Here is a 118000-nt window from a genome sequence, read left to right on the forward strand (position 1 = left end):
TCATCATTAGACTCAACGCCGTTTTATTGTTTAATCATAAACATTACAACAACAATTCAATGAGACCATAAAGTCGGATCTCAAGAAAAATCAGAATTACAAGTTTATTTAGTTCTTTTTTGTCGTCTGTCCTTGAGATTTTTTCACTTTTTGGGACAGAATACCGCGAACTGAAAACTCGCTCATTATTGATGTATGGAGGCCTATTTTGAGTTTCCACGTTGGACATCGTTTTACATCCTTGAGCAATTTCGCCATAGTGCAGTTAATGACTTCTTTTAACAGCCTAAGAAATCTTCTTCTCTACTTAGCTAGAAATTATTCCCCTCACTTTGCTTTTTTCTCCTTCCTTCGATAATACACAATCTGTGCTTTTAGAACTATATTGAGAATACTGGCTTGAACAAAAGTGAGAATCATAATTTTGTCAACCGTAAGGAGAAGGAAAGAGGTAAATCTCCCGAATCTCTGAAACATACTGAGGAAGGCAGAGCCAGCGGATAGCTAACCCGTGCCATGGTTTCTGTAGTTTGTACAAATCTGCTAAGCTACAAAGCTACTAAATACAACCGTGTGTTAAGTCAGATTACGGAAACTTATTACAAAATTCATCACTTTTCATTTAAGACTCAAAAATGGCGAAATACTTAAAAAAAAAAAAACGTATCATCAAGAATTGCCGTTATCAAAATAAAACAAATGTACATAAACCTGCCATTCTTTTGTGTACCAATACATATTTTATTCCAAGAGTAAAAAGTTGAATGATAAATATTAACAGTACAATTTTAATACATCTTTTCATGCGTTTACATAACAATATTAAATACATGTTTGAAGAATTTTTGTGTTCCTCTACACAATCTACCATATACATGTACATTTAAACGGAAATCACACTGTGTCGTGCTTTTCTAGACACGTGACAAAGGTCAAAACTGAACGGAGTGATTGCATACACTGGGTTCAATATTCTAGCTCCATTCAATTCAATTGTAAGCCCTTAATGGCAAACAAGCTGATTCAACATATAGGACTCTAAGTTTCACTAAAATTGATCTGTACGTTTACATATACTATTTGGAACATTTTCAGGATACAATGATTGCTATAATGCACATAGTAATGTGTATTGAAAAAAAAAATCTTTTTGCATTAACGATGTGCATGTACATTTGCTACAAGTGGAAGTTAACTTAGAAATCAAAATTCATAAATTATACAATATAAATACAAAATAAAAATTGTGAAGATAATTTGATTTTATCTTTTATTGTTTTTTATCTTTAACCAATCTTGAACCAGATTAAAACGTAGAAAATATTGTTAAGTTAACGCCATTTACAATTTGAATATGCAGCACTGTAATGATTTAAACAATTTGTATGGTTAACGAATCCCTTTTAAGGATGCCTATTCCAGGTAATGAGGTAAAATACCGTAATCTTGAAATACACACAAAAACAATTTAAGTCTTATAATATTCATACAAATTTATTTAATCTTAATTGATCATCTGTCCTGAAAAAATAAGACTTTTTAGACGGGAATCTAAATTTGAAAAAAAATGCCCATAATGAATGTTTCGAATTCAAACAGTTAGAATTATACAAGCTATATTGAATGCTACAAAACTGGCACGTTACATAACTTAAAATCAAAACCACTCAAATGATTACAATATTGCGATAATGATATGAAAACAACACTTTAAGAAGATATATAAAAACAAACAAAAAAGTTTGCTATTTTTTTCTTCCATTCAAGTGCTTCATAAAGAATTTAGGGCACTTACACGTATAAATTATCCATTTCAGTTTATATTTTTAATTCCTGTCCGCTCTTCAGCCATGCTGTTTTTTAATTTAATTTTACATAATAAGTTAAGAAAGCAAGTATGAACAATTTTTGACACAGTATATACAAATTTGAACAAAAATTTAAGGTTCTACATATTAAGCATTGTATTATTTTGATTTGTAAAGTGTTCATTCCTGCGCTTGCACATGATATTATCTAAAAATATAAATGTTTTTGCATAGAGGAAATTGCATTTTTAAATGTACAAATGCTAATAGTTGTTTCCGCAGTGATGAGCCTCATCAGGGGTCTGTAGATGTTTATTTTAGGTGAAACCTAATCAAAGAAAATTATTGTTTGAAAGACAACAAACCGTCACTAAAATAGGGCCATAGTGTGATCACCTTCTCGTCCCTATCGTACAAAATAACCAACTTATAATATAGAAACTGAAGACTTTATCAACAAAATTGAATGTCTCACGCTGCCATCAAACATTCTATTATTACTTATGACGTGACAAGCATGTATACCAACATGAAATTCAACGATCCTTTTTCATCGGTACGCGAGGCTTGTGTGCTAATAAATTCCAATCAGACATTCCTTATCTCACACCAAATGAGATAGCGCTATTATTTAGATGTGTTTCAGAAAACATTAACTTTGAATTTGACGAACAATACTTCAAGCAAATCATTGGTGCAAGCATGGGTGCAATTCAAAGTCCAAAAATTTGTGATATTAAATCACACAGCGTATTGTAATTTTGTCATGCAAGCAAAATTCTTTTCTACAGAAGATACCGGGACGATGACTTTATTATAATCAATAGCACCATACAGGAAATAGAGAATTTTTTTCACATTGGCAATCATTGTCACAAATATCTCTAATTTACGTTTGAAGTCTCACCATCTGTGAACTCCCTTGATACTAAAGTCGACAGAAGCTCCAAATTTAAAAACATTAACAAGCTTGACATCAAGTTACTCATCAAACCTACAAAAAACTTTTAATACCTACACAGACAGAGCGCTTACCACCCAAAGGATATATCAAAGGAAAATACATTAAACATGCAATGCAAGAAACACTACTGACATTAAATGATTTTAAGCGCATATATTAAAGGGAGGTCAGTGGCGGATTCAGAGGGTGTGCATTCGACGTGCGTCCCTTTTGAAATAGTCAAAATAAAGTTAGATTACATGTAAGTCTTAATTACGAACATTCTTGAAACTCATGGGATTTCTCATTGACTCATTCTCATTAAACTGATTTCAACGGTTTAGTGTGAATAAAACCCCGGTGTAATGTACAAAGTAAGCCCATTTTAATTACCCTCTCCTTGGGTTCAAATGTGACCAAGTAACCCAACTTTAAGTAATTGGTTATACATAGTTATGGTTATCATATCTACATAAGGCTATTTTGTCTCTTCGGATCGTAAGGTTTTTTCTTTGGGGTCAGAAAAGAGCCGCTTTTTTAAAAGACAGAATGAAATTCTAAAAGAAAAAAAGTAAAAAAAAAAACACCTTTCAATGATAAATGAAGATATTATTTTTTATATTAAAATGAAATCCACCGAATAAAAATTTCATGTATTACGCCTTTTTCAACTTTATTAAGTGTTGAATATTTAGCCATGACAACTGGGGATCAAAATGCGAAGAAAAAACAATATTTTAAATTTTTTATTTATAACAGATATATTTACAAATATTATATCTTCAGCAAAATGTTAAAATAATTTTATAATGAACGAAATGATATATTAGTAGTTATAACTTAATACAAATATATATCCAAACATTGTCGTGATATATTAAATGTTGTGAAACAATTCATCTGTATATGGGAAAGGTCAGTGTTGGTAAGGTTGGTTAAGATAGTAGTCTATGAGTTTTCTAGTTTATTGTTGCTTTTAAGAATGTCAGAATATCATACCCCCAAAATACAATTTTTGTATGGTGCTTTCTTTGATTAGCACATTGACAATTAATTTTTTTAGAAAGAAATTTAAAGTCGATGAGAAGTGTCGACTATTATTTTTTCATGTATAACGATATATATTGAACGATATACAATACAATACAAAATAAGCATGCGTGTTTTATGCAAGATTCAGTTAAGGTATAAGATTAATGTAATTTAGACCATGATCAATCAAAATTACAACAATGCTTCCGGTATGATATGCTAAACATGCTTTATGAAAGACTTAGGCAAAACTTTGTAGATGTTTAAGTTCCCATGACAATACATATTAATCAAAATGACTTCATTGTTGATGGTGGCTCATTCGACAATTCTTCCACAAAAGCATCTATGCGTGGTCTATAATAAAATAATTAAAAACGTATTATATTATTTTATATTGTAAGCTTTATATGCATTAAAACTGAACAGAAAATAAAATGTGATAAATTTTTATACAAACCTCTTATGTTTAACAACAAGAAGTGTTAAACCAATGATAGAAACCAGAAATGCCAGGCCTCCTAGAACTGCACCAAGAATCCATAAATAGTTTTTGTCCGATTTTCCACAACCTACATAAACGCAAATAAACATAAGTCTTTTGCTATTGATTTTTTAAAACATCAACTTATTTGCGTGTGCAAATAAGAAACACAGGGCCTAGGGGCCACGTCGTTCACCTGAGCAAAAATAGCAATAACTAAAATCTGATCGAAATAGATTATTTCACCTTATAAGAAATAGATGAACAATTTTTTTTGTTATAATATATGAAAATATTTTAAAAGAATTTCCTTATTAGTGCCTTTGTAATAATGTCAACCCGCACTGTGAATCCAACCTACTCCGGGTATCATGATTTGAACAAAGGCAAATTTTCACGTAGGTACTTGGCCGAATGATTTTTGATAAGATACATGTATGTGAATATTTTGTTTTTTATTCCTACATGTACGTAAAAAAAAGCAACATCCCAATCTCAAATATAGTTAATTACACAATATTGAGTTTACATAATCAGCGAATACCTCCATAGAAGTGTCAGCTTTTCTAGTCATAGAATGTTGAGGACTTTTATTAAAAGCCAATAGATTTTTTAATGATATTTAATTATCTGCTTAATAAAAGATGTAGCTTTTCTTTTTTTTTTCTTTTTGAAATTGAACGCCCTTTACCTAAATATCATTAATACCAAGTTTAATTAAGAAAGCCTGGTTGTCAAATTATATGTTATATAAACCAAAACAAAATTAAAGTAGTTTAGACTAAAAAAAATTGTTGATATAACTTTATACTGCTATTTCTGATGTTTTAGGGGATTAAGAGAATCTAAAAATGGCTCGGTCATGTAGGCTTTTTTAATTTGGCTTAGTGGTTCTAGAATTTTTTTTCTCAAAAAAGTCATATACTAGCAGACGGGCGTCGAACAAAAAATAATTATTAAAAGGCACGTGAGCTTTCAGCTCAGGTGAAAAAAAACACAGTATTTTTGTGATAAAATGATTTTTTTACCCTCCATCCAGCTCCATGAAAATTTCTGTAAGTTTGTTTGACAGGTTCTACATTTGTTTGATCCATCAATTGTTCCATTTGTGATACAATTACCATTTATGAAGCAAAAATTCTCCTAAAATGTATCAAGTTTTAAAAAAAATACTCAAGAATAGAAAAAAGAAACAACATTATTCACTACTGTTATAACTTGGCAATAAACAGAGATTGTGTATATGATTCCTTTGTCAAACAAAGTTTAAATGTGGAATGAAGCTATTACTCCTAAATCCAAACCTTTCAAAAAAAGAATCTCTTTGGAAAACTCTTTGTCCTTAAGATTCTTTCTCTTAAGTTAGAATGATTTTTAAATAAGTTCTAAAGTAAACACTTTTGCTTCAAATTGCATATTCAGTTTTAAAAATTGTCATAAATAACGTGAATCAATGTTCAGTATTCATTAGCGATAAACAAAGCATTTTGTCCTTTTTTCACAAAAATATCTGTAAAAGATATTTGTGTATTACCTTTAGGATAAATACAATACTTCCTGATAAATTGCTTGCAATCTGGCAGGTTGAATCTAAAATAAACAAAGGTCGGCTAATGCTGTATTCCTTTCCAGTGTTGCTGACTGATATGCGATATCCATGAATAAAAACATCTTTGAGATCTGGATCACTTTCAGCTATGTATGGTTGTGGAATATTACACTGAATTTCGGCAATAGTATTATGTACCCCTTTCACTGATTTAATTTCCTTGTTTTTGAAAGTCATGTTTGAAGTCATCTATGAGAAAATAAAACATGTAGAAAGCTTTTGTATTTACATTTTCAATATTTTGGTCTGTGATAACACTACAAATCGACTTGTTAGTGTATAGTTCAATACAGTTTATCTATGGTTATTTAATAAATAATCGTACAATTGCTAAAAATCCAAAAAAAATAATTATAGGGGATCATTCTTTCAATATTATGAGGTGATAAAATACAGTCGATCGTGATCAAAGTTATCAGACAGTCATAATGGTTATATGATATTTGATCGCTCGACTGTATTAAATCATCTCATAATAGGAAACAAACAGTGTTAAAAATCAAAATCAGAAGGAAAAATACAAAACTATTATTAACATCTCTCTACTTACAAAAAACATTGTAATCTGCATGTTAATGTTTCTGTGTTCAAAAACCCATCTCCATCTACAAAAACTTCGTTACAGTTGCTTCTATCACAAATATCTCCCGATCCTATATCTATACTGAAAACATCTGGAGGAACGGACAAGTCATATGAACAATCACTTGCACCATATCCGTCTCTGCAAATGCACACACCTAAAACAATTTCGTCACTTCAAATTTACCGGTCAAATTAATAATTAAATGAAGTTATAAGTCAACAGATACAACCTTTAATGCATTTTCCGTTTCCACTGCACTCATTTGGACATGCAATTTGTCGTATTTCTTCAACTATGGTAATATACTCTGATGTGGTGTTTTCAGTTAGTGTATTGTTCTGTTTTATCTCCTTCATACAGCTTAATCGAAGGTTTTCTCGGGAATCAATTGCCCATATTGTCTCATTAGTAAGCTAAATGAAATAGAATTAACGTATCTTATTCTCAAAATGCAAATCTCTGATTAAAGCTTTTTTTAAGAGATCAATTAATATGTCAATAAAGGAACTTATTATTCCATACTAAATTTTAAATATTTTGTTGAGACAGTTTAATCACTCTTTGCATATTTTTTTTACATGTATCAAATTAACAATAATAAAAAGAAGAGCCATTTTTTTCACACATCTGTTTGATTATAAATCATTCATATGCAATCATATCTATTTGTAATTAAGGTCTTCTGTTTTCAGCGGAAGACCTTATAGTTTTCGTACTGTTTCTTATTATAAAAGTCTTCCGTTTCCAACGGAAGACCATATTGTTTTCGTACTGTTTCTTCTTATTATTTTTTTCCACAAATTTTGTGCACGCGATTTCTCATAAACTATTCGGCCGATTTTGACCATTTTTTCCACAGATGATTGCCAGAGGTCATAATTCTAGACGTTTTTGAAATTTGAAATCGTCACTTCCGGTACCGAGTTACGGCGGATTTTCTATTTTTCACGACCTATTTTGTGCAGAGCTGATCTCAGAGAATACGAAATTTTCAGGATAGGTAGTCTATATTGAAATTGTGCACTATTATATTGTTTTACGCCAATGGCGGCATTTCTTGGAGCACGCCTAGGCACGAAATTTGGGTCCGAATTTTCATTCAAAATTTTCATACGTTTTGATCTGGATCTTTTTATCATTTGATATTTTGTTAAATAATATATTACAATGGTGGTTGAAAATCAAAAGTTCGTTCCAATAAAATCAAGAAAAAGGGGCTGGTGCCTTTAATTAGGGACCAAGAGACTCGTAAAGTCTATTACAAATAACTTGAAAACTATAAATATTTTGTTGAACACTACATTATCGGTTTGAAAAAAGTCTTCGTCAGGCCCATGTTTGACGTAATTAGGGATTCCTATTCATCATCTTAAAATTGGGGGGGGGGGGGTGTTAATTTTGAATTTGTATCGATATTTCATGGTATCATTTAAAATAAAAAAAAAAAATCGGACGGAAGACCTACTCGTTACTCGTAACGAGGTCTCATCTAGTTATTTCCCCCCCTAAATTTTGTGCACGCGATTTCTCAAAAACTATTCAGCCGATTTGAGTCATTTTTTCACAGATGTTGCCTCATGATCTGAATTTAATTTGTTTTTGAAATTATTGTTGTTGTCACTTCCGGACCGATTTATCGGCCATTTTGTAGTTTTTAAGACCTATTTTGTGCAGAGCTGATCTCAGAAACTATCAGAGATATGACTATGAAATTTTCTGGATAGGTAGTCTATAGTCTACCTATAGACTTCTATTGTTTTACGCCAGTGGCGCCATTTCTTGGAGCTCGTTTTGGCACGAAAATTGGATACGAATTTTTATCCAAAATTTTCATACGTTTTAATCTGTATCTTTTTATCAGTTGATATTTTGTTAAGGCATATATAACAAAAGTGGTAGAGAATGGCTGGCCCCTTAAATTAGGGGCCAAGACACTCGTAAACTCTATTACAGATAACGTAAAAATGATATAAATTTTGTAATGCATTATAGAAGCAAAGTTGTTGATCGTAACAATATCTATAAGAAAAAATCATTGCCACGCCCATTTTGACGTAATTAGGGTTTTTAAGGGGCCAAAGTATTGTCACGATATATCTAGAGAAGGAGACATATTTTTTTAATTATTTTAGAAGAGAAAATGTCTGTGTTAATGATTATAATCAATTCCACTAATCAAAACACCAATGTATGTCCACATTAAGGATCTATAGGGCTGGCCCCTAAAATATTTAATCATTTGTATCTCAAACATGAAAAACAATTTCAGATAGGTGTAAGAACAAAAAATGCTATTATTCGTGACACCTTTCGAATGAACTCAAGAAAAAGGGTCTTGCCTCTTTATTTAGGGGCCAAGACTGTCGTACATTTTATTACAGATAACGTAAAAACGATACAGATTTTGTAATGCATTATAGAAGCAAAGTTGTTGATCGTTACAATATCTATCAGAAAAAATCTTTGCCATGCCCATTATTACGTAATTAGGGATATATCTAGAGAAGGAGACATATTTTGTTAAGCATTGTAGAAGAGAAAATATATTTATTCATGATTCTAATCGATTCCATTAATCAAAACACCAATGTCTGTCCCCATTAAGGATCTAGAGGGCTGGTCCCTAAGATATTCTATCATTTGTAATTATAAAGTTAACAACAATTCTATATAGGTTTTGGCAATGAGGCCAATTTCTCTAAAGTAACCAAAATTTACGATTTCAATAGTTCTATATCAGACATTACTTAGTTTTGGAAAATCAGTTTTTCTTATTAAGTATTGATTGTCTTTCATTAATAAATTTTCATTTCTATTATATATATTGTTAGATTGTTTTAAATCATCTTATTTATCAAGTTGTTTTGCATATTTTGTTGATTCTTTTTATTTGTTTACCAATGCGGGCTGATTTGACGCAACAATTTTATAACTATGTTCAAATCTATAAGGGAGCTAAGTTAAGAAAAAGGAAAATACTTAAATTCTAAAGTTAAAAGTTATGAAATTTTTATTTACCTGATTAAAGTTTTTAGCATACCAATAAATTTTAAACATTTTAATACTTGATAGTTAATTTGTGGACCATCCAACCTTCTTAGATACGTAAGGGTTAGGGTCAGGGTTTTCTTTTCATTTAAATCATTTGACCATCGTCATTATAATCTCACCATGTTTTCTTTCCGATAGCTTGTGGCATATTTTGGTGTTTCACACACTTGTTATCCTTTATTATAATATATCCTTTATTATAATAAAATTTCCTATTCAAAAGTGTTCTCTTTTCCGAAATTTTCTTTGTAATGGTTATTTTCAATTGATAGAGGAAGTTTTAAGTTCAAATTGGAATAATGTTTATTTAAGTTGTGTGAACATATTAGCTTCCACTGTTTTTCTATAATCATACTCTTATTATCTTTGTTTTGGATAATTTTGAACGTTTCTTAACAAGTCTATTTTCTTTTTAACAAAACACAATATATCACGTGCAGATTTAATTAAATATAATACAAGAGTGTTTAGCTCAGTTACAAGTGTACTTTTCTGATCACATTTTGTCTGCCGTCCGTCTGTCCGTCCGTCTGTAAACTTTATACATTTTCAACATCTTCTCCAGAACCACAAAGACAATTTCAACCAAACATGGCACAAATCAGATGAAGACAAAGGGGATTCAAAATTGTGAAAAATAAGGATCGAGCCCTTTTACAATTTTCGTACAATTTTCAATCTTCTTCTCAAGAACCATTTGGCCAAGAAAGCTGAAACTCGTGTGGAAGTATCCTCCGGAAGTGTAGATTTAAAGTTGTGGAAATAATGACCCGGTGGGTAAGGTGGGGCCAAAATGGGGGGTTGAAATTTTACATAGGAATATATAAAGTAAATTTTAAAAATGTTCTTCTTCGAAACCAATTGGCTAGAAAAGCTGAAACTTGTGTAGAAGTATCCTCAGGTAGGGTGAACTCAAGTGTGCTTAAATCATGATCCCCGGGGGTCGGATGGGTCACATCGGGGTGGGGCGACAAAGATCTTCTTACAACCATTTGCTAAGAAAAGCTGTAGCTTTAATGAAGCAACTTTAGATAGTGTACGTACAAATTCTCTAAAATCAAAATCTTGAGGACTATGTTGGGGCTACATTGGCGACGTAATTGTATAAAGGAAAACAAAGTAATTATTCACAAAAAAACTGAAATAATATCATCTATGGTTAACTTATATGCAAGCATTTTAACATATTCCTGATTTTTAAGTTGTTTAGACTCTGGTCTCTGGACGATTCTTGGGCCTCACAAGGGGTTCACTGTTTGATGTAGGTTTATATCAAATACATAAACAATTGTTTAGGATCTTTTTTAGAACTGCAATGCTCAACATGTGATATGACTTTAAAATCATCTTGTTAGAAATGGGACTTGTTTATAAATACCCAGGGGAGATATGAATCCTTATTTATACAGGATCAACATGTATTTTACCACAATGTCCAGATATTATGTATCACGACTCCATTAAGCTGATTTTATCAAGCCTATTGTTGCTCAGGTGAGCGATGTTGCCCATTGGGCTCTTCTATTGCGTTAAGATGGTTGTCGGTGAGTTTTTATGTCACCCGCGTCCCTAAGGTGACCTATTGCAATTGGTCCTCGTCCGTTGTCGTGCGTCGTGCGTTAACAATTTTACATTTTTAAATTCCTCTTGAAAACAACAAAAGCCAATTGTTTGCATTTTTGATTTGAAGCATCTCCATAGTAAGAGGAATCAGAAATGTGAAATTCATTTCTCTACCACCCCTAGGGCGGGAACAAATATGCAAAAAAGCCAAATTTTTAATAAATGTTCTTCTTTACCCCCACACATGTGAGGAGAAAAAAAACTAAATGCATGGTTATGATGTCCATTAAGTCCTTTACCATAATTGTGAAATTCATAGCCCCTGGATCAGGGGTTCAGGCTCTAGGGTAGGGCCAAAATTGCCATATAGTGAAATGTATAAATGTATTTTTTAAAATATGACAATAACACACTGTCTAAATCTTAGAAAAACTGAATGCATGGTAATGATGTTAATGAAGCCCTCTGCTAAAATTGTGAAATTCATATCCATTGGGTCAGGGGTTCAGGCTCTATGATTGGGCCAATATAAATGTGTTAAATCTTTAAAAATCTTCTTCTCTACCCCTATATATTATTGTTAAAAACTAAATGCATGGTTATGATGTCCATGAGCTCCTCTACCTAAACTGTGAAATTCATTAACCCTTGGTCAGGGGTTAAGGATTCAGACCCTTGGGCAGGGCCAATAAATTCAAATAGTGAAAATGTTTTAAATCTTAGACAATCTTGTTCTTTACTCCTAAACATTTGAGGAAAAAACTGAATGCATGGTTATGTTGTCCAAGAACTCCTCTACCTAAATTGTGAAATCCTAGGTCAGGGGTTCAGGCCCTGGGGGGGGGGGGATATGGCAATATAGTGTTAATGCACATAATGTTTAAAAATTCTCTAATCTCGCACATCTGAATGAAAAACTGACTTCATAATTTTGTTAACCAGGAAGTACTCAACTGAAATTGTAAATTTCATGTCCCCTGTAGCATGAGTTTTGACTCTAAGGCTAGGCAAAAATAGTTATACAGTGTTAAAATCATTAATGGTTTAAAAAGTCATCTTCTTAACTTCTGCTGATACTGAATAAAAACTGACTGTATATGAAGAAAGAAAATAACGCAGTCTATCAAGATTTTAAATTTCACGTCTCCTAATGTAGGGATTTGAATCTAGGGCGGGACCGAAACACTCATAATGTGTATAGGGTAGGGGTTCTTAATGCAGGGTGTGAAAAAATTGTCATTTAGTTTTAATGTAACTAAAATGTAAAAACAAAGTCTACTGACACAGATTAAAAACTCACTGCATATTAAAAAAAAACCCATTAAAATGTTATCTTTAATAATATTTCATGTCACCTACATGTTAGGCAAAAGTTATGGCTGGGAGTGGGGGTAAGGGGGGTGTTATATATTTGTCTTATTATTTTATTCTGCTCAGGAATTTTAATGAAAGAAATGAGTTAATTCACATATTTAGAAAAGAGAAAGAATGAATTTTGTGAAAGCATTTGGAAAGCGTTCGAGGGTTGTAACAGTTAATGCAGTTATCTTCCCTTGCTTCTATATAATGGAGTTATCTTCCCTTGCTTCCTTATAATAGAGTTATCTTCCTTTGCTTCTCCATATTAAGTAATTAATCATTGAATATAATGTAAAGAGTTATGCAAGTATTTTTAACATTTGAAACAAAAACATTTTTTTTTAAAAACTTTTTAAATAAACAAATAGACTTATTAATGGTAAAGTAACCATTGGCTAACTAAAATCACCGATAAGCAGTACATATAAAATTATTTTCGTATGAATACCAGATGATGACCAGATGTCAATGAAGGTTGAATATTCAAAAGCCGGAACGAAAGTGAATAACACATTATAACTTTTAAAGCTGTTTTTTTAAATGCCCATAGGGAGAGTTTCTGTCTGCCCCCGGGGATGGGGGATGAGAAGTTGTTTAAGAAAAAACATATATACTAGCCACCTTGTTTTAGTTTTGAAAGTGAACAAATAAAGGAAAATTATTTTCTATTAAAGCCTTGTACCTTTTCAATATCAGGTCATTCACTCTATTATGATCTTAAAGTTTTTCACGAAAATTATAGAAAATTATAAGTTTCATAGTCCGTTTTAAAAGAATGGGAAGTTATCATAATTTTTCTACTCTACAATGAAACTTAATTAAATGCATATATGAGACTCCTCGACAGGTTTGTGTATGAGCTATGGTACTCATGTGACTGTTAAGGTCTTTTTGCTTCTTGTCTTAAAATAAAATAGAGGGCCTGTGATGTAACATTAAACAGATTGTATTGAACATCATACAAGAGAATAAATTTATAGTGTCAAATCATTTTGTTCATAAAATTTGCTAATTGTCTGAAAAAAAAAACTTCATTTGTTTGGTTTAAAGAGTGGCTACATGATAATTAATTTAATATTGGCATATTTAACTGTCTTACCATTAGTTAATGATACAGAATCATATAAATAAAAAATAGTTTCATAACTGACAAGATTTCTTTTAAACCTATTTACCATTATATCAGCCACGCAGTTGTTTATAGTTCCTTGGAAGTCAATACTGGGTATTTCTGAACAAAGCATCGCTACTTTAGAAGTATTCATGAACTCTAAGCAGTAACTTTCAGCAGTTTTCTCAGTCCACTGCAAAGAGTACTTTGACATCAGTGAAACTTCTGTCTCTGATTGCTAAAATTAAAAAAAAGATTTTAATCAGTTAGAACTTTATTTCCAAAATAAGCATCGATATTTATTGAAAAATTGTAACCCATTTAAATGAGATGTTGTTTTCACTTATATTAATGTGAAAATATAGAAGCATTATATAGAGATTTTAATGAACTTCCACTAATTTAAAAGGAAGTTTGGTGAAATTGTACAGGGTATCCATTAATATCTGATATCATTTACTTTTTAGAAAACAGTAAATTAAATTTACTTAACAAAAAATGAAATGAATTTTCATGATTGCATATGATATAAACTTTCAATCTACAACTCATAAAAAACCCATAAATAATTAACAAATTAGGCGTTGTTGATGAAAATAGAACAAATGTAAAAAGAATGCTCCAAATGACGTCCTTTTATCACCATATTACGTGCATTGTCATGAACACATACTTCGACCTTGCTGATCAGATGAAATTCGTTCAAAACAGCTTTGATTTTTGGCGCCAAGTTCACACCCGTATGACTCTCGGGCATAGCTCGAGTACACAATACACAATACATAATACATAACATTGATATTCCATTCATCAGTTATATGGTGTTCCGTTATTGTGATGTAACTCTCTGTTGTTCTGGAAGTCTATGTATGGGTAATGACAAACACAGAACCTAGTTTGTCTAATAAAATATGTAGCTCACTCCTTTTTTGATCGTAGAGTTGTACTATTCGCGATCTTACTGTGTTTCGAGAGGGAATTTTAAAATTTGGAACAAATAATCCAAAAAGTTCCTTAAACCCTTCTCCATTTACAGCATTAAAGGGGAGAAAGTCTTTAATATTCATGTTTTTATAGCAACATTTATTTTTTCAGGCTCTGCGCTAGGCCCTCTTTTGGGAGAACTTACAAGAAAAGTTTCAATAGAAGATTTCGGCGAATTCGACTGGTTTAACGGATGTCGGCTTTTGATATGGTAGTGCATGTTTGTCGTTCCGCCACAGAATGTTAGTATCGCAGAACTTACATTTGACAGTGTTTCCATCATGAGTCCTTTTAAAGTAGTTCCAAACTTCAGATTTTGGAGGCATGTTTACGAGTTGGTGTTTAAATCGAGAATGATTTCATTTTAAACCATGAATTCAAATCGGTTTAGATTTGACGCTATAGATGATTTTTACTCACGAAAACACTGAGGCGTTAAGAATTAAATAAGGCGCATCCACTTATGTTTTACAATATCGGCATTTTGAATTACAAATATATAGCAATTAGTCAAAATCTAAAACAAATTAACGATTAATCGACTAAGAAATTGGTAGTCGACGATCGGTAGTACCGAGCGATAGTCGAGTACTCGTTGACATCCCTAGTTAATATATATATATAGCTTTATATTTCTTTAAAGAAAATTACATTTTTATCACTTGACTAAACGCACTTATATGATTACTATTACACATTCCAATCATTTAGAATAAAAGTAAATGAAATTTTGAAATGCCGAATGTGCGTTTTAATGATAGAATGACACCGTGGATTTCTTCATGAGACACATTAGACACAACTTACATAAAACAGGAAAGGAAATTGTATGCATACCTGAAACACCCGAAATTGCTTTTTTATTCTTGGCTTAATCTTTTGTGTGTGTCTTAAGAATTGACGTTGTTGGCTTATTATTTTACATCTATTTGGAGACAATGCGTCTTTTTCGTTTCTATCACATGACATTATATTGTCATATGTACAATTACCGATTCCGTTTGTGCATAAACAAAATATTTCGTCTTTTTTCCACGAACTTAACTCTGACGAGTTTTTTTCATACAGAACACTGTCCTCTTTATTTATTCTAAAAGATAATGAAAAAAATGATAATCTATTAACAAATTGAAAAGAGTTTTAGTTTTTTTTATTTCAAACATAATATTGTTTATCGCCGATTTCAATTAAGCTTCATATAACATTGCTTACCGCCAATCATTGACAAAAGCTGTTGGATTTTCTGTCCGACTTCCAGATCTCAACGTAAAAGAATAACTCCCATTCAAATTAAGTTTATCACACAATCCTCCTGTTTTTTCAACATCCACAGCCGTTGGATTTATTAAAACGTTCATTGTTCTAACTCCTGTATAATCTATAAGTGATACATCAATCGATGTACCAGACGGAAGGTATATCTGCGTCAAAAGAAGACTTATAATTAAAACATATTACGTCAATTTTAAGTCTTTAAGATATTCAATATTCTATTGGTATTTTCTGAAATAATATATTCGTTTGCTTAAATGACACTTTTCTCAGACCGAAAGAAAATGAGTTCTACCTTGTAGATAAATTCCCCATGTTTCCTTACGTCAATTAGTCCTTCATCACAAAATCGGAATCCAATATCAATATCCGCGCATCGATTAATAACAAAGAGATCTTTTCCAACCCGTACAGCCATGCCGCAAACACAATATGGTTGACTATAAGGATTGTTATTACATTTCGTAGTTTCTATATCAACCTGATAAAAAGTTATGAGATTTATTTGATTGTTGTTATTCCCTTTTTTATTTTGCGTGCTTGTTAATCTTATTTTTCACCTAATATAAAATATGAAACTTTCATTGTTTACAAGAATAATAATTTTACATCAAACCTGTACTGGAAACAAAGGGTTTCTTTCTTGGATATACAGTATGAAAATCCCTTGATTTTGGTTTTCATATTTTCTGCAAAGGAAATAAAATAACAATGATGTGAAGGTACTTTTTCACGAATAAATAGATGTCTTGTGTCAAACTTCGAGTTGATAAAATATAATCTCGATAGTTATATAAAACAATATAAAATAACCCGCAGAAGAAATGAATTGATTGGGTTTGAGATTAATTCACAATGACGAGGCATTTTTTCCCGACATGAAATGCAACTTTAATCAAAATGCGTGCCTGGGCATCCCGTTCTGGATAGTTCTCTCCATCAAAATAAAATCGCATCAAATTGTTACGTTTTAATACTTGGCTTTTTAGCTTTAATCAAAACTGTCCGATCGGGTGTCTGTCTGCGATCTTGGTTACCCCGTTCTCGAAAGGTCTATCCCATTCTTTCACCACATGTGTTTTGCAAGCAATGAGTTCTATTTATCACTACTAACCGCGCATTCAAGAAACTTCCTGTTTACTCACGGTTTGAGATCTCATATTCGGATTGTTATAACGTCCAGTTTCATGAGTAAAATTTCTTCTAAACACAACAAAAAATTTATGAAATGAATTGTTATTGACATAAAATTCGATATCAATATTATTTAATGAAATTAGGCGAAAAAGGTTGGACTTCTAGCAAAATAGAGGAAAACGGACTAACTTTTTGAGATTTTAATTTGTTTTATACTCAATTATTTTTGGTAGTATTATATTATTTAAAGTTTCAAAAAATATTCAATGGCCATTTACTAAAAAAGTAGGCCATTGACCTACTTTTTTGAAAGTGAAAAATACCACAACCATAAAAGGTAAATAACACACAATTGATGGTTTTTCATCATCATTTTTGTTTTTCATTCTGAGTAAATGTATATCTTAAGCGTTTTCAGATTTTAATTTCTATGTATACTCTAAGTAAGTTCCCGGTAAATATATTCACTTGTAACGAAATCATTACTACCCCTGACTTTGATCCACCAAATCTTATCCACCACTGTATTCCCATTTTTGCCATTCGTACTGGATTTTAAAAATGAAGGTAGGTTTAAATTGATTTAACAATAATTAGTTTTAGATTAATTTCAATTATAGTTAATGGACATCATTTAACAAGTTTTGTAATGCCAAAGGCCTAAGCAATTTCTCAGATTTTTAAAAGATAATTGGCAAAATATCTGAATTTGTAGAATAAGATTTTTACCTTTTTATACTTAAAAATCAATTGTTTATGCTAGCGGCATCGGGTGCTATTTAAAAATATATACATTCACTTTATCAAATCATATTAAATTGCATTAATTGATTTTGAGTCATATTTACGCATACCACAGAAGATCCAATCATGAAATCTTGTGCGTATGAATACAATGTTCCTTCCGCATTTCTCGAAGGAAATGACTGACTCTCTGCCTGATTTCAAAGTGGATCATGGTTTTTTTTACTTATGCTGATAAACACTTCATTGATGTAAACATTTTTAACAGTTATATGAATTCAATTTATTACTTTATTATAAAACCAAAAGTTACATTTATGAAATAACAGAAGGAAAAATAAAAGTGTGTTATTAGAATTCATAGCGTTGTGCACTATTTTAGTCCGCATAATTCCACTTCCATTGGTCGTAAAACAAGTATTCCTTTTAAAGGATTGATCGGCATGTGATATCATTGGTCAGCTCTATTATTGTTATACGAAAGCATTAGTTACTTGCAATATACATGATAAATAAGATAAACAGCACCGTTTTGTTGATTTACGAAATAGCAAGGCTTGAGTAAGCTTTACTTTCAGATGGCAAATTATGCTTCTGATAAATATTCTTACGCATGTGTGAAGCAAATAGTGAATTGAATAATCATGTATGCAACTGTATAAATGCTTTACTTTGAAGGCAAACAGATAAACGGGCAAACTTTTTTAGTTTAAAATAAACTGCAATGATATGTGCAAACAATTTTTTTACAATGCGCTAGCGCGCGTTATTTAATTTATATGCACACACCGTTGCAGTTATGAGACCACAACTTTAAAGAATAATGATTCAATGCGTAAAATATTAGGTCACAACACGAAGCATATAATTCTTACGACAACTAGTTTCTTTTTCAAGACATTTAAAAAACAAATTAAAAAAAAAATTATAAAAAAAGTAGCCACATAAATTGTAGAAATGAGGGATGATGATTAGAAATTTATTAAATTGTTCTTTATATTATTTACCGTCCATTGAATGTCTTCATGTGAGGATCATTTACAGCATAACATTGTTTTCCTTTCCATATTGATGATTTGGATCTCTCTGTGTAGTGCACCTATTTGAAATGGAAAAATAATTACAAAACGTCCTAGATTTATCAACTTAACTATCAAAGGAAAAATGTGATAAAGTAAATACTTACGTATATAGGAGGGAGAGCGTAATTATCCCAAATTTTTGTGTGAGTTCGAGGAACAGTGTTAAGCTGTACGATAAAATAGCCATTTGGAAGGTCTGCTACTGGTGGACCATATTTTTCTGAGATACCCCAGGAAATCTCGAAAGCAGATGATGTGTTCCAATTTATATTTGGAATACGTAATTTGCAATTACTTATTTCTCCGTCGCTAATTCTATGCTTTTCTCTCAGAGGCTTGCATTCACTTTCTTGAGTAGCTATTTCTATTTGAATAGAACAGTTGTATGGACTTCCTAATCCAAAACATGGAATTGGAATCGTTGATTGAAGTAAAACTCTGTCCGACAATTTTTCTCCTTCAATTAATTGTATGATGGGATTAAGGATCTGAAAAAAAAGATATACATTTTTTTAATAAGTTGTCTCGTTAATATATAACAAATGAGAAAAGTTTATTACTACATGTATGTCACAAAACTGCTAAATCACATCGGAAACAGTGAAATTGCCCTCTAGTAAACAGTTATATTTAACAAGAAATATTTATATTGCCCTCCTGAAAGTGACATGTCATACTTGCGAACAAGTATCTTGCATATTAATTACGTTGGGTTTGAAATTTAAAGAACCAGCTACTGGCATAGCATGTAAACGTACATGTAAAGGTTGTCGAAAATCAAAAGTCAGGATAACGTCAGCGATTCCGAGTAACTGTAATTTTTAATTGATTTAAAAATAATAGATAAAATGAGAGTAAACAACTCAAGCGTGGGCGTGCTATAAAGAACAAATGTCAACTTGGCCTTTACAGGGGAAAAGAAAATTCAGCAAGCCCCAATGATGTATTCTAGATGAGCAGCGTTTATGCACATTATCATTATTTGATCCATTAAAACTAACAAGCATCCATTGACTTTTTACAAGACATTTTATATTGATTTTTTGATAAAATGAACTAGATTAAGACATAAATACGGTCGTAAACCGCTTTTGTTTAAAAATGCTATATAATATGTTTTCTCCAGCGACAATTCTAGAATATTTGCCCCTTGGTGACAAAAGTTCACGTTCACTACATGTATTGTGGAGCTTCTCCGCCTCTGCTAGGGTTTGAATTCTACACTAGCGGAACCCACTTTCAATCAATTGAGGCTATAGCCAAAAGAAACAAATTAAACCAACAAACAAACAAAAACCCAACACAGATGACCAATACACAACCATTGAGAAAAAGCGAATAAGAGTTAAAGATAAATTTTATGTGATTTTAGAGCTACACACTGCATGTAATTAAACGTAATGCACAAATACTGTTTAAACAACGACGTTTCCTTTGGTTGAGTAGCGGTCATCCAGTTAGTGTTAGCTGGTTTTATAATTTTTTCGATTATGAATGCTACATGTACCTTCTTACCTACATGAATTATCAAAAATGGCTTTCCATTGTTATATCCGCACTATCTAAAAAAAGGTTCGGGTATTTTGTTTACATAAACATTTATTATTAAGGTCTTCCGTTTCCAACGGAAGACCTTATAGTGATTGTAGTGTTTCTTAGTATTAAGGTCTTCCGTTTCCAACGGAAGACCTTATTGTTATTGCTTTGTTTCTTTTTTTCCTTTTATTAAGGAAACGGAAGACCTTATTGTTTTCGTTCGGTTTCTTTTTCCCTATTCTTTTTTTTCTTACATATTTTGTGCAGGCGATTTCTCAAAAACTACTTCGTCGATTAACATGAAACTTTCAGATCTGATAGATATTGCTCTGAACCTTATTGGAAAGTTTTTTAAATGGTGACGTCACTTTCGGTTTTGAGATATTAACAATTCAACGATTTTTATAGGGTCGGCTTGTCCACGAAGGTTCTCATAAACTAAAAAAGATATTGAGTTCAAAATTCAGGAATGATAGTCCAAAGAATGTAGATATGTAATAGGGCATTTATAATTTTTCAGCACAAAAAGCGCCGAAGCTCGGTAGGGCTCCAAAAATGAGATAAAAAAGCGTTGTGATTTTGCATGGTTTTCTAAATTTATCTTTTTTACCGGAAATATTTTGTTAAGACATGTAGAACAAAAAAGATTTATGTTTAAAAGATCTTTCATTTGACATCAAGAAAAAGGGGCTGGTCCCTCAAATTAGGGACCTAGAGTTCTTGAAAGTATTAGCTCTATAACTCAAAAGCACTTAAGATTTTAATATGGCTGTCGCTGCAAAATATGTTCATTATGATCTTATTAATGTTGTAACAATAAATGTATTTCGTAATGTGAGTGCAAAAAGCTAGACTTGTTACCATGTATTTGTGTTTTATTTGGCATATAAACGGGGTATTTGTGCGCATAATTGACATAAAGGATACCAGTTTACATTCGGAAAGTGTATAAACATTTTAGATATTTTCTAGTGAAACACATTATGGATAAAAGAACTGCTTCCATGTAACGCATTTGAGTCACATTTAAAATCTAGCTGAATTCCGAGCTATGTATGTGAACAATTACGTATCCGATCCTTGCCAGTGTCCGAGGAAATGGGTCGCGGCTGGACTAGCGAGCGGTCTACCGTTATCCAATACACAAGATATGCGCCTTGCTGTAATGCACACACGGGTTTATTTATGTAGCTGGAAACACAAAGAATTCAGATTTAAACGATATAAAAGAGTAAATGAAAAAGGATTATACCATTACCTACGAAGTATTGCTGTTTTGCTCTCGTATTTCAAAGAAAAATAATAGATAGAATGACTGTCATTGAAAAAAGGGCGTTCTTTGTGATCTTGTCTATGTCATGAATTAGTTCTATTGTTGGAAAATAAAATTCAGTTATCAAACTGCAAACATTTCAAACCCAACACGTTGAGTGTACAATTTCATAACACTGGCCGAGGAAAGCCGCGCTAGTGGACAGCCGATTCGCTGTAGGACACATGCTTTTCGTGTTTATACGTTATCACACATTCCAATGCTCATTGTTTCGTTGTTATTTTCATTTCCAATTATATTGGTTAACGATGCATCAAACAATTGATTTAAATCATAGTTCGTATAATAAAGGAAAAAGCTGCCATCAATGAATATAATACGTTTTACAGTCGTACGATTTGAAATGTAAATAAATTCACTTGTGTCCGTTTGTGACATTTTGCTGCTGAGAATTAAATGCATTACACTACCAATTTCATCAAAATATAGGCGATATTCACATAAATATCTGTAATCTATGATAATGTGATACTTCATTTGGCTAACAAAATATTAGAATTTTTTGTGTTATGAGAGAGAGAGAGAGAGAGAGAGAGAGAGAGAGAGAGAGAGAGAGAGTTAAGCAGGATGTAATAAGTAAAAGTTGAAATATATTTAAAAAGCGTTCGAGATAAGGCAGCTTAAGAAGTACAATGTTACATGCTTGCGGTAGGTACGGGCACAATAAAACTAACCAATTTAAAACAAGTCGAAGTTTTATTTACTGTAGATTCCTAATTAAACGCGAGGAATTAATATCCGCGTAAAATCGCGAGAAACACATCTCGCGAATTTTAAAATCTCGCTTTTATTTTTCGGACATAAGTAAACTACATGAAACTATGATAAAAAATTGGCATTCGCGATTTGATGTTCTCGCGATTTGATGAAAAACGGTTAAATCGCGGAATTAAGTACTCGCGTAAAATAAGGAATCTACAGTATTCAGGCAGTAAAATAATAAGGGTCACAATATTGGTATAACCTCTTCTCAATGATAGTCAGATTCATTAAAAAGCATACTCATTGCTGAATTTATTCATTTATTAATTAATTTTTTTTTGATTCTGAAAGAATGTGAGTTTTAAAAATTTTATGTACATGTACATTCATTGTAAAAGTTTTGATTGTATTCGGACAGTTGAAGATCGAGTAGCGAACACATGGTTTAAAATACTACTTAGTAGATTAATTGTCTAATAAAAATCGATTGGCTTTAAAATTTGCATATTCAAGCAGAGTTAAATAGTTAATACATAAATTATACATGATAAATTAATAAAAACGTCTGTATGCTGTATTATGTATTTGCTGTCTGATTAGGACTGTTCTTCCCCAAAAAGAAGCGCTCTGCGATCGCGTAAAAAACGTTCTGTAAAGTACAACACCTGATTGGAGTACATGCTTATATACATTTTTTTAAAAATGTGTACGTTTAACTAAGCGAAATTGTAGATGTCATGGAGTCAATAGGTTAATCAAATTCGCCAATCAGGCAAAAGCAGTTATCTAATGCCTATGATTGATAATTTTACAAGGTGAATTGATACATGTTAATATGAATTTTAAAGCATTCCCTGCTCCCCTGTTAAAAGCTCCCGTTACCTGCATTCTTTTATTAACGATTTTTGTGCACGCATTTATTCGGAAATGGCTCAAATTTTGTTACACGGGCCCGATAAGAAGATGAAAGGATGACCCCTAAATTTTCTTTCCCAAATATTTCAAGAACGGTCTCAAATTTCAAACACTGGTTAAATAAAATATAACTTATTTTGTACAAATTTTATGTGCATGAATGACAATGTTCCTGTAACTTAACAAAAAATGACACATTTTGAAATTTAATAGTTTCTGAATTCATCATTGAAATTAATAATGTTAGACGGCCCATGCAGCAAGTTTTTCTAGTCGAGTCTTTCGTTCAACAGCGCATCGATTGTGAACTTTCAGCGGGGTTTACAGGGTGAAACGACCACGAATTTTGACAGATTTGGCTACAAAGAGTTTAAAAGACATGGATACAAAATACAGGTGCGATCATATCTTGTAGGAGATAAAAAATGATTAATCTATGTGTGCCATAAATACAAATTTTTATCATTAGAATATTTTAACATTTGGATCCGCCGAATATTTCCATTTCCCTTCATTGTTTGGTGCCTGATTTGAAATAACGTTTCGAGGTATAATAAGTTGAGAACTTTCTTTAAGCTGCATGTTCCGATTTGTCGGCCATTACAGTATCAAATAATTTTCCTTGCAAACCAAATGAATGATCTTAAGAAATTATAGACGTATTTACACGGAATTGCTCTCCTTTCAACGTTAGAAATATTCAAAGTATAAATAAAAATAAATTTTGGGCATACGACCCCCAACCCCCACCCCCATAATACATCATTGGAATGTTTAAAAAAAGAAACGTTGGGTTTCATTCTCCGAATGATTGGGTCATATTCATCCTGCATGTTTTGCAATGATTATTAACAACGTAGACATAAAAACTATTAATGAACAAATGTACACTGCTTTAATTTTGTTTAAATAGTCATGCTGTATATTTTATGTGTTATAATAGATTATATAAAAAAGACAGATGTCAAAGTCGTTATACAATCATACTAGCTTCGACGTAAGGGGCCAGTTTAAACACGGGGCGAAATAACGCCAAACTCTTTTATGTCGATTATTTTGTGAATATAAAGCAAAACTTGTCTAATCCGGCGGAGGGGGGTTCTGAAAAAAAATGGCCGGATTAGGCAACATCCAGTTTAGAGGACATTGTTGCAAATTAATATAAGTATTTGATGCAGTAGGTCCTGATTGTGTATTCTTGCAAAATTTTTAATTGTTCTGAAATATATTAGATTTCATCGATCTTATTTACGGTACCAATTTTCATTTTAATTTTTTTTTTGAAACAATAAATCCATAACGGAATACAAACGATGGAAATACTTATTGAATCAAAACATCGTTATTCAAACATCCGATTTACCTGAAAAGTGCATGCTAAACCGTAAATTGTTAAACAAAATATAACAAGTCAGCAGGTGGCTGAAATACCTGATGGCGAGAACTGTTTTGATGCAGAGAAACAATGGATAGATATTAATATGAATGAGAAATTTATTTTTAAAAAAATTGAGCATTTTGACAGAATAATATGCAACTCTGTACGTGTAGCCATACAACGGGGCTAACAAACGATATCGGCAGTCTTACTCTCACAGTATCCTGAATCACGGCCTGAAAAAAATGGGGTGAACTATAATCTAATTATCTAATTTTTGCAATTCATAACAAGACTTTACGGTATTAACTGAAATAAGTTGCTTCTTTGGATCTATATTAACAGTTGTTTAAATCAATAGCAACGACAGAAAAAATTGGTCGATAATAGAGCATTAATATCTCGCAGAAGGTCGATCGATCGATAAGTGGACGGACTACGGGAGATAACTCTCACTAATTATAAGCAGTAGGCTTTTTCATTGCGCCGGTTTACAGAATAGACAGGATCCGGATCGCACAATTTTTTTAAAACAAAAATGATGGGACAATGTCAAGGGGCTGAATAATGTCGCAGGATTGAGCAGCATGCCTTAATACACAACATCCGGATTCAACGAGTTTCAACATGTACATAATTTTTTCATTGAAATATGGCTTAACTGACGGGGGAAAACTACTGCAACGTATATTATTGCACACATACTTAGCATAACCATCGTTTAAAAGCGTACAGTTATTTGATTGAAAATCGGACCAAGCAGCAATAACATTAAGATTTACATGTTTAAGACACTTTATTTGTCATGTGCATGATCAGGTGCATTAATTATTTTCAATACCTGCTTATTCTACACAATGATCTCAAATTCCATTCACAACTGCTGTCATTCAAAATCACATGAATCAAACAAAATTTTAAATTTTGTGTAGATCTCAACTGTTATGCATCCAAGAAATCTATTGATTTTATCATCTGTTACGTAATTAGCTATTAACGTTTTAGGGGTTAAACTTCATTCACAAATTACCATTTTTCCTTCGTAAACATTCACAGGATCGAAAACAGATTTCCTACAGAGATTTATAAAGGAGAATGTTTACATCTTTTCTCAATTAGAAAGTCTCTCAGAATATCTAGTTAAGGTCTTCCGTTTCCAACGGAAGACCTTATTGTTATTGCTTAGTTTCTTTTTCCCTGTTATTAAGGTCTTCCGTTTTTCCAACGGAAGACCTTATTTGTTCGTTCGGTTTCTTTTTCCCTATTGTTAAGGTCTTCCGTTTTCCAACGGAAGACCTTATTGTTATCGTTCGGTTTCTTTTTCCCTATTTTTTTTTCTTACGTATTTTGTGTATGCGATTTCTCAAATATTACTGGGCCGATTTACATGAAACTTTCAGATCTGAAAGATATTGCTCTGAACCTTATTGGAAATTTTTTTTAATGATGACGTCACTTCCGGTTTTGAGATATTAACGATTTAACGATTTTTATAGGGTCGGCTTGTCCACGAAGGTTCTCATAAACTAAAAAAGATATTGAGTTCAAAATTCAGGAATGATATATAAAAGATTGTAGATATGTAATAGGGCATTTATAATTTTTCAGCACAAAAAGCGCCGAAGCTCGGTAGCGCTCAAAAAATGAGATAAAAGAGCGTTGTGATTTTTCATGGTTTTCTAAGTTTATTTTTTTCCCGGAAATAATTTGTTAAGACGTTGAACAGAGAAGATTTATGTTTAAAAGAACTTTCATTTGACATCAAGAAAAAGGAGCTGGTTCCTCAAGTAAGGGACCTAGAGTTCTTAAAAGTTATCGCTTTATAACATAAAAGCGGTTAAGATTTCGATATGGCTGTCGCTGCAAAAGTTGTTCATTATGATCTTATTAATGTCGTGACAATAATATTTTGTTCGGGTATTGCGTAATATGAGTGTAAAAAGCCAGACTTGTTACCATGTATTTGTGTTTTATTTGGCAAATAAACGGGGTGTTTGTGCGTAAAACTGACATGAAGGGCACCAGTTTACATTCGGAAAGTGTTTAAACATTTTAGTTATTTTCTAGTTTATTTTCTAAAAGAACTAATTCTTTGCAATGTCTTTGAGTCGCTTTTAAAATCTAGATGGATTCGGAGCTGTGTATGTAAACACCCTTGCCTGCAGCCGAGGAAATAGGTCGCGGCTGGACTAGCGAGCGGTCTGCCGTTATTTCATACAGAAGATTTGCGTCTAGCTGTAATGCACACACGTGTTAATTATGTAGCTTCAAACACAAAAATTCCGATTTTAATAATAAATAAAAAAGATTATACTTTTACCTACTACCATAGAAAGTGTACTATGTTACATGCGGAAAGTGTTTAAACAGTTTAACTCTATTCTAGAGAAACACATTATGGATAAAAGAATTGCTTCTATGCAATCAATTTGAGTCGCACGTTAGGTGTATATTTACATAGCAGGGGCCGAAGAGATGCCGCGCTAGTGGACAACCGATTCGCTGTAGTCTAGGACACATGCTTCTCGTGTTTATACGTTATCACACATTTGAATGTTTATTCATTCTTTGTTAAATTATTTTTATTTTCAATTATATTGGTTAACGATGCATCAAATCATTGATTTAGATCAAAGTGCGTACAATAAAGAAAAAAAACTGCTATCAATTAATGAATATAATACAATGTTTTACAGTCGTACTAGTTGAAATGTAAATACATTCGCCCGTGTCTATTTCTGACATTTTGCTGCTGAGAATTTAATGCATTACATTACCTTACATCAACAATATAGGCAATATTCACAACATGATTATTCCAACACACACATCTTAAGTATCTGTAGTCTGTTATAATTCATTTGGCTTACAAAATATTAGAATCTTTTTATGAGCTAAGAGAGAGAGAATGGTAGAAAGTGAAAGTTGAAATACATTTAAAAAGCGTTCGAGATAAGGCAGCGTAAGTGGTACAATGTAACATGCTTGTGGTAGGGGTGGGCACGATAAAACTAACCATTTTTAAACAAGTTCAAGGTTTTTTTTTATTTTCAGGCCGTAAAAGACTAAGAGTCACACTATTGGTTTAACCCTTTTCAATGGAAGTCTGATTCATAAAAAAGAATATTCATTGCTGATTTTATTCTTTTATTAATTAGATTTTATTTTTTGTTATTGAAATTATATTCTGAAAGAATATGAGAGTTTAAAAAAAGTTTATGTACATTCGGTGAGTGAAAGTTTTGATTGGATTCGGACAGTTTAAGATCTAGTAGAGGACAGTCACATGATTAAATATACTTCTGAGTAGATAAGGGAAATTTTCAAATCGAAAGGGCTTTGCATATTCAAACACACTCGAATATTTAATACATAAATTTTATATATTTTGATAAAACGTCTGTACGCCTTACTATGTATTTGTTGTCTGATTAGGACTGTTCTTTCCCAAAAGAAGCGCTCGGCGATCGCGTAAAGATTGTTCTGTAAAGTTCAACACCTGATTGCAGTACATGATTATATGTATTTTATAAAAGCGAAATTGTAGAGGTTAAGGAGTCAATATGCAAATCAAATTTGCCAATTAAGCAATAGCAGTTATCCAATGCCTATGGTTGATAATTTTACAAGATAAGTTAAATATATGTAAATAGGAATTTTAAAGCACTACCCGCCCCCTTGTTGAGAGCTTCCGTTTCCTGCATTCTTTTCTTTTATTAACGAGTTTTGTGCACGCATTTTATCGGAAATGGCTCAAATTTTGTTACACGGCCCCGATAAGAAGACCCCTAAAATGTTTTTCTCAAATATATCTATCAAGAGCGGTCTAAAATTTTAATCACCGGTGGCGTGAATAACATTAAAGTTATTTTGTGCAAATTATTAAAGGACTGAATTCTATATTTATTTGTTTTATACGATATAAAATGGTTTGGGACAGTTAACGCTTTATAAACTGCGAAAAATTACACATTGTGAAATCTAAATTATTAAAATTAATAATTTTAGACGGCCCATGCAGTAAGTTTCTCTTTCTTTCAACAGCGCATCGATTGAACATTTTAGCTTGGTTTGCCGCAAGAGGGTGAACCGACCATGATATTTGACAGATTTGGCTAAAAGGAGTAGTTTAAAAGTTACGGATACAAAACACAAGTGCGATTATATCTTGTAGGAGAAAAAAATAGTTAATCTACGTTTGCCATAAATACAAAATTTTATCATAAAAATATTTTAACATTTAGATCCGCCGAATATTTCTATTTCTCTTCATTGTTTGGTGCCTGATTTGAAATTATAACTTTTTGAGGTATAATGAGGAGATGACATACGATATCTGCAGTCTTACTCCCGCAGTTTTCTGAATCACGGTCTGAAAAAAATGGGGTGAACTATAATCAAATTATGGCAAAAAATAGTATTTATTTATAACAAGACTTAACGGTATAAATTGAAATAAGTTGCTACTTTGCATCTATATTCACAGTTGTTTAAATCAATAGCAACGACAGAAAAATTGGTCGATAATTGAGCATTAATTATATCGCAGAAGGCAGTTGGATCAATAAGAGGCCAGACTACGGCGATAACTCTCACTAATTATAAGCAGTCGGGACGTTTTTTTTTCTTCCGTCGGGTCGTTTTTTTTCATCGCGGCGGTTTACAGAATAGACAGATCCGGATTGCACAACATTTAAAAAAAAAAATGTTAGGACAAATGTCAAGGGGCTGAATAATGTTGCCGGATTGGACAGCTTGACGGAATACACAACATCCGGATTCAACGAGTTTCAACATGTACATTATTTTTCATTGAATTATGGCTTAATTGACCGGGAAAATTACAGTACTGCTACGTACATTAATTGCACACATACTTAGCATAACCATCGTTTAAAAGCGTATAATTGTTTTAATGAAAATCGGACAAAGCAGCTTTAACATTGAGATTTACATGTGTAAGACACTTTATTTGTCATATGCATGAATTAGTTTCAATACCTGTTTATTCACCAAAATGATCTCCAATTCCATTCACAACTGTTGTCATTCAAAATCATGTTAAACAAAATTTCAAATTTTGAGTCGGTCTCAACTGCTATATATCAAAAGAATCTATTGATTCTTTCATGTGTAACGTAAATTGCTAACATCCAAAATTATGATCACTCATATATCATTTGATATGTGATCTTTCATTCGATATCAAGAAAAGAGAGCTTGCCTCTCAATTTAGGGGACCAGAGGCTCTTAAGTCTTTACTGAGAGACATTTTGTGAAAGGTCATAAAAGCAGATATGTAATCTTACAGTTATGTATCCAAGCAATGTAATGATTTTACCATGCAGTACATAATAAGAGGTTTTCAGATGTCAAATGTCCGAAAAAAAAATTATTACTCATATATCAGAAAGGAAAAATCTTTGGAAATGCAGTATAGAAGCAAAGATGCCCAGAGTGATGCACAAAACAATACTCAACCTTTAAAATGTCTTTAAACGGCCCTTATAAAGAAAAGGGATCGGCCCCAAAAACTTTCTTCCACATATATCTCAGGAACGGTAATAAATTTGTTGAACAAAATGTGTTTAAAATTAAACGACCTTTCATTTGATATTAAGAAAAAGGGACTGTCTTCCCAAATTAGGGATCATAATGGGCCTAAAGTTTCTTATCTATATAGTCATTTACTCAGTGATGTTTTGTAATAGGTTATAAAGGTAAAGTAAGGTATAATACGTTTATATATCCTAACAATATAGTGATTTTCTCATGCGCTACCTAACAAGGAATTTTAGGGGCCAGAGGTAAAAAAAAAGTTAAATCTTTTCTATCTCAATTGGAAGAAATGCAAGTATTTGCAAAAGCAACCTAAGAGAACTTATAAAAAGCATTACAGGAAAGCATTAGAACTCAACTCCTATTTCCAGATCATGTTTTGTTGTCGAAAATTAAAGTCGATGACGTCATATCACCTTCTAAAAATCGGACGGAGACCTCCTCGTTGTCGCAACGAGATCGTGTCTAGTTTTTTTTTCTTATGCATTTTTGTACAAGCGATTTCTTGAAAACGACTCCACCGATTTTCATGAAAATTTCAGATCTTGTAGATATTGATAAAAATCTGATATATGATTTTTTTTAATGACGTCATTTCCGTTCGGGAGATATTGACGTTTTAACGATTTTTAGAGGGTTGGTTTGTCCTGCTATCTCCTCCTAAACGAAAAAAGATATTGAATATAAATTTTCAGGGATTGTAGCCGAAAGATTGCAGATGTGTTTAAAGGCATTTATGGTTGTCTGGCTTCAAAGGCGTCGAAGCTCGTCTGGACCCGAAAATCGAGTTTGAAAAAAACGACCTGATTTTGAATGGTTTTTGTTCTTTATCTCCTTTCCTGAAAATATTTTAACATAACATATAGAGCAAATAAAATTTATATTTACAAGAACTTTCGTTTGCTGCCAAGAAAAAGGGGCTGGTCCCTTAAATTAGGGGCCAAAAAGGCTCTTAAATCTTTCTTCCATAGCACTTTACTGAGAAATATTTTGTAATATGTTTAAGAAGCAAAAATGTTCATCTTTCACTTATAAAACTATAAATTGAAATTGTTTTTCATGCGTTACATAATTAGGGGTTTTAAGGGGCCAGAAGTCCAAAACTTCAATCAATTGTATCTCAAAAAGGACAAATATTTTGAAAAGCAATATAGAATAAAAGATGCTTAGAATGATGTTTTAAACAACATTCAATCATAACAAGTTCGTTATCTGGCCCCAATAAGGAGATAAGAGGTCGGCCCCTAATACATCCTATCCCAGATAGCTCAAAAACGGCAAAGAATTTCTGAACACTTGTTGAACAAAATCTGTTTAATATCAAAAGACCTTTCATATGATGTCAAGAAAAAGGGGCTGGTCCTTCAATTTAGGGGCCAAAAGAGCTCTAAAGTCTTTCTTCTATAGCACTTAACTGAGAAATACTTTGAAAAGCAATATTGAATAATAAATGCTTAGAAAGATGCGCTTGTCAATATTCAACAATAGAAGTTTTGTCATATGGCCCCAATAAGGAGACAAGGGTCAGCCCCCCTAAAACGGTCTTTACAAAATAGCTCAAAAACGGCATAGAATTTCTAAATCCTTGTTGAACAAACTACGTTTAATATCAAAAGACCTGTCTTTTTATTTTTAGGGACCATAAAGGCTCCGAAGTCTTTATTTTATAGCACTTTACTGAAAAATATTTTGTTATATGCTTAGGAAGCAATAATGTTCATCTCACATTTAGTTAACAATAAATTATTATTATTTTATCATGTGTTCCGTAATTAGGGTTTTTTAAAGGGGTTTTAAGGGGCCAGAAGTCCAAAACTTTGATAACATATCTCAAACAGAACAAATATTTTAAAAAGCATCATTTAAAAAATCAATATAGAATAAAAATGCTAAGAATGATGTTTAAACAATATTCAACCATCAAAATGTTTTTGTTGCCCCGATAAGAAGATAAAGGGTCAAATATCCAAGTCAAGGTCATATAACCTTAAAAAAATGGTACGGAAGACCTCCTCGTTGCTCGCAACGAGATCGTGTCTAGTTATTCCTATTTTTTCCACGTTTTTCTCAGAAATGACTGGATATATTTTCTTGAAACTTTCAGGATTAATAGGGAATGATAAAGTCTAGGAAAGATTTTTCTTATTTCTCAAAATTCATTTCTGTTCGCCCGTTTCCTGTCCCGCGACGAAAAAGCTTGTCACCTCGAGATCTCAAAATCGGTAAAGACTTTAACAACCAAACTGTTTAAGATGATAGACCTGTGTAAGTAGATGTGTTTAAACTATTTTGTTATGTTCGTCGTAACTTCTGGTCGTTACCGGAAGCATTTCAAAAATAAGTTTTTAAAAGTTTTGAAAATGTGTTTAAACAGTTTCATTTTGTCATCCGTCACTTCCGGTCCACACAGGAAGAGTTCAAAGAAATCGAGCTGTTTATCAGTTTAACTTTTTTTTTATATTTGTAGTTAGCTCGAAGAACAATAATGTACAAAGGGCAAGTAAACAAGAAATATTTTATTCAATTAACATTGAGCACTTCCGTTTGTAAAACGTTATCTCAAAAATAGTTACTACTTGAACAACCAAACTTTGAGGGATGATAGACCTATGTATGTACTTGTGTAAACAGTATTTTGTTCTATCCGGCGTAACTTCCGGTTGTCACAGGAAGTACACCCAATTTTGATTGTTAAAAATTATTTTGGTTATTTAGAATGGAAGTAACATTTTAGACATAGAAATACAAAAGGTCATGTACACATGGTAAAAAAAAACAACAAAAAAAGTTCTACTTCCTGAGACATCTCAAATATCTCAGGTAGCCTTCTTTTTTTTTAAAACAAACTACCCACAAGATCTCAGAAACTGTGAGAGATCAAAACACAAAACTTTTATAGATAATGGACATTTGATTGAACATGTTTTAACGGGTTTCGTTTGAACGTACATCACTTCCGGTTCTCACTCGAGTTCGAGTAATAGAAGTTTTAGTTTTTTTTAATTTTACTCAATTTGACGAACAGTAACGTACCGTAGGTAAATGTACTAAAATATCTACTTTCAATTTCTTAAATCACTTCCGTTTGTTCGTTTCCGGTCCCAAGACAAAAACCTTTTCTCAACGAGATATCATAACTAAAACAAGAGGCCCATGGGCCACATCGCTCACCTGAACAGCAGTTCCTTGTAACATTACATTTCGTAGCATATGCTTTTTCTATTTTAAACATTGAACCCCTTTCTGGGGACCCAGTAATAGTCCGAGGTTTATGGTTGGCTTGAACAACATAAATAGTAACATAGGAATGAAAATATATAGCACTGCGGTGGGACCGCACGTACACAACCTGAAAAACTGAACGTAGAAGAGTTCCACTTCAAGAGGAATAACTCCCAGACTGTACAGAACATCAAGAAAGATAACTCTTGTTCCACTACATTAGAGTTTACACAATTTGAGGATCCTTGCATAGTAATCTCACAAACTGTAGCATTATAGTTCTCGAGAAGAACTTTTTAAAAACATTTTCAATATATCTTTCTATGTTAAACTTTGAACCCCTCTTGGGGCCACAGTATTAGTCCAGTGCTAAAGTTTTAATTATTTGGAATCTACATTATTAAAGGATGCTTGCATAGTTATCTCACAAGCTGAAGCATTATAGTTCCCTAAAAAAAGATTTTTCAACATTTTCCCTCTATATTTCTATGCTAAACTTTGAACACCTTTTGGGGCCCCAGTATTAGATTGAGGTCACGGCTTTTATAATTTCGAATCTACACTATTTGAGGGTGCTTATGTAGTTATCTGACAAATTGATGCATTGTAGATCTCGAAAAGAAGATTTTTAAACATTTTCCATATATACCAGTACTTCTACATTTAACTTTAAACCCCAGTATTAGTCTAGGGGTCACTATTTTAAAACTGTCGAACCTTCATTATCCAAGGTTGTATGCATGATAGTAATCTCACAAATTGAAGCATTGTAGTTCTCGAGAAGAAGATTTTTTAACATGGTACCTTTTTATTTCTATAATAAACTTTGACCTCATCTTGGGGCCCCAGTATTGGTCTGGGGGTCACGATTTTACCAATTAGGAATCTACATAAGCGAAGGATGCATGCATAGAAATTTCACAAACTAAAACATTGTAGTTCTTGAGAAGAAAATTTTTAAACTTTTCCTTTGTTTTTTAAAATGTTTAAATTTTGAACCCCTCTTGGTGCCCATCAATTGTCCGGGAGTTACAATTTTTTGAATTTACATTATTTAAGGATGTACATGTATGCATAGTTATACCCCAAACAGTTGCACTATAGTTCTTGAGAAGATTTTAAAACATTTTTCTATATATGGTAAAATTTAAACCCCTCCTGGGGCCCCACTTTTTGTTCGGGGGTCACGATTTCTACATCTTCACAATATATACAAACTTTTGTGTATGTATTGGCATTTTTGGTGAAGTGGTTCTTGAGAAGAAAATTTTTAAACATTTTTCATATGTAGTTCTAAGTTAAATTTTGAACCCCGCCTGGGGCCCTAGTTTTGGTCTGAGGGTCACGATTTTTACAATTTAGAATCTTCATTATACATACAAGCTTTTGTGTAAATATTGGCATTTCTGGTGCAGTGGTTCTTGAGAAGAAGATTTTTAAAGACATGCACCCTATACTCACTGTTTTGCAATTATATCCCTTTTGAAAAGGGCTGTGCCCTTTATTTTTTACAATTTATAATTCCCTTTCCATAAGTATGCTTTGTACCCAATTTGGTTAAATTTGGCCCAGTGGTTTTTGAGAAGAAGTTGAAAATGTGAAAAGTATACAGACGGACGGACAGACAGACAGACAGACAGACGGACGGACGGACGGACGGACGACGGACAACGGGTGATCAGAAAAGCTCTTCGGTTCAGGTGAGCTAAAAACATCCAAACTTTGAGGAAAGACAAAACAATGTATAAAAATATGTTTACTATGTTCTGAATGATCCAGCGTAACTTCCGGTCGTCACAGAAAGTACTCAAAAATTGTTATTTTGTCTCTTTGTTATACCCGCACTTTCTAAAGAAAGTTCGGGTATATTGCTGTTACCCTGTTCCGTCCGTCCGTCCGTCCGTCTGTCACGTTTTACTTTCTCAAACTGCTCTTACATCTTTTAAACCAGCAAACTGAACTCTTGGATTTTGATTTGGGGTGTCATGTTGTTTTGTAAAAAGGTTTCAAAAATTCTCTGTTAGACCTTGGGGTCAAATAATTGGTAAAAAATGACGTTTTTTCACAAAAAACCTTCTTCATCGAACTCCTCCTACATTTTCAACAGTAGACAAATCATCTTTTGGAATATGTTTTAGGGTATCCTATAGATGCGCAATAAGGTTTCAGAATTTTCAATTTTGTCCTGGGGGTCATTTAATGGCTAAAAAAATACTTTTTTTTTACAAAAAAAAACTGGTTTCAAAAACGTCATTTTTTTTGGCAGTAGCCAAATGATCTTCTAGAATATGATTTAGGGTGTTATATTGAGGTGTGATCAGGTTCCAGAATTTTTTTTTATTCAGTGGGCAACAAAAAATGACGTTTTTTTGCAAAAAAAGTATGGTTCCCGGAACTCCTCTTACAACTTTTGGAGTAGCTACGTCATCTCTTGGGATATAATTGGGGCTGTCCTATATATGTGCAATAAGGTTTTAAAAATTTAAATTTCCTCCAGGGAGTCCAATAGTAGCAGAAAATTGACGTTTATCACTATAAAAAAAAACCATAGATGCAAGAGCTCCTCTTATGATTTGATGGATAGACATATCATATCTTGGGATATGATAGGGATGGTTCTATAGATGTGCAGTAAGGTTTTAAAAATTTAAATTTCATTCAGGGAGTCAAAAAGTAGCAGAAAATTGACGTTTATCACTAAAAAAAACATAGATCAAAGAGCTCCTCTTATGTTTTAATGGATAGACATATCATATCTTGGGATATGATAGGGATGGTTCTATGGATCTGCAGTAAGGTTTTAAAAATTTGAATTTCATTCAGGGAGTCAAAAAGTAGCAGAAAATTGACGTTTATCACTAAAAAAAACATAGATCAAAGAGCTCCTCTTATGTTTTAATGGATAGACATATCATATCTTGGGATATGATAGGAACTGTTCCACAGATGTGTATTACGGTTTTGAAAAATTAAATTTAACCCTTAGGCCCATTACATATATACCTTTTGATGCCCTTAAAGGATCAAGAATATATATGGTTAGGGGTGGGGATCTCAACCGTTTTCGAGATATTCGTGCACTTCCTGTTCAAGGGGGGGGGGGTCATTACCACCCCTGGGGCCCATGACCTACATACCGTTTGATGCCCCTTGACACAAAGAACAAGAATATATATGGTTTAAGGGTGGGGATCTCAACTGTTTTGAAGATATTAAGGGACTTGCTGTTTGAGGGGGTCAGGACCACCCACAGGGCCCATGACCTACATAACATTTGATGCCCCTTGACATCAAAGACATGAATATATATGGTTAAGGGGTCATGATTATAACAGTTTCTGAGATAAATGGTAATTTCAAATTCCTGGGGTCAGATTTAATAAACCCTATATATACAGTCAATATATGATTATGAAAACCCTTTATTATTATCTTTGTTTTCAAGTTACCATTTACAATAGAGTCTACGATTCTTCCTACAAGGTTCAATGTTAGACCCCACACCCTTTTGACACACCCCCCCCCCCCCCACCGAAAAGTGGTTGTCTAACCCAAAATTAGAAAAATCAAACCAGGGTGCAGGCCTATCATATTTTAAAAGTTAAATTTGTACAATTCTGTTCAGCCATCTCTGAGAAACAAGTTCAGAGCAGGAAAGAAGAAAAAGAAGAAGACGAAGAATAACTAGACACGATCTCGTTGCGAGCAACGAAGAGGTCTTCCGTCCGATTTTCAGAAGAGAAAATGAAATTGCCTTTTATCTTCATTAACGAAACATATCAGGAAATGCGGAGGGGGACCAAAGTGCAATGGATGAAGGATTATATACCCCTTTCGATCTTGAATTTGAAGGGGCAGCCCCTTTTTCTTGATGTCAAAAGAAAGCTCATGTCATGTCAAACACATTTTGTTCAACAAGTGTTATATTATATTATAATTTTGGTGAAAATTGGCATAGACACTGAAGAAACGCCAACAAATAATAAAACAAAGCAATATTAAGGAAGTATGGGACTCAGGATTTTGAATCTACCGCGCAACTCCGAATGACGTAAACCAATTCGCAATCGTTAAATCTGTTGGTTCAATTCTAAGGTATTTAACAATAAAATTTATTGTGGAAAGGATTTCATAGTTTCTTTTTAAAATAAAACGTGAACAAAAATGATAATAAAAGTAAATTTAACCCAAAAATCTAATTTTACGACATAAATATCGGTTCGGTTTTCGGCAATGGGAAGGAAACGTGGATTTGATTTTGAACTCTGAAAAGACATAAAGGTTGCTAAAGCTCAGAAAAAGGATCGTCTAGTCACATAGTGCGAACGTGGACGCTCTCTTGGGCAGACCAATCACATAATTTGATATTACAGCTGAATAATTCTCATCACAGGTGGAGGAAGATGACTCGGCGCCAGCAAAAGCGATCTGTGCAGGTTTGACCTACAATCATTGATCTGTTGATAGAGTAAAAGTATTTGGTAATCTCAGCGAGGTTAAGTTTGTCGAGACTGAAAGTTTTTTGACACAAGTTTCTTCAGTTTTTGCGAATCTTGCTGAGATTAGTGTAAAAGTAAAATTGGCATGGCCATCATCGAATTTTTCTTATGCTATGCCGGTGTAATGCACTGGTGCTTGCATGCACTGGTCTCTGATCTTGTATGTGTAAGATACAAATGTACCTATACCTATATAAGTAGGCATCGTACTATTAAGATCCCCTAGTATATAATAAGAACAATATGGTTCGAAAACGGTGAAAGCAATTCGGTCAAGGAAGATTCTTTAATTCTGATTCCAACCCAGTACTTAATATACAAGTGCGTATGAGGTTCAGACAGTTAACAGTGGGGATAATATTCGTGAGTAAAGCCCCAAGCACCTGAGGTGTAATTTCATAATAAAAAAAATAATTATAATCATGTATACAAGTTTTTGACAGTATGGTTCAATACACAGATCAGAACCCAGTACAATTCTTAATGTCTTTCATTATTAATAGTTAATTCTAATTTATATCAGAATTTGTATCATGTCGTCACATGTTTCAGAAAATCAGATGTTTCGAGTAGTCGATTTTCAACGCATGAGTTCATTCCAAAATGATGTTAAACCACACATACGAAATCTCCTGTCGTCTCTATGCATAGCCATTAGTCAAATTATGTGGCATCAAATTTATATTTTAGCTACAAGTAGAAACTGCAAATGATGATAACTAACTTTGATTTTGTATCAGTAATTTCAGATGCTATGTCTGAGTGAGGTTAAAAATGATTCAGTTTAGATGAAAATTGTTAACTGACAGCCATTATGTGGGGTGTTAGGTGTTAAACTATTGGAAACCCACGACGCCAGGAGATGTATTTTAAAATAGGAAGACAGACTGAACATTTTAGGTAATGATATTTCTTATGGAGTTATGGTATACACATATTGACAGCAAAATAAATTATAGGTGTGAAATAGGGGTTCGAAATAGGTGTCAGGTACAATTTTTTATTTTATTTCAAACTCAACCTCAGATGGCGTCTTTTTTCAGTTAAAACAGTGTCTGGAGCTTTTGTGTGACTTTCAGTCTTTCACAATAGAGAGGTTGAGATTTAAAACGTGTAAGGGTGCGCGTACGTGTGTTAAAACTATGCGTACACGTCTTTGTAATTTATCAGTTAAGATTTCATAACTTGTAGGATATAAACGTGTACGTAAATCGACGCCGTTTCGTGACTTGAATTTATTTAGTTAATTCCAAAATAAATGGTAAATTTCTTATCAATTTTCATGCAAATGAAGTTTAAAAATCTATATGATGTATCAAAAGAATACATTCACTCATGAATAAGATTTTATTTGTTGTAAAAAGCTACACGTTTGTATTTACATGTAGACGGCACTCTACAAGTTTAGAGAACGTATAGAAACCATGTCGTCACAAAAACTGATGACGTAAAACGCAAAGAGTTTTAGGTGATTCCCCTAGTTCACGTACACGTACCTGTACACGTTTGAAATCTCAACATCTCTAATAATGCTCCCTCAAAATTTACTTTTCACAGCCCCATGCCCTTCTTCATGTGGAAAGATTTGCATATACATATTTATGTACATCTGATGGAGAACAACTAATTTAAAAGTGAAGAGTTTAGAAGTCAGTGTCTAATAATAACTATCCCTCTTCCAGTAAATATTAATATGTTTGTTAAATCTGAGTTAACCTCTGTTTATAAATGCCTTTATAATATCAAGTACATATGCATATACTTTTTTTACTGATCAACTTGGCAACCAATTGGTGTTCCTTTATAATATCAAGAACATATGCATATTCTTTTTTACTGATCAACTTGGCAACAAATTGGTGTTCCAATAAATATTCTCTCATGGTGCAAAAATTCCTGATTATGTAACTTAATATTACAGATGTTGACCATGAAGAAGTTGTCCAAATGTCTGATTGTGGTTGGAGACAGTGGAGGAGTTTGGTGGAGTTAGGGATGTAAGCAGATATGCATTTAAGAGAGCTCGATGGTCGTGGCCATTTTTAGACTGTATTGATCTCCTAAGGAAGAAGATCTATATATAAAAATATGCTGGTTGGCAGAAGAGAAAGAGAGAGAGGGAAGTCATAACAGTTTGTCAGGTATTTGATAAATTACATAAACTACTTTCGATTGGTACCTCTGTGATTGGTTTAATTTTAACGGATTTCAAGGGTATACTCTTTTATATGAACAAATTAAAACCCCAACCAAAAATCCCTCGAAAACCCCCCAAAAAAATCTTCATTAACTGTGCAAAATAATCCATGAAATTGCATCCCAATGAACCTTTAAATGAATGATAACAATTCCCAAAAATTAGACCTCACAAAATTCAAGGTATTAACAAAGTAAAATTTAACTGTAATATTCCATATATTGTTGACTGAAATCTTTAGTCCAAGAGATTATCAATGTGCCATTTATTTTCATTGATTTTATTATGTTTAATACTCTAAGCATGAGTGTGCCAATTGAAAATCTGTCATTTATTAAAAAATGTTTGTTTATTTTATAAGTAAATTCTAAATAATGTAATTTTTTAATGAATTGATCTATTTTTAATCAAATCGAAAAAAAAAAATGAATTGTAGCATTTTGAATAGAAATCGAACCAATTGAATAAACCCTGAATTGTCCCAGCCCTAATCTTAATGAACCATAAATTGTACATCCTAAGAAATCCTTGTGTTTGAATGTCACAACAGTTTTTGTTTAAATATTTCTCTATGTATAAGTATTTTAGGTGATGCTATTTCCCATCTTTCAGGTCATTCATCTATGATCAGGACAATTTCTGGAAAAATAGAATTTTTTTCAACAAGATCGAAATCCTATTGCACATGTACTTTGTCTCTTAATTCCAAATCAACACCTCCTCCACGATTGCAGTATCAACTGGAACGGAACTACGAAGGCCATGAAGAGTGACATGATAGAAGAGATGGTCAAGGATGTGAATGATGGGTCTGTTCATATAAAGACAATAGTTGGTGATGAAGATAGCACAGTAATTTTCAAACTTTGGACAAACATTGTCACAATTACATTGGATGCTAATCATGTGAAAGAAATCTTAAGGAACCATCTATACTTTGTGAAAAATAACACAAAACTTTAACTTTCAATGTCATACAGTATCTCAAAAGATGTTTATATTACATCCTTGCCCAACGAAAAAAGGGTGTTGCAAGGATAAGCCAAGGACTTGTGCTCTTGTCCGCTTCAATATTTATGTTAAATATGTAATAAAAATGTTGAGAGGGTTGTTCATATTGGAGCGATAATTGTCAGCTTCATTATTTATGCTAGATTGGTAACACATGTAATAATGTTGAGAGGGCTTTTAATTTGGGTGCATTATTTGTATAAGTCTGTTAATCTACATGTATTACATGTACATGTGAGGAGTTAAATGTCCTGTATAAACTTGATTAGTATAAAAAAAAATTCATGCCATAATATATGATTGTAACATTAATAGATGCTGTTCTACGAATGGCTTAAATTAAATTCACCCTAAATTTGTACTTTGCATATTGTACATGATGAAATGCTGATTTCGATCCTTTTATATGTTTCAGAGCTGAAAAAATAATTATGAGATACATGTAGCAAATCATAAATTAAATATTTATTTGTTTATACCTATTAGAATTATTTTGTTCCTACCTGGTATCTTGTTATAAGGTGCAAATAGTTTAAAAATGTGTACTTTAACAGAGGAATTTCAAGTTAAACAGAGGAAATTTGGGATTTAATTGAATATTTTTTACTTTTTTTAGTGAATATTATAAAGTACTAGCATTGTAATAAAGATATTATTAATTGACTGAGTGTTTATTGAACAAAAAATTAGTATTGATTATTTTATCTACATTAGAATAGTGTTTAAGTGAAAATGGCGCGGAATTGAAAAAACTGACTAGAGGAAATTCAGACTGCAATATCTTTTTATCTAAGTCATTGACATATGAGTTTCTCCTTTTCCAGTGAAAGCATAACGTTTGGACATTTTATTTCAGTTCAAAAATAAGACTTTTAATTATATTAAAGTAAAATTTTTGACCATTTTGCATTGAAGGTCAACACAAAAAGAAACAAGTTAGAACTATGCAGAGGAAATTCGGTTGCAGTTTGTAAAATACTGAGGTGGCGTTGACAAAATATTTTTGTAAAATATCATTCTTCTGTTAATGTGTTATGAATAGCATATAAGAAAAATGAAATCAAATAATTGCAAACTCTGTAGCATTGCTTCATTTCTGTTGCAAGCGGTGTATTTTAATGAGCTGGAGCATTTCCAACAAGGGTATGTTTGGGTACCGTTACCATGGAAACAAACATATTGACGCATTAATTTTTTTTTATATTCTGTTAGAGGAAATACAGTGCTATCCGTTGAACCAAGTTTTAAAATTTTTTAATTACTTTGGTGTGAGTCCCATACTCCCTTAAAAGAATATTTAATATTTTGTTTACGACGGTAGATAAACAAGTCGGTGGTCGGGGTACCCGGCGCAGCCATAAACTCGGAGATTTAACAACTTAAACATCTACTTTATAAGTATCCGTAGAATTACAGTTAATGATAAAAGAAATCAAATTAAATATGTTCATTTTGCTATTTTTTGTGACTAACTTTGGATTAAGTATCACTGATGTTCGAGTTGAAATACGGATATGGTAAACATATATTTAGCAAAGAATAGAAATCTGACAACGACTTTACATTGAATTTTGACGTCAAGGCGGCGCATTGTAAGCCGTCAAACTGGTGGAAATCTCAGAAGAAGACCTTTTAAGGCCAAGCAATGGCTTCAAAAAAACTATACGATGACAAGACAAAGTATAGAGCTTCAGCTAATGATTTTTTTTTCACTGATTGTTTAACTAGAATTAGGCCAAAGGCATTAATCATCTATTGCTTTTGACACACTAACTGTTGTCAACAGTTCTAAATTATATAAAAAAAATGACTGCAAGAGACATTCACGGTAACTAGACTTTCGGGTAAAGATAACTCGATTTTTGCCTTAAAAAACAAGAATGAGAGAAACTGTAAATGATGACATCTTGAAATGAAATCAAAAAATTAGAATAATTCTTATTTCCGTTTGATTTTAAGGTGTTTTAAACACAGGAGCAATAAGAAGCGTTAAAATGACGTTGCTAAAAATTTGCGGTTGCGCCGGGTTACTGGACGAAGGCACGTTGGTCATCTTACCATGAATGATCTATTCATGCCATGGACAAGAAACTTTTAACATTGATAATCTCTATCCCGATTTACGTTTTGGTGAAATTTCAAGAGATTATCTTTTTTACAAAAAGAATAAGAGAAAATGTCTCAATAATTTCCGAACAACCCTCGTAAACCGTTCTCGAGATATCTGGAAAAGATCATTTTAGGGGCCGACCCTATTACTCCTTTTAGGGACCGGTTGACAAAAAAACTGATTGTTTCATATTCTTAAGCACATTATTTTTAAGAATGTTTTGTTTTGAAGATCGAAATTTCTGACTTCTGGTCCCTTAAAATCCCTAATTACGTAACAAAGGAGTAAACAGTCGTCATTAATAGGTTAATAATGTTTCGATGAACATAATTGTTTTATGTATAACAAAGTACTTCAAAATTAAAAGTTATTATCAAAAGATTTCTAGCCCCTTAAAATCCCTAATAACATATGAGAAAAATTTTACCATAAATAAATATATACACTGTAACTGGAAGATAACATTTTGGTTCTTATCATATTACAAAATATTTCTCAGTACAGTGCTATGGATGCTAAGGTTTAAGAGACCTTTTAGCCCCTAATTTGAGGGGCCAGTCCCTTTTTCTTGATGTCAAATGAAAGGTCTATTAAAATTAAACATATTTTGTTCCACACCTGTTTAGAAGTTCGTTACCGTTCTTGTGCTATCTGGAAAAGAACGTTTTAGGGGCCGACACCTTATCTCCTTATTGGGGCCACGGAACGATTTTTGATGGTTGAATATTGTTTCGATAAGCATTCTAAGCATTTTATGCTATGTTGCTTTTAAAGATCTTTCTCCTTTTTGTTAAAGAAGTGATCGACATTTTGGACTTCTGGCCCCTTAAAACCCTTAATTACGTAACGCATGAATTTTTTTTTAAAATGTGTATTTAAATACTTATAAGATGAACATTTTTGCTTCTTAAACATATTACAAAATATTTCTCAGTAAAGTGCTATGGATAAAAGACATTAGTACGTTTTGACCCCTAATTTGAGGCGCCAGCCGCTTTTTCTTAATGTCAAATGAAAGGTCTATTAAAATTAAACATATTTTGTTCAACAAGTGTTTAGAAATTCGTTACCGTTCTTGAGCTATCTGGAAAAGAACGTTTTAGGGGGCCGACCCCTTATCTTATTAAAATCAAAATTTAATTTGGGTGTCTAAAAACTTTTATAAACTAGCTGGTAAAAAATGTTACTCTTAGAAAAATTACATTTATAACACCTTGCATATTTGACAAATGATCTATTGAGATCTGATCAGAGGTCATATTTCTACCTTAGGATCAATAACTAGTATTCATTAACAAGTTAAAATTAATAACAATAAATGATTCAAATTACAAATGTTTATACTCCACATTCACCCCCCCCCCCCAATCTTACCTGGTTCTAAAGATTCAGTCTTCTTAATACATTCTTACATGTATACAGTAGCAAATTTTAAATCATTTCTTGATTGCTTTTTCTTTCCTGATGCACATTTACATTTTGGAAATTGCTTAATTCAATTTTTCGTCCCATAAGGTCATGACCTACATTGTATTTGATGCATTATAATACATTAAGAAAGAAATACTCCTTCCTTCCTATTATAAGTTATATTAAAAAATGATAAGTGTCTACACTTTCTTACATGTAATACACAAATTTAATAAGAAATTCTTTATACAGGGTCAATATGGGGTCAACTCAATAGTGCAAGTCTGACAAATAAAAAAAATAACTTTTGCAACTAAAATGACAGAATTTTTACAAATGCGATAGGATAGGTAACGATGATAAGCTTATTTAAATATTAAAAGATGATGATACAGTACGCTGTCAAAGGGAGATCACATTTAGAAAGTGAAAGTATAACTTATTTATGCTGGCATCTCATTATATTGTGCTACTGCTACTACATGTATTATGCTTACCTATATTGGTCAACATCATAATGATAATCCAATTAAAACGCAATAATGAATTCCTTTAGCTGATTTTAACTAATCCTTTTCTGTATATGGAAAACACAGACATGTATGTATACACGTGAACCCATCTAATCGAAGAGCTGGGTAAAACAAGTAATCGCTAATGAAACCCGCAGACCTGTGTTGTGTACGTAACTTCAGACAAAGATCAGTTATTTGTAACATGCATGTATTTTTATGACCTATTCTTCAAATCCACTTGCACTATTTTATTAGGTAAATAAGAGCTTTTAGGTGGTGCAGGACACCTGCATATTGCGATGTATACTTCCTATTGAGATCAACAATAAAGTATATTAAATATATATTAATCAAATATTTACCCCCCAAATAATGTTACCTAACATTGAAGCGCAATGGGCTAGAGCGTTTACATGTCTATAAGAGCATTGGAGTCCAAGGTGTATTTTTGGTAATTTTACAATTGATATAAATGAATTTTCATTGGGAGGGGGTGTCTGGACCCCTCACTCCCACCCCTTCTCTAAATCTGTGCACACGATTATGTACATGTAGGCACACAGAAGCAAATCTAAAACCGGCAACCGCCACGGTGAGGGGGCTTAATTTAATTTTTAATTTTGTTTGTAATAATTATATAGACTATTATACTTTCTATGACATGAAATGTTAAGATTATTGATTAACTGAAAATTCACTGCAAACAGTTCAACCCCAAATTGCACATAAAGTGCTGCTCATGTGTATTATCAAATGGGAAGGGATCTCATCCTTCAGTTATGAAAATTATAATTTTTAAATGTATTACCGGAGCTTGCATGTGGCCTTCATTTTTAATTAAACTGGTACAAAACAGTGTTATTTAGGGACAAACACTTGGTGCGGGTATTACTGTCTAATGACAGCACCTAGTTTTGTTTATTTCCTAGAAATTTCTTTACAGTATATATATATTATATCCATTTTCTGTTTACAAGAAAAGGATCTTTTGTACAGAATTTTTCATGAGGAACGGAAGACCTTTTTGTTGCTATAGCAACAAGAGTCTAGTTTAAAATATAATTATATTCATCATAAATAGCTCGTCTTAGAAAGTGTAGAAAAATTGCAAATTTTTATATGAGAATTTAAGTCTGACATCATCCGCATTATTCGCGTCAGTCCGTTAACTGTTTAGGTTGCTAAAGGTTTTGATCTCTTAATAAACTGATACTAACTGAATCACATAAATTCCGTTTTTTTCAGTTTCCATATGCATAGAGCTGTGAATCACAATCGGTTTGATAAAGAGATAGAGGAAAAAATACTCAATGGATGTAAATATAGCAACATATTTGAAATCAAAAAGCACAAGCATAGCGATTACCTTTATTCCTATGAATTTTGAGTCACTTTCGGACGATGGTCCAAATGGGCCGTTTTCGCTGTTCAAATTTTTCATTCGAACCGCACATTTAAGCTTTAATATAAAGTGAAAATGCATTTAACAAAATACTCAACATTCATGTTAGTTATATATGTTTCTAAAATTTTAAAAATGTTTTGAAAAAATGAAAACAGCATACTAGTATTCCCAATTTATCTAGTCCTTCTTCATCAAAATTTGCTGTCCGAAGGTTGGTTAAGTGCCTTTGAGAATACTCAACAATTTTTGATGAAAAAATAATCTCGCCATCAGCTGTCCATAAAACGTGATACAAATAGTCTTGAAGATCAAAGGTACTTGACTCTAGAGAACACTTAAAAATCAAAATCTGGTACTTTGCACCGCTAGCCTCTTTCTCGTCGAAATCCGGTACAATGATAGGTTTGTCGACTTTATAGGACGGGGGTTTCTCTGTTTGAATAGACAATAGCGAGTAAAGATGTATCCTCTTAATTCATACGTTTATTTCAAACGTTTTGAAATCCACCAAGAGACCTACGTAGGTATATATATATGCCAAATCTCTCATCTTCTAATAAGTGTAGCAATGTTGATTTCACATAAGTATATCTTTTAATATAACAGAATGTAACAGAATTTATATTTCATCAAGTGACAGCCTCTTTTATTTTGAATTGTTACCAATACAATTCATATGTAACGCACCTTAACTCACCGAACTTTTAAAATTATAGCCAGTCCTTGCAACTGATTCAATCTGAATTTCTCACGGCTCATGTACATGGTCATGGAACATTTTTACTTTGCATTAAGTAGTTTGTCTTTTGTTTATCATGCCTAATGTCAAGCTTCTCTAAGGTAAGCCTTTTATTTGTTAAAATACTATTTAAAGTGTTAATGTTTTATGAATGCAGTAAGTATCCTAAAACATCCAGTTACAAAGTTTCTGAGTACTCTAAACTGAAAGTTATATATAAACATGTATGATGGTCCGTTGATGTCTTTATGTATAAGAATGACGTTATGTTCCGGTGGTCTCATGTTAGTATGTATAATGTGTGAGTAAATGTAAGCGTATTAATCTGTATAGCAATGAATGAATATGATTTTATGTGTAATATGTATATGTATGTACTATGTATTTTATGTGTAACAGCTAGAAGTTACGAGTAAGTAAAATGTTTATCATTGAGACGTGCAGTATTTGTGTACATGCCACGTGTTAGTATGATGTCCACCTTGTGACATGAATATGTATTTAAACAATTAAAGCTGCATAGTTTAATTTTTTGGCCATCACAGTATCCATACTAACCAATTATCTTAAAAAGTTATAAATGTTCGCCAATTTACACCAGAATCGATCCTCTTTCAAAGTTAAAAATATTCAAAGTAAATATTATTTTCCTTAAGGGCATTCAACAAAGCAAAATGCATCATGGGAATGTTTCGAAAAGGGAACTGTTTGGTTGCATCCTCCAAATGTTTGGGTTAATTTAACCCGCATGTCATGCATCAATAATAAACAAAACAAACTTCAGAAATTATATTGATCAAAATGTACACAGGTTTATTCTTGATTTGCCAGAGCATATTCGTATTTAGACTCTATTTAAACGATGTCAAAGCCGTATATACAACCAACCAATATACAACCTCGACGTCAGGTTTAAAAAATATGAGGCGAAATTACGCGATACCCTTTAATGTATTTTGTAAAAAATGTTTGTACATCATTTTTTCATTGAAATATAGTTAAATTGACCGAGAAAACTACTGCAATGTCTATTATTCTTTATATACTAAGCATAACCATCGTTTAAAAGCGTTCACAAAATTTGATATGAAAATCAGAACAAGCAGCTTAAACAGGATTAACGTCTAAATCTTTCTAGTATCTTCCTTTTGATTCCCAGTATCTGAACAGAACTTCTTTGAGTATCTACAACGTAGCGTAGACATCTTCGTGAAACTGAATGGAGAATTATCCTCCTACTGAAGACCAAAACCAATGGAACCTAAATACCGACTTACCAAATTCTTCTACAAACTGACTGTTCAGCAAAAAAATCAATCTCCTTCAAGATGAGTTACGCGGGCATATTGTTCAAAAATTCATATTTTTTAATATAAAAATTCATGTTTCTCATCATTTTAGGATCGGCATTTTACATTATCACCGGGTCATTTAGTCATCAATGACACCCATTATTGAACTATTTGCATATTCGTGTTTCAGATATATATGTTACATATACCGAAATAATCTCATTATTGTAATATATTTGAATCAAAAGGCACCTTGACCCCATGTGCCTTGATAAGATAGGAATGTCTTTAAATATATCCTTATTGATTATCATTTTCTGTTTTTTGACTTTTTTTGTCACTGTTACATTTAAAAAAATTTAGATAAAAAATTGCAAGCTTCAAATTAAATTTAATAAATAATGTTTTTGTGAAATATATAATATGTAGGTGCTAAATACTTAGCCACAGGTTGGTTCCATTTGACATTTGTAGGTCAAAGTTGGACAAAATGGGAACTTTAATATGTTATGATTAAAAAAAGTAATTTTATACCTTTTTGGTAAAATTTTGTTTTCTAGTAAAATGTAGCAATGGTATAAATAACCCTATAATGTAATAGAAGTACATAGTTTAAATAAATAAAAAAAGTATAAATTTTAATCACTTCTCTTGAAAGAAATCTGGTCATTCGTTTGAAGAAAAAATAATGAGAAAGTAATAAGTAGCTTTGGTTCATTAGACTAGACTGAAAATATTAATATGACACAGTATGATAAAATAAACTAATTTTATCTTCCGGCCAGGCGAGCTAATGTATGATTTGAATATTTGTCTATTTAGATAAATGAGCTTACATATAAGAATAATGATTTAAGATTTGTTTTCACAGTGCCCTAGAATAATCCCAATTGAGAGAGAGAGAGAGAGAGAGAGAGAGAGAGAGAGAGAGAGAGAGAGAGAGATATTACCATATATTCCGTAAGCTGCAAAGAAAATTTAACTCATATACAGATACATCACACGCTTCGCTTAAATTATGATTCACAATATATGATCTTTACAAAATAAAATGCAATTAAAACGTCTAAACATTTGTATACTTAAGTTAATTATGGCTCCCGAAGGACAAAACATTGCCCGACGTGAAGAGAAAAAGTGGGTTTTTTTTAAGTTACAAAAAAACATTTTCCAGAAAATTTATCTTTGAAATTTACAAAGTTGAGTAATGAAAAAGTGTCAGATTGCTGTATGCATAGCTCAAACTTTCATTTAGTAACTGTAAGTTTAGCTATGATATCTCCGATTAAAATTTTAGAAATAAATTATGTGTCACCAGACATTGCATTTGGAAAATTTATTTTGATATACCTTTTCCATGAAAATACATTTATCTCTCTTCAGTGTTAAATGCTTACAGCAAGTCAATCAATCATTTTTTAATTATTAAAGCGATATTTTGACCAAAGAGTATGAACATTTTTATTTATAATTCACATGAAATCTTTCACATAAGCCCTCAAAAGTCGGAAAGGCAAACTAATTTATAAACTTTTTTTGGTCATGATAATAAATTTTTGCCCATCTAAAATACAAGTAGCGCTTTTGATTTTATTCCATTAATAAAGCAATCGTGCATATGACTTTTATGTACACAGGGCATAGAATGTATTTGCTAGCATATACTGTACAAATACATTCTTTGTTCAAACGGTTTAGTTGATGACTAAATTCGACTCAATTTTAAATCGCTCATAATTAAAATCTAATATTTAAAAATTAAAATATCTTATTATCTCTTTCAATAAAGAAACATCGAAATTTCATTTGTTTCATCAACATACTCTAACTCTTTAAGCACACATGTGAAAGTAGTTTGAAATTATTATTATTAATTTTATCAAAGATACATGTAGTAATATAAAGATAGAAAATAGTCTGACTTACTAAAACAATATGCTACATCACAACTGTGTGGTCGATTCAAAAAGTATTCGTTGTATTTGCTGCAATTTCGTATTGCAATAGGTAGAGTTTCCAAACACTTATTGCTGAATGATGGAATACAGGCATTATACCACTGAGTATCCCCAACATTATCCGGTAAATGCTGGCCATCTAAGTGAAACAAAAAAAATAATGAATAATATTTGTCTTAAATTGAAAAAGTATAAGTTATATTTCAATGAAAAAATATCTTCATTGTACCTCCATAGGGGAATTGATAGTTTTTGAGCCCCATGTTAAGAATAGGGCACCCTTCTTTCAGACAAAGTTACAAGTTAAACAAGCATTCTGAGAGTATTGCAAAAGCAATATACGTCTCCTACCGGTTTGTATTATTCTACGAAAGCTTCCAAGCACACAACTATTTCAGAAATATTGTAAACGAGATGTCATGCTTTAATCAGAGATAAAAGAACAGACTCTGGGGAAATTAAAACTATAATGTAATAGTTGATATAGAAGTTAAATACAAGGTCGGTAAAATAATACTCTTCATTTTATCTCATGTAATTTTGCCAAGTCCATTAAGTATTCGCCGGTAAAAATTTGTGAAAACGATGCACTGTTATGCACAATATCATTTCTTACCGTCTTCTGTACCCCGAATCAAACCAAACATTTAAACAGCCGAACCCGACAACGAACCCGATTGTGATAATACAAAAAAAAACCTTTTTACAACACAATGTATGACACTATTTTACAGAATTTATTTGTTTGTTAGAAATGATAAAAGGAATGGTACAAGTAACGCACAATATTATTTCTAACTACACATTGGCTTCATTTATTCAATACACAGCGAACCCGATGTTCGACATATGTGAAAGTAGTTTGAAATTATTATTTTATTAATATTATATAAATAGTGCCTGTTTGGGAGGGTAACAGTTGAAATTGACACCCCGAGAAAACCATTGTCAACCGACGCGAATCGAAGCGGAGGTTGACAATGGTTTTCGAGGGGTGTCAATTTCAACTGTTATCCTCCCAAACAGGCACTATTTATTTTGTTGTACTGAATGTTTTAATTTTTAAGAAAATTTTACTGTTTTTTTTATAGGAATAACGTGAATTCTACAGCGAACCGTACGCGCATAATTTTCGCGCATGTAACATTTTTTAATGTTACCCGTTGCTAAGTGCGTTACTAACGCTGAGTGTAATAGAAAATATTATTAACTGCGTCTTAACCAATCCGATTTCAGTATTTAACATTAAAGTATAACAATATCAAAGATACAAAAAGCAATATCAAGATAGAAAATAGTCTGACTTATAGAGGGTGTGTAGCGATGAGTAGAACGATAGAAACCGACAACTAATATGGCTGTAGTCGGAGATACCCTATATCCGGGGGACACTGCGAGCATTTAATTTCTAACAGATTGTCGGTAGGCCTTACTTCCCAGAACTACATAAGTGCATGATCCGAATGGTTATTAACAAAATACCTTTGCAAATGACCGATGACAAAGTAATTATATTTACGTAATCTATTTTTATGAAAAAAAAGTAGCTATCAATGACATCAAAAGCCTGGAATTTGATTTATCGTGGGGGTTGGTTGTATAAAGTTTAGAATAAGTTTTGATGAAACTGACTTAAAAAAACTGGCGTAAAATATTGCAATTTTAAAATTTTCTTAAAGTTCTTTAGAATTCTAAGAAATCCACATCTGATTTACACTGCTTCTTGAACACACTGTTGCACAATACTCTAGAAGTTTTTACTTTACTACTGCTAATGTTTTAGTAAGGAGTAAAAAAGAGGCTTCATAGAACATTTACTGGGACCCACTATATACCTTTGTTTGTAAGGGTTTTTATGGAGTTTAGGTATCCAATATAAGCCAGGTAATCCAAATTGATCCTGGTTGTTAGGAATATTGAAAATAATCAAAACTGATATAAAATTTGAAGAATGTTCTCCTTGGGAAGAGAGCGATGTGTATAATTTGGATTGCCACTTGTAGAATTAAATCCGGGGACCTGTAAAGTGCGAAACGAAATAGAAACGAAACGAAATCTAACGAAACGAAACGAAATCTACCAAAATGAAACGAAACCTACCGAAACCAAACCGAAACAAAACCAAACGAAACAAAATGAAATAAATCGAGTAAAATGAAAAGTTCATTAATATACTTGTATAAATGTGACATTTCAATCTAAATATATATTAAATGTATGTATTAAAATGTTTTTTACTAGTATTTTAGAAGTAACGGGTTATGTTTGTCCCTTTCTAGACATGCGCATTTGTAGGTATAGATACACTTCAAAAGTTATTGCCCATTTCTATGCAATACAAAATATATTTAGACTCTAACTAAATATAAACCTAAAGTTCCTAGTATCACTGTAGGTTTTTTTTTTTTATAATCCATTTCTAATCACACTTCACACTTGTAAACAGAAAATGATACTTTAGAACTTGGCGATTCTTGTTTTGCTATTGTCTAAAACCAATCTATATCAGACCACGCACTTTTATAAACAGTAAAATTAAAGCGGAGGACTAGTAATTTTTAAAGAAATAGTATGGTAAATTGCAATTGGTCCTCGGTGTTCAAGATAAACTGAGTTGTCACACGTGCTTTCACTTTTTAAGACAAACAGTATTAGTTGCTCACAGACACTACTGCCTGAATAAATTATCCCAGTGAACTGAAGAGACCACATTTTAGGGGATACAAATTTCATTTTCACATGGTAATGAGAGTTGCTACATACTTAAAATTTCATTTCATTGTATACGCAATTATTAGAGGGGTTGTTTACACTCCTTCATACTGGAATTATTTTTATACTTATACATCACAAAAACATTGATTTCATTTTGCTCGATTTTACTTCATTTTGTTTCTGTAGGTTTCGTTTCGTTTTGGTTTCGTTTCGATTTGATTTTGTTTCGGTAGGTTTCCTTTAGTTTTGGTAGATTTCGTTCGTTTCGGTAGATTTCGACTCATTTCATTTTTTTTTCGTTTCTATTTTGCTTTGCACTTTACAGGTACCCAATTAAATCTTAGTTCTTCTAATATACACTTTTAAAATAAAGTAAGCCGTTTAAACAAAGACGGCATTGTTTCCTGCTCTGACAGGGCATGAGACACCTGTTTATTGTAAAAAAAAAAAAAAGAACTCCCTTTCGAATTAAACAAGCGTATAAATATGATATTTACCAAAACAAAAATGATATCTAAGAGTTTGGAACGTTAACTAATGGTCTGTAAATTTTGAATTCGTTTAAGTTTTTCCGGGAAGGAGGGGGGGGGGGATTATGATTATTATTGTGTTTGCAGGAGTGGCGGTTTGGATCCGAGGTTTATGTTTGGTAATTTTACTATCTAAATGAACTTTTCAAAGAGGGACGGGAGACCGGACCATTACCTTCATCCCTTCTTTAAATCCGACACACGAGGTCAAATATAGAAGGTTAAATGGTTTTCAGACTGCGTTTTAATCGCTGTATGGAAGATTTTAACATGCATTTTAGTCCTATCAGACAACGTGTCAAGGTCTTCTTTTTCCTGTTTGGCTAATCGTTTGGAGTATTCTTCTACAGAATACATAATATGTATGAAATTAGAATGCCAAGTAAAAGATCGGGGTTCCCTAAATTTTAACCGTTAAGAATGAAACCCTGCGAATGTTGTTGTCATTTAAATTCAGACTACATGGTTTTATTTGACCCTTTCAGTTTCGAAGTAAAAATCATGCCTTGTGTTTATAGTCTATTTCCTAGAATTTAGGTACTTGTAGTCAAATATGAAATCTAGACGTTTATTGATTTTAAACATAACCTTTATTAATTGGTGGATAAAGATGAGTGCTAGACGTAAATGTGACAATAGAATATGTAGGCTTTTTTTCTACTGTTGCAACAGTTAACATGCTTAGTAGCGATATCCCTAAGGATACATTTTCTATCCGCGCCTGACCAAGTAATAACATCAAAAGTGAAACAGACTATACCATTTTATGAAGAATGTTCCTTGAAAATGACTCGATATACTAAGTATATATACACAACAGACACCCATCCTTTTTTTTTTTAAAAGCATGGTATTGCATATCAAAAGGATCAAACATGGCTATGATTTTATCAAGCAACCCAATCTTTATATTTTTAATTACGTGTGGAGTGGTTGTACACAAACGATAACTCTGTTGTGAATATTATCGTTTAGTTTAAATAACCGCTAGAAGATAATGTGGTAAAACAGATTTATTACTATCTATTTCATATGTATTTATTCGTTTTTTTTATTTTCTATTTTCGTTTTGTGCAGTACATTCTTAAATATTATTCATCTAAAGTTTTATTGCGCGCGTATGGTTCTTTAATTTCATTGGTTCATAATATTATCCAATCAATTTGATTTTCTTATAGTATAAGTCACTGTTCAACCTAAGTCCAATTGGGCAGTATTTCATTTTAACAACGTCGGACAATCCAGTGTATATCAGCTGCATCTTGTGGTAGGTTAATATTATATTTAGTAATATATTTCTTTACTACCATGATAGTGATTAGGGCATATTATTTTATTTGCAAGGGTTATACTTTATCGTATTTTTGCAGTTAATCTTGCCATTGTAATTTCTGAAACTTGTTTGTAAGTTGCATTTTTATCAACATATTATCGAAACTAAAACATATTGAATGAACATGTAAAATTGTATTTTGTCTAATGTATTTTTCTTTGTTTATAGGTCAATGCTTTAAAACGTTTAATAAATCTGTTAAACAAAACGGCTGTCTTTTGGAATTCCTTACTGCTCGATTATCCGAACACTTATACTTCCGCTCGAAATTTCACAGGAACTGAACAAAACTCGGGGAAGTCTCGTGAACTTTCATTTGAGCACCTCTTGATTTATTACATACTAAGCAACGATAGAGAAAACATTCTGAACACCTTCGCAGAGGTGAAAAAGTGACTTATGATCATCATTTTTTACTTTATTTACGTCACCATTAATGTCCAGCAGGACTATAGTTGTAGGGTGAAGAAGAACAAGAACACATTGGAAGACTACCTTTCAGATGCTTGATGTCAGGGCTATCTAGAGGGTTTTTTTGTATTAAAAGGTTTTGATGCAATGGTTCATGTATAATTGTAAGAATACAGGAGTAGACTTCAACTTAAAATAAATTGTAATACAATTCTTGACCTTATTGTGATTAAGGATATTGCTTATATATGCTGCGTCAGTGCCTTTGTTTGCAGAAGAAACGTTGTTGTTATATAATAACATTATAGCAAAGAATTTTAAACACTGTACCTTGCTTGTAGCTCGAATTTTGACTTTCAAAATCTATGGAGGCACGGGAGATACTACTACAAACCATTTTAAATATTAAAATCGATCAAATAATTTCAAGCTCGGATCTTGTGTAGGTCTTTTAAATGTCTATTATGATTTAGGGATTCCACCATCTATATTATTTAAACAATCTGGAGTTTACATAATTATCTTACTCATCTATTTTTAACACTCTGAGAAACATTTCTTTTCACAAAGAATTTTCAAAACTTTTACCCTCAACTATAGGAATAATCTGTTCCATTCCTCCATATTTTTGAGATGTTTATTTTTAAAATTGATTTCAAAAGTATTACCAACTTTGTGTCAGCCCCGATCAATCTTCTCATTCAGGTAGATTTGCGTGTTGTGAACAAATCAACCATATTGAGCCCTATTGCTGTACTCTCGTACAATTTAACGATTTTTAATTTTATACATTATGCATCCCATGAAAATTGGGGACTTTTATTTTAGAGAGTTTTCAAACATTAAATGTTTTAATGTGAGTAATATTGGTATCAAATGATTTAATTTTGGAGTTATTTATAACTTAATGATTGTGATTTGTGCAATAGGGGTAATATTTTTTTAATATTTTTTTTTTTTGGTAAAAAGTTTAGGTCTTTCATTTAACAAGTGATATTGAGTATATACTACCTAGGATCTCAAAAGTTAAATCCTCAAAACTCACTTTCCGTCGTGAGTAATTAAATACATCCCTTGAGGGTTTTTTTCATAACCGATCAAAACCATATTTGTTTCTGTTCAATTTACTATTAAGCCTAAAACCCATACAAAGGAATTCAAGAAAATTGCATCATGTGATTGCTGTGTGCTGCCCATTATAATGGAACTATCATCTGCATATTAAGAAATTTTGCATTCTTCCCTGTCTATAATTGTACTTTCAATATATTTTTAGTTTCTATTTAATATTTCTAGTTTCAGCACAAAGAATAAAGGGTTATGGTGTTTTTATTTTGTTAGATGAGCAAATTTAAAAATAAAATGTTTTAAATTTTTAATCTTTTTTAACAAAGTAAATTGGTTGTGTTTTTGACATTGTTTTATTCATGAAGCCTTTAATATCATTTTCCATTGATGTTCGATCAAATCAAATGTGGTAAATGTTTATAATTTCAGAAAGAGATTTTCAAAATTCACGGCGTAGTTACAAAACGAAACTAGATTTCATAAGACAGTAATAACTGCTCCGAAAGTTGGCCACTGAATACACTTTTGTACCAGTTTTTGTCATGAAGAATACCACATTTAATTTCTTGTATTTTCAAAATTACAACTTTCATAAAGAACAACATTCTATCCCATAATACACTGGAGTGCCAATTTATTTACAGTTTGGGGCTTAAAGGGGCATGGTCACGATTTTGGTCAAATTTTTTTTTTTCGATTTTATTGTTTTACAATGCTTAAGTAAGGCAAACCAAAAGTGTCATTTGTTGAGTTATAAGCGAGTTACAGAGCTTACAATTCTTCGCTATGTAAACAAAGCGTTTGTTTACATTTCCAATGTTGAAGTGAAAATTTCAGTTTTGGCCTCAAATAAATGTGTTAATCGTTAGAAACTGTTTATTCATGCTTAAAATGAATAAGAAGATTGACAAATCAGCTTTAAAAGATTTTTTACAATTATATTGAACCTATGTAAACAAAACCAGTGCACGAGGCTTGTTTATATGACGAAGAATTGTGAGCCCTGTATCTTGCTCAAAACTCATCTACTGGCACCAAAATTTGATTTGATCATTAGAAATGCATTCCTAAAGCATTGTAAAAAATAAAAGCAGAAAAATGAAATTTAACCAAAATCGTGACCATGCCCCTTTAACTGTTTGCATGTGAATTCTAAAATTATTAACAGTCTTAACATTTCATTTGATAGAAAGCATGATCTCTATTATAACAAACAGAATTAAATTATGCCTCCATTCCTCGGCGGCTTCCGGTGCTATATTTGTATTTGTGTGCCAAAATCCTTGTGTGTCGGATTTAAAGAAGGGATGGGGATAATGGTCCGGTCTCCCGTCCCTCTTTGAAAAGTTCATTTAGAGAGTAAAATTACCAAACATAAACCTCGGATCCAAACCTCCACTCCTGCAAACACAATAATAATCATAATCTCCCCCCCCCCTTCCTTCCCGGAAAAACTTAAACGAATTCAAAACTTACAAACCATTACTTATTGCTCCAAAACCATTATGCCAGACTCTTTGGTAAATATTATATTTATACGCTTGTTTTATTCGAAAGGTAATAAGTTTTTTTTACAATATACAAGTGTCTCATGCCATTTTAAAGCTGAAAAAGCCTCACATTATTAATTAATATAATAAGATAGTGCAATGGTTAATTGGATGTCCAATGGCGACCATGTACATGTGTTTTGGATATGAAGAATAGGATAAATTAAGACGCATGCACTTTAATTTTGTGGTGATCAGCTAACGGATTTTATCTTGTGCTCTAATTGGATAATCAATATAAGCATGAACAATATAGGTAATTATAATACAAGTTTATAGGTCTATACAGTAGCGCAATAATATGAGACACAGGTAGGTAATACTTTCACTCTTTGAATGAGAACTCCCATTGCTAGCTACTGTATTATCATTTTAAGCAAGCTTATCATTGTTATCTTTCTAATTGCATTAATACAGTTTCTGTCATTTTAATTGCAGAGATTATTTTTTTTCATTTGTCAGACTTGCACAATTGAGTTGACCTCACATTGACAGTTTGTATCAAATTTGTGTATTAAATGTAAATAAGTGTATCATGTTTAAATGAGTTATAATAGGGAGGAAGGTAGGGGTATTATTCCTTAACCCATCCTAGGATTTGTGAATTAGATACATTTCTAGTGAAAATGAGGGCATATTTCCTTTAACCCCTCTATCCCATTACACACCAGTTTCAGAAAAACATTAATGCGTGTAATTTTCTTTTATTTTGCTTGTTCTTTTTGTAAAGAAAAATGTTTCAATTCCAGTTTGCCTGAATAACTCTTAAGGATAATAGGAGAGTTGATCCAAAAATCATTGCATCATCTATATATTTTCTGCCGGTAATAATTCGAAAATTTTAATGCACATGTTTATGACAGACCCTATCAGATGTGACAGACCCTATCATACACAAAAAGATGACTGTTAAAATTATAAAAGGAAACCTGATTAGCCATGAACATGGCACCCCAAATCATATTCTGGTATATCATATGGCTACTGAAAAAAAGTTGACGATTTTAAAACCTGTATATATATATATATATATATATATATATATATATATATATATATATATATATATATATATATGAACGAATAAGTCCTTGGTATAGGTAACGATATAGAAAAAGGTTTTCAGTTGACGATAACACAATAATCCATTTCTCTCAAATTTAATCCAGAGCGCTTTCGCCTGATCGGCTCTTCAGTGGATTTCAAATTGTAACAGAAATAACAAACGTTGACGTCGTTATCATGACGTCATAAAGTAGACAACGTCACGAACAGTGTAAACAATATTTGGAGATGACGGCAAATATTTTTTACAAACACATGTAAACGTAATAAAATATGTACAGATGATATTGATTTAAAATTAGAGGTTATTAAAATGAAAGCTGAATAAAGTCAATGCAGAATAAATAATGCTGCGACTTGCAAAAGAACAGTATTTCATAAATAAATTTTAACCTAAACTTAATAGATAATTGCATTATTTATTCTGCTTATATATATATATATATATATATATCTAAAGGTCTCAATTTCTGTCGAACACCGCATGAGGTTGATGACAAAAAGGTTAGAGAGGACACCAGAGAATTTTTCTGAAGGCTAAGATTAAAGGAACACTTCTCGCGAAAAGACTCCAGCAATGACCACACAGACGAACCTTCTCCGCCCTTGCACAACTTAGAGGAACATAAGTTGTGCCGACCCAAAAGTACTTGGGAACCGGCACCGGGCAAATGTGGAGCGCTTGAGTCTTACATTGATGCTGTTGAGTCAGACATTGAGAAGCTCCTGACCAACCAAAAAATCTTCCCCGACAATCTGACGAAAGAAGAAAGATCTGCTCTACAAAGGTTGAAAAACAGGGACGACATAGTCATAAAAAAGCAGACAAAGGATCCACAGTTGTTGTCCTCGACAAACAAGCGTATTTAGCTGAAGCCAACAGACAACTGACAGACGATCGTTTCTACAAGAAACTGGACTTTGATCCTACTGAAAAGTTTTCAGCTCTCATCACTAACACCCTGGACAAAATGTATGAAAATGATGAGATTGGTGTTAATGTTTATGGAACGCTTCGCCCAACCAACTGTAGACCGGGCCAATTTAATCTGCTTCCAAAAATCCACAAGGAAGGAATGCCTGGGCGCCCTATAGTCAGTGCCATCGGCCACCCCACGGAGAAAATATCTGAATTTATAGATTTACATCTCCGTCCACATGTAGAAGATTTGCCATCATACCTCAAGGACACTACATATTACCTGAATAAAACACCTTCCTCTGGCCTGCCAGACCATACTCTTCTCGTTACAATGGACGTCACGTCCTTGTACACGAATATTCCTCACGATGAAGGTATCGAGGCCTGCAGGGAGGTATGGGACAGTAGAAAGATTCAGCAGCCGTCAACCGAATCTCTGCTCGAGCTCCTTGAACATGTTCTCAAGCTGAACAATTTCATGTTTAATGGCGAACATTACATACAAATAAGTGGTACAGCTATGGGCACCAAAATGGCTCCCTCTTACGCCAATATATTTATGGGAAAATTGGAACGCAACCTGCTTCTCAGAGCTCCTTTCAAACCTTTGAGCTGATTGCGGTTCATCGATCATATTGAGATGAAATGAGTCGAAAACCGAGACTGCCTAAATGACTTCATCACCTTTGCCCTCTCCTTCCACAATTCGATTAAATTCACAGTGGACATATCTAGTTCCAAAAATGTATTTTTGGATACTACATCCACCTTGGAAGATGGTGAAATAAAATTCAGTCTCCATACCAAACCCACTGATTATCACCTCTACCTCAAGCCATCGAGTTGCCACCCTCCCCATACTTTTAGAGGAATTCCTAAAGGATTAACAACCTGAATCAGACGAATCTGTTCTTCTAATGAAATCTTTGAAGAACAGAGCAGAATATTAAAATCCCATCTGTGTAATCGAGGCTATAAAGCCCACACAGTTCAATCTGCAATTGATGAGATTACTACAAAAGACAGGAAAACCCTTTTACAATCCAAAGAGAAAACAGACAAAAGCAGGGTTCCACTTGTCACTACATATCACCCCGCCCTTAAGAACCTCAACAGTATCCTTAGAAATAATCTGCCCATTCTTTACACTAACGAAAGAATGGCTGATCTTTTCAAGCATCCACCAATGGCTGCGTTTAAACGCCCGAGGAACTTAAAGGACATGGTAATGAGGGCAAGATTAGACAACCCGTTGCCAAATGGTGGGTTTAAAACATGTTCTGATACCAGATGCCTGTTGTGCAAACACAGCACCAACGCGGACAGTTTTAAAAGCCCCATCACGGGTCGCACCTACACGATATTTGGCAACACTTCTTGCTGCACAGATAACTGCATCTATCTCATCAGTTGCAAAGTCTGCTCTAAGCAATACGTTGGTGAAACAGGTGACCTCCGCAGAAGGATCAACAAGCACCGCTCTACCATAAAGACCAAAAAGTCAAGGAGCCCGTCGGAGAACATTTTAATACAAGTAGCCACAAATGGGAAGACATGACAGTATTGGTTATTGACCATAATCCTCATTGGACAGACGCAGAGAGGAAAAGCAAGGAAAAGTTCTGGATGCACAGACTCAAATCATTCAGACCTGATGGCATGAACAAACAAATGGACTTCACTAAAATGAACGTCTCATAGCCATACATCACCTGACACCCACATAGTAATTTCATGAAATATGTCAACTGCGCCTCTTCCATTCATTTATTAGTTTCTTTACTACCTTTTATTCGTAAATCATTTTTTTTCTTAATTGTATCTATTTATTTTCATTTAATTTTATCTCTTTTTAATAAAAAATTCGAGTCTATATTATAAGTGCCGTACAAATTAACAACGGGGGTTCAACTTAACATTAATTCACTCGGACGTCAATTTTAATTAGCTAATTAACTTAATCAGGCGTGAAGTTGGCAGTCGATTGATTACTTTAGAGCGATCGGCGACAGTAGCAACACCTTCTTTAAGAATGTGAACAAATATTTATAATGTAGCTGTTCTTTTTTATAGTTTCTTAAGTAGTTTAGTAGTAGCTTTAGATTTTGTTTTCTTTGTTTTGTACTATTGTAATTTATTTTTTGGTCCTGAAGAAGGGACTGGTTGTCCCGAAAAAATGCCAATTTCTATTGTTCGTGTCGTTAGCCATTTTAAGTGCTTTATATATATATATAAATATATATATATATATATATATATATATATATATATATATATATATATATATATATATATATATATATATATATATATATATATATATTCAAATCACAAAAGTATTTTCTCAGTGTCCGGTAAAAATATAATAAAAGAAAAAAAGCAACACTAACTGCAAAACATTGCAGTTAGTGTTGCTTTTTTTCTTTTATTATAGATAGATAGATAGATAGATAGATAGATAGATAGATAGATAGATAGATAGATAGATAGATAGATAGGTCATTTTCAGCCACTAAATGACTCTCAGGACATTTTGAAATTAGCAAAACCTTGTTGCACATCTACAGGACACCCAAAAACATGTTTCAAAAGATGATTTGTCTACTGTTGATAATGTAAGAGGAGAAAGAGAAACCAGGTTTTTGTTAAAAGTAGTCATTTTTACCTATTATTTGACCACATAACTATCAGATTTTTATCTAAACAAGACAACATGACACCCAAAATTTAACTTCAAATGTTCCTTTGCTAGTTTATAAAATGTAGAGAGTTTGAGAAAGTAAAACGTGACAGACGGACGGACAGGGTACCAACAATATACACGAACGTTCTTTAGAAAGTGTTGATATGAAAAGGAAAATGCATTGTCTTCATCCGGATGAGAAACTAAATATTTAAAGTCATAAAACAATGGTGACTCATTAAGGAAGCTATACAAGTATATCACAGAAGTGCATTCCTGCATTTGTCATAATGAGATAAAGTCATGATAAATATCGATAATTTCTGGCTTCATTCATATATTCATGACAAATTTCAATTACAAGTAAATCTGACGATAGAATAAGTAATAGTGGTTCATTTAACAGCATAGTAATATGAATCATTAATTTTGTCGACAGACTGTTATGTACCCACTTCGAAACCTTTATCGATCGGAACTTACATTTTCATAACCTAGAGATTAAATTTAGATGCTACTGTAAATGATCTGCACTTTCTCCTTGAAGCATACTCTTTAATCTGGCCTTGCCTGTTTCCATTGGTCTGGCCTGGCCTCATTGGCCTGACCTGCCCTTACTTAAAGAAATACCCTTAAGTTTTGTCTGGTCTAGACAATTGACTGGTCCTAAATTTTGCCTTTTTAAATTTTTGCCTCAAATAAATTTTTTCCCTCTAGTTTCTATGGAATTATTATTGAATTTTTATTAAATTAAGGTAACTCACTTCACATAAACTTATATTCTTAAGACACTATGTAACAAAATGGCGAGTTGAGTGTTTTGTTTAAATGTTTGTATCACTTGATTTGGTCGTATATCATCAAATCTCAGTGGTTCAAGCATCAGGATTGTGAACCACAAAGAAAAGTTCGAAACCGTTAAGGGGTTTTGCTCAAATTTCAAGAAGTTAATTTTTGAAAATAATAACTTTTATTCCAAAATGTATATTTTTTGCCTAATTGACTTTGATATTTCTTATACATCATGCTATCTATCATAATCAAATACTTTTCTGCAGATTTTAGAGACTATTTCAAGGTGTAGTAAGCGACCTAAAATGCGAAAGAGAAAATCATGTGGTGAAAATATATAAAAAGTGACCTGAACAATTAAGATTCAATTGATTGTATCCATGTTTACACACACAATAAATACAAAAGATGTTATAAATGTTAAGGATTATGGCAAATACTAAAGCAATCAGAGTTACAATTCAGAACCGGAACCCTCTCCCTCAACTCAAAAATATAGATTGTAGATGTTATCAACAGTTTATTTCACTCTTACATAATTAATAACGCAGTATATCCCGGTGACCTTGAAATAAAAGATACAACAGAGTCAGCGTCATCCGTTTTAAATTTGGACATTTTGCCAGAAAAAGACACTCATGGTAACCCAACAACAAAACTATATGATTAACGAGTATATTTTAATTTTTGTATCATCAACTGTCCTTTTTTATTTAGCAATTTACCTTTATCACTCAACTTTTCTTACTTATTAAGCAATTGACCATCATCACCTGTTTATGCGTTTTATGTTTATTAACTTTTTCGTTATGCAAGATCATGTTGTACGTACAAACACTTTTTTATACGAGGCAAGCTACCAAGAAGATGAAACGAGTTGTTGAAATAAAAATATCAAAATCATCAAATAAAAAAATCTATGGTTGAAACAATGACCTTGTCATCAATCGCAAGTAGAATGTTTCATTAAGACACAAGCTGACTGACATTTTAGCTCACCTGAACTGAAATCTGAAGTGAGCTTTTCTGATCACAATTTGCCTGTCGTCCATCTGACCGTCCGTCTGTCCGAAAACTTTTTTACATTTTTACATCTAAGGACCCCACCCTTTTTGAGGGAAGATCAAATGAGAAATTTTCAAAAATCCTCTCAAGAACCATTTTACCGGGAAAGCTGAAACTCATGTGGAAATATCCTCGGGTAGTGTAGATTCAAAATTGTTCAAATCATGACCCTCGAAAATAGAGTGGGACCATAATGGGGGTCGAATTCTTAGATAAAAATATATAGAATAAATCTTCTATTCGGAAAGTAATCCGCAAGGGAAAATGTAACTTGCGTTAAAGCATCCTCAGGTAGTAAAAATTTAAGTTGTTGAAATCATGACTCAGCAATGGGGCCACAATGGGAGGGGGGGCGAACTTTTACATAAGAATATATAGAGTAAATCTTTAAAAAATCTTTTTCTCAGAAAGTAATCTGCTATAAACTTGAAACTTGTGTGGAAGCAGTCTGATGTAGTTTTGATTCAAAGTTGTGAAAATCATGACCAACAAAGAAAGGATGGGGCCACATTATGGGGAGTCAAATTTTTTACGGCGGACTATATTGAGTATATTTTTAAAAATCTTCTTCTCAGAAACTAATCTTCTAAGAAAGATGAAAGTTATGTGGAAGCATCTTCAGGTAATAAAAATTCAAAGTTGTTCAAAGCATGACCCTCAAGTGTAGGGTGGGGCCACAATAGGGGGGGGTTGAACTTTTACATAAGAATACATTGAGCAATTTTTTTTTTAAATTCTCAAAAACCCATCTGGCAGGAAACTTGAAACTTGTGTAATATCATCCTCAGGTAATGTAGATAAATATTGACCATCACAAACAAACCAATTCATCAATAACTTTGTTTTTCTCATATTATGACATTTTCTCGATTTTTACATTCACCTCAATCATGACATGTCCAACTGTGACAAGGAACAAACGGCGGGTGCTATCGGTCAACAGGGGATGGTTAATCCTCAAAGGCACCTGACCCACTTTTTTCTTTTCAGAAGTCCGTCTTGCTCTACTTTAGAGCGTTTAGTACGGAAAAAGATATATCATATCCTGTATGACGTCATAATGAATAAATGACATCAAAGCAATATACAATCAAATCAATTATGACGTCATAATAGAGTAAACACATCAAAGCATTATTGCAATGATAGTTATGTGATGTGTTATATGTTCCCTCTTAAATTAGAGTAGTTGCCATTTGAATTTACGTCACGTTGCTGTGTTAGACTCTGGACCAGAATAAAAGGGCAGCGTAATGATTTGCTAAATTCTCAGCAACAAACAGTAACAGCAACAAAATATATAAAAAGAACAAGGGTCCAGGGATTCTTTTTTAAAAACCACTTGAAAGGTAAGAATGAGATTTGAAGAGATCGGCCATGTGAAATTGAACGAGATAGAGGCCGTTTTTATACATGACATTTTGAAATTAATCACTTCTTGTGAAATAAATGTCTTTCTTGAAAGTCCCTGGGGAAAAACTTATATTTATTAGATTTGTTACTGACTGACTACAGAAAAATATTGGGTTGATTAATCTTATAGACAGCTGATAATAAATTGCGATTTTCCCCCGATGTTAAGTTGATTGTCAAAAGTCCGATGACTGATATGATTTTACTTCTATTTCTACTCTGCTTCTTGATGAAGATTTACACACAAAAAACATAAGCATTACATTGTTGATACTATATATGTTTGCCTCTCAAAAAAGCATAAAAACATGTTCCTTAGCCTTTAAAACATTTTCAAAACATACATAAATAAATCGACGGAACGCTTACAAAAAAAAAAGAAAGTGTAACGGATCATTTTGCCAATTAAGCTTGTAGAATCAACTTAAATCGACCAATGACTGCAATTCAATTTTATTTGAATTGTGCTTATTTTTTGATTATGTAATTTATCTTATTTATCCTAGCACTTGTACCATTCTTCTTAATGATAAGCTATTTCAATTAGCATAATGTGTAGGTGTTTGCACAATGTTTGATATAAATTTGTATATGTGGCAGGTCAGTAGCATTTGAACAGTACATCTCGTTCAGTTTATTTTTGCTTTGAGACTGAATTAGACCTCTATTCTAAGGATTTAACTAACTAACGGACTAACGAACTAACTAACTATGAATATATATGTATGTTTTATATACAGTAATAATAATCACTAAAGATATGAATGAAACAGATATAGTAAACCAACTGTGTGAATGAAATCTAAGATCAAACTTGGGTCGAATATAAAACACATTTTAGTATTAAGCCATGGAGTTTACGTTTGTTTGATTCCGAAGCTGGCTTATTTTTTACATAAGTAATTGAATGAAAGAGTTTTTAGATTTGCAAAATGTGCTTAATTTGCTTAAAATATATATCAGATGATTTCCTATGTGTACATTAGTTTAAATATATCTGTTGGATTTCTTTTCTGACTTACTAATAGTGACTGACCTTGCAACCTCACCCATATTGGGACCTCAGTTCCACATGTGAAAAAAGAAACCAAACTTTCATTCGTTAATACGTCTTGTCCTTCTACTTTGTACCATTGTCCACTGATGGGTATATATGAATAATCACAAATCCCATGGTTACCCTCTGAGATGTCACGTTTGTCCATGAAAGGCAGGGTTTTGTGTGTCGTACATGGCGTATGCTGTAACGACGTTATGCCTGTAATTGAAAGAAACATTTTAAAAAGATTATCATCTCAATTTCTTATATTTTTTAAATTCTTTTCTAGTTTCATTAATAATACATAGGCTATGGGCATTTGAAGATTTTAAACTTTAAAATTTAATACATCTTAAATCTTATGAACTCACCAAATGTACATGAAATAAATAAGACCAGAAGCAGTGTCATATTTGAAATAAAATTCGAATTTTACTCCAAACCTTATATATCAAGGTTTATTTATGATGTGGCCATAATAATTCCCTTTTAACCATAAATCGCAAAACTTAGGTAAGGGTTATTTTATTTCACTTGCTTATGATTTATCACGACTTTCATGATATATCTAAATTTATATTGCCGTAAATCAAATTTTTTCCTAAGGGTGTTTAAACACCAAAAACGCATATATTAAAAAAACCAATGGACTGCATTGTAAATAAAAAGGGAATCATAAATTGTCTCTTGTAACATTTAAAACGATGATAGAGAGATCAAATATTATTTCAATTGTCTATAAAATAAAATGAACTGTTCTGAATATCCGATTTGGACTTTCCATTGATCAAAAAATCGAGAATTCATTTAAGCTAGTATCATGCTATAACTACAAAAAAGTTTGCTGCAAGAAATATCCTGTTAGATTCATGTGATTTTAATTCAGTGGATGCCAGAACAAATATTTACATATCTGACATCTGCTAAAATTTATAACTCCATAAGTGATGTAAGAAGTGGCAGTATAATGTCATGCCAAACTGTTATTTAGGATGATTTCCCCCCAAATAGAATGTAATCAAACAAAAGCAATGAATTATTAAATGACTATAAATATATAAATCAATTCTAGCTAGTCGTTCAAATGATCGCCATCTTCTGAATGTGCTTCTTGTGAACTTATATTTTCAAAAAATCATAAGAAATGATACAACAACGTGTCATTCTATGCGTTCTTTTCACTTCTGTGCAAGGTATTTACCGTATGTTAGATGTAGTTTTATTATTTTTTGTGTCAATGATTATATTATTCATGTACAAAGCGTTTTGAAAATGATTTTATTTCAGGTCAAATTATTGATCCATGTGATCCTGGTGGCCATTCGCTTTTGTACAGATCCGGAGACCGTGGAAGTAACTGCACACTAGATTATTATGATCGAATTTGTGATAATTCTATTCAAGAAAAATGGTACCGAATACAGAGTCATGATGACCTTCAATCAAGGACTATGATTACCGAACCACCAAAGTTTTTTGAGTGCGGGACCTCATCACCAATCTGGATGAATGGTATGATTTATTGCTGAATAGATAATTAACTACGTTTTATTTTTATTTTAATTAAAATCATGTAATTCATCACATTTGATAACAGTCCTTGAATTTTCTTCAATTTATTTTTTCATTTAATTTTTTTTTTCAAATTACTTATTTACACGAGACGTTTCACAATTTTAAATAAATTTTCATTCATACATGTTGATACCAAAATATTCAAGATATATAACCAGGATATATTTGGAGTAAAAATATTTTAAATTTTCTCATGAAATTCAATTGAATACTTATAAAATTAATACAGTTGTAGTATTGATTTTTCGCTGATTATAGTTATAGAACTAAAAAATGATCACATAAAATAAAATATATTTACGTAAATATGCAGTGGAAATCTTCACATTACGAAGACAGAAAACATTTGGAAATTAAAAGATAGGTAGCCTCTTACCTTAACAATCCGTTTTCAAATTATGCATTATCATGGAAAAGAGGAAATAAGTTTGGGATCAAGATTATATTGTTAATTTCTAAAGGGACCAATTTATATTATATTAATTGAATTTTACTACATATTTTTGTAATGGTTTTAACAATCTCATAAATCTACTGGTATTCAACATAATGAAAGTGCACTGTGTTCAAAAATCAAATAAATCCTAGTCAATTTTTTTTTAAGTTTTAAGTTGAAGTGTTTCTAAGATTGGCAGATAAAAAAGAATCAGCAAATTGTTCAATTATTTGTCTTCAAAATTTAAGGTGAGATAGGCTGCAAACAAATTCTAGCAAAATTTAAAAAAAAAGTTTAGATCACATTTCACGTCTGTTCGTCGTAATTGTACATAGTCTTTTAGTGAAGTTGAAAAGAGTAGACATATTTGTTCTGATAATGCAATCCTCACTATATACGTTGCTTTTATATTCCAAGCGCGTTTCGTATTTTTTTTTTTTTTATATTTCTAGTCTGTTCGGAAATTCCCAATGATATATTGCATATTACAGTTGCAGTTATATAATTGCGTTGCAAAACTCGTTCCTAGGTGAATGTTGATTAGTAGCTCAATATATGCTCTCATCGATTACTTTTGTTACCCGCCTATTCGCAAATTAAAAACCCCTTCTAACACAAGATGAAATTGAAATTGTATAATGTATATAAGATCTATGTATTTTACTTGCATGTACAGCGCCATCGATTGCATTTTTGGTAATTTTGTGAGCTTTAAAATTTTAAATAATTATAAATGATATTTTTATATTAAATTTCAGAAGTACTTCATACTGACTGACGTTTTTCATACTTATTGTTAAACCATAATTGATTAATTATATATGATTTGTCCGTTTTAAACCATTATTTTTGTAACAATGTCGTAACTTATGCAAATTGTAGTGCTTTCTCACATTTTGTTTAATCTACATGTATATGTAAATGATTTTGAATTGATTGTTGAAAATCTGGATGCCTACCGCACGGAATATTATTATTAAATTTGTTCCTTCTAATGTATGCATATGACATGGTACTTTTCTCTGAGTCTGTTAAACTTACTTATTTGGAAATTATATTCCAATATGATATAATATTTACAAAGGCTGAAAAGCAATCATCTGACCAGGGTAGAAAGGCAATATTTGCGTTTAGGAAAAATATTACAGGCATGCTACTAAATCATGAAACATTATTCTCTCTTTTTGGTATTATTATTTATGCATCATAAATATGGGGCTCTTATAAAGGTAACAATGTCGAAAAACTGCCGCTTGATTTTTGTAAGCAAACCCTTGGTGTGAAAAGGTCATATAATGCTGCTGTGAATGCAGAATTAGGTAAATTACCTCTTATTACAAGAAGGTTTTTTTCAATTTAAAATTTTGGATGGATGTGTTACGAAGTAATAGTTGTATTATCCAAAAGTGTAACGAAGCAATGTACATTAACTGCGAATTACATGGACATAAAAACTGGGCTTTTGATGTAAAGAACATATTAATTGAAATTGGGTTCACTGAAGTTAGGAATAAACAAACAATTGATTAACTTACTCTAAAAGTCATTAATCAATCGCAGAATAAACAAGATAATTTTGGTAAAATAGAAAATTCGCAGAAATGTCATTTTTAGACGGGGTCACGTGACCCCGTCTATTAGTTTACTGCCAACTGAAGTCTCAAACCGGAAGGCACGCGTAGAACACATGAATTGAGTCTACGCGTAAGAAAATAGTGCAGAAACTTTTCATGCATTTAAGTAAATATTTATCATGAAAACACACAATAAATCGTTTCAAGTCGTCTATGTATGAACCAAATTCTATAAAGAAAATAAACAAATAAAGCTTTATTGATCAAAATATTCTTGCTCGGGTTCAATTGTTTTAGTGATTTGTGGAATGAGTTACGTAACTGAATGCACAACGCCGTCGACGATTCAGTTGGTGGACGAGCTCATTAATTAATAGAAGAGGTTGAAGGTTGAATCGAAAGTAAAGTTCCCAAACGCAATGTGCCATTTTTGAAAATTGTGAATTATATTTTAACAATCTATTACCTGAAAAATACCGAACTTCATGCGCAAGCCGAGGCTAAAATCTGGACGGGTTATAAACAGATGTCTTACATATTAAATAGGTGTTTCATTGGCTTCGAGCCTAATTGCAGTATGACTGCTGTTTATCTCTAAAGGAATTTTGTACATAAAAAAATAAATACAAGTCTGAATTTACCCTCTCGTTCATTGACTCTTTAGTTAATTAAACTGAATTTAAATTTTGGACAATGCATTGTAAGCAAAATCTATATAAATTATACATTAGGGGTGACCAATAGATCAAATAATATATACAATCTTATCGATTGAAGAACCAAGTTTAATGTTAATGTTCATGTTGTCTGGCTTAGTTCGAATATATAATCATGTTATTTTTTTAATGTTATGAGACATAAGTTTACACAATTTTCTATACTTTAAAACAAACAAAATATTCATGGTTTAAACGAATTTTTCATCAATATCTTAATGTCTCCAATCAGAAACTCAGCTGATCTTTGTCTCATCGGTAAATATTTCGCACCAATATTAGACTTATGAATTCAGAGATATTATAAAGGCATGGTTGTTATGTTTTAAATTTTTGATTTACCCGTTTTGTAGTACATGTAAATAAATAGTACTTATCTCAATTTTAAGAAGATTAAAAACTACAAGTTTTTTATCGTAGTTTTAAAATCTGATTTACAAATCCTTTATTGTAGCTCCTCGAAAAAATGAAATTAAATCGCTTTCGAAATTAAGTTTTCCAAGACACGCATGAAAATGTGCGCTTAATAGACGAGAGTGTATTGAAAGGACACAGATTCCTGGCCGTTAAAAGCGTTAGCTTTGCATATATTAGAAATTTCAAAATCAAGTAATTCTAAATTAATAGCTAAAATCAACAATTTACAGTTATCATACAATAATTATTGCTTTATCAATTGCCAGTAAAACATATTACCGCCATGTTGATATTTTTCCTAGACATGAAACCAACTCTCCTTCATTAGCACTAAGTAACTGATCTGGACATTTTCCTTATTATTTTCTAATCAGTCCTTTAACTGACTTATTTCTGTATCAGTTATTATTAGTTAATGTCTTTATTATTCTGTTGCTTTATTTATAACGACATATATAACAGCCAAACAGGAAAGGTTTACCCCAAAATATGACGTGATTCATTTACTTTTGGTCTCCAATTTCTAGTTTTATCGATTGAAAGGCAGTAGACTGAATTTTACATAAAATACCGTTATGTCAATTTTCTACAATTATGAATAACAGTCCCGGTCAGGATTAAGTAAAATTTAGACAAAGTATCAGGCAATTGCAAAAAGCCAAATTTTAACATACTAGATTGAAACAACTAATTCAATCTCATAATGTTTGGAACATATTCGAGGAAAAGTGGACAATTACCAATTCAAACTTTCAAGACCGTGTCTTTCAGTGCTCTCAGTACTTTGATTATAAATATGTAGTTGATGGATTTTATCTTCAATGTAACCTTGGAACATCAGTTCTGTAAAATGTCAACATTGTTTATCCAAATTAAGATTGTCCTCTTAAAGTATAGCCATTCAAACTGGAAGGTACACAAAGCCCAAAGGAACTACTTTTCATGTAAAAACTATGTTGAAGATGATACAGCATTATTGTAAATATTATAAAAATAATATAAAACCATTGTTTAATATTTTTCTATCAATCCTACCCAGATCAACAATATTACATAAATTTCATTTAATTTAAGTGTGTCCAGTATTTATTGAATACCGTAAAAAATATAGTAAAAAAGGGTTTTTATGAGAAATCACCCATATTTAAGCTGTTGCGGTTGCTATTGATTAATAACAAAAATTTTAATGATATGTGTAACCTTGGCAAATATATTTACTAAAGTATGAAATTAAGAAACGATATCTGTAATTAACTAAAGGTGTTGTTCTTTTGATTCTTTTCCCCTCTACTTACATCATTATTTTGTATGTACTAGGGTCTTCTGTAAAATACCAACTTCTGTTCTTTACTCTGTTTAATCTATATACTCTGAAGAGCTGCAAAGCATAAAGAAATAAAGAATGCAAGAAGTGAAATAAATGAATGACCAATTTATTTTAGCAAATTATATCAGAAAAGAAATCATCGTTTGAGGTGTTAATTATGGACTGCCTTATAGGTTTTCTTAATCAATGTACAATTATCATCTTATAAACTTGTATACATTTGGAGTGATTTTAGCTCACTCACTCATACACACACACAACATATATATATATATATATATATATATATATATATATATATATATATATATATATATATATATATATATATATATATATATATATAAGATATTAAGATATATATATTAACAAAAACAGAAAACCGATATTCAAAAAACTACCGGTTTCGTTGTAATCTTTACGAGAAGAACACATATGTCTTCAGTTGAACATCAAAGTGTGTTCAATGTTAACAGGGCTATCACTCGCTAAAGAATATCAATACTGTGTGATTTTTTTTAATTTGCTATCCACGAGTTGAAATGGTGTATATATTTGCGAGGCTTGCCAAGCGAATATAACCATGTCAGCAAGTTGGATAAAGCAAATATAAAATAACACAATTTTAGATGTTCTATTTATCTCATACAATTTGATTTATATTATGAAGCGTTTGAGTCATTCATATGACACGTGTTGTGCGGTTATTGTGACCTTGAGCAATACAATTTAGTTCGTCATTTCGAAATAAATCTAACCGTTATAATGCAAAGATTTACTGAAATAAACTTTTTCTTAGAGCTTGATCACTTTATTAAAAGGAAATGCTGATCAGAAGACTTGAATAATCAAGTTTGTTTACATACACAAAGTTGCGAATGCTCGTTTGTTTGAATTGACTCGGACGAGGAAAATTTGTTGATGTTTTATGATACAAACACTAGCCTAATGATTCGAAATTGAAAATATTGAATAAGGATGATTACTGGAGAGTGGTGGTGAAATAAAAGTCTTGGGAGACATTATTTCGGTACGTTCTTCTATAAAAACACAACCAAAGCGTCCTGTTTTCATCGCGTCGCCAGGGTGAACTCCTTGATAGTTAATGGAATGTGCTGTTTTTTAAACTACACATTCATGTTTTCCTTCATATTTGTTACCTAAATCTTTGACAAAATCTATTTTAAATCAACCTTTGGTCGTTGAAAATACTAGAAATTTCTTTGAAAATAGGTCACTGAAGCGTTGAAGCGAGGGGCTATGTCATAAGTAGTTCGGACCGGAAGTATTTGATAAAGCATCACCCGTTTGCTATAGCAAAGGTTTATCACACGGGTAATATACACGACACGTATGTGTTATATATATATAATATATATATATATATATATATATATATATATATATATATATATATATATATATATAGATATATATATATATATATATATATATATATATATATATATATATATATATATATATGTTCAATTGTTTGTGTCGTTCGCCATGTCTAGTGCTTTATATATATAGGTCTTCATCCAACACAAGAAGAAGGAATCGTCAACAGAACTGCATGTGTCCTGGGCATTTCAGATAACTGTTCATCACGCTATGATATTATGGTCAAAAATTGCTCTGCATATTTCGTGTACTTCCTTAAAAGAACACAAAGATGTGACGAAGGATATTGCTTTAGTATGTAAAAAAAAAGTAAAATTATGAAGTTGTTGTTCTTATCACTAAAATTTACATGATATCATTTGTGAGATTCTTTTTTTCTATTGTATTGCCATGTTTCTTTTTAGGTTCTTCTGAATGCGCAAAACCAGGTAATTTGTATTTCATGGATTCTATAGACAAACACTTAAATGCATTAATGTGTAAATCAGCAAATAAGTGTTCATTATCAAATGGTGTTTTTTTAAAGACCCGTGCAATCCCAAAAACTATCGAATGATCGAAGACGACGGAGGTAGATCAGCGTATTGTAGAAAATCATCAAGTAACCTATGTGACAATCAGCTAAGGACTTATTGGTATCGTGTGATGAAAGATTCCAGCGACATATTAATGCCAACAGACTGCATAGACATGCTTAGTTGCGGAACAACCTCTCCTATTTGGCTGAACGGTTAAATCTGATAAAAAGCATTTCACTCTACACTCGTCAATATTTCTGTCAATTATAAAACTTATCCTACAATAAACTAGTTTAAAATGAATTCAATTTATGGCCTTTTAATTTTCTTTTTGCTCTAATATGTTTTTGAATTTGAGAAAGAAAATTGTAAGTAAATGCAAAACAATCATAATGGAATACCAAGCTTCCGGTATATAAAAAAAATTGACTGATGACATGGTTGATACCGTTCATTTCGTTTTAAAAAAGTGCAGTTTATAACGCTAAAATGCGCTAGGTTTGGACAAAATACAATTGATATCGTATTTTTACTTGCCCCAGACTTTCCCTCCATCATGCTAATCAACCTCGGAAAATGAAGAATGCTAAATTCACGCTGAGATCGAGAGTCGCCATTTTTACATATAAACAAACTGCACCTCTTGACTCAACTTGGCTGCTAGTGGCGGTATTCAAAAAGATATCAGATGCACGTAAATTGCTGATCTATATAGTAAAATGTCCGAGAAATGTTTTACATTTGTACATAATATCTCCTGAAATAAGATCAATCATTCCAAAACTAGCGCATTTTTAAGCGCCGCAATTTTTTTTACACGTAAGGAACTGTAGCTCCCAAGGTCGTCCATCCCATTCTTTTTAGATCGGGAGGTACAGCATCCAATGAATAACCTTATGTAATCATCACAGTCATCAATCTTAATCATGTTTGACAAATACATCTAAACTAAATTATTCTAAAATGAGTCATAAGTAAAAGTAGATTGAGTGATGTTTCATGAAACATTGAGACCATCTTTTAATCTTTTAAATTTCCTTTTTGCAGTCTAAACAACTTTCAAGTATCTTTTAGATAGAAAATACAAACACAGAAATAATCAAATGAAATTGAGTTTCTATCAGTTTTAAATGAGATAACATAATCTTTAGAAATATATTCTGGATATCTTTGAGACATATAATTGTGCACCGAGCTGCTTCTAAAAGATATGATGCAAATTTCTATTTTCAGGAACTTATCCTGAAGTGAATGACAAAACTGTTGAGCGGTATGCATGTGTGAGTTCATCACCAAAAGGTTCATGTTGTGAGAGGTCATATAATATAAAGATGAGAAATTGTTCCTCTTTCACAGTGTACCAACTAACGGAAACTTCTCAGACACACTGTCCTGAAAGATATTGCTTTGGTATGATGTTCAGATAAATTTTTCAATGTTTCAAAATCCTTTTCCTTATTATAGAAGGTGTATTATTTGAAGAAAGATTCAGGGTGTACTAACCAATCCGTCATTTATATTGATATACAGCAAGAGAATTACAATACGTGTAGAAGCTAATAAATTTTAATATGAATTTTTTAAATTTTAATAAATCCAAAGCATCGGATTTTTATGTATATGGAATCAATGAATTATAAATAGTTAAGCAATATTTTGTTTTACGTTACTGTTTTTTTTATAAACTCTTGCAGGAAACAGCAGCGATTGCCCAGAGGGTACGTAATATAAATGGAAATAATTTGAATATAATATTTTATAATGAATGTTTCAGATGCTTATCTTCTATAGTTATTTACAGTACCGCTGTCCAGAAACTTTACAAAGTTTACAATCCTCTATCCAATCACGAATCAGCATTCTCGATAATGCATTCTACATCTTTCAGTCTTTCTATTTTATCATATCAATTTTATCTTATCAGATTAAAGATGCCCAAATGAAATAAATCTGCTCTTATTAAAACTTAATTTATTATTTTTTTCATAAAAAGATCTTTGCAAAATTTTCACAACTAGTATTTGCTAGTACTTTTTAACTTAGTATGCACCTTCTATAAATTGATTTCATATTTTAATGCGTTTCTCTTGAACTGTTAACTTTTATACAATAAAATCATTATTCAATGATGTATTATTTGAAGTCCATAATTATTTGATTATGAGTAAATGCGTAAAAAAATATTCGGAAAAGTACACAACCCTCGTCTTCTAAGGGCATGTGCGGATCAAGAGAAGGGGGGGGGGTGAAGTAAAACTCAAATTTCCTTAAATTTACATTATAAAATTACCATAAATATGCCTCAACAACACCCCCTTCCCCCCAAAAAAACCCCAAAACAAAACAAAACAAAAACACTCAAATAACCGTCTGGATCCGTTAATAAAAAGTGTAGGTACACTATTTCTAAAGAAAAAAACATAACATTGCGAATTATGCTTTTTGATGCATGCTGTAATTTTGGCATAATATTAACGTATTCCATGATGCTTTCTGTTCCTATCACAAGCCGACTATTTTGTATGTTGTTGTCCTGTTCACCTATTGGTAGCGGCTTTGTGCATATGGCTTGAAATCTCGATCCCGGTGCAGATAAACGTGTGTTAAGCCTGGTTCCATTAGCTACCCATAAAATCGCGCAAGAACCAGGGGCTGGTAACATAAAGGGTACTTAAGTCTAAGACAGTGCTTAAGCAGGACTTATGTACATTCTTAGACTTAAGTCTGTAACTAGAAGAGTGCTTAGCTAAGACAATTTACCCAAAACTTAGGCGGCCGGTAGAGGTGACTTAAGTATGTCTTAAGTATTGTTTTCACACATTTAGAAGTTTATTGTTAATTATTCAATTCAGCATGATTACAGAGTATTAATCACATTATGATATTTACACAGAATGAATATCTTAATATTCACCAAATGAATATAAAATTTTTGATATGATTGATATAAATATTAATAGTGGTCGTAATGATTTGTAACATTTTCCATAAACCGGTAGTATGCAAGTGAACTGCTGAATAGGTTGTAAACACGTAATGGTCGGTTTACAAGAAGTAACTGCATATATAAACTCGCGAAACTTGAGAAACTAAAAAAGGACGTTCGAAGACAGAAAAACACTTAGCGATTTTAAAGACGACGATTGCCTCACTTCAATATATCGACTTAAGGAAGAAATTATACCCAGAATATGTGAATTGCTTTATTGGTGAGGTAAGAGGTAGAACAAAAGATAAAAAGAAATCCACTATATAATTACGAGGGTCAATCAAAAAATACGACTTTTGTCATAGCTATGTTACTTAACGTCATATCATTACTAAATTTGGTAGACATAATTAAGCAAAAGCTTCAAACAATTTGCAAGAAATAAATTTAATAAATTCCTTAATTTCTAAGAATTACTTAGAATCTAATCCTGCAAAAATGAGGTCACGGCGCACGGTCAAAATTTGTTTTATGTCAACAATAAACCATATAATGTTGAAAGTAATATCTCTATAGATTGGGCTTAAAATCAAAAAAATATTGAAACCTCAAATTAAGTATAGTCATGGTATTCTATGCTCCAAATAATGACGGGATATATTGTTTTGTCGAACGGATATTAGTAACTAAAGACAGATAGTCCTCTTTAGAATTGACTAAAAACATCGACGTCGCCGGACGTCACGGCGCAACGACAGGTACAAACAAAATGGATTTAACTCAGGAAAAAGCCGACACAAGCTCTGAAAATGCTCTATGGTGCAAAAAATAAGTCAACAATTATTTGCAAGTTTGTGTTTAACTGTAATGAATTTTGTGGGGGTGGTGGTAATTGTATTTTGATTATAAAACAGTCCGAAAGAGAGTAGAATATCTGTAAATATTTGGTCTAAAAAAAATAACGTCAACCTACGTTCAGGGTTATCCTTCCTGTAAAATAATAGATACATGGTTAGAAAATGAAAACTTTCTCGAACAGATGTATGCAAATAAGATGTTAAGTGGTTCAGTGCCATTTTAAATTGTAAGAAAAAAGGCACGAGGGACTAAGCGTGATATAAAGATGGGGTATATCTATAAACTGTGCGTGTTTAATATTGACGTTATGTTTTGAACGTTACCGTTCGCCGTGGTGACTAAACATGTTGTTTTTAAAAAGGTGTAACACAAATACCGTTTCATCAAATGGAGTAAAACTTCGCATATCAATAACATAAGTGTAGGTGCACAGATTAATCTGTTGAGTATGACTTTCATGAAAAATATATGATAGACAGTTAAATTGTCTTCGTATTTTTTGATTGACCCTCGTATATCAAGTTCTACGGCATCGCAATATTACGCCACAGGCTGTCTTCGAAAACGACTAAATAGTGAATATTCGTCAAAACAAACAAGCAACAACAATAGACTGAATAAAGTGTCAGAGATTCATCGCTTTGAGCTTTTTAAAAATTTTAGGCACATATGTATATATACTGATGCCACCTTAAATGTTGTGTCTGTACATTTACATCTACCCCATCTAATATCAAAGATGTCATGCACGTGTATCTATAAAAACAAATACATTCAAATTCGACAAAAGAAATGAAAAATATGTTTTTATTTTTTACATAAACATTGCTTAGCTAAGACATTGCTAAGTTTGCTTTATGTTACGGTATAAGACATACTTAAGCAGGACTTATATAGGTCCTAAGATTCCGCCTAAGTCCTACTTATGACCCTACGTAAGTCAAAATCTTAGCATGCTTTATGTTACGAGCCCCAGGCTAGTTCATGCGCAAAATGAATTTCCCCCATCCCATCCTGTTTAACCTCGCTTAAATATTTTATGCATGGACCTCTGGGTCCACGCAATTAAGGTTTGTTTTAACAATTTTAGAAAATTAAAATTATTTGACTTACTCTTATTTAACAAATGTTTGATGGGTGCAAGACAGAGTTAATACGATAGACAGAGTTTTATTTCGTCTTATATTCTTCATTGTGTCCTGAGTTTAACGTCCTGTTCTATCGTTTCATATCTAATGTAAACTAAAGGACAGCACTTTAACTATAAAAGATGTCAGAGACTCTCCTTATAGCCATACGTTCTTTAATGGGGATCTTAACATTTTAAAATTATGATTACATGTATCTTTATTTTATTTTAATTCATGTAATACTCATAGAACAGGTTTCGATTTTTTACTCGCTAATCTATTACTTAAATATTGTAATGTAAAGTTTTGACATTATTGTGTTAGTTGAACGAGAGTGATTTGATGTTGACTTCATGACAATAAACATTTTTTTTATTTTTAATACTATGACTTCTTTCTTAAGTTGAGAATATCGTTACACAAAGAACAGATAATACGCCATCAGCTTGTAGTGGTGGTTGTGCTCGTGATGTCGCAATAGGAGTGACAGCTGGTGTATGTGTCTCGGTTGTTACATTTGCAGCTGTTAAATACTTCTTAAGCAAGTATACAAGGTAAATGGAAAAAAAAATGAAAAACTTTTGTTAACTTTTGTCCACTAGAATATCACGAGAGAGAGAGAGAGAGAGAGAGAGAGAGAGAGAGAGAGAGAGAGAGAGAGAGAGAGAGAGAGAGTCGTAGTACCACTAAATGGTTTCTTTAGATAAAATAACTATTAAAACAATATATACAGCCACTACTAAAGGTACTTAGTTTCATTAACTTTCAGAGTTGGCGGTCCAAAAGAGACTAAAACCGGCGAGAAAATTTGAAGATATGCAATGCAGTGGTTTATGGTTTTGACGTACTTTTAGATATTTATAATTTATATTTTATATTTGACAGCTTTGTCATTGTCATTAGATTAATAGACATGAAATACTTTTGTAATAATTCAAAACACTGTATATAACAAACGGATTAAGCGAGAAAAACAAAAATGATACAAAAGCGCTTGGCTATAAAGATTGTTAGAAAATCCTTTGGAGTTATCACTTTTGAATTGAAAAATTATAACAAAGAATACTTGCCTTGATTTTGATTTTGAATTGAAAAATTATAACAAAGAATACTTGCCTTGATTTTGATTTTGACTGTGATTTTGAACTTTGTTTTTTGTCACCACATTTCATTTTTAGCATAATTGAAATGATCCATTGTTTTTTAAATACTAGCACTTCATTCATAAAGACTTTTTGGCAATCTTATCTGATTTACTCCTTACCAAGAAGATAAGAAAAAAGGAATCATACAGTAAATTTATATGATATTGTTGTGAAGTGATGTTAGTAATTGGATTTATTTATTGGTTAGTATTAAACGTGACAAGTGGTGAGGGGTAACTTAAAGTTACTACCCACCTGAGTTGTGTCTTGAATAGCCTAGCCGACCGGGGGACGTCTTTACTATTTCAGGTTCTGTTCACAACTGAGGAATAATCAATCAGCTGATCGGAATGCCGAACCCGATCTTAATTACATATACTACATTCCTCCCCATTTTAATAAAATCACACCGTATGGCACAAATCAGAATTTCCGACTTAATGCCAAAATCTTAAAATCAAATGTTGTATATTATACATATATTTACAACTAAAAATCACTATACACAATTATAAAATCAACACAATCTTCCTAGACATTCCTTAAAGTCCTCTAATAAAATGTCATTTCCCTTGTCGGACAAATGAATTCCATCTCACCTTAACAGTGATTTATTTTTCCAATAAATTTTATTGTGTATTACTACTTTCCCTCCCTTTTCTTCAACGAATGATCCTACTTCTTTATTAATATATATTTTCTTCTTTTCTCCCTCCCAGCCATCAATTCTACCCCAAAATCTCCTGGATAAAACTTCCGAAAAAATCAAAATTGTATTTCCAAATTTTTCAGTAAACAAACTTATATCAGTTTTCATTTTCTTGATAAGAGGTAGTAAGCTACAATAAGAAATATCATTGGATCCCACGTGAATAACCATGATATCAGGACTATTGTTTTCTGTTAGAGAATTAACAGTTTCGACAAGGGAACCCCATTTCATTCCTCTAATTCCATGCCAGGTAATTTGAACATTTTTTAGACCAAGATCTGAGGAATTTAGCATTGTTGATCTTTGATGTGCCCAATAAATAAATGAAGAACCCACAATAAGTATTTTCTTGTTTTTCTGAAGATTGTTATTTTTCAAATAAACTGTATGAATTTTATTCATGTCTAAAAGAATGCTCAATATTTTCCAATGGAATATACTTGTGATATTTTGAGCTGGGTAAGGCATTTTTGTTAAAGGGAAATGTTGTTTTGTCTCGTTCAAATAATATAAGATTTGTTCAAGGTCATCCTCTTGCCAGATTGCTCCTTGACAGGACATGAATAGTCCATTAGTGTTGATGAAAGATAGTGTTTTGACCATGTCAAACTTGGCCAAAAAAATAGATATCTCTTCAATCCATCTTTGACCATGAAGGTTAATATAATATCTGCAATCTGTGGAATCATCAAAATGTTCTCTTTCCAAATGTAATCTTAGAAACCTTTCTTGGCCAAACCCTAGTTCACATTTCCAGCAAGATGTTCTAGGATACATAAACCAAGGAATATGTTCTTGAATGACATGTCTTCTTACATGAGTAAATCTTGAACTACATACAGGACACTTTTTTCCCTTTTTACCTAATGTAGAACCTTTTATATGGTCTGGGAGACAATCTTCTTCATAATCTGGTTCAAAGTGACTCTCCTCTAAATCAGACATTTCTAAAAGAATTGTAATTTTTATTTACAATATTATATACTGTAACTTAACACTAGTTAATATAAAATTTAAGCATGTTTTATTTTTTATTAGGGTCTTCCGTTTCCAACGGAAGACCCTCTTGTTATTCTACGGTTTCTTTTTCTTTATTAGGGTCTTCCGTTTCCAACGGAAGACCCTCTTGTTATTCTACGGTTTCTTTTTCTTTATTAGGGTCTTCCGTTTTCCAACGGAAGACCCTCTTGTTATTCTACGGTTTCTTTTTATTATTATTCTATATTTTTCCTCTGACATTTTTCGAGAGCTATAAATCAGAAACTATTTGGTCGATTTTCACCAAATTTACAGGACTGATAGAACATAAAACGTGCTTGCGAATATAAAATTTTGAGCTGATGACGTCACTTCCGGTTTGAGATTTTGAGGATTTTGTGAATTTTTAAGGACCATTTTGTCCACGTAACTCCTCCGAAACTAAAGGGTATAGAAAAGTGAAACTTTCAGGAATATGTAGATGAATGTCTGTAGATGATCCTCTGTATTTGACATTGTGGAAAATGCGCACGGCGCCGAAGCTCGCCCGAGTTCAAAAATTGGCACCAAAATTTTTGGCAAAATTTTAACACGTTTTGCAAAATATCTTTTAACCTGTTGATAATTTGTTAAAACATGTAATGCAAAAGTTGTTAAGATTTACACGAGCTTTTGTTTTGTTTTAATAAAAAGGGGCTGGCCCCTTTAATAAGGGGCCAGGAGGGCTCTAAAGTCTTTTAATTTTAACTCTTAACTGAGCAATAATTTGTCATTAATTATAGAAGCAAAAATGTTCATTGTACATTTGTTTATCTACACAGTACCTTATTTTAAACATTTGTTACGTAATTAGGGGTGTCAAGGGGCCAGAAGACCAACACTTTGATCATTAATATCTTAAAAAGGAGAAATATTTTGAAAGGCAATGTTGAACAAAAGTTGCTTAAAATAATGTTCTTTGGAACATGGTACCTTAAAATTTATGGTTTGTGGCCCCAGTAAGGAGTTTAAGGGTCGGCCCCTAAAACACTGTTGTTAAGATATCTCCAAATCGGTCAACAATTTCTGAACACTTATTAAACAAAATATGTTTATATTAATAAGATCTTTTATTTAATATTAAGAAAAAGGGACTAGCCCCTCAAATTAGGGGCCAAGAGCGCTCTAAAATCTTTATATAATAACTCTTTACTGAAAAATAATTTGTTATTATTTATAGAAGCAAACATGTTCATTGTACAGCTGTTCATCTAATCTGGACCATACTAAAGTCATATGTTACATAATTAGGGGTTTGAAGGGGCCAGAAGTCCAAAACTTTGATCAATATTATCTTGAAAAGGAGAAATATTTTGAAAAACATTGTATAACAAAAGTTGCTGAAAATAATGTTGTGAACAATGTGATACCTAAACATTTTTCGTTGGTGGCCCCAGTAAGGAGTTGAAGGGTCGGCCCCTAAAACACAGTTGTTCCGATATCTCTATAACGGTTAATAATTCGTGAACACTTGTTGAATAAAATATGTTTATATTTGCGAGACCTTTAATTTGATATCAAGAAAAAGGGGCTGACCCTTCAAATAAGGGGCCAGGAGGGCTATGCTACAAAGTCTTTTTATAGTAACCTTTTTTAGAGCGATAATTTGTTATTAATCATAAAAGCAAAAACTAGAGCAAAGCTCGTTGCAAAGCAACGAGTGGGTTTTCCGCTTATGTCGAAAGTAATGCTAGAAGTACCTCTAAGAAGCAGTGTTCTTAATATAATGACAAAAGTAACTTAAGTACAAAAAAGATTTTAAAACTCGAATGATTCTTGGTACGACTTAACAAAATCCGAATGGTTTTAAGTACAAATTAACAAAAAAACATAAACATTTCAAGACCGAGTTAACAAAAAAATCCGAATGTGTTTAAGTACGACTTAAGAAATTTGACTTCATTTTAGGTAAAAGTTAACTTTACCTGGAACTAACATCTAATTTCTTAACCCAGAATGCAAAATTAAAATTTCCGTAAAAATCAATTTTGTTTAAAACATAAATCTGAGCAACATTTCCTCTACACTGCTTTTCAAAGGGTTGACCTTTCGTACTATGTGCTTGTTGCATCATCAATTGTCAGAAACTTATCGATGTATAGTTTACTTAATTTTACTTTTCCTCTGTGAATATTTTTATTTGAAATTACTATGAACCAGACAACATTGAAATGGTGAACATTTCAAAGGGCCCCGCTGATGTTATTTCAGAGAATTTTGCTTTGACCTTGACCTATAACTTGAAATTTTTCCAGCTGGCATAGAACTTCTAATTCAATTTCATTGCCCCTAACACACAGGCATTTTTGTTCAATCTGACCAAGATTAAGCATATCCAGGAAATAATCTTCTGTCTAAAACTAATTTTATTAAGATCTGCTATGACCTTCACATTGACATGGTTCAAGGTCACTGCATGCCATTAACCAATAAGCTCTGTTTAGACAAAATATTAGCCAATTAGGGGCTAAAAGGAGAGTATATATATGCTCTTAAAATATGGATTTTTGAGTGATCTGATATGACCTTGACACTTGATCTACAAATATCATTCGAGGTCATTGCATATCCTTTGATCAAAGGCATCATGTGGGTGAAGTATGAGCCTGTTTGGAGCAAAGGGAGATAAGATGTACTCCAGTCAAGGATTTTTTAAATATAATTCTGCTATGACCTTCACAGTTTACCTTGAAAATAGGTTCAAGGTCACTACACACCCTTTACTCAAAAGCTCTGCTTATGTGAAGTCTGAGCCAAATAGGGGTTAGTAGAAAGTATATATGCTCTGAAAAAAGGATTTTTGCATGATCCGATATGATATTTCACCCTTTACCTAGAAATTTCATGCAAGGTCACTGCTCATCGATTAACGATAGAGACAGTCTGTGAGTATTAGCCAGATTGGACCAAAGGGAGAGAAGATATGCCCCAGACAAGGATTTTATATATGTAATTCTACTATGACCTTAACCTTATACCTAACAACATGGTTCAAGGTCACTGCACATCCTTAACCCAAAGGAACCCTGTGGATGAGGTATGAGCCAGATTGGTCCAAGGGGAGAGAAGCTATGCTCCGGTCAAGCGATCTCGGATGGACAGACGGACAAACTGATCACTAGAAGGCGCCCACACAAACTAATGCTTTTCTATCTAATTTGAAATAGTATCCATGCTATCTGCCCATGGTGAATAGTCATCAAAACCATTCATCAGCAGAATTTGATTTCCCTCGTTTTTAAACTCGGAACACCTCTGACCTAATCAGATCACCGCATTAAATACAAAATTTGATAACTCTAATTTGTTTATCATCAAGAAATTCTGCATCGCTGACAAATAAAGTTTTATTCGGAATAATAATACCAATTAACTGACTATTTGGACAAAAGCAGGTTTATTGTCCCACCCCACAGCAACTATTTCCCTTGGCTTTGCCTCATGAAATAGTTGCTGTCTTGGGGGACAATAAACTTCCTATTGTCCTCATACCCAGTAGATACTAAATAGGCATATAATATCCCATCCACCTCCATTTCATGTTATATAACCTCCCGTTTGTAACCTTCAATTTCACTGTGTAAAGTCAACACAACAGTCAAAGCCGCAAGTTTCACAATTTATTACTACTTCTCATGTACTTAAAATTAGGGGCCTTAATATTGCTTAGGCCTAAAAAAAAAAGTTGTGTGTTTCGGGTAACCCGACCTAACCTACAAAAATGGCCCAATCCTACCATTTTTAGATGCCTGATTTTATCCGACTGAATTTTATCTTATTTCCAATAAAAAATATGTTTTTAAATATGAAACAAACAAACATTCTTAGGATTCAGGCAAAAAAAATAGATAAAATAAAAAAAAATCTCCACCTACCTAACCTAATTTTTTCATCAGTGTTACCCTAAACACACTATTTTTTTTTTTAGGCCTTACCAATTCCAACAAGAGACATCCCATTAACTATTGATAAACATCAAAATTCATTTCATGAATCTACGCAACACTGGTAAATCTTCAAGTACAGTCACTATCAATTTTACAAAAATATTGACGGTTCTTTATCCGAAACTGTTCCTTGTACCTTTAACTTAGTACACTAACATTTTATGAAAAGACGGTTTGTCTTAGAATAAGAAAGCTAATGCAATTCTGAGAAAAAGAATACCACATATTGCAAATTCCATTGAGGTTTAATAAAAATATGGCCATTTAAGTGAACCCCCCATTTCCAATTTCCATTAGTAAACACAGATTTACAGGGTTCTCAATAGTAAAACATCTTTACCTGACCTTTTAGATGTCAATTGTTGTTCAACCACCTTTAAAAAGAAACCTTATTCAATACAACATGCATCTACATTATATAACCATGAAAAAAGCTTCACATCACTTAGAAATATCCTTACATGTATACCCCCCCCCCCCCCCCCCCCCCATCTTTTGATTTTCATAAAAAGTCATGGTTAAAAATGTTTTACCTAATTTTATGAAACTTATGGCAATTTCCTTGAGTCATTTCTCACACATATTTGAAAACAATCATCAATGATTCTAAAATTTGATCCTAATTATTTGTTTATTTTATGATTTACACCATTTTAATTAACATATAGACAGCTGTCCTGCTTGTGATTTCTTGTTTTTATGAAAAAAAGTAAGCTAACAATCATATTTAGTGAATATCTAATCTATTTTGATTTCTAGTCTCCTTCTATCCATGCTAAAACAGTAAGATACAACCTACAAGTTAGACATCTGCCTTAAATTAAAATAAAATTCAAACACCCAGGTAGCTGGAGACAGAGTTGATTTCCATGAAAAATGTTCAAAATTTGACATGTTTTTCTCCTTTTTTTTATGCATATATACCTTAGAAAGGTAGAAATAGGTTGTTTCTTGTTCATTTCAAAAGTAATTATCACAGCAGATGTTATTTCAAAGTCAAATGTACATTTACATATCCTACATGTAATCTTAATGCAGACAATTGGATGGGGGGGGGGGGGTTTCAATTATGTAAACACATCTAAATACCTTTATAAAATAAAAAATAAAGGAAACATAATTGCATACTTTTATTGAAAAACAAATTTTCACAACAATTATGAATTTCTTTAAATAGCCTTAATTTTGTTTTTCATAATTTCTTATCAAACACAAACCACAACATGGGATGATGCTTTCTTCAAGTTCCATTATTGTTCATGCATTATCCGATTTAATTTGAATTACCGGTAAAAAGTATGTAGAACACAAGGAATATGCATGTGGATAGAGGTGACAGGTTAATCTCAAGAGCTGACCCACAAGAATCAACAGGTAAAAGCCATGTGGTGCCATGTCAGAACAAGAGTCCGTTTTTAGCTGAAATAAAAAAAAAATAATTAGCTGTGTTTACATACATGTACTAGTAATAGCTGTGTTTACATTAACATATGCATATTATTTCTGGAAAAAATACACTGACCATGCAGTGTAATAAGTATTACATATTCCAATATATGACATAACATTTAGGCAGTACAAGATCAAAAATTTGCATATCAAGTCATAATTTAATATTAAAAAAATTTCTTAGGTATAGACACTTATCAGATTGAGAGAGAGTTTGAGAGAGAAAGAGAGCTAGAGTTTATTTCTTGTAGTGCAACAGTCAAAAATTTCAATTCGAAAATTACAAAGGAATATTACCCATCTGAACAGCGTCAAAGTACATGTATTTCCTTCTGGTATACCCGCATGTTTTATCAATTCTACCGGGGTTTTTTTTGGCAAATAAATTTGGCGAGGGTTTTGGTTTCTTTTCTTTTAAATTACATGTTTTAAAAACAATACTATGTGTAATAAGCATAAAACATGTATGAGTAAACTCAATGAAGAATTTTTAATAGATTATTTTTCACAGAATGTGTTACATTACATGTATGTCAATCTCTATAAAAGTAGCGTATATTTCGTGCGTCATAAATTGGAAGTTTTAGTTAATATCATTTACTTGCATGGTTGCTATATATATGTCTAACCCAAATTTTCTTCATAAAGCTACAGCTGTATGTACCACATAATTATATGTTTTGTCACAAGTATACATTTTTAAAAAATATCCAAATTCCAACAGTTGAAAGTAACTCGATGAATTTTTCATTCTCTGATAAGTTCATTGTGTTTTGTGCGTGCATATATTATAAGTCTGCTGCAACAGCAGCCAATCAGCGGTATAAGCTGAATCCACTAATAAGAAAGTTTGTGGTTTAGGAGCGGGTAAAATTGTTTATGCATAATGTAGCTGACACTGACTTGAATGCGATGCTGTCAAGAACACCACACCAAATAATATCAAGAGACATAAATATTCACTTAAATGTATTGTGTTGTAAAGTAAAGGTTTTAATACAATTATTGCATCTTGCAAAACATGTGATGACCCATAATCATCTGTAATATATCTGATATAAATGTACAAGATGGGAGAAATAATGACAGAACAGACTGGGATTCGAACCTTGCCCTCTGAATCTCTAGTCAAGTGCTCTACCAACTGAGCTACATGTATCTGGCAAAAAGTAGTGTATATGAGACTTAAGTAATTTGTAAATTGTGCAACGCTCATTTTAAATATATCAAAATAACTTTTGACATGCGGTAATACATCGACAGATTGAATAAATTTTTAACCCTTATTCATGTTTTCATTTAGTTGCAATGTATCGTGATATGTATCGTATCGCATCTCATGTATCGTGATATGTACCGAATCGGCTAAGTACAGAATCGTCCAAGCCTTAATATTGTCACAGGATGGGAGAAATAATGAAGGACCAAACCAGGAATTAAACCTGGGCCCCCTGAATCTCTAGTCAGGTGCTCTACCAACTGAACACTGGTATTTAAACCGGTCTGACCGTCACATATATAAAAAGTTATTTTAAACAATGGTGTTAAATAAAAAATAACACTTGCAACCTTCAGTCTTTGTCTGTAATTAATCAATATTGGCGTGCGATCAGTTATCATTGAGAACCATTTTTCATCAGTGCATTGTTACGTCATTCTATCAACACATAAAATTATATACAAAAATATGATGTAACATTGCACCAGCGAGAAATGGTCCTCGACAAGAACTGCTGGCATGCCAGTACTGCCAGTAGTCAGATTAAAAAAAGAGAATATAAAAATTACATTTAAAACATTAACAAGGACAATTTAAGTACACATCAAAACTGCTAAACAAGAAAAATTATGTGAACTGGTAGAGTGGTACGCATAGTTCTAACTTGTAACCTACATGTACAAGTACATGTACCGGGTACCTGTTGGTCTGCTAAACCTCTCTAATGATACATTGATCTGCATCATAAAAAAAATTAAAGACTTTTTAGTCATGTTTTAACTCTGAAGTCTGAAGTATATACAATTTTATTTACTTGATGTTACATGTATGTCTACAGGGTATTTATGTCTACATTTGGAGTCTTCCGCACAAGAATATGATCATATGTTTCTATAATTAGACCCTGCTTTGAATTTTGAGTTGAAAATTCACAATCTGATTTTTTTTTTAAATAGATAAATTTGGTCATCCTTTCCAGTCACCCATGAACCTCGAGCAAGTCTAAACATCCAGTAAACAATGTAAAAATTACACGCTAGTAAACAAACACACACACCATAACAAAAACATCTAACTCTGTAATTCTTATAAAATTCTTAACCCAGCAGATATTAAATCATCAAGATATATTTGTAAATTCATACGTGATGCACATAACATAAGAAAATCTATGTACAGTACCAACTACATGTATATTTGTATACTGTATGTATGACTTTTGCCACATGTGGATTTTCTCAATAAATTGAATTGTAATTTACACAAAATTCTGGTAAAAAGGAAAGAAAAAAAAAACAAGTGAAAGGTAAAACATTTGGGATTCAATTCTATTAAAAGGATTTATATTGTCTGGACTAGAAAAATATCATACATAGTGACAGTGTGCACGTACTTACATGTACATCTATAGACTAAATGTTAACCAGTTAACATGCTGACATTTTAACCACTATAGACAAGAAACTTTAAAAGAAATAAAAATCCTCACCTTCTTCAGTAACATCCACATAGATCACACACTTTAATGTCCATCTTTTCGTAGCTTATCAACGGCTGATCAATGGAAACATAAACATCCGTCGACATGGTCGACAGAAGTGTGGCTGTCAGAATTTCCTCGTAAACGATTCACACGAGAATATATCCCTCCTTATACAAATATGTAGTATTGTTCCCTGTGCATGTTCATATGTTTCACAGTAACTTGAAAATGCATGTGTACACCGAAAGAATACACAACTTCTCTTCTGCATTACGGCTCTCTCTTTTCTACAATGTCATGCCGTTCGTTACTGTTTACATTCGACGCGCGCGCGGGGGTTACAAACAGGGGGGCCCCGACAAATAGTTGCACATAGAACGTTTAAATAATGTGTGTTCATTGAATTCATAAATGATATAGATGGAAAAAAAATGAAATTGAATCACAACAATTTATCTAAGACGCAACACAACGGAATGCAGTAAATGCCTGGGCCTTAAAGTGGCATTTGTTCGCTTGTGTGTCTATGTAGACATATTAACTCGTTCACGTACGATTCTCACATATTTGTTTTATGAAATTTGAAAAAAAATAGGGCACAGAACTTTTTTAATTTGATACCAAATGACATTAATTAATATATTAACAATAACTGAATTAATTTTTTTTCATAAAATGATAACGATTTTTGCTATCAAAAAAATACGTGTATGAGCTGCTGACCCCTAATTATAGGGGCCAGCCCTTTTTTCTTAATTTTAAATGAAAGCTCTCGTTATTCTAAACAACTTTTGTTCTATATGTATTAACAAAATATTTTTAGTTTAAAGGTTATTATACAAAAAGCAACAAAATTTCAGACCCCCCAAAACCTTAAACTTTACCGGCAAATAGCTTAAAAACTAAAACACATTTTGCCAAAATTTTCATGCCAGCAAAACTATAAAATGTTACCAACAATTCTGCTAAATTTCATGCAACTGTCTTTTGTAGTTTCCGAGATCAACTCTGGACAAAAGACCCCCCAATTTTCAATTAAAGGGCAATAACTCATAACCGGAAGTAAAATTTAAAAATTTGAAAAAAACGTCTAGAGATATTAATATCATCTACATACCCTGAAAGTTTCATAGCAATCAGACAAAAAATGTTCGAGAAATCTCGTGCACAAAATTTGCGGGAAAAAAAAAAAAATAATAATAAGAAACAGAAGAATAACAGAAGGGTTTTCCGTTGAAAAACGGAAAACCCTAATAAAAGCTTATTAAGTTTAATGTAAAACTGAAATCCGTTTTAAAATCGGCCGATGCATTACAAAGATATAGGTGTTTGAAAATTGACTTTTCCGGAAATTTTGATTCCACATTCTTGGTAAAGAAAAGAATGTTATGTTCATAGTTTAATTAACTCGTACCTAAAATATATCGATAATTGTTAAATCGTACTTAAACACATTCGGATTTGTATTTGCTAAGTCGTTCTTGAAATTGATAATGTTATTGCTAATTCGTACCTAGAATCATTTTGATTTTGTGAACTCGTACCAAAAATAATTCGATTTTTTTTCTTTTTGTTTTATTTACTTATGTTTATTGGTTTAAGAACTCTGCTTCTTAGAGCAAGTTTTAGCTTTACCTTCGACATTATCGGAAGACCCACTCGTTGCTTTGCAACGAGCTTTGCTCTAGTTCTTATTAGGGTTTTCCGTTTTTCAACGGAAAACCCTTCTGTTATTCTACTGTTTCTTATTATTATTTTTTTTTTTTATCCGCAAATTTTGTGTAGGCCATTTCTCGTACATTTGTTGCCTGATTGTTATGAAACTTTCAGGGTATGTAGACAATGTTAATATCTAGGGACGTTTTTTTCAAATTTTTAAAATTCACTTCCGGTTATGAGTTATTGCCCTTTAATTGAAAATTGGGGGGTCTTTTGTCCAGAGTTGATCTCGGGAACTACAAAAGATAGTTGCATGAAATTTAGCAGAATTGTTGGTAACATTTTATAGTTTTGCTGGCATGAAAATTTTGGCAAAATGTTTTTTAGTTTTTAAGCTATTTGCCGGTAAAGTTTAAGGTTTTGGGGGGTCTGAAATTTTGTTGCTTTTTGTATAATAACCTTTAAACTAAAAATAATTTGTTAATACATATAGAACAAAAGTTGTTAAGAATAACGAGAGCTTTCATTTAAAATTAAGAAAAAAGGGCTGGCCCCTATAATTAGGGGTCAGCAGCTCATACACGTATTTTTCTGATAGCAAAAATCGTTATCATTTTATGAAAAAAAATTAATTCAGTTATTGTTAATATATTAAATAATGTCATTTGGTATCAAATTAAACAAGTTCTGTCCTATATTTTTTGTCAAATTTCATAAAACAAATATGTGTGAATCGTACATGAACGAGTTAATTTGTCTACATTGACACACAAGCGAACAAATGCCGTTTTAAGGCCCAGGCATTTACTGCATTACATTGTGTTGCGTCTTAGATAAATTGTTGTGATTCAATTTCATTTTTTTTTCATCTAGGCTATATCATTTATGAATTCAACTACTTTTTTAACACGTTCTAATCGGCCACGCAGAACAAATGTTTGCAATGTTTGTCGCGGACCCGCGAATGTAAACAGTAACGAACGGCATTGTAGAAAAGAGAGAGCGTAATGCAGAAGATAAGTTGTGCATTTTTCGGTTTACACATGCATTTTCAAGTTACTGTGAAACAGATGAACATGCACAGGGAACAATACTACATATTTGTATAAGGAGGGATATATTCTCGTGTGAATCGTTTACGAGGAAATTCTGACAGCCACACTTCTGTCGACCATGTCGACGGATGTTTATGTTTCCATTGATCAGCCGTTGATAAGCTACGAGTAATAAAGGGGAAAAGATGGACATTAAAGTGTGTGATCTATGTGGATGTTACTGAAGAAGGTGAGGCTTTTTATTCCATTTAAAGTTTCTTGTCTATAGTGGTTAAAATGTCAGCATGTTAACTGGTTAACATTTAGTCTATAGATGTACATGTAAGTACGTGCACACTGTCACTGATGTATGTTATTTTTCTAGTCCAGACAATATAAATCCTTTTAACAGAATTGAATCCCAAATGTTTTACCTTTCACTTGTTTTTTCTCCTTTTTACCAGAATTTTGTGTAAATTACAATTCAATTTATTGACAAAATCCACATGTGGCGAAAGTCATACATACAGTATACAAATATACATGTAGTTGGTACTGTACATAGATTTTCTTATGATATGTCCATCGCGTATGAATTTACAAATATATCTTGAAGATTAAACATCTGCTGGGTTAAGAATTTTATAAGAATTACAGAGTTAGATGTTTTGTTATGGTGTGGGTGTTTGTTTACTAACGTGTAATTTTTACATTGTTTACTGGATGTTTAGACTTGCTATAGGTTCATTGGTGACTGGAAAGGATGACCAAATTTATCTATTTAAAAAAAAATTAGATTGTGAATTTTCAATCAAAATTCAAAGCAGGGTCTAATTAGAAACATATGATCATATTCTTGTGCGGAAGACTCCAAATGTAGACATAAATACCCTGTAGACATACATGTAACATCAAGTAAATAAAATTGTATACTTAAGACTTGAGAGTTAAAACATGACTAAAAAGTCTTTAATATTTTTATGATGCCGATCAATGTATCATTAGAGAGGTTTAGCAGACCAACGGGTAACCGGTACATGTACTTGTACATGTAGTTTACAAGTTAGAACTATGCGTACCACTCTACCAGTTCACATAATTTTTCTTGTTTAGCAGTTTTGATATGTACTTGAATTGTCCTTGTTAATGTTTAAAATGTAATTTTTCATTTATATTCTCTTTTTTTAATCTGACTACTGGCAGTACTGGCATGCCAGCAGTTCTTGTCAAGGACCATTTCTCGCTGGTGCAATGTTACATCATATTTTCGTATATAATTTTATGTGTTGATAAAATGACGTAACAATGCACTGATGAAAAATGGTACTCAACGATAACTGATCGCAAGCCAATATTGATTAATTACAGACAAAAACTGAAGGTTGCAAGTGTTATTTTTTATTGAACACCATTGTTTAAAATAACTTTTTATATATGTGACGGTCAGACCGGTTTAAATACCTGTGTTCAGTTGGTAGAGCACCTGACTAGAGATTCAGGGGGACCAGGTTTAATTCCTGGTTTGGTCCTTCATTATTTCTCCCATCCTGTTACAATATTAAGGCTTGGACGTTTCTGTACTTAGCCGATTCGGTACATATCACTATACATGAGATGCGATACGATACATATCACGATACATTGCAACTAAATGAAAACATGAATAAGGGTTAAAAATTTATTCAATCTGTCGATGTATTACCGCATGTCCAAAGTTATTTTGATATATTTAAAATGAGCGTTGCACAATTTACAAATTACTTAAGTCTCATATACACTACTTTTTCATTAACAAGTAATCCAAAAGTTGTCCACACTCCAGATTTAGCTTCCTAACAGGTTTGACAACTTTACGAGGTTTTCCGCCATCTTTGTACTTTCATATTAGGCGCGCAGACTAAAAATAGCCGATATATGAAGCTCAGATATTTTTGGAAAATAAAAAAAAGTCCGCATAGGTATCGTAATGTATTAATGGTAAATGTAACAATCCAAATATCGTCAAAATAAATACTGTGGTGCATCGGTGGAGCGTTCCATCCCTATACAATATTGGTGTTGTAACCAACCCCTGGAACTGACAGGTTAACTCCTGCCAGGGGAAGAGCCAGGGGTGATCTTTGAGGGTGAAGATCATTTAAAGGGGGGGGGGGGGATGTGACGGTCAGACTGGTTTGAATACCGGTGCCAGATACATGTAGCTCAGTTGGTAGAGCACTTGACTAGAGATTCAGAGGGCAAGGTTCGAATCCCAGTCTGTTCTGTCATTATTTCTCCCATCTTGTACATATATATCAGATCTATTCAAGTCAGTGTCAGCTACATTATGCATAAACAATTTTACCCGCTCCTAAACCACAAACTTTCTTATTAGTGGATTCAGCTTACCGCTGATTGGCTGCTGTTGCAGCAGACTTATAATATATGCACGCACAAAACACAATGAACTTATCAGAGAATGAAAAATTCATCGAGTTACTTTCAACTGTTGGAATTTGGGTATTTTTTATAAATGTATACTTGTGACAAAACATATGATTATGTGGTACATACAGCTGTAGCTTTATGAAGAAAATTTGGGTTAGACATATATATCTACCATGCAAGTATATGATATTTACTAAAACTTCCAATTTATGACGCACGAAATATACGCTACTTTTATAAAGATTGACATACATGTAATGTAACACATTCTGTGAAAAATAATCTATTAAAAATTCTTCATTAAGTTTACTCATACATGTTTTATGCTTATTACACATAGTATTGTTTTTAAAAAATGTAATTTAAAAGAAAAGAAACCAAAACCCTCGCCAAATTTATTTGCAAAATAAAAACCCGGTAGAATTGATAAAACATGGTATACCAGAAGGAAATACATGTACTTTGACGCTGTTCAGATGCAGTACAAGAAATAAACTCAGCTCTCTCTCTCTCTCAAACTCTCTCTCAATCTAATAAGTGTCTATACCTAAGAATTTTTTTTAATATTATATTATGACTTGATATGCAAATTTTTGATCCTGTACTGCCTAAATGTTATGTCATGTATTGGGATATGTAATACTTATTACACTGCATGGTCAGTGTATTTTTTCCAGAAATAATATGCATATGTTAATGTAAACACAGCTATTACTAGTACATGTATGTAAAAACAGCTAATTATTTTTTTTTTTATTTCAGCTCAAAACGAACTCTTGTTCCGACATGGCACCACATTGCTTTTACCTGTTGATTCTTGTGGGTCAGCTCCTGAGATTAACCTGTCACCTCTATCCACATGCATATTCCTTGTGTTCTACAGACTATTTACCGGTAATTCAAATTAAATCCGATAATGCATGAACAATAATGGAACTTGAAGAAAGCATCATGCCATGTTGTGGTTTGTGTTTGATAAGAAATCATGAAAACAAAATTAAGGCTGTTTAAAGAAATTCATAATTGCTGTGAAAATTTGTTTTTCAATAAAAGTATGCAATTATGTTTCCTTTATTTTTTATTTCATAAAGATATTTAGATGTGTTTACATAATTGAAAAATCCCCCCCCCCTCCCCTCTATTTAATTGTCTGCATTAAGATTACATGTAGGATATGTAAATGTACATTTGACTTTGAAATAACATCTGCTATGATAATTACTTTTGAAATGAACAAGAATCAACCTATTTCTACCTTTCTAAGGTATATATGCAGAAAAAAAGTAGAAAAACATGTCAAATTTGAACATTTTTCATGGAAATCAACTCTGTCTCCAGCTACCTGGGTGTTTGAAGTTTATTTTAATTTAAGGCAGATGTCTAACTTGTAGGTTGTATCTTACTATTTTAGCATGGTTAGAAGGAGACTAGAAATCAAAATAGATTAGATATTCACTAAATATGATTGTTAGCTTACTTTTTTTCATAAAAACAAGAAATCACAAGCAGGACAGCTGTCTATTTGTTAATTAAAATGGTGTAAATCATAAAATAAACAAATAATTAGGATCAAATTTTAGAATCATTGATGATTGTTTTCAAATATGTGTGAGAAATGACTCAAGGAAATTGCCATAAGTTTTATAAAATTAGGTTAAACATTTTTAACCATGACTTTTTATGAAAATCAAAAGATGGAGGGGGGGGGGGGGGTATACATATAAGGATATTTCTAAGTGATGTGACGCTTTTATCATGATTATATAATGTAGATGCATGTTGTATTGAATAAGGTTTCTTTTCAAAGGTGGTTGAACAACAATTGACCTCTAAAAGGTCAGGTAAAGATGTTTTACTATGGAGAACCCTGTAAATCTGTGTTTATTAATGGAAATTGGAAATGGGGGGTTCACTTAAATGGCCATATTTTTATTAAACCTCAATGGAATTTGCAATATGTAGTATTCTTTTTCTCAGAATTGCATTAGCTTTCTTATTCTAAGACAAACCGTCTTTTCATAAAATGTTAGTGTACTAATTGCATGCAGTTAAAGGTACATGTACAAGGAATAGTTTCGGATAAAGAACCGTCAATATTTTTGTAAAATTGATAGTGACTGTACTTGAAGATTTACCAGTGTTGCGTAGATTCATGAAATGAATTTTAATGTTTATCAATAGTTAATGGGATGTCTCTTGTTGGAATTGGTAAGGCCTAAAAAAAAAATAGTGTGTTTAGGGTAACACTGATGAAAAAATTAGGTTAGGTAGGTGGGGATTTTTTTTTATTTTATCTATTTTTTTTTGGCCTGAATCCTAAGAATGTTTGTTTGTTTCATATTTAAAAACATATTTTTTATTGGAAATAAGATGAAATTCACAGTCGGATAAAATCAGGCATCTAAAAATGGTAGGATCGGGCCATTTTTGTAGGTTAGGTCGGGTTACCCGAAACCCACAACTTTTTTTTTTTAGGCCTAAGCAATATTAAGGCCCCTAATTTTAAGTACATGAGAAGCAGTAATAAATTGTGAAACTTGCGGCTTTGACTGTTGTGTTGCCTTTACACAGTGAAATTGAAGGTTACAAACTGGAGGTTATATAACATAAAATGGAGGTGGATGGGATATTATATGCCTATTTAGTATGTACTGGGTATGAAGACAATAGCAAGTTTATTGTCCCCCAAGACAGCAACTATTTCATGAGGCAAAGCCAAGGGAAATAGTTGCTGAGGGGTGGGACAATAAACTTGCTATTGTCCAGATAGTCAGTTAATTGGTATATTATTGTACCGAAAAAAACTTTATTTGTCAGCGATGCAGAATTTCTTGATGATAAACAAATTAGAGTTATCAAACTTTGTATTTAATGCGGTGATCTAATTAGGTCAGAGGTGTTCCGAGTTTAAAAAGGAGGGAAATCAAATTCTGCTGATGAATGGTTTTGATGACTATTCACCATGGGCAGATAGCATGGATACTATTTCAAATTAGATAGAAAGCAAGTTTGTGTGGGCTTCTAGTGATCAGTTTGTCCGTCTGTCCATCCGAGATCGCTTGACCGGAGCATAGCTTCTCTCCCCTTGGCCCAATCTGGCTCATACCTCATCCACAGGGTTCCTTTGGGTTAAGGATGTGCTGTGACCTTGAACCATGTTGTTAGGTATAAGGTTAAGGTCATAGTAGAATTACATATATAACATCCTTGTCTGGGGCATATCTTCTCTCCCTTTGGTCCAATCTGGCTAATACTCACAGACTGTCTCTATCGTTAATCGATGTGCAGTGACCTTGCATGAAATTTCTAGGTAAAGGGTGAAATATCATATCGGATCATGCAAAAATCCTTTTCTACTAACCCCTATAGGGCTCAGACTTCACATAAGCAGAGCTTTTGAGTAAAGGGTGTGTAGTGACCTTGAACCTATTTTCAAGGTAAACTGTGAAGGTCATAGCAGAATTATATTTAAAAAATCCTTGTCTGGAGTACATCTTCTCTCCCTTTGCTCCAATCAGGCTCATACTTCACCCACATGATGCCTTTGATCAAAGGATATGCAATGACCTCCAATGATATTTGTAGATCAAGTGTCAAGGTCATATCAGATCACACAAAAATCCATATTTTAAGAGCATATATATACTCTCCTTTTAGCCCCTAATTGGCTAATATTTTGCCTAAACAGAGCTTATTGGTTAATGGCGTGCAGTGACCTTGAACCATGTCAATGTGAAGGTCATAGCAGATCTTAATAAAATTAGTTTTAGACAGTAGATTATTTCCCGGATATGCTTAATCTTGGTCAGATTCAACAAAAATGCCTATATGTTAGGGGCAATGAAACAGCTAAATGCCAGCTGGAAAAATTTCAAGTTATAGGTCAAGGTCAAAGCAAAATTCTCTAAAATAACATCAGCGGGGCCCTTTGAAATGTTCACCATCAATAGTAATTTTAAATAAAAATATTCACAGAGGAATAATAAAATTAAGTAAACTATACATCGATAAGTTTCTGACAATTGATGATGCAACAAGCACATAGTACGAAAGGTCAACCCTTTGAAAAGCAGTGTAGAGGAAATGTTGCTCAGAATTATGTTTTAAACAAAATTGATTTTTTACGGACATTTTAATTTTGCATTCTGGGTTAAGAAATTAGATGTTAGTTCCAGGTAAAGTTAACTTTTACCTAAAATGAAGTCAAATTTGTTAAGTCGTACTTAAAACCATTCGGATTTTGTTAAGTCATACCAAGAATCATTCGATTTTTAAAATCTTTTTTGTACCTAAGTTACTTTTGTCATTAGATTAAGAACACTGCTTCTTAGAGGTACTTCTAGCATTACTTTCGACATTAGCGGAAAACCCACTCGTTGCTTTGCAACGAGCTTTGCTCTAGTTATTCTTTTTTTTCTTTTTCTGACTTTTTTGGAGCGTCATTTCTCAAAAACTACCCAACCGATTTGCACGAAATTTGCAGGAGTGATAGAACAATGTCGTCGCTACATATTATTAAATTTTCAAATGATGATGTCACTTCCGGTTTCAGATATAGACGATTTTGTAAATTTTTAAGGGTCATTTTGTCCACGCATCTTCTCCGAAAGTAATCAAGATAGAAGCTTGAATTTTTCAGGGATTGTAGATGAGTGTCTGTAGATGTACCCCCATGCTTCCAATTATGAAAATTGCTCATGGCCTTGAAGCTCGCCTAAACCTGAAAATTAGCACCAAATTTTTTCACGAAATTTTTGCACATTTTCTGTAATACCTTTCGATGTGTACATATTTTGTTAAAACATGTAATGCAAAAGTTGTTTCAATTTACAAGGGCTTTCATTTGATATGAGGAAAAAGGGGCTGACCCCTCAAATTAGGGGCCAAGAGGGCTCTAAAGTCTTCTTACAATAACTCTTTACTGAACAATAATTTGTTATTAGTTATAGAAGCAAAAACGTTCATTGTACAGCTGTTAATCTATACAGTACAATATTTTAGCCATATGTTACGTAATTAGGGGCTTCAAGGGGCCAGAAGTTCAAAACTTTGATCATTAATATCTGAAAAAGGAGAAATATTTTTAAACGCAATGTAGAACAAAAGTTGCTCAAAATAATATTCTGTACAATATGCAACCTTAAATGTTTTTGTTTATGACCCCATTAAGGAGTTAAAGGGTCGGCCCCTAAAACACATTTGTACAGATATCTCAAGAACCGTTAACATTATGTGAACACTTGTAAAACAAAATATGTTTATATTTTCGAGACCTTTCATTTGATATCAAGAAAAAGGGGCTGGCCCCTCACATTAGGGACCAAGAGGGCTCTAATATCTTCTTACAATAACTCTTTACTGAACAATAATTTGTTATCAATTATAGAAGCAAAAATGTTCATTGTGCTGCTGTTTCTCTAAACAGTACCATACTTAAGTCATATATTACGTAATTAGGGGTTTCAAGGGGCCAGAATTCAAAACTTTGATCATTAATATCTGAAAAAGGATAAATATTTTGTAAAGCAATGTAGAACAAAAATTGTTCAAAATAATGTTCTGCACAATATGATACCAAAAGTTTTGTTGTTAGTGGCCCCGGTAAGGGGTTAAATGGTTGGCCCCTAAAACACAGTTGTTTAGATATCTCAAGAACGGTTTACAATTCGTGAACACTTGTAGAACAAAATTTGTTTATATTAACGAGTACTTTAATTTGATAACAAGAAAAAGGGGCTGAACCCTCAAATTAGGGGTCAGGAGGGCTACTAAGTCTTTTTATAATAACTCTTTTCTGACCAATAATTTGATATTAATAATGAAGCAGCAATGAAGCTTTTATTAAGCTTAATTTAAAACTGAAATCCGTTTTAAAATCGGACGATGTACTACAGAGAAATTGGGGTTTAAAAATTGAGTTTTCCGGAAATTTTGATTCCGCGTCCTTGGTTTAAATAAATAGCGTAATGTTCAGAGTAAAATTAACTCATACCAAAAATAATTGCTAAGTCGTAATTGATCACATTCGGATTTTTTTTGTTAAGTCGTTCTTGAAATTGGAAAGGTTTTTTTTAAATCGTACTTAAAATCATTCGTATTTTGTTAAGTCGTACCAGGAATAATTCGATTTTTTTCATCTTTTTATTTTAGTTACTCTTGTAATTGGTTAAAGAGCTCTGCTTCGTACAGGAACTTCCAGCTTTACTTCCGACACTTACGGAAGACCCACTCGTTGCTTTGCAACGAGCTTTGCTCTAGTTCTTATTATTCTTTTTTTTCTTTTTCTGACTTTTTTGGAGCGTCATTTCTCAAAAACTACCCAACCGATTTGCACGAAATTTTCAGGAGTGATAGAACAACGTCGTCGCTACATATTATCAAATTTTCAAATGATGATGTCACTTCCGGTTTCAGATATAGACGATTTTGTAAATTTTTAAGGGTCATTTTGTCCACGCATCTCCTCCGAAACTAATCAAGGTAGAAGCTTAAAATTTTCAGGGATTGTAGATAAATGTCTGTAGATGTACCCCCATGCTTCCAATTATGAAAATTGCTCAAGGCCTTGAAGCTCGCCTGAACCTGAAAATTAGCATCAAATTTTTTCACGAAATTTTTGCACATTTTCTGTAATACCTTTCGATGTGTACATATTTTGTTATAACATGTAATGCAAAAGTTGTTTTAATTTTGAAGGGCTTTCATTTGGTATCAACAAAAAGGGGCTGACCCCTCAAATTAGGGGCCAAGAGGGCTCTAAATTCTTCCTACAATAACTCTTTACTGAACAATAATTTGTTATTAGTTATAAAAGCAAAAATGTTCATTGTACAGCTGTTTATCTATACCGTACCATATTTAAGCCATATGTTACGTAATTAGGGTCTTCAAGGGGCCAGAAGTTCAAAACTTTGATCATTATTATCTGAAAAAGGAGAAATATTTTTAAAAGCAATGTAGAACAAAAGTTGCTCAAAAAATTGTTCTGTACAATATGCAACCTTAAATGTTTTTGATTATGATCCCATTTAGGAGTTAAAGGGTCGGCCCCTAAAATACATTTGTACATATATCTCAAGAACCGTTAACATTTCGTGAACACTTGTAAAACAAAATATGTTTATATTTTCGAGACCTTTCATTTGATATCAAGTAAAAGGGGCTGGCCCCTCACATTAGGGGCCAAAAGGGCTCTAATGTCTTCTTACAATAACTTTTTACTGAACAATTATTTGTTATTAATTATAGAAGCAAAAATGTTCATTGTGCAGCTGTTTATCTATATAGTACCATACTTAAGTCTTATATTACGTAATTAGGGGTTAAAAGGGGCCAGAATTCAAAACTTTGATCATTAATATCTGAAAAAGGATAAATATTTTGAAAAGGAATGTAGAACAAAAATTGTTCAAAATAATGTTCTGAACAATACGATACCAAACATTTGGTTGTTAGTGGCCCCGGTAAGGGGTTAAAGGGTCGGCCCCTAAAACACATTTGTTTAGATATGTCGAGAACGGTTTACAATTCGTGAACTCTTGTAGAACAAAATATGTTTATATTAATGAGTACTTTTATTTGATATCAAGAAATAGGGGCTGGCCCCTCAAATTAGGGGTCAGGAGGGCTACTAAGTCTTTTTATAATAACTTTATTCTGACCAATAATTTGATATTAATCATGAAGCAGCAAAAAAGCTTTTATTAAGCTTAATTTAAAACTGAAATCCGTTTTAAAATCGGACGATGCACTACAGAGAAATCGGGGTTTAAAAATTGAGTTTTCCGGAAATTTTGATGTCGCGTTCTTGGTTTAAAAAATAGTGCAAAATTCACACTGAAAATAACTTCTACTGAAAATAATTCGTCCTGATCATGAAACTATATAAAAAACATAAAATTATGTGCATATTGTAGAGTTTTCAAAGCTTAATACAAAACTGAAATTCGTTTTAAAATCGGATGATGCATTGCAGAGAGATCGGGTTTTAAATATTGATTTTTCCGGAAATTTTGATTCCGTGTTATTGGTTTGAAAAATAGTGCATAATTCACACTGAAAGTAACTCCTTCTGAAAACCGTTCGTACAGGTCATAAAACCGAACTCCTTTTTTTAAATGTTAATCAGAGTGTTTATCGAAACAATTTCCTTATTTCGTTCGATAATTACGTTGTTAGTTTTTATTATAGTCTTTTTAGTCTTAATCGAAATAATTATCGTACGATTCCCCATGTCAACTCGCCATGTTTTAACAACAGCTGATAGCGGTTTGTCTACATTTTTAAAAGAAGCATGGCCTGCAAGACATCGATAGTGGAAATTTCAGCTCATCTAACGTATGACAGATCATAAAGGTATGTTTCAATACAGGATATGTCGTACTGACTTTTTCTTTTCAAAGTATTTGCACTTTTCAATCTAATCCGAGATTCCTCTGACTCTAACCTCCGCTTTTGAAGTACGTCACAATATAAAAGCGGGCGTTAGAGTAAGAGGAATCTCGGAATATTATATGTCCAGTGTATTTTCACGGGTATGTTTTGCACACCATCTTTTGAATTTCTATTTGTTATTATGTATATGTATGTCTTACTTTGTATTGAACAACACACCGCACACTGTAAAACAGTGCATTTTGAAGCGGTGGGAGTCTTAAGGTACACAAGAATAGAATGTTGTAATTGGAGTGCATGTTTGCATGATGATAACTTTGCCCTAAATATTTGAATATAGCAGATCTTTACCATATCGCCTTCATTTAATTTATAAATTAAAAAACTCAGGCTTGTGTTTAATTAAATAAATATATTTGACATAGTAAATATTCAATCTAATTAAAATTAGACCTTTTGTCTCTCTCTCTGTTATATATGGTTATTGCTTGTGTAACGAGCATGTAAAACAGGGTGCTAGATGAAAAGTCTCAAATTTCGTATTATATCAAGCTCAGATTTTAGGTCAATGTTCCATGATATCTATTAAACAGTCTTCTCAAGATATAAGTATTTCACAGAATCATTGTAATTTGAGAGATTAGTTTATCTTTTATACATATTGATTCATTTTAGGTAAGCTTTACATGCATATCACATCTATATAGTATGTAAATAATTTTACTGCATGTGCCTTAGATATCTCTCTCTCTCTCTCTCTCTCTCTCTCTCTCTCTCTCTCTCTCTCTCTCTCTCTCTCTCTCTCTCTCTCTCAAATTTTTTATCTTGGCAAAGTGTCAGAGGGCAACTTAATTTTGTGACAAAAATATCTCGGTCTTGTAAAAGAAATCTAAAGTGGATTGAATTTTAAAATGAGCATGCTCCTATTATCAATCCCTCATTTTTTCAATGTGCAACCAAAATCCAAAGCTTTGTAAAATTGTTCCTGGAATTTTCTGCGCATTATACATAGTATTGTTTTCAAAACATAACTCATAAGAAAAAAAAAAAAACCTCGCTAAATTTATTCGCAAAAAACCCCAGTAGAATTGACAAAACATGGTATACATGTAGCAGAAGCTTATGCTTTGACGCTGTTCAGATTGGTAATACATGTATTCCTTTGTAGTTTATGAATTGAAATATTGCTGTTGCACTACAAGTAAAACAAACTCTCTCTCTCTTGCTCTTGCTCTCGCTCTCTCTCAATCTGATATGTCTACACCCAAGAAATTTTTTTAATGTTATGATATTATGACTTGATATGCACATTTTTGTTTTTGTACTGCCTAAATGTTAATGTCATGTATTTGGATATGTCATACTTATAACACTGCATGGTCAGTTTATTTTTTCCAAAAACATTATGTATATGTTAGTGTAAGCACAGCTATTACAAGTACATGTATTTTAACTCAGCTAATTTTTTTTTTTTCATTTCAGCTCAAAACGAACTCTTGTTACCACATTACTTTTACCTGTTGATTCGTATGGTTTCAGCTCTTGAGGTTAACCTGTCACCTCTACCCACATGCATAGTCCTTGTGTTCTACAGACTATCTACCGGTATTTCAAATTAAAAAGGATAATGCATGAACAATAATGGAACTTTAAGAAAGCATCATGCCCTATTGTGGTTTGTTCATGTTTGATAAGAAATTATAAAAAACCAAAATTAAGGCTGTTTAAAGAAATATGATTGTTGTGAAAATTTGTTTTTCAATGAAAGTATGCAATTATATTTCCTTCATTTTTTATTTTATAAAGATATTTAGATGTCTTTACATAATTGAAAAATCACCCAACTATTTCCAATTGTCTCCATTAAGATTACATGTAGGATATGTAAATGTACATTTGACTTTTGAATAACACCTGCAATGATAATTACTTTTGAAATGAGCAAGAAACAATCTCTTTTCATCCTTTTAAGGTATATGTGCATTAAAAAAAGTGGACACAACATGTCAAATTTTAACATTTTTAATGGAATTCTCCTCCGCCTCCAGCTACCCGGGTGTGTTTGAAATTAATTTTATTTAAGGCAGATGTTGAACTTGTTGATCTTACTGTTTTAGCATGGTTAAAAAGAGACAAGAAACCAGAATAGATTAGATATTCAATAAATATGATTGTTAGCTTACCTTTTTTCATGGAAAAAAGAAATCACATGCAAGAATACATGTCTATTTAATTATTAAAATGCTACAAATCATTCAAGAAACAAAAAAGATCAAATTTTAGTATCATTAATGATTGTTTTCAAATATGTGTGAGAAATGACTCAAAGAAATTGCCACAAGTTTCATAAAATTAGGTAAAAGATTTCAAACCATGACTTTTTATGAAAATCAAAAGATAGGGGGAGGGTATACATGTAAGGGTATTTCTAAGTGATGTGATGCTTTTATCAAGATAATATCATGTAGATGTATGTTGTATTGAATAAGGTTTCTTATTAATGGTGGTTGAAAAATAATTGACCTCTAAAAGGTCAGGTAAAGATGTTTTACTATGGAGAACCCTGTAAATCTGTGTTGAGTAAAAGAAATTAAATATGGTGGGTTCACTTAAATGGCCATATGTTTATTAAACCTCAATGGAATTGTCAATATGTAGTATACTTTTTTCTCAGAATTGCATTAGCTTTCTTATTCTAAGACAAGACATCTGTTCATAAATGTACTAAGTTAAAGGAAGCAAGGGACAGATTCGGATAAAGTACCCGTTAATATTTTTGTAAATTAAGGTACATCACTACACCTAGACTTATACTTTTTAAGACACTACGTCACAAGATGGCGATTTAAATGTTTTGTTGAACTCTTCATATCGTTTGATTGGGTTGTATATTGTCATAGCTCAATGGTTAAAGTATTGGGTTTCTAAACCATTCGAGTTCGAGTCTGCCTAGAGCTTTTGTTACTGTTTATTGAATTAAATTTTTAAAAATGTACTTGTTCATTTAAAATTGCACATTTTTGCCTATTTGACTTAAACACTTCTTATCAATTATGATATCTATCATTATCAAGTAATTTTCTGCTGATTTGTCAATTGAGAAAATATTTCAAGGTGTTTTGAGCCACCTTAAGAGATGCTGTACTTGCATAGGCGTCGGAACTGGGGGGGCTAGGGGGGGCTTAGCCCCCCCACATTTTTTGCAAAGTTATACCTAACCATTAGAAACATAGCATGATAGAGGGTTCAGCCCCCCCCCCCCCCCCCCCACTTTTTCTCGCAGGAAAGATTATTGTTCCTAAATTTACCTTGAAAGATTGAAAACTTAGAAAAAAAAATTTGGGTAAGTAATTTTTTTTTTTTTGGGAGTATAGGTATACTCCCCCCCCCCCCCCCCCCCCCACGGAATAGGAATTCCATGATTTTGGGAATTACTTTTTTCTCAATATTTCTGAGGATTAGTCTAGCCCCCCCCACTTTCAATTTGCTTCCGACGCCTATGACTTGAAAGCTTATGAGTGTTGCTAAGATTCATAAAATGAATTTTAATGATTATCATTAGAGGGATCTCCCTTGTTGGAATTGGTATGCAATATGAAGGCCCCTAATGTTTAATAAGTACATGAGAATTGAATGGTGAAACTTGCGGCTAAGACTGTTGTGTTGACTATACACTGTGAAATTGCAGGTTACAAATGGGAGGTTAAATAACTCGAAATTTATGTGGATGGGACATTATATACCTAATTACTGGGTATGAGGATGATAGCAAGTTTATTGTCTTCCAAGACAGCCACTATTTCATGGGGCGAAGCCAAGTGAAATAGTTGCTGTTGAGGGGGACAATAAACTTTCTGTCATCCAAATAGTCAGTAAATAGCTATAGGTATTTTAATTATTATTCTGAAGAAAACTTTATTTGTTGGCGATGCAGAATTTCTTGATTATTAACAAATTAGAATTATCGGACTTTGAATTTAAAGTTGTGATCGGATTATATCAGAGGTGTTCCGAGTTTAAAAAGGAGGGAAATCGTATGCTGCCGGTGAATACTTTCGTTGACTATTCACCATGGACAGATACCATAGAAACTATTTCACAGTTAGATGGAATAGCATGTTTAATCATTTTAATTTTACATAGGAAATATTCACAGAAATATAATAAACTGTACATTGGTAAGTTTCTGACATTTGATGGTGCAACAAGCACACAGTTTGGAAGGTCAAAGGTGACATCTTTTGTTTCTGACTCCTTTTCGGCTTTATAACTCAAAAAGTTTTTAACCGATTGAAATGAAACTTTCAGAGATTGTGTGCAACTATTATGCCTCAAAAATTCCAAAGTTTCTTTGAAAACGTCACTTCAGTTTTTACGTTACGTCATTTATAAAATTTTAATAAAGTCATTTTGATGACTTCGATGTTTCATGAAAACGCTTTGAGATAGAGGCTTGGAATTTTCAATGGTAATAATTTTGTCGATTTACCACTGTAATAAGGCTGGAAATGAAAATCTGTCTCTTCTGGTCGAATCCGGAAGTGAATCAATTTTTCGAAAAATTGAATTTTTTTATCAAATCAAAAATGAACATGTGTTTTGTATAGCTTATTAAGCTGAATCTAACACTGAAAACCGTTTTAAAATTGGACGATGCATTACAGAGATATCGGGGTTTAAAAATTGATTTTTCCGGAAATTTTGATTCCGCATCCTTGGTTTAAAAAATAGCGAAATGTTTTAAAGTAATATTAACTCGTACCAAAAATAATTGTTAAGTCGTACTTGAACACATTCGGATTTTTTTTGTTAAGTCGTTCTTGAAATCAGAAAGGTTTTTGTTAAGTCGTACTTAAAATCATTCGGATTTTGTTATGTCGTACCAGGAACAATTAGATATTTTCATCTTAGTAACTCTTGTTATTGGTTCAAGAGCTTTGCTTCTTACAGGAACTTCCAGCTTTACTTCCGACATTAACGGAAGACCCACTCGTTGCTTTGCAACGAGCTTTGCTCTAGTTTTTTTATATAATTATGATAAAAACAAATAATTCATGGAATATGTTATTCACATGCATGCAGAGATATTAATTTAATCCTGTACGAAATCCGCCAAGTATTTGGGTCTCTGTCTTGTTCTTTTTCCTCTTGTTATATCCTGATTTGTTCTATCTGCAGAATTGGAGTCTGAACTAGCACTCTGATGATGCATCAGAATATCCGACGCATCATCCCTAGCATTGAAAAGGTTAATAAAATCAGAAACTTTATCTTCAGACTCCAAAGCTGCATTTAGAGATTCCTCACTTGTCTTTGATTCTTTGTCATTCTCATCAAAAATTTTATTTCTGATTCTTTTAACCCAGCCGGGATAATCCAGATCTTGACAAAGTTTGATGCGGTCATGATGTACAACAGTTTCTCTATTTCTCTTATCAATGATCTTAAATAAGACAGGTGATTTGACTTCAGTTACAATGTATGGACCCTTCCAAGGTGATCTTAGTTTTGAACTTTGACCCACTTTTGTAGCTGAATCTATTCTAAGAACAACATATCTCCAATATTATATGTATTTTGATACAATTTTGTGTCATAATAGCGTTTTTGTCTATTTTGAGCTTTGCCAATATTATCATGTGCAATTTGATGACATTCTGTTAAGTTTGTTCTTAGGTCCTGTACATACTCAGGAGCTTCTTTCTCTGGATTGTTTAAGTCACATGTACCTAAAATTAAATCTATAGGTTGGGTTGTCTCCCTTCCAAGGAACATAAAATTTGGTGTGAATTCAGTCTGTCTGTTTTCTGTTGCTCTAATGGCACCTGCAATCTGTTGCAAATGAAGATCCCATTCATGTTGTTTGTTCTTAAGATAGCGGATTGCTTGTAATACTGAACGATTATATCTTTCCACTTGACCATTAGATTGCGGGTGGTAGGGTGTTGTTCGCGTTTTAGCTATTTGTAACAGATGACAGTTTTTGCATAAGTACACCATCTACATTCTTTCCTTGACCTGAGTGAATTTCTGTGGGACAACCATACTTAGATATAAAATTATCAACCACAGCTTTTGCTATTGTTTCAGAATTTTGATTTGGTATTGGGACAATTTCTAACCATTTGGTAAATTGATCAATGATCATCAAGATATATTTGTTATCATTTTTCGTTACAGGTAAAGGCCCTAGTATATCAATGTGTACACGCTGCAGTGGATACCCTGCATGATACTGACCTAAAGCTGCCTTAGCTTTGATGTTTGGCTTTTTGTTTTTGTTACAAACACTACAATTCTGAACATAAAGTTTTGAATCTTGAGACATGCCATACCAAATTGCACATTGTTTTAATTTTTCATAAGTTTTGGTTTGACCTAAATGTCCTGCTGTTCTGTTGTCATGACATTGTTTTAAAATTTCAGGTTGCATCTTTTTCGGAACGACAAATAAATACCTTGTATGTATATGGTCTTCCCATAAATAGTACAGTACACCATTTTTTACCTGTAATTGTGATTCACATGCTCACAAATATCTAACACTGGGACTACTAAGAGATAACTCTTTCTGAGATGGTTTTATCCCAGACTCTAACCATGTCTTAATCTTGTAAAGATCATAATCTTTATCTTGTTCTTCAGCTAACTCCTCTGGAATAAACATATCTGACAAACCTAGAGGAATTGCATTCAAATTGTCAACTGATCTTATTGTCAAGGGAACAACATAATCTATGTCATTTTCAAAAGTAGACCATTGTTGTTTTGCTCGCTTACAAAAATGGCAACCACCACAAGGTAATTGATTTAACTCTACCCCAGGCTTATAGGCATTACAAAGGTTCAAATCATCTGGAATTCTCGACAGGGCATCAGCATTGCCATGATTTTTACCAGGCCGATGTTGTAAAATAATGTTATATTGAGACAATTCCTCAATCCAGCGTGCAAGTTGACCCTCAATGTTTTTGAAGTTCAAAAGCCAGATTAAACTATTGTGGTCAGTTCTTAAAATGAATGTATTTCCTAACAAAAAACGTCTGAATTGTCTTGTAAAGGTAATTATTGCTAGGAGTTCTTTTCTGGTGGTACAATATTTTCTCTGGGCTGGTGTCAACACTTTACTTGCAAAACATACAATTTGTTCTTTACCATTCTGAATTTGACATAATTCAGCACCAACTGAATTATCTGAGGCATCTGTATCTAAAACAAAAGTATCTTTTGAATTTGGATATGCTAATGTCAATGCCTCAATGATGCATTGTTTAATGATATCAAATGCAATCTGATTCTCATCTGACCATGTAAATTTTGACTTTTTAGATGTTTTCACTAGTTGATACAGGGTATGTGTAATTTCAGCATAACCTTTTACATGATTTCTATGGTAGTTTGCAAATCCAAGAAAAGACTCTAATTGTTTTGTATCTTTTGGTATTGGCCACTTCTTAATTATTTCAATACTTTCAGGATTGACTGATATACCATTTTGACTGACTAACTTCCCTAGAAATTTTATCTCTGTCTGATAAAGTTCACATTTCTGAGCTTTTAATTTCAAATTGAACTTTTCAAATCTAGAAATGACAGAAGACAGATTCCTAGTATGAGAAAGCATGTCCCTACCTAGAATAATGACATCATCTAAGTAAGCTAAGCACTCTTTCCATGTTAGACCTCTTAAAACTTCTTGAATAACTCTACTGAAAGTAGCTGGACTATTGCATAGTCCAAAAGGTAATCTAACATGTTCATATAAGCCATATTTGGTGGTAAATGCAGTTTTGTGTCTATCTCTTTCATCGACTAAAACTTGCCAACAACCAGAAGCCATATCCAGTGAACTGAAAAAGGTATTTCCCCCTAGTGTATCTATACAATCTTGTATATTTGGAATGGGGAATGCATCTTTTGTTGTTACTTTATTGAGGGCCCTGTAATCAATACAAAATCTCATTTTCCCATCTTTTTTTCTCACTAATACAGGGGGAGATGCCCATTCTGAAATTGAGGGTTGAATAATGCCTTTTTCAAGCATTTGATCGATGTAACTCTTTTCTTCATTTTCAAAACCCATTGGTGTTCTACGAAGCTTTTGTTTGATAGGTCTTCCTTCGTCAGTGTTAATTTAATGTGTTATCTCCCCATTAAATAGCCCTAAATCAAAATCGTCTTTCGCAAAAACATGTTGGAATCTATTTAACAAAGAGAAAACTTCATGATGATCTTTCTTATCTAGATTTGTAATTGATCTCTCATATAAATCTTGCATGTGCATAGGTAACTGAGATGTTAAATTGTCTGAGGATGGGTTTTTAGCAGATGTATCTACCTCAATTTTATTGAGAGAAAATTCTTCTTCATCTTCCATAGAGATTAACTCATTTATTTCCATACCAAAACCTACATTCTTACCCTTTTTGAATGTTATGAATCTATCTGTAGGGTTTCGAAAAGAAATTTTTGTTTGTCCCGCACTAATTACAGAATTGGGTGGTAATAACCCATCTGAAATATTTTTGTCTGTCTCAACACAAAGTAAATCTTTGAAGGGTTTGTCAATCTGAACGGGTATAAATTTAACTGATTGTGGTGGTATAACAGTTCTTTTCTGCAATGAAACTCTATATATCTCAACATCATTCTTTGAACCCTCTGTTTTGATTTTGGTAATAGGTATTAATGCTTTATCTACTGTCAGAGTAAAGTTTTCCAAATTGATGATGCAATTGTGAGCTCTCAAAAAATCTAAACCAAGTAATAAAGAATCTGCTATTTCTCCCACTACAACATCCCATCTTTGTTCTGTAGGCCCTATTCTTAACTTGACCTGTTCTGCTATTTTGCCATTAATGATGTTATTTTTTCCTGCTCCTTTTAGTATGATATCTTTCTGAAGTAGGGGCTTTGGTTTTAAACTCTCAAAAAGTTCATAATTCATGACAGTTACTTGGGCAGCAGTATCTATAACAGCATTGATTGTTTTGTTGTTTACAATACAGGGAACATAGAGAGTGTTTTTCAATTTGTTTTTGTTCCTGTAAAGTTCTTTTTCTATGGTTTTAAATTTTACTTTAGGAGGAGGCCTATCTGATGTATCTGAGTAGGTTGAAGAATGGCCTACATCTCCAACCGATTGAAATTTAAAGGCTTTGTCTGAGGTGACGGTGACCTATTCTTAGACTGAAATGGTAAACTACTACTTTTACTGATAGGGCATTCTCTCGCAAAGTGCCCTTCTTGGTCACACTTAAAACAAGCTTGTTTTCTAGGACTGCTAGAAGGAGATCTAAACATTCTTGTATTTTCTCTACTGTTTGATCTAGACCTGTTTGTTCTAAGAATTTGAAGAATATCATGAATATTGTTTTTCATTTCCCGATTATCTTCTTCAATTCTTTTGACCCTTGATTCTAATTTGGAGAGTCTTGTCTGATCTGTGAATTGATTTGATGTTTGTTTTGTATTGTAAACAGCCATAACTTTGCTTATGTTTTCATCATCATCCTCACTCTCACTTTCAGAACTCTCAAACTTTACCCTTCTTGTCTCAGACTTTCTCACACCTAGTATTAATTTTTGGTTTGTGACTGCAGTTTTCATGTATTGTGTTGCCATATCTAGTGTAAGTGGGTTCTTGTCCATGGCAATGAGGGCAGCTTGTTTGTTGTAACAACCTCTCAAGAACGCATCTATGGCCACGGTTTGGCGGCAGTCTTCTGGTGTGTCTGGGTATCCATCAGTGGTCATCTCTAGAACTTTGTCTGCAAACTCTTCAACTGTCTCCTCAGAACCTTGTTTGACATCTTGCAGTTGTCGTCTGATAATGTGGGGAAGGTCTTTTTTCCCAAACCGTTCATCAAGCTTTGCACTCAGCTTTTTGAAACTTTTCTGGTCTGAAATTGGTCTAGAGCTGAAATATTTCAAAGCTTTGTCTCCGAGGCATTCAATCAATTTGTCCAGCTTTTGTTCTTCGGACCATTTATACCGGGATGAAATGTGGTTGAACTGTGTGAAGAAAGGTTTCCAGTCATTTTTTCCCTCAAATGTTGACATCTTTGGTGGACTAGGACCCTTTGACTGAAGCGTATCTGCAAATCCAGTTGGGTTTGTTGATGATTTCCAATACACCCCATGTGGTGTCAGCTTGTCGACTTCCCTGTTGATCTTTTCATCTTCGAGTTGTTTTAGCTTATTTTCTATCTGTTGCATTTTGTTTATCCACTTACTGTCTTGGTCAACTAGTCTTTGTTTCATGAGTGCAAGTTCATCGTCCTTAACAGTCATTGTTTTACTAATTGTCTTTTCATAATGAGATTTTGTGTTTTCTAATTCTGTTTGAAATTTTTGTTGTAATTTATTCAGTCGTTCTTCATGTTCTAATGTCAAAGTCTTTTCTAAAGAATCTAATTGTTTTTGTCTAGCAGTAATGTCTTTTTCAGATTGTGCAATTTAAATGTCCCTTCTTTCTATGTCTTTTGCTTGTCTGAGAATTTCTGCTTGTAACTTAGATACTTGACTTGACAGATCTTCAACATTCAAGTGTGTTTTTTCTTGTTGTTTCACTCTCTCTCTGAAAACAATCACACCCTTACTCACAAGGGGATCCCAGATTGTGTTTGGAAGTGTTGACATTGTTTTTAGGTCTTCTTATGACAAAGAGCCCCTCTCATCTCTCAACTTAACAATAGCCCCAGCCCTTTTTTCTCCAATGTTTGGAATTGATTTTAATTCTGCCAAATTGGCATTGTTTATGTCTACAGGGTTTGAACTACTAGCCATCTTAATTTATTAATGAACACCAATAAAGACAGAAGAAATAGACGTACTGTTGACTTCTCTATCAGAAAATCCGACAGAAAAATCTCGAGTGAATTTTGTTTTTAAATTTGTTATCAGAAAATCCGACAACAAAATATGTAATTTGTAAGAAGAAGATACGAAATGAAAGAAAACCCCAAATGACATAAATCAAAACAAATATTTTAATTGATAACACCTTACGAATTCACAAAGAAAAAATATTTGGCGCGAAATCCAAATACACAAATTACACTTCACCGATCGAATAATCCTGCCGACAACGCCAATGTTGTGAAGTGATGTTAGTAATTGGATTTATTTATTGGTTAGTATTAAACGTGACAAGTGGTGAGGGGTAACTTAAAGTTACTACCCACCTGAGTTGTGTCTTGAATAGCCTAGCCGACCGGGGGACGTCTTTACTATTTCAGGTTCTGTTCACAACTGAGGAATAATCAATCAGCTGATCGGAATGCCGAACCCGATCTTAATTACATATACTACAATATTGATATTGTGTATTTTATGCTTGCTTTATCTTGTTAAATTGGGATATTTGCAAATTGTTGGTGTCCGAAATTTGTGTCTTGGCATCAAAGGAAACTTAAAGTTAGAATTTAAATAAATTAAAGGTATCTCCAAGATATTGTATAATGTTAATCCCTAAATTATGGGTGGGTAGATATAAAATGATTTAATGAATTCCTAAGTTTAATGGGATGGCAGTACAAATATTATGAATAATTATAAGCATTAAGACCCTTTTAAACTTCTTTAACCCGTTCTTTATCTGAAAGTTCTTTATCCCCCAAACCGTTTGGAAGTCCCGTTTAGGTCTCGATCCTCCCACTTTATATATTGCTTAAACCTACATGTATATAAAACAAAATTATTAATTTCACAATAATGTTTCATAAGTAAAATATTAAAACTGCATGGTCCGATTATATATCAAATTTTGTGTACGCTTTAAATGATGGTTTTGCTTAGTGTGTGTATAATAATAGACCTTGCAGTAGTTTTCACGGTCAATTAAGCAAAAAATCAATGAAAATATTATGTTCAATATTTTGTAACAAAACAAACAACATAAAAGGGTATTTTGTTATTTCGCTTCATGTTAAAATTCGCACCTGACGACGAGACTGATATGGTTGTGTTACGACTTTGACATCGCTATAAATAAAGGTCATAATGTTTAGGCATATTAAAAATAAACCCGTGTACATTTTGTTTGCTAATATGTCTGAGGTTTGCTTTGTTTACAATCAATGCATAGCACGCAGATTGGATAAACCTAATCATTCAGGGGACGATATCAAATGGTTCTCTTTTCTAAACATTCCCATGATGCATTTTGGTTTGTTTTTTCGCTTGCCCAAAAAGAAGTTATTGAATATTTCTAAATTTGAAAAGAGGCCGATTCTGCTGATGTAAATAAGAGAAAGCACATAACTTAAATAATTGGATTGTATGGAAAACTATCTGATACTGTTATAACAACAACAGAAAACGACAGCTTTAACAATTGATAAATAAAATAGATCATTGTCATTGATTCCCAGAATTAATGATTAGAGACATATCTTGCTCTGCCGTGACAGATCTGCCCATGTGCTGAACCCAACTGACTGTGCAAACAGCTGAGCCCGCTATTTATTGGCATCGGGATCGATATTTGTATCGCCATGTTAACATGTTAACATGCAAATACCTGCCATAGTTGGAGCAATACAGTTTACAACAGAGAATTTAATCACGCAAAAAAACGCTGTAGCAAGAAAATAACATGTATCATTCGTATAACCAATTCTTTATTGGAAATAGTGACTGGAAAACATAAAGTTAACTTTACATTACGATGAACATGGGAAGACACAACTGACCAGTAATGCTGTCGAAGAAATTCGGGATGGTTTCCCACCGATATTTCTGACAATAGGTTTAGTCTAAATTTTAAGCAAAACCTTTCAGGTACTTCAGATTTACATTTGTCGTATGTCCTTTAGATTAACACTTGTTTTGGACGGAATAGCGCAATCTGCAATTCGTTCATTATCAATGCATCGAGTTTCCACATTGGACACGTTTTCACATCCTTGAGCTATTTCGCCAAAGGACAGGTAATAGCTTCCAATAACAACCCAAGTAGATCTTCTCTACTAAGTTAGAAATTACGCCCTTCACTTTGCTTTTTTCTCCTTCCTTCGATAATACACAATCTGTGCAGTTAAAACTATATTGAGAATACTGGCTTGAACGAAAGTGAGAATCATGATTTTGTCCATCGTAAGGAGAAGGGAGGAGGTAAATCTCCCGAAGCTCTGAAACATACTGAGGAAGGTGGAGGCGGCGGATAGCTGACCCGTGCCATGGTTTCTGTAGTTTGTGTAAATCTGCATAACCTACAAAATAAACACGTGCGTAAGTCAGTATTGTGGGAGAATAAGATACAGTACATGATTCAACAACTCCTACAAAAGACAAATATTGATCTACAATTATATAAAGGTATAATCAATAATTTTCATTATCAAAATAAGAAGAATAACTTTTTAAAAACTGCAATTTCGCGCGTACCATCAAATTTGTTATTCACAGAGTAAAAGGTGGATGATTTATACAACCTTCATTGGTCTTAGACATGCATTTACATAACCAAATATTGAGACGACATTTCTTTTTATTT

General features: G+C 32.5%; 5 protein-coding genes across 5 annotated transcripts; 2 read left to right on the plus strand and 3 right to left on the minus strand.

Moving 5' to 3' along the window:
* Nucleotides 1-3540: 3540 nt before the first annotated feature.
* Nucleotides 3541-6059, minus strand: LOC128169723 (von Willebrand factor D and EGF domain-containing protein-like). The gene is made up of 4 exons (XM_052835814.1): nucleotides 5802-6059; nucleotides 5296-5410; nucleotides 4244-4355; nucleotides 3541-4140 (listed from the first exon to the last, which is right to left on the minus strand). Exons 1-4 carry the CDS (start codon nucleotides 6051-6053, stop codon nucleotides 4074-4076), a joined length of 546 nt encoding a protein of 181 aa, XP_052691774.1. The 5' UTR covers nucleotides 6054-6059; the 3' UTR covers nucleotides 3541-4073.
* A 363-nt stretch (nucleotides 6060-6422) lies between these two features.
* Nucleotides 6423-50675, minus strand: LOC128169725 (von Willebrand factor D and EGF domain-containing protein-like). The gene is made up of 13 exons (XM_052835815.1): nucleotides 50515-50675; nucleotides 49539-49553; nucleotides 46718-46989; nucleotides 46519-46611; nucleotides 18870-19253; nucleotides 18691-18782; nucleotides 16419-16491; nucleotides 16098-16283; nucleotides 15743-15951; nucleotides 15368-15620; nucleotides 13611-13784; nucleotides 6692-6875; nucleotides 6423-6616 (listed from the first exon to the last, which is right to left on the minus strand). Exons 4-13 carry the CDS (start codon nucleotides 46591-46593, stop codon nucleotides 6423-6425), a joined length of 1824 nt encoding a protein of 607 aa, XP_052691775.1. The 5' UTR covers nucleotides 46594-46611; nucleotides 46718-46989; nucleotides 49539-49553; nucleotides 50515-50675.
* A 9027-nt stretch (nucleotides 50676-59702) lies between these two features.
* Nucleotides 59703-60756, plus strand: LOC128169726 (uncharacterized). The gene is made up of 2 exons (XM_052835816.1): nucleotides 59703-59722; nucleotides 59985-60756. The coding sequence occupies exons 1-2, from the start codon at nucleotides 59703-59705 to the stop codon at nucleotides 60754-60756; spliced, it is 792 nt and encodes a 263-aa protein (XP_052691776.1).
* Nucleotides 60757-68257: 7501 nt separating this feature from the next.
* LOC128169728 (uncharacterized) lies at nucleotides 68258-80940 on the plus strand. Its single transcript, XM_052835818.1, has 9 exons — nucleotides 68258-68325; nucleotides 68420-68644; nucleotides 74711-74875; nucleotides 74986-75009; nucleotides 75108-75311; nucleotides 76333-76509; nucleotides 76794-76817; nucleotides 80420-80570; nucleotides 80786-80940. Exons 1-9 carry the CDS (start codon nucleotides 68277-68279, stop codon nucleotides 80826-80828), a joined length of 1062 nt encoding a protein of 353 aa, XP_052691778.1. The 5' UTR covers nucleotides 68258-68276; the 3' UTR covers nucleotides 80829-80940.
* Nucleotides 80941-81756: 816 nt separating this feature from the next.
* LOC128169727 (uncharacterized) lies at nucleotides 81757-115807 on the minus strand. The gene is made up of 2 exons (XM_052835817.1): nucleotides 115689-115807; nucleotides 81757-82820 (listed from the first exon to the last, which is right to left on the minus strand). The coding sequence occupies exon 2, from the start codon at nucleotides 82816-82818 to the stop codon at nucleotides 81757-81759; it is 1062 nt and encodes a 353-aa protein (XP_052691777.1). The 5' UTR covers nucleotides 82819-82820; nucleotides 115689-115807.
* Nucleotides 115808-118000: the final 2193 nt, after the last annotated feature.

The sequence above is a fragment of the Crassostrea angulata genome, unplaced genomic scaffold (genome assembly GCF_025612915.1).
Source record: "Crassostrea angulata isolate pt1a10 unplaced genomic scaffold, ASM2561291v2 HiC_scaffold_191, whole genome shotgun sequence".
Classification (NCBI taxonomy): domain Eukaryota; kingdom Metazoa; phylum Mollusca; class Bivalvia; order Ostreida; family Ostreidae; genus Magallana; species Magallana angulata.

Coding starts and splice junctions, on each gene's coding strand:
- LOC128169723 (XM_052835814.1), bottom strand. CDS start 6,053: ATGACTTTCAAAAACAAGGAAATTAAATCAGTGAAAGGGGTACATAAT. Junction 4,356..5,295: donor TTCATGGAGCTGGATGGAGG/GTAAAAAAATCA, acceptor GCGTTTATGTAG/GTTGTGGAAAATCGGACAAA. Junction 4,141..4,243: donor CTTGTTGTTAAACATAAGAG/GTTTGTATAAAA, acceptor ATTTTATTATAG/ACCACGCATAGATGCTTTTG.
- LOC128169725 (XM_052835815.1), bottom strand. CDS start 46,593: ATGAAAAATTTGAACAGCGAAAACGGCCCATTTGGACCATCGTCCGAA. Junction 19,254..46,518: donor CAAAATTCATAGGAATAAAG/GTAATCGCTATG, acceptor CTTTTTTTTCAG/ATCCTTAATCCCATCATACA. Junction 15,621..15,742: donor GCTTTTGTCAATGATTGGCG/GTAAGCAATGTT, acceptor ATTATCTTTTAG/AATAAATAAAGAGGACAGTG.
- LOC128169726 (XM_052835816.1), top strand. CDS start 59,703: ATGAGGTTGATGACAAAAAG. Junction 59,723..59,984: donor ATGAGGTTGATGACAAAAAG/GTTAGAGAGGAC, acceptor ATCTGACGAAAG/AAGAAAGATCTGCTCTACAA.
- LOC128169728 (XM_052835818.1), top strand. CDS start 68,277: ATGATACAACAACGTGTCATTCTATGCGTTCTTTTCACTTCTGTGCAA. Junction 68,645..74,710: donor ATCACCAATCTGGATGAATG/GTATGATTTATT, acceptor TTATATATATAG/GTCTTCATCCAACACAAGAA. Junction 76,510..76,793: donor TCCTGAAAGATATTGCTTTG/GTATGATGTTCA, acceptor AAACTCTTGCAG/GAAACAGCAGCGATTGCCCA.
- LOC128169727 (XM_052835817.1), bottom strand. CDS start 82,818: ATGTCTGATTTAGAGGAGAGTCACTTTGAACCAGATTATGAAGAAGAT.